Raw genomic sequence first — 107,515 nt, 5'->3', positions numbered from 1 at the left:
TCAGTTAGTCAGTTCCTAACTCAGCTGTGTTGTCAGGATGAGAGATTCAGAGGAAGATGCTGGTGTTGGTGCTGGTGGCGGTGATGCCAATGGTGCCAGTGGTGCTGGTGCTGGCACTGGTGGCAGAAGCAATATTGATAATGATGTTGGTGGCGGCAGTGATAGCTGATATTCGATGATCTTGCTAGATTCCCAGTGTGATTCCAAATGCCTCTCCTTTCTATTTGACTCACACACACACACACACACACACAAAACTTCCAAGGCAAAGATACCGTTTCCACCCTCACTTTGACGATGCGGAAGTAGAAGTCTTGGGAGGTTAGAGAGCTCGCCCAAGGTGAGTGAGTGGGGAGCTGAGATTTATCCTTAGCCAGCATGCCACTTTGTCCCTTGACAGCAGCTGCAATATGAACCAAAGGCTGGACCATGGAGGAACTGGGCCTGAGCCAAGGTCTCTGTAGGAAATCCAAGTGCTTCTCGGAGTTTGCATTTTAGGGAGACTCTACTCTCATGAAGATGGGTCCAGCCTCCTCATCGTGGAAGGAGGTGAGTTCGAAGCCTTTGCGTAGACAGTTGCTCCAGTTGTTTTTGATCCTACACTCTCGGGCTTCTTAACTCCTCCCTTTTTACCACAGGTTAGAAGCCAGTTTCCTTGAATACAGGTGAATAGATGGGAGCAAACTGATAGTAGCGCTCTCTAAAACTTAGCAGTTGGGTTTGTTTCTAATACTTCCTGCTCGTCTGGAGCCCTGTGGATGATTGTAGCCTTTGAAGAAATGGTAGGAGCCAGCCAGAACTTCATGTTTTAATAATGAACCAAGAGTCAGTGCAACTCGAGCTTCTGAAATAATCTCACTGTTTGCAGGCACTGGGATCAAGATGCCCACAAACCCTCCTCAGCTATGGAAACCAAGGAGAAATGAGCAGGAGGGAGCCTCCAGATGGTGTGTTCCACTGACATTAAGGGAGACTCTCAGGAAGAAAGGCTTCAGGCCTACTGCCTCCCCTCCCCCTACCACCCTGCAAACCTAATAATGTTCTCCTACTGCTCCAGTGAGAGCTGCTTCTATGTGCTGAGTATCTAACAGGAGTTGGGCACTAGGGGTTGGGGATTTAGCTCAGTGGTAGAACACTTGCCTAGCAAGTGCAAGGCCCTAGGTTTGGTCCTCAGCTCTGAAAAAAAAAAAAAAAAAAAAAAAGACAAAATAAGGAGTCAGGCACTAAATGCAGCTGTCTATTCTTCACAACCTCTGAGGTCAGATGCTTTGAGTCATATCATGTTGGGAAATGCAGGCTCGGAAGCTTGGTGAAGCTCAGAGCCATCTAGAAGTAGGAGCTGAGCACTAGGGTTAACTGTGCGGGGGTGGGGTGGGGGTGGGAGGTGGTACTCGGCCTTCACTGTTTCCTCTATAAGACATGGATTGCCCAGTGTTGGTTGCTTTTCCTCACACTGTGACAAAAATACATGGCAGACGCAACTTAGGAAAGATTTCTTTTGGCTCATGGTTCAGAGGATCACAGTCCATTAGGGCTGGGAAGGCAGAGTGGAACGGCTTCATCCACGGTAGTGGGAGCTGGAAGCTTCTGTTCTTACATTACAGCTGACCAGGAAGGAGCACAGACAAGTATAACCTTCAAGGTCCTCCCCCACTGACCTACTTCCTGTAGTTAGGCCCTGACTTCCCGAGGTTCCATAGTCTTCCCAACAGCATGACCAGCTGGAGACCAAGTGTTCAAATACAGGAGCCTGTGAGGGACATTTGACATGGAAATCATAACACACACACACTTGCCACCCGTGGTGTATAGGTAGAATAAAGAGAACCAGACAACAGGACAATGTGACCAGGTGAGTGCATGGTCCTTCGTCTTAGCCTGTCTCTGGGGGATGATTCTACACCCTCTTCATTCTCACCAAGAATCCGTTTCCATAAAGATGCATCAGACCACCTCTGCCTTCCAAGAGTTAACATGGTAGCTCAGGACTAGCTGAGACACACACAGGTATCTAAGAAGCTAATTAAATCAGAGCCCCTGAGAGTCTGACAAATTTGTTTTAACTAGGTAGTGTCTTACCTGGTAAGTTACCTGGTAATACCTTACCTGGAAAATTACCTACTAAATGAATACCTTCATTTATCCCAGTGGGCTGTGCATCTCAGCAAAAAAAGGGCTTCAGGCGTGCCGCCAGTGTGAGACACAGGGCAAATACCCGAGTTAACTGACAGAATGTTTTTTCGTAGCTCCTCCTGCCCACTCAGTGGTACTTAGCTCTGGACACCCCGACTGTGGTGATTCTATGAAGGCATTGATGTTCCTCAATCAAAGATGGACTCCTCAAACCTGTGGCCCCCCAGAGTAACAGCTGCCCTTGCTAACGATGAAGGCCTCCTAGGCTGCCTGGTGCTGGTCATCTTTCCCAGCCTGTGTTCTCTAAGTTACAGGTGCCCTGGAGGGAAGGGGATCTCTGGCTCTGTGTTTGAAAGTTGCTGAATGTGTTTTAACCCTGTCACAAGATCTCAGTCCGGTTTTCCCTCTTCTCCGTGATTTCACACACTCCAAGTCTTTAGCAGGGAGCGGTGGGGAGAAATATCTTTTACTTTCTTTCTGTTAATGTGACTTTTAAAACCTGCCTCTGGCCAGATAGTAGCAGCACACGCCTTTAATCTCAGCACTCAGGAGGCAGAGGCATTTGGATCTCTGAGTTCAAGGCCAGCCTGGTCTACAGAGTAAGTTCCAGGACAGCCAGGGCTACACAGAGACATCTTATCTTGAAAAACCAAACCAAAACAAACCAAGACACCCTCTGATGCACCCCCTCCCCTGTTCCTTTCTCCCCTTGCTGCAGAAACAACTCTTATTTTTCCAATGACTGGACTGCTCACTTGAGACTTCCAGAGGGCAGCTTACTTTCAGGGTTATACTTCAGGTTCTCCTTGGCATGGCTCAGAACTATCCTGTGATTTCCACCTACAGAAATGGGCTAGCATTTGCTCCATAACACCGAAGCACAAGAAGCTTGCCCTGCTTTCTCCCCAAGGCAAGTTAACTCATTGTTAAAGATGCTCTTGTTCCCTTAGAGTTTTCCCGGCAGCCAGTGGGGTCCTGCAGTCTTGAGAACTTGGGAGAACATCGCTGGTCTTCAGTTTGTCACTGAGATTTTTATTGTGTGTATTATGCATTTGAAATTCCTCTCTCCTGATCACAATTCTCTCCCCTACCTGAGTCACTGAGTGACACCTCAGAGGACCCAAATGCTCAGTTTAGAGCCTGCTCTGAGGACTGTGAAGCAGGATTCCTAGAGGCATCCATTCCCCAATGCTGAGACCCCCAAACTATCAATATCTCCAGAGGCCAAAGAATCCAGCCAGACCCAGAAAAAAAAAAGACATTTTCTTCTTCCCAGAGTCTCCGCACAAGAAGAGAAATGAGCAACATGAGACATCTTTGCACCTATACTTTTCTAAATACATTCTCCCCCCCCCCGCCCCCCAAGACAGGGCTTCTCTGTATAGCCCTGGCTGTCCTGGAACTCACTCCGTAGACCAGGCTGGTCTCAAACTCAGAAATCTGCCTGCCTCTGCCTCCCAAGTGCTGGGATTAAAGGCGTGTGCCACCACTGCCTGGTGGCACCTGTACTTTTCTAAGTCCAGCCTGATCCCAACCTTTGAAGGGATGAAGCAGAGGGTGGGGCAGGGTGGGATGGGGCTGCTGCTGATCCAGGTCCCAGGAGATGAAGTCAGTGTCCAGGGTGTAGGACTGAGTCCCTGGGGCACCTAGTTGGGGTCACACATCTCATTCACAGCCTCAGGCTCTTGGTGGGGAACTAGGAATATCACAACTTATTCCAGATTAAGGTCCCTCAGTCCAATTTCTGTGTGACCAATCACCAGCCAGCAAGGTCTACTGCCCTACTGTGGCAGCTCTGGGGACCAGGGAGGCTAGAGCAACCCATTTCTGGGTAGACGGATATGTTTAAGGATTTCACCTAAGTTACGGGTTTGAGGGAGGTTGTGGCTATGGCGCTCTTAGGAGGCGGGGCCTGGCTTGTGGAAGAAGGTGTTAGTCTCAGGACTTGGAAGGTTATACCCCTCTTGATTCTAGCTGGAGCTCTCTGACCCCTGTCCCACCATGATGGGGGAGCCTCCTCAACACGTTCTTGCTGTCTTCTATCTTTCACACAACTTTGGACACTCTTAATCTTTAATGGTGGCAGAGTGTCCCTCCATGACCGACTGTAGTCTCTGAAACCCTAAACTAAAAGAAGCCTTTTCTCCCTCACAGTGTTCTTGTTAGTATTTCTGTCAATGGGATGAGAACAGTAACTAACATAATCATCCACAATAATCCACATGGGGTTCCAGAGAGCAGAAGCAATTGTCCCACGCCACCCCTGTGCCCTGGAGCCCCATTATTGGGCTAAGAGACCCGCAAGTCTTCTTTTTATACTTTAGCAAATAGAATGGGTCAAGTCACTGCTGAGGCCCAGAGAAAGGATGTTTGGTATCTTCCCCCAACCACCTTGCTTCTTCAAGGCATTGTCTGTTTGGAGTTATGCAGCCCCGGCTTTCCCTTCCAAAGGCCAAGAGCTTGCAAACCCTGCAATGTGAACTCTGTATTAAACTTTTATATACTAATATATATTTTACTGAACTTTTTAATAAGCCTGGGAGAGATGGCTTTAAATAATTCAATATGGTGTTGGCCTCCAGCTGAACCATGCTACAAGTAAAGCGTATAAAATATGACACTAATATCGCATACCTTAATATCATAAATGTTTATCTTGATAACAAGCCATTTGAATTCAAGCAATGTGTGAGTTACGGTTGCCATGGCATGGCCTTGTTAAGGGTCTAAATGAGACGTCAACAGCGCTGCCACATAAAGGCTGGCGTTCATCTACGTGCTGTTTGTAAGGGAACCGACTGGACGCTGAATAGCTTATTCATCAATAAAAGTTTGAAATGCCGCTTATGGGGCCATCGAACGGCGAGAGGAAGTTGCAGGAATGTGTGTTTTTCCTCCGAGCTGGCAGTTGGGACTTGACAGGAAGTCTGGCGTGGGCTGGAGGTCACCCTCTCTACCCTACAAGGAGGTCTTTGTCAAAGGTGGCACTGACTCATAGTAGGTGTTCAGTACATTCCTGTCATGACTCCTTGAGTGGAAGGACAACTGAAGAGTATACACGCCCAAACCTGACTGTATATCAAAGTCATCGAGCTGCTGTGTTCAAAATACAGATATTCCCATACCTGCCCTATGGGGACTCCTCAGACTGGCAGCTCAGAATCCCACTCTCCAATAACAGGAAACTTAACCTTCCTTCATCTCTATTAAAGTTCCAGGCGGAGAGTCTGAAAGCTAAAAGAGCCTCTGAAGGTCACCTAAACCACACAGTGAGATGTGGTACACCTAGTGGAGCACCTAACACCCCAACCTAGCCTGGCAGTTCCCAGGGTAAAACCCAAACCCCGCCCCCTAAGTGTGTGCTCTAAGCTGAGGCCCAGGTTCCCGGAGGTTTTGCCGCTTTCTGTCTCCCAGCTCAGCTTTCTCTGGCTGGTTCAATATCAGGCAGCGTTTACCTCCCAGAAGGCCTTGGAGTTCCCTGCATCTGAGATGAAGAGGTCTTCCTGTTTCAGGAGCAACAGACGTCCCAGTTGATGCTCATGGTCTCTGCCTGGACCGTGAGCTCATTCCTCGAGATCATCGTGCTTGGAGGAAAGGAACCTAAAGTGTTGGTGAGGACAGAGTGGAGAAAGCTGGTTCCCCCAGGGGAAACTGAGGCCAGGAACCAGAAAAGGTATGGAGGTAGAGCAGGGAAAAAGAGTAAAGTAGCATTGCCCCCTCCCCTCCCCTCCCTTCCCCTCCCCTCCCCTCCCGCAGGATGCAGAAGCCAGGCAAACCCAGGCATCTCAGCAGAAAGTAATTTAACACATCAATGCTACATTGAAATGAGTCCAGAAGTACAGTGCAGAGGCCTCATGAATTTTTAAGTTGAAGTAGGTAATTTCAAAGAGGCCTTGAGCTTGTAGCAGGCATATGGGGCTCCCTGAGACACACACCCCCCAGCCTCAGTAGAAGCTTGGTGGGCATAGTCATGGTGGATATGGGAAGCCCAACTGTGGCCCTGAAGTTTTAATTATTCATTACTTGTTCTCTTCTTAAGTCTAATCCCAATTAACCACCCTCCCAACACACACACACACACACACACACACACACACACACACACACACAAACTCGCTCTTCCTTTGACTAGAAGGACTGACAGCCCTACTCTCTTTATATCCTCAGAGACCTGACCATGCTGTGTCTCACCTGAGGGTAGAGATAGAGCCATCAGTGTGGCCTAAGCCAGCGTTGGGGAATACACAGGTCTGAAATAGCCCGCGTCTCTGGCACTGCAGGGCAAGCCAAGTTTGTAGCTCCTGGCTCCTCTTTGTTGGTTGGAATGAATGTCATGCGTGTGAAGAACCCATCCACCCCCACTGAAAGCCTGATCCTGTTACGGATAAGGATGGTGGCCTCCTTGCTCTGAAGGACCCTCCATTCTGTGCAAATCACCAGGCAGGGCCACCATGACTGTGCAGATTGAGCACTGCCCAAAGGCCACAACTGAGGAGACCAGCCAACACTTACTTGTCTGAATTCCAGCAGATGCTGTCTGCCCAGAGAGAAAGCACGGAACCAGACCATGGGCTCAGGGCCATCCCTGTTCCCAAGCTCAGAGTCAGACATGGAAAGGAAGTAGGAAGTAGAACCATAGAGGTCTGAGACATCAACATGGGTCTCTGAACCCAGCAGGGGGAGGGATGAGGCATCAAAGAAGAGCAAAAGACAGAATACCTGAAAGCCCCAAGAGACAAGAAATTCCAGGGCTCAGCCAAGAGGAGGCTGCCCAGTGGGAGCAGGAGAACTTCCCATCCGCCCTCCAGTCAGTGCCCTGCCCTTCCCTGGCCACTCTGTGTTGCAGAAAACAGCTTCTCCCTGCTCTGAAGCTTCTGTTTTTCAGGAGAGTGGTGTCCAGACTCCCTCCCTTCTGTCCCTGCCTCTGCTCCATGCTGTTCCCTTTGTTGTGGACAGCCTGACCTCTTCAGAACTCAGGTTAGGCAACACCTTTCTAGAGAAGTATCTCTCCCCCACAGAGTGAGCCATCCCTCTCTGCCCTGGTCTTCTGGCCCTGTCCTGCAGGTACACACTGTGTGGTTCATCTGCCTATATATCTGTTTCCGTTCCTGCCCTTTGGGTTCTAAGTGCCGAGAAAGCTATGTTCACACATGCCTGAGGCTGACTAGAAAGTTGGGGAAGGGCACGAAGAACTGCTGCTGGAAGAGAGGCCTGGCTACCCCCCTCCCAACAGACCCAGTAGGACCACCCTGGATCCATCCCCTCTGTTCCTCTGGTCATTGCTCCAAACAACAGGCATTTAACACATCTCAGACTTAATGATTTTACCTGTCAGCTTCTTCCCGAGCCTGAATTCAAACAATCATATATATTATGACAATGTGAGTATCTTCAGAAATAAAGATTGTGACCTTTTCGCTTCTACTTCCAGACCTGCCATCCTTCCATGGTGTCTCCTGACGCCCTTAGCCAAAGTATTCTATATCTCTCCCTTCGTCCAAATGCTGGTAAGTTTTACTTTACATTTTCAAAAGAATGACTGAACCACAACATCCGTTTTTGCTTTTTGTTTATGCTGGGTATAAAAACTAAGAGTCAGGCTGGAGAGGTGGCTCAGAGGTAAAGAGCACTGGCTGCTGTTCTAGAGGTCCTGAGTTCAATTCCTAGGAACCACATGGTGGCTCATGACCCTCTATAATGAGATTCAGTGTCCTCTTCTGGTATTCAAGTGTACATGCAGGCAAAGCATTGTATACATACTTAATTAGTTAATATATAAACTAAATTTAAAAAAACTAATAGTCAAGAAGCAGTGTGCTGTGGTTCTGGGTGGGCAGTTATTAATGCCAGCTTAGCCAGCTACTTTATTGTGTTGTGGGCACCATAAAGCTGCCTCTCTTGCAAAGCTTCTTGTTCTTCTGAAGTTTCTACTTGCCACCTCCCATACCTTATTTACTTATGTCACACCATCTTTTTGTTTTCTAACTCTCTATAATATCAGATAGTTGAACCAAACAGGTGTCGCTGACTTTGCCTGCAAAGATGTGAGCAGATACATGTCTGACAGTGAACGGATGACAGTAGGCCAAAGGAAGTATTCTACCCCAAGTCTAGCTTGGTGACCAGTGAGCTTACCTGGGTTACTCACGAAAGTGTGGACGACGTAGGCGGCATTAGTGAAGAGCCTGCCTTAGCATGGGTGGCTGACTACTCACGAGTGCTGCATAACTGGAGTTGTCTGCACAACTTGTGGGCAGTTCCACCCAAGAGTCTCCTCCAGTGGTTGTTTACTGATCATCTAACTTCAGGGAGGGGCTCATAAGTCTTGCGAATTTTGTGAACTTCCTGAGTCTTGTGAGCATCTCACCTTCCTCCAGGAGGAAATATTTCTATCTGGAAAAAAAAAGAGCTACTTAACAGCAGACAATAAGACTAAAAACACTCACCAACCAAGCTAACTTGAGTCAGTATGTGAAGCCGATTTAGATGACAGTCATCTTCAGCAAATTACTGTCCTGCTCAAAGTCTTCTATCGCACCAGCTTGTCAAAATCTGTGTCAGAGCAAGGTCCAAGAAAAGGGTGACCCATGTTACCCACTATTTAACAACTATCTCAATTATTTTTCTATAGCTGTGCCCAAGACACCATGACCAAGACAAATTATAGGAGAAAGAGTTATTGGGGGCTTACCATTCAGAGGGTGACTCCATGACTATCATGTCAAGGAGCATGGTAACAGGCAGGCAGGCAGGTAGGTATGGGACTGGAGCAGTAGCTGAGAACTTACATCCTGATCCAGAAGTACAAGGCAGAGAAAGAGAGCTAACTGGGAAAGGTATGAGTTTTTGGAACCTCAAAGCCTGCCCCCAGTGACACACTTCCTCCAACGAGGCCACACCTCTTAATCCTTCCCAAACAGTTCCACCAACTGGGGACCAAGTATTCAAGCTATTGAATTCAACTATTCAAGCAGTTTCAGAGAAGTCTCTGAAACTGGCCAGAGTCACTAGGCCCCTCTCTGGCAGAGTAAGGAAAAAAGCTGAGAGTCCCCCTCAGACAAAAAGAAGCTGAGCTACAAAGAAGACTCACAGAAAAGAAAAGCTACAGAAGACTCAGACCAGGCCAGCTGCCTTGAGAAAGCAGACATTTTACACAGTTGCCTGGAAGAGGTTTAGACCAACTGAGTCTCTTAGAGAGAATACTCTCCACAAGTATTAATACCAAGTATTAAATAGCATAACCTTCGGGGTCATTCTCATTCAAATCACCACACTAACCAATTCTGAGGTACTTTAACTAATGCATTCTGACTAACATCCGGCCTGCTAACAAGTCATTCCTCAACCCTCCCCCAGCTCTTTCTCTATCAGCCCATCTGATGTTACTGCCGCTGGGCCTGATGCCCAGCAGTGTCCTGGCCTGCAAGACAGCTAGGTACCCCATATCCGAAGTCCCTTGCCTTCCTCTTTGTTTTATCCCCCTTGTTTTGCTAAATGGCACACTCGGTTGTGCCATGTGATATTCATTTTAGAGGATAATATTATTAAACATATGTCACCACCAGTTAAGTAACAACTTTTATCACTGGGTATCTGATAGCAAAGACCTTGATGTTTGAAAATCTTATTTTTGTAATATTAACATCAGTGACATTCTGCAGTCGAAGTCGGAAGTCAACAGACAAGAACAGGGGCCAAGTTAGTCCATCCACAGCCTAGAATTTCACCCTTTACTCAAGATCCCTTGGGGGCCAGGCTAATGCAGGATTTACAATAAGCTATCATTATTATCATTCTGGATATTAAATAGCAGGAGAGGATAATTATGTGCTTGTTATGTAATTAAAAATTAAGCTCAAGGAAAGTTCTAAAATTGTTCTTCAGCATCCTAATGACTTTTTTTTTAGAAACTCCTGAAGCACCCAGCACCCACTGTGGGGACTGATGCTTCATCCAGCAAGCATTTACTAAGTATGTGTTATGCACTGGTCTCCTTCTCAGGGAGACCAGTTGTTAACAGTTTCCTTAGAGATTTAAACATGCCAACCTGCAGGGATGCTCCTTAAAGCAAGAAGGTAAACAACTCAAAATAGCTTCAGGAAGTTCCAGAAACTGACCAAATTCACAAGGCCCCTCCCTGCCAGAATAAGGAATAAAATCTGAGAGTCCCCATCAGATGTTAAGGAAGCTGAGCTGCAAAGAAGACTCACAGAGGAGAAAAGCTGCAGAGAAGACTCGGACCAGACCACCTGCCTTGAGGAAGCAGGAACCAGCATAGCTGCCTGGAAGAGGTTTAGACCAACTAGGTCACTTGGAAAGGACACTCTCACCAACCTGTTGGGCTGCCTGCAGGCTGGATAGTGAGCTTCAGGATTTTAGGTTCTGTTAGTTGTCACCCATGCTGGGGTGGGCATTAGTGATAAAGTTGTCTTTGAGTCATTTCTGCTCCTGTAAGCAACCCTTCACCCATACTCCTTTAAGTTTCTCCATTGCTTCATCAAGCTGGACTTTGGTGGTATTGATACTTTGGGCTGCCATGGTTTCCCTGTCCTAGGTGAATATGCATGTGTGTTGCATTTCCCCAGGAAAGGTCTTGTCACATGACAGGAGCTCTCTGTTGAGAGGGGGATATAGAAAACAGGACTGACCACGATGACAAGAGTAGTGAGCAATGTGACATATCAATGTGCAATGACAGTGACAAAAGAAGCCCTAAGAAAGGACCTCCCTAAGGATGGAGAATCTAAGAAAGGATGTCCCTGCAGGAAGAAGAGCCTGAACAACTCGTGATGGATATGAAGGTAGGTAGGTGGAAGAATAGATAGATAGATAGATAGATAGATAGATAAACAATTATGGCCTGGGTGGATGGATGGATGGATGGATAAATGGATTCATGGGTGACTTAATGAGTGGGTGGGATGGCACTGGTAAGTAAAGGCAGCACCCTTTGCCTAACTGGCACACACCTAAAGGTAGTGACCATACAGTCACCCATGTTACAGTGCCTAGCACAGGACCGATCCACCATCACAGGCCAGTTAGTGAGTTAGTTTAGGTCATGAATTAGGCAGATTTTAGAGTTCAACCAATCCTTTCTCCCTTTATGGGTTGTAATGTTCCCCTGTGGGAAACAGACATGGAAACCCATGCCATGAGATGCTGTCAGTGCTGCAGAAGGGACACTGCTCAGGGAGTCACATCGCATTTCACTGTGACAGACCGCAGGGAGCTAGCATCCCATCTTCCACCACGAGCACTCCACTCTCTAAGCCTTGAACACGGTCGACCCTGGGACAGTTCCCCTTGACTAAGACCATTTGACAATAGAGGCTATGAGAGGCAGAGAGCCTAAATTAGTTTGAAGTCAGGCAGATTGGACTAAATTCCTAGCTCTGCCCATAAATGTGCCTGAGTTACTCCACAGTCTGAATCTCTTAAGAACCCAAAGGTGAAATCAGACAGTGCACGTAAAACACGTAAGTCACGTAAGTCACGTAAATCACGTAAATCACGTAAATCACGTAAATCACGTAAATCACTGGGATTGATAAATAAGGGTCCTCTTTGTTGCCCAAGTTAAGAAGATGCAGAAACTGAATTCTGTGTTTTCTACCAACCATGCTGATATTTTTAATTAAAGTCACAGGAGAGATATAAAGTTATGGTTGGGGTTCGGTGTTTCAGTATATGCAACGAAGAGTTCAGCAACTGTCCTGGAGTCTGTAGTGTTTAGAATCAGAGTGTCTACATTCTTTCTCAGCTCTAGCTGAGTGAGGCTTTCTTTGATGGCACTGAGCCCTTGGTGTCCCTCGCCTGCCCCCTGGTGGTGAAAGTGGAAATTGCAGTCTCGGTATTCCACTAGCATCCCTGCAAGGAAACCAAGCTCACCGTTACTTCACGATGCCATCTATTGACTCCTGCTAGCATTTTGCAGAGCAGAGAAGGGAGTTTGTGCTTGGGAAACTGTCATGGCTGGACCTTACTTCTCAGTCCTGCATTCACTAGTTCCGTGACCGTGGGCATATTATTTCTTCAAACGCTAGTTTTCTCATGGGCAAATGGGTATATATCCATCTCAAAGAAGTTTTATGATGAGTAAGATAACAGAGCTAAAATACCTTGAACAGTAGATGCTCTCCCTTTTCACAGGATAAAAGTTAAACAGACCACGATTAAGTTATCAAAACTGGATTTCTAAGTTTCAGAGAAAATAAAAGGTGTTGGTAAAATAGGTCACAGGGCATGGAGAATAATAGTCAACGGAATTGTTAAACTGTCCCCAGTGCTATGAAGAGTTAAGACAACATTCCAGAACAGATCTTGACCTTCAGGGGTGACCTCTGCTTCTGTGGTCAGGACTCAGCAGACTGGGGATGGACATGCAGATAAGTGGGTGGGTAAAGGGATGGGTGGACAGCTGAGGGGCGAGGTATGAATGAACAGAAGAGTGGATGAGTGGACGGATGACCAAGTGGGTGGGTGAGTGGCTAAATGAGCTGGTGAGTGGGTGAGTGAGTGGACTGATGGATAGATGGCAGAATGGTTGGGTAATGGATGGGTAAATGAGTGGGTTGGTGAATGGTAAGTTAGGTGGATGGTAGGATAGATCGATGAGCAGGTGGGTGAGTGGGTGCATGGACTGGTAGATGTATAGTGGCAAATGGTCTGGCAGTACCAGAAAAGACTGTGGTTGGATGTTCTAATTAGAATACCATAGAAGAAGGAGTAATTAAGTGGGCTTGGATCTGAAGAATGAAGAAGGACTTTGTTGGAGACCAGCTGGAGTAATGGTTCTCGACCTCCCTAATGCTGTGACCCTTTAATACAACTCCTCGTGTTGTGATGACCCCCCCAACCATACAATTATTTTTCTTGCTACTTCATAACTGTATTTTTGCTCCTGTTATGAATTTTAATGTAGGTATCTGATATGAAGGACATTTTATATGCAGCCCCTGCGAAAGGGTCGTTCAACCCCCCAAAGGGGTTACAGTGTGCAGGTTGAGAACTGCTGAACTTGAGCAAAGGTGGGATCAGGATCCTGGCCTACAAGGGGAGGGGCCCATGCAAGCACGTGAGCAGAGGCTGGTGTGGAATAGACACTGTGTGGAATAGACACGTGGCTTCTGTGTACAGTCAGATGGGCCAGAAACCAACTCAGGTTGGTCAGATGCACAAAGAGGTTTAGATCGTGGTCCAGGAAATCAGTACTGAGCAGGCAAGCACAGTGCCTCCTGGTATCCGTGCTTCTCAGCAGGCTCTACTGGGGAACGCTCTCTCATATTCAGCCCATCTGTGTGAGACAGTATGAAAAATTAAATATACTTGATCTCCTGGATTAGAGTAATTTCCTGGTCAGGGTTAGATGCATTTTTAAATTAGTTTCTTTTTAGTTTCTTTTCCAAGTCTGAAAAAGTGTAACTTGCAGTAAATAACTTGTAAATAAGTAACGTGCAACAAATACAAGTGCACTTGCATTAAATGTGAACATTTAGGTGGAGGCTACGGCTCACAGATAGACACTTTCCACCATACACAAGGCTCTGGATTCAGTCCCCAGCCCTGGATAAACAAGCTACCGGTCACATGACCATCTTTTGTAGCGCACAGCCTCGCCGATAAGGAGAACACCACACTCAGGATTCTTCTGACAGCATTTATTGAACAGCTCTCAGGATGGTAAGGTGGAGGGAAGGACGCTGAGCTCAGAAAGCCTGCTGCTTAAATAGAGCTTTGGGAGACATGCAGATCCCTCATTGGCTCAAATCTTTCATCCAATTGTCATACTCGGTTTTCGCGCCATGCGCAGGCGCATTCTCAAGTAAAGCTTCCGTGAAGAACCAGGAAGCAGAAGCCTGCGCCATCTTTTAATGGCGAATGCGGCTCCTCACAATCTTTATACCGTGGCTGTCCAGATTGTGGCACAGGCTGTTTGCAGCCTCAGGATGTTTCATGAGTGTCCCTTCCTGGTTCACATTCATTGTCAAGTCACATGCACTTTGACCTTTGCCCCTGTTATTTTTGCCTGTTCTTCATATGGGTGGGATGATGATGTGTGTGTGTGTGTATAGCATATGTGTACATATGTGTAAATTACTATGTTATATGTATGTATCATATGTACATATATAAACATATTGCATATGCTTACACACACATTTACACGTCTGGGTCTGACTTCTTTTGCTGATCATATAGCTGTAAGATCGGTCCATGCTGTTGCACATCTTGTTACTCCATCCTCTGTCCTTTTTAAAAATCCACTCTCTACTGGTGGACATTGGGTTGCTGTCAGTTTGGGACTACAGTGGACAAGATTTTGATGAGATCACAAACCAGTCTTTTACCAGATGTATATACTTGTTTCTCTCGATTATATAACTACAAGTGGAATCTCTGAATTACACAGTTTGTCCTCCATAAATACTGAGAGTTAAAACAATTATTCCAATTTTACTCAATTTATAAATAATACTTAATGACGTAAGAACCTTAGCCACACTACAGGAGTGACATCTCTTAGAAGTGAACTTTCTTGTATTGCTGAATGTGTATGGGAATGCCAGAACTCACACCCAGAAACTGCAGAAGGAAAGTGGTTTGGTCAACTTAGCGTCAATGTGGACCAAGTGGATGTGACTAAAGCTACCTTAAATGGACAGCACCCAGGGGTTGAAGGGATGGCTCAGGGGTTAAGAGCACTTGCTGCCCTTGCAGAGGACCAGAGGACCTGAATTCAGTTTCCAGCACCAATGTTGGGGATTTTACAGCAGCCTGTAACTTAACTCCAGGGGAATCATATGAATGGCTCCCTCTTCTGGTCTTCTTAAACAACTGCACTCATGCGGTACATGCTCATAAGACATATATCCATATGAAGACATATCTTGTTTTAAAAAGGACAATGCCCTTTTCAGAGTCACCAGTGTCTAAGCAGGGTCGGGCAGCTCTGCTTCCTCAGAATGATGCTTTCAGTAGTTGGCTCATGCTACCTACAATCACAGGAGACCCACTCACATCAGTAGGGTCCCAACTCACAACCAGAAAGCCTTCTTGGCCTTCTCAAATAGCTTCTACCTGAGTGACAATATGCAAGGAAGGTGAAGCCTTTGTTGTTCAGCCCCTCAGGAAGCCTAGCCTAGAACCACATAGTCCTAAAATGACTTCTCACCCGTAGTAGAAATACCTCTCTATTGGAAATACCTCACTCAGACCAGGAAAATTCTTCCTTGAACTATAGCATCTGTCTGAAGTCCAAGTATTCTCTACTGCCCACTTTTCTTCCTCTGTGTGTTTTTTGGTCTGGATCCATGTCTCCAAATTTGCTACCATCTTTTGTAGCTCCAGTCACATCAGGAGCCATCCTTTGTGAGGCTCATCCATCAGAACATGGAGTTCTGGGGACCTTGCTCTTGTTGTTGCCATCAAGAGTTTGACTTCTGATAAAAATTAGTTTCTTTTCATAATCTTAGTCCATGGAGCTGCTATGATGCACTTCTGTAGACTCTCTGACTTGCACACAGCAAGGGCTAAGTCTGTTTCTCACAGCTCTGGAATAGGGAAGTCCAGAACCAAGGTGCTTCAGGATATCTGATGTCTGGTGAAAGCCTGCTTCTTGGTCCAGCTTTCTTTTGTGTCTTTGCTTGATCTCTTTACATCTAGCCAGGGTTCTGATCCACTCATGCAAACTCTATCCTCATTGGGTGTTCATTCTCAACGGCAGATTTCCACATATGTATTGGGGAGGGAGGATACAGATGTTCAGTTCACACAAACTCCCTTTGGGACATTAAAGTCCATCAGGAATACAAAAGTGAAGCTGAAGCTCTGAGGAGATCTGGTTGAATCAGAATAGATGCACTTTGGGGGTGGAGAGTCATCCTTGGGTGACATCACGATTTGGGGGCAGAAGTAAAGGAACAAGATCTAGAAAGTGTGTGTGTATGTGTACGCGTGTGTGTTTGTGTGTGTGTGTGTATGCATGAGAATGTAGGTGCATGCATGTGAATGTTCATGTAGAATCCAGCAGACAACCTTGGGTGTTGGTCCTCAGGTACCATTCATATATTTTTCTTTTACTTTTTAAATTTTGAGCCATGGATTCTCACTGGCCTGGAGCTCACAAAGTAAGTTAGACTAGCTGGCCAATGAGTTCCAGGGATTTGCTTGCCTCTGCCTCCGAAGTGCTCAGATTTTAAGCACATACCATCATACCCACCTTTTTTTTGCATGGACTAGAGGGATCAAACTCGGCTCCTAATGTTAACTTTACTGGCTGATCCATCTCCCCAGACCTAGCCACATCGTTCTGAAAATAACACACTCATGGATCCCTGTAGCATGCATGTAGTCATTATTCGGCACATTTGAGATTTGACCTTTGGGTTATGGTCACTGTACCTCAAAGAGTTTCCTGTGGTATATGTGGTAGAAAGACTTTGTTCAGCTGTGGAGAGACTTTAGATCAGATATGGAGATTTCGGCTAATCCGCTCCAACTTGCTGTCCATCTCAGAGACGCAAAGGCCGACCATGTGAAAGGGGGAGCTTTGAGCTTTGAGGAAGTCTTGGAGATTCTGCTTGAGAATACAGAGCAAGGGGCTGGAGAGATGGCTCAGTGGTTAAGAGCACTGACTGCTCTTCCAGAGGTCCTGAGTTCTAATCCCAACAACCACATGGTGGCTCCCAACCATCTGTAATGGGATCTGATGCCTTCTTCTGGTGTGTCTGAAGAGAGCAATGGTGTACTCATATACATAAAATAAATAAATAAATCTTAAAAAAAAAAAAAGAATACAGAGCAAGCATCCTGCTGTGTGGAGTGTCTTAACCAGGGTTGTGAAAAGTGAGGAAGACGGTTTTTTTTTTTTTTTTTTTTCAACAAAAAGACTGTGATGGCTATTCTTGGTGGTCAATTTGACCACATCTGGAATTAACTAAAACCCAAGCAGCTGGGTACACCTGTGAAGGGTTTTTTTGTTTTTTTTTTTTTTTTTCCTTTTAATTAAATCATTTGAAGTAGGAAGACCAGATTTTTAATCTGGATCTTTTGAGGTGAGAAGATCCACCTTTAATCTTGGCCACACCTTCTACTGGCAGCCTATAAAGGATCTGGAAGAAAGCTGGCTCTCTTTGTTTGCTTGTACTTGCTTTTGCTGGCAAGTCCATTCTTTCACTGGCTTCAGAGCCTGCTTCTTTGGGATTGTGATGTATACCAAAGACCAGCTGAAGCATCAGCCTTGTGGACTGAACAAGTACTGGACTCTTGGACCTTCCATTGATAGACAGCCTTCGTTGGACTAGCTGGACCAAAGCCATTCTAAAAAGACACACACACACACATATATGTGTATGCATATATATGCATATATACATATGTTTTATATATATGTATACACGTATATGTTTATATGTGTGTATGTGTGTGTGTATTCATTCTATAAGTTCTGTTTATCTAGAGAACCCTGACTAATACAGGAATCAAACTTTGTGTGAAGAACAAAGACTAGACTACATGAAAACAGAGGCTGTATTTGGTCATGTTTGATGCCAGTAAACAAGGATTATTTGATGAATAACTAGCTGAATGAGTAGATGAGGAGATGGAGGGACAAAGGCGTAAATTTCCCTTTTTATGATGTTTTGTTTGATGACAATTTTATACACATACAATGAATTTTAGTCATCATCATGTCTAATCCCATTACCCACTCATCCCCTCTTCCTTTTTTTGACAGAATTTCTCTTTTCCCAAGTCTTGTCCCATTCTCTAACGTGTGTGTATGCGCGCGTGTGCGCATGTGTGTGAGAGAGAGTTTAGTTAGATCTGCTTGCATGAGCATGCTGGGAAGTTATTGACTGGGTCACGAGCAACTTATCAATGGCTACACTACCAATGAAAATGATAACTCTTCCTTCAGGGAGCCATTAGCTGCTAATAGCCCCTCAGTAACAGGGCCCCAGACCTTAGCACAACTGACTCCATGATGGAAGTACTGTTCAGGCTGTAAAACTCAGCCCACAGACAGAACCACCTGCCAAAACTAACAAAGGCCTAGTCCATCAATGTCCATAGTTCTGAGAAAGTCTCAAAATGTACTAACCTTGGGTTTTGGCTTCTGTAGTTCCACTTCTGGCTAACTGTTCTTGTTAACTGAAGTATGTTAACCAAGAATGTGTTCTTTGTGCTTAAAAGCTCACCCTGAGAAAGGCTTGGGGCTACACCAGGATCCCGATCACCCAGTATGGTTGTGGGCAGACTAATAAAAGATTTCCCATTGGTTTAAACCCGTGTCTGAGCAGTGCTCGCTGAAGATTACCCCACAACATCTCAGGGAGAGGTGAGAATGCTACAAAACTTTAAAGATGCCCATAAAAGAGTGTGGGGGGGGGAGGAGGAGGAAGAAGAGGAAAGGATTCATGTATATCTACTTTCCTTGGTTTCTCTTTATGCACCAGGACTGCCAGATTGGTGAATGGCATGTATCTTTATTATCCCACACTGGAAGTGGTATTCTTACTGAACAGACACTTTGCATTTATGAGGTCTTATTGCTAGCCAAGTTAGTAATGCAACTAAAGAAAAAAAGAGGCTTGTGCATTTGGCTAGAGCGTATTAATATGATTCAATTTTAAAAGGGCTGTTACTTCAGAGCCCTGATGTCTGGGATGCTGTTCATGAACCGTCTTTACACCCTTCTCCCTAAGAGTCACCATGACAACAGAGAGGTACCCCATGCCCCAAGTCAACCAAAGATTTGTCTACGTAGGGGTTCAAATTATTCTTCTTTGTCTTCCTTGGCAAAAGTCCCTGGCTTCATGTCCAGACTGAGCTGGAGTCTCAATCCATCAATATTTATGATGACGATGTCGCCATTCATTAACAGAAACTCGATTCGCAGACATGAGCTGATCCTACATGTATGAGGCACTCTGGGCACTTTGCACTACTGCCTGGGAAGCTGACCAGCCTCTACAAGTCATAGCCACTCTGAGCCAAAAGAGTCACATAGTCAGCCTGCACAGAAGACCCAGGGCCTGCGCGAAGGTCTCAGGTGAAGAATCATGACACATAATGCATAGACTTCATGGATCTGTGCTGACAAGCCATCCCAGACAGGATCGGGAAACCAGAGTTGGTCTCAATTTTACTTACATTGGACAACTTGCTGGGTCACCTTGGGCATGTCACTTAATGTCTTTAGCCTTTACTCTTATCCCTATGTGATGTGACATGAAGGTTTCCCCCTTGTTGTGTGGCAAGACTTTCCCTGGGTGGAAGCAAATACACAGGTCTACTCGCCCCAGATAGTGCACAACAGCCCAACATACAGGTAACAACAAATCCAACTTGGCGAAGCCATGAGTTTTATTGGGGTTACTTGCAGGAATATGAGTGAGGGGTTACTGATAGGAACAGAAATGATTCAAAGAGAGCTGTACCACCAAAGCCCACTCTAGCATGGGTGACAGCCCACAAAGTCTGGGAACCTGGAGCTCATTGCACACAGTTTACAGGCAGATCAAGAGGTCGGAGAGTGCTCTAGTCAGTCTGAACCTCTTCCAGGCAGCTCTGCTGGTCTCTGCTTTGTCTCCCAGGAAGCTGGGCTCCTCTCGGTCTCTGCCGCACATCCTCTCAGAGAGGAACATGCTTTCTTGTTTACTCTTGGTAGGGAGGAGCCCAGTGAACATGGTCAATTTCAGGGACTTCCTGAAGCTGTTTTGAGTCTTTTAACTTCCTTCCTTGTTGAGGGCGGCCACTGTATCCCGGCCCAAGCTGCTGGGTCGAGGTTCAGCAAGAGCGAGGGTGAGGGCAGACTCAAAGAATGGAGACCAGACAGGGTGTGATTCAATCCCGTTTATTCTTCAGTCTCTCTTCCTTTAAGTGTCTCCTGTCTGATTCTCCCTCTGTCTGCTGTCTCTGATTCTCTCTCTATAGTCTGTCGTCTGGTTCTGTCTTCTATAGTCTGATTCTAAGCCACGCCTCTAAGTTACACCTTTAATCATGCCCTTAGGTCTTGTCTCTAACTCTGATCTCTATACTTCTAAGTCACACACCTTTAATCTCACGCACCTTTAATCTCAAGGTATCTAAACCAAGATTATCGGAGTGTTCTCAGCTGTTGTAGGCTATTGTAATTCAAATCTCATGTCAGGGTATATGGCTCAAGATGGCTGCAAAGCTGATAGCCGCTTTCTGCTAAAAGTCGGCCCCCAACACTTCCTAAGGAGTTTCCCTGCAGGGTGGGATGCTTTAATCTGCAGGGAACTGCTGCAAAATACCACTGATGAACCTTAAAAGAATAGTAAACACCAAACACCAGAAAATGAAGCAGTGAGTTGGGGGAAGGATAGGGCTCCTTTCTCAATGCCAAGGAAGGTGGACATGGAGGTGGGGTCCCCTGGGCTGGGCAGAAGGAGGAAGCTAAGGGCCTTTCCAGCCTAGAGGAACACAGGGACCAGAATGCAGATTTAGGAGAGAAACCAGCTGAGCAGGGAGCAGTTTCCCACAGTGCTCCAGACCTGCTCCAGTGCCCCAGTATCTTGCACAAATTCGTGCATCCATCAGCCTGTCAACCATGTGGGTAACCTATTGCCCTGAACCTCATGGTTACACCTTAGAGCAAAGGATTGCTTGATGTAGGGTGAGGAATTGAGAGATACTGACAGGGACAGGCCTGTGGCTTCCTCTTCTTTGCTCCTTTCTGTCACTCTCCCCACCGTTCCTTTTTGCTTCAGATTCCTGTTCCACCTCCATTTCTACCCCAGCTTCCTACCCACTCAGATGTCTGAGCGTCTTCTCCTGCCATATTGAGAACATAGGCATCTCAATAGCATCTACTGTATGTTCATGGTATTGACCATTCACCACATTAGGGAGCAATGGTTTTAAACCTGCATCACTACTGGAACCATCCTTATACTCCTTGATCAGGGTCAACCACTCACCCAGATTGAAACCAAGGCACATGCACCCCCAAACAAGGGGTCACCCAGTCTCAGGCACTGTGTCTGAGAAAATAAGGTTACTTAAATTGTGCAACCCCTCCCCCACACCACCACCACCAACAACAACAATAAAAACCCCTCCCTTCCGGCCCTACCTGTGTCTCCTGAAAGCAAATCTCTGTGTAGATGTGAAATGTGTATTTCAGCCAACGCTCTGAGGTGGGAGCTAGCCTGGTTAATGCACGAACAGAGCTTAGAACTCACTGTCCTGCGCAGATGGGGTCTAAGCAGGAGAGAGAAGAGAGGAGAATCGGGGGCTAGGAAAGGCTGAGCTTTGAGGGTCCTCACACTATCATGCTTTTAACCCACCAATAAGAGAAACGTTCAATAGAGTCCTTTAGGCAGAAGAAAGGATTCAGAGTGGAAGTGTAGATCTGCATAAGGGCATAGAGAACTCTAAGAACAGCAAATATACGCTTCGGTTGGCTTCTTGCCAATTTATTCCACGGTTTCATAGTCAGGAAAGTCCAAGATCAAGGGGCTAGCAGATTCACCAAGGTGGCTGGACTAATTTACATTCCGGCTGTGTACAGCGGGTTCTCTTGACCCCAGGTCTTCGCTAGCGTCCATTTTTAACCTGATGGTAGTCCTCCTCACTATGGTGAGGTTGGGAATCTCAATATAGTTTTCGTTTGTTTTTAAATTTTTATTCAATGAAATCTTGTACTTACGCTCACATGTGTCCTCTCCCGTGACAGAAGGAACAAGGAAACCCTCTGAGGTTGTTTTTATATTTGTTTGGTTTTCTCTTTTATTTATAAGTGTATACTTTAGCATTATGTGTTTTGTCCATATTCAAATCCCTACTACCCCATCTTTCTGCTCCACCCCTTTTGATGCCCACCCCTGTCACTGCCCCGCCCCTTTCACTGCCCCACCCCTGCCTGCTGGACCCTTCTTCTTCCCAAGGGTAAAGGCAGAATGTTTACAGCCTAAAGACTTCCTCCCACAAAGAAATGGCACTAATGAAGATTAACTAAACCTGTGTCCTAATCCAGCTATATACCATAAACCCCACTTCCTTGTTTATTGCTCTATAATACTCCCTGGTCAGCTGCATGCAGTCATCTCACCTCTGTGTTCAACCAACCCCATACCATAAACACACTTCCAGAGTGCTGTGCTTTCCCCGTCCGAGAGTCCAGACCACCTGATCCCAGTATTTCAGTGTCTCTGTGTGTCTGTCTGTTTATCTTTTCTTAATTCCCTTGATGCCCCAGTAAGGTCCTTTCCTGGATCTCTGAAAGGATGTGACAAGGCATATATGTTGAAGGCTGGTCCCTAAGTATTGACATCTCCTAGGTGATTGGAGATTGAGTCAAATTGACAATGCAAATTAACAACCACCGCAGGCACATGCTTACTTTCTTAAGAAACCAACTCATTTCCAGACTGCTTAGCCCACTTTATGATTCCATTATCAATGGGTGGGAATTTCTTTTATTTATCTCTTCACTGGCACTGGTATGATTGGCATTTTTAATTTTAGCCATTCTGGTAGATAGATAGCAGTACCTCATTATTGCTTTAATTTGCATTTCATCAATGCTTAATAAGAGGAGTGTCTTTTCATTGCTTCTTTGCCATCTGTTTATCTTCCTTGATGAGGTATCTGTTCAAGTGTGCCTTCAATCTCTCTGGGTTATTTGCGATGCTAACTGACTGTGAGTGGCTCTTATTTCTTCACCAGCATCCGTGTCTGTCAGATATAAAATGTATTCTTCAAGCTTGAGGCTTCTATCTTAATTTATACTAATGTGTTTTAAAGAAAAAAAAAACTAAGTTTGATGATGTACTATTATTCTTTGTATTTATGGCCCTTGACTCACTGAAGAAATGTTTACTAAGCCAGGTGCCACTAAAATCTTGTGCTGACCTTTTTCCAGGAGTTATGTAATGTTGGCTACCCCCCAACTTATTACACATGGACCACCTAGGTCTGTGATCTGCTTCAAGTTAATTTATGATGAAGGTGTGAGTTAAGGGTGGACATTCACCTTCGTATTTTGTTTTCAGTTGTCGTGGGATCAATTATATGTAAACACTGTTGGCCATACATTAGTTTGCCTTTAAACCTTTTGTAGAAAAATTTAAATTTTATTATCACATTTATTTATTGGGGGAAGGAGGAAACACGTGCTATGATGCACATGTAAGAGGTCAGGGGACAGCTTGCTGCACTGTCTCCTTCTCCCATGGGGGTTCCAAGAGTTACCCTGTAAGGTTGGTTACAAGTGCCCTTTCCAGCTGCTCAGCATCTGGACGGCTCTCCTTTGTTTTGTGGGGTTTTTGTTGTTGTTGGTAGTGGTGGTTTTGTTTTTGTTTTTGTTTTGTTTTGTTTGGTTTGGTTTTTTCGAGATAGTGTTTCTCTGCGTATGCCTGGCTGTCCTGGAACTCACTCTGTAGACCAGGCTGGCCTTGAACTCAGAAATCCGCCTGCCTCTGACTCCCAAGTGCTGGGATTAAAGGCGTGTGCCACAACTGCCTGGGGTTTTTTGTTTGTTTGTTTGTTTGTTTGTTTGTTTTTAAAGTAATTACTTCCCCTCCCTCTTTTCAAAAGAAACAACCTCACATGTAGCCTGTGCTGGATTTAAACTGGTAATCCTCCTGCCTCAGCCTTCTGCTGGGATTATAGGTATGTACTACCATGATCAAGGCCAGCTATCTTGATTGGGCGGCACAAATATCCCGATTTCATCTTTATTTAAAGTGGCTTCAATTGTTCTAGGCTTTGGTTTTTTGTTTGTTTGTTTGTTTTGTTTTCATTTCCATATGAATTTTTAGAATTAGCTTTTGAATTCCTAAAATTTTCTTCCTCATAATGTGGTTTTAGGTTTCACAGACTTCGAAGGGATTTTTCGAGCCTACACGCTCTAACAATATTGGTCTCTGGCCTGCGGAGTCATTTCTGTTACTTGGGCTCTTCCCACACTTTATTTCATTGTGTAGTTTTTACATGGGTTTCTTTGATAAATTCACTACTAAGGGTGCTCTTATAAATGATTTCTTGTTGCTATTTTGAGTCAGGGTCCCGAGTAACTCAACCTGTCGTCAAACCCAGTAAGTATATAAGAATAATCACTTAAAACATTCTGTCTACCTGCTAAATAGCTGCATCAAAGCATCTTTTTTGTTGCTATGTTTGCTTGCTTGTTTGTTTAATAGACAGTTGTTTCTCTGTGTGTCCCTGGCTGTCATGGAACTCTGTAGAGCAGGCTGGCCTTGAACTCAGAGATCTGTGTGCTTCTGTCTCAGGAGTTCTGGGACTAAAGGCCTGTGCCACCACCGGGTTCATCTTCATTTCTTAAGCAGTTAGTATCTTGCTGTAAAGAAATGTGTAGTGGAGCAGGTCAGTACCACCTGAGTGCCGCTTGTTTCCACTGAGATGGTGAATTCTTCACTGGACCCCCTTCACAAGGGTCTGAGGGAACACAGAGATTATGAGCTGTCAGCTACTCTGTGCCAATATGGAAGCTGGAAGCTCCTCAGAGGGCCTGGAGATGGGGGAGGAGGAGAAATGGCCACATCATATATATCTTTTTCTGACCACCTCTTCCTTTATGTATAAAGATGGAGCAGGAGGCAAGGCTCTCAAAATCCACGACAAAGTGGTGGCTCTGAGGGAACCTTGCTTTCTTGACAGCCATTCTGACTGGGATGAGAAGAAATCTCGTTAGCTTGGACTTGCATTCCCCTAATGGCTACAGCTGCTGTAGCTTTCACTTATCCATTGGCTGTTTGTTTTCCTTCTTCTTGAGACTCATCTATACAACTCATTTGTCCATCCTCCGACTGTGTTTAGGTTTTGACTTGTGTGTGTGTTTGACTCCTCAGTCAGATGACTAGCTCGCGGATGTTCTATTCTGTAGGGTGTCCTTCCGGTTGTTCCTGGCTCCCTTTGCTGTGTGGGAGCATCTTAGCTTGGTGTAGCCCATTGGTCAGTCCTTACGGTTTCTTGAACCATCAGCATCCTGTTGGGGAAGTCATTGCTTGTAGCTATAGCCTGAAATGTTTGCCCTACATTTTCTTGTAGTAGTTTCAGTTTTAGATGGACTTTTCCTCAATTTTTTTCCCAGCTCTCTCAAGAACAGAAGGTTGTAGATGGATTTATTCCAGTTCCCCTCCTCTATGGTCTGTAATGCAAATATTTGTTGCAGATTTTGCACATACATGACAATTGCTTTATTTTTATTGTTTTTTTAATTACTATCTAGTTGAGGTTTTATGTTTCTCGGTTTAATTTTGGTAGGAATATCCCTTTAGTCCAGATTTTCAGATTTATTGGCATATAAGTGTTCCACATCTATTTATTTAGTGTGTGTATGCACACAGACAAGCAGGTATGTTGTCACACTTGGGACTAGAAGATGATAATATGTGTGAGTTGATTCTCTCCTTCCACCTTCACACAGGTTCACGGGATCAAATTCAGGTCATGTGGACTTATGATAAGTACTTTCACCCACTGGGCCCTCTCTCCTACTTTTTTTTTTTTAAACAAAAACCCTCATAGCTCTAAACTTTCCCCTTTCCTTTGCTGTATCCCCCAGATTTTTTGCTATGATAGTTTTTATTTGCCTTTTATTGTAGCATTAAGAAATCCCCATCCATTTCTTCAATAACCCATTCAATGTTTGAAACAATATTGGACCACCAAGTTAGATCAGTTGGTAAAATGCTTGATGAGCAATTCTCATCATTCAAGTTCAAATCCTTAAAGTCCACAAAAATGTAGGAAGAACTGACCCCACACAGATGTCCTCTGATTGCCATACACACATATACACACATACACACACATACACACACACACACACACACACAGAGAGAGAGAGAGAGAGAGAGAGAGAGAATAATAATAACAATAATAATTCCAATTTTAGAATGCATTGCTAGTCTCCTTGTATTCGTATATTTATATAGTTCATATGATTTTCTTTACTATCCATTTCTAGGTTTATTTCATTATTATCCAGTAATATTAGACAAATTGCCAAGTCCCTTAGAATCTCTTATTGGGCTCACAAAAGCATCCAGTTTTTAATCAATCCATCCCTGTTCACTCCCCTTTGGCCTCCAGGACTGCTCTCCAGAGTGATGGCTCAGGATCTGCTCTGAAGCTCTTCAGTAGCTTTTGGAGCAGCTGGAATCAGCATGAGTTCCCTCCCAAATGGCTTCTAGAGAGGCAGAGAAAAGAACCTTAGCTCTCACTCACTTCTTAGGTTAAACAGTACTTTGCCTGTCTCTCCTGGCTGTAGGCAGCTGCTGCAGGGAGCTGAGGTCTGGACTCACACCAGGGCAGCATTTGTCTTATCAAGAAGAAAATCCTTAGTGAGAATTAGCTGTTTAGACAACGCCCGCTATGGATTTAAACCTATCATATGAGCTGTGCAGTCCCTGGACGTGTGGAGGAAACAGGGCCAACAGTTTAGTGGTCCTTATACTTTCCTGCTGGGTGTTATGACTGCAAAGGTGGCCAACATTAGTCACTTCCCCCTCTTTAACTGTCAAGACCAGATGAGGACCTGACCCTCAGGACTCACTTGGGCTTGAGAGGAGCCTTGGCCCCTCCAGCCTTCCTTTAACCAGTTGTTCCGTTGATGTGAGGAAAAATTAAAGCCTTGCTTGGTTGTGGCACAGAGGAAAGATTTCCTCTGTGTTGACCCTCTTCTTTGAAGAGTTGGTTAGAGCTGGGGTCTTCATGGGCTTCTTGAACACTTACAGGACATTTTAGAGATGTTCCATAGTCTCCTGGGGACCTAGTTGACCTCAGAAGACAAGGTAAAATATTCTCCTCTTTCAATCCCTCCAGCCATATCGGTATAAGCCTCCAAATATGGCTGCTGAAAGTTGACTACACCAGCCTGGTACTTTTAATTATTGTGTGATATTTAGATAAAACTGGGGCAAAATCTAACCACTTTAAAATAAGCATTGCTTTGACATACAATTAAGCAGGGTTTTGACAGCAACGTGTTGAACTTTGACCCTAGATGTGTTAATATCATGCATAAAGTCTCATCTTTTATATACCTTCATGCCACTGCTCAGACCTTTATGGCTTGCTTCAAATTTTCCAGCTTTTTCCCAATCTGGAAAAAAAAAAAACTCTGAAAAATGCTGTTCCAGGCATTGCAATCTTTATCAGTAATCAACAAGGCCAGCTGTGATGATAGTTCATAAGCAGACACAGCTGGTCTTATAAAGACAGTAATTATCTGGCTTAGACAGTGGTTCTCAACCTGTGGGTTGCAACTCCTTTGGCAAACCTTTATCTTCAAAAATATTTACATTATGAATCATAATGGTAGCAAAATCACAGTTATGAAGTAGTAATGAAAATAGTTTTATGGTTGGGGATGTCACCACACCGTGAGGAACTGGATTTTTTTTTTTTTTTTTTTAATTAAAGGGTTGCCGCATTGGGAAGGTTGAGAACCACTGGCTTAGAGTCTCAGAGGGTGCAATACCACCTTAAAACATAGGACAGTCAAAAAAAATCTCTATTTGTGCTTTGCACGACCCAGGGAATGATGTGCTTTTGGCAAGTAGCAGGCTGAGAAAAACAGAAATAACACAATAAAACATCATCAAGTTGATGTTTGCAGTCTCCCGCTGACTCAGCTAAGGAGGCTCCGTTAAAACTGTGAGGCTGGAATTCTCGGGAAGGGATGGCATCAACTTGTTCTTCTGTAGCCTGTCAATGTCACTGTAAGAGGAAAGTCAAACAGAAGCATGATGTGGAGATGTGGACAATATAGAGCAAAACAAAGGAAAAGACCATCTCCGTCAGAGAAAAGTAAATGTGCAGATGCCAGGCAGGAAGAGTAGGCATTGATACCCGCCACAGTCCATCCTCCTCTCCGGCTTCTCATCCAGCTGAATCCGCTTCGCCTCCAGCTGTGGGAGCTACTCTCTGGCAGCGGCTTGTCCAGCATGTGGCAACCATCCTTTGGCGCCAGTTGAGACCTGTGCTTTTCCGTGGTTCTCCCTGGGCTGCTGTAAGTTTATAGGTCCTTTCCAAGTCTTTCCCTCCCAGTGTCAGCTCTGTTTTGTAGCTGGCTAGTGCTGGCGGCACATAGCTGGGGAAACCTTTAAGTACCCTCTGAAATCCAGCAAATGTATCATGCAAAATAGTGTGTCAAAACTGAACCGAAACAACCCACCGTGAAGGTCTAGTATTGCCTCCCTAGTCTGACATAAAAATGCATTGACCTTGGCAAGGAGAGTCCATGCTGGAGTCGTCTCTATGATTCCATTAGGCATCCAGGAACGTAAAAATCAAAAACAAAACAAAACAAAACAAAACAAAAAAACCAAAAAAACAAAACAAACAAACAAAAAAAAAAACCAACAATGGAGAAGAGGACAGGGACGTGGCACAGGAAATTCTAGGGATGGAGATATTGTCTAAGGTCTCAGCTGTTTTGTGGGTGGTGAAGTCATTTGGTCATCCTCATCTTGATGATGTAACTAACCAAGATGGAGGTCAGATGGCATGGTTTATCCCATCTTGATAACATCATTCAGGATGGCAGCCACATTGCATGGCTGTCTCCACCTCAATGAGGTCACTAGTCAAGATGGTGACAATGTAACATACTTTTTGATTGTGGTGAGGGTGGACCCCCAACCAGGGAACTAGTTCCTGTGGGATCCACCTGTCTCACAGATTAAATATGGACACTTACTCCTTTTCTTTAAAACAATCACCTGAGTTAGGTTAGCATAGCTACAGGGGGAGATAGTCCACCTGGTTTGGGTATTTTGGCCTGAAAAGAACAAAGCAAATACGCAGAGGAAAGAATTCCATGGTTTCAAGCCTTAAAAAGGGGAGTCCATATGTCTTACCACCAACTGTAAATAGTAAACGCCAAGTAATGTCATCTGGACCCTGTTTCGATTTCTCCTCTGCTCATAGATTCAGGCAGTTGCTCGAGAGAAGCAAAAGGAATGAAGGTGTGCCCAAAGCCCATAGGTGGCGCTGTTGCTCTGGGAACATATTGAGACAATGGGGAAGTGACCTTGAAGTCATTTTGTTCCACCCAAACAGATCAGACAATTCTGTGACCTTCTGTGCTGGCTGAAACGTAAAACCCTTAGAAAACCACTTGTTAAAAATAGTTAACTCTGACTTAAAATATTGATAGCCTTATGTCTTAGTTAGGGCACCCATTGCTATGAAGAGACACCATGACCAAGCCAACTCTTATAAAGGCCAACATTTAATTAGGGCCTGGCTTACAATTTCAGAGATTCAGTCCATTATCATCATGGCAGGAAGCATGGCAGCATGCAGGCAGACATGGTTCTGGAGAAGGAGATGAGAGCTCTACATCTTGAACTGAAGGTAGCCAGGAGACTCTCTTCTGTACTGGGTGGACCTTGAGCAATAGGAGCCCTCAAAGCCCGCCCACACAGTGACACACTTCCTCCAACAAGGCCACACCTCCTACTAGTGCCACTTCCCATGGACCAAACATATTCAAACCACATCTTGTGTAATGCTTTTGCGTAATTAGAAAGGCAACTGCCTGGGCACCATAATGTCCACCGAAGCGTAGGGCTTAACCATACCAAAAGTGTGTTTGTTTTCTCTTCCTCTAAACCTGATTCAAAGTGTCCCAGGTTCTCTAAGGGAACAGTCTGGAGAGGGCACGAAGAAAGAACCCATGTCCAGAGAGTGGTGTTGACATAGACAGGTTGTTGAGCTTGGGTCTTAGAGGTCTCTTCCATATTGTTCAATCTCTCCTTAATAGCAGGAGAGGTATAGTCAATAGAGTCGGGGAATCTCTGGGCTAGCCAGAGGAATTGGTTTCCCTCTGTCTGAAAAAAATCTGCTTTTCCTTTTTGATAAATTGTTTCCTGTCTGGGGTTCATGAGCATTAACCAATCAGAGAGCCTCAGTCCCCATTATGAAGGTTTCTCTCACTCTGACTTCCAATGCTTAGTCAATCTCTGATTGATTCCTTTGTAGGGGGTAGTGTTTGTGCTAGGTGCTTCTCATCAGTAGGCTTATCATCAGAAATCACCAAAGACACTGACCGAGCTATGTATGGATCAGGATTCTACTTCTGCTTTGTATAAATGTCATGTCTCGTTTCCTCTCATCCAGCCTCCAGGATGACTAGACAACCAAGGAGGACCTTGCTGTTCTTGGCCTTGTGCTCAAAAGTTACCTGGTCTCCTTGGTATTTTCTTGAGCCCTTTTTCTTATTGTAAAGAAACTTTCAATCTTAGGGTTGTTAGTGATGTAAACAAAAGAATATAGTTTACCTGAGAACCACCACAACATGGTGACTGTCTGCGGAAAAGATCTTCACCAAGGGAAGAAATCCAAACATTCTCTCAGAGGAATTTGAAATCTAGGACAAGCCCTCATACTGAAAGAATATTGAAATAATAATTTCAGCATGACACAAAAGAATGCACAGGTAAAAGTACCTTAAGCAAGGCAATTTCTTTTTGCAACAAAAACTAAGCTAGCAAGCACCATGGCCAAGATGGCCTCCATCTTTTAATCCTAGCAGAGGTGGTGACTGTTTCTCATGCCATTTGTAAGAGCACAGCTTACTGAGCAATGTGACTGGCCAGTAGCACTGTGGAATCTCTAGGGGTTGGACAAAGAGTCAAGTCACAAAATAGGAGAGGGGCTTAGAAAATATGGAACCTTGTTGGGTTAACTACCTTTGGTAGGGAGACATAAAGGTTTTCTACTTTTATAATGACATTGATGTTACCAGAATCATCTATTAAGCTCTTTTTGTGTGACATTCTTCCTGGGAAAATGTAATTTAAAAAAAAAACAAAAACAAAAACTTAAAGGGAAAAGTGACTTACACTCATGAGTTCAGAGGTTTCAGCTCATGGTTGGCTGGTCATTGTTTCTGGGCCATGAAGAAACAGAAGCCAAAGATCAGGGCAGAAGGGCATGTAGCAAGTCGCTTAACTCATCGTGACCAGGAAGCAAAGAGAGCAAGAACTGTATGAGGAAAAGATCTATCTTTCAAAGTCACACCTCAGTGACATATGTCATTCATCTAAGGCCCCATCTCCATATAGCCCATTCAATTATGAGCTCTTCAGTGGGTTAATCTTGATAAGATTAGACCCTCACGATCTAATCACCAAATAGCACTAGCAACTGGGGACCATACCTCCACACATGATCCTCTTGGGGTAATACTTCATATTCAAATCATGACACATGTTTCTAGCATACAGACCAAGGAAGGTAACAGGGATGCCGTTCCCTCAGACAGGGAGCACCAGTGCAGCTTTTGGCATGAGAGTCTGTAGTGCTCCGTGCATCAAATTGAATCACTGAATAAACAATCACACGATCTGGTCTATTGCTCAACAAAGAAGGCTGGAGTCAAAGGATGTCAGAGCCGACTCAGCCAGTGCCCAAGCACGTAATGACCTGGACACACCGTGACTTCCTATGCAGTTTTTTGAAGAGTTTCAAATCAAATTTGTTCAGCTCCTCTGTGGGGCTGTTGAGATGTTTTATCTTTTTTTTTTTTTTTTTTTTTTTTTTCATTCTACAAGCCCGGGTTCAGTGGAAGGGCCCTGAAGTGTCCAGAGGACTGGATCCCAGCCCTCACTGTCTTACCAGCTCAGTTTGTGGGTAAATTTGGGACAAGTTGATTATTCTTGACCTCAGCTCTCCTTTGACCATAGACTTCTACATGAATTGGCAACGGTTTCTCAATATTTAACCCTTTTAGCTTCCATCTTGCCACTCTGGGCCCTAGGGGAGGTCTGTGGTCTCTCGTTCTCATGGACCCTCAACTCCAGTTGCTGTAGCTCATGTCACTGGGAACTTCAGAAATCTCTGCTGGGCCCTTCATCTCTTCTTGACTCCTTTCTGCATTGCTTCTTATTGTAAAATGAGAAGGCTGGACTTGGCTCATCTGTCCATTCATCTGGCTTTGGTAAAGTGCTTACTCTATAAATTTGACTGTTTTTAGATACATAGCTTGCCACAGCTTTTGTCTTTTTATGAGTTCTAAATGTGATTCATGTGAGTTCATCTAATGCTTGCCTCAGCTGTCCTTAGAAAGATTTTTCAGCTGGACTGAGAGTTTAGAGGGGGAAAAAAAAAAGAATATTCAGATCTATGATTCATTGAATTACTCTAATATTTTTGTGATTTTTTTTTTCTTCTTCTTCTTTTGGCTCACGGTCAGGTTCAGAGCCCTCTCTTATTTTTATTTAATGTGGTTATTTTGTGTTCTGTTCTCCCAGATTTGACTTTATAATTAAATTTCCCAGATAGATGGGAAAATGAGTCCGCCCTCCCTCATTGCTCTCGGGAGTGGGAAGGGGCTTTTATAATAAGCCTGTTGGGGGTGGGGGGAGGGACCGCAGCTGGTAGCAAGGAGAAAGAATCATGCATGCATAAATGAGAACAGACCACCCTGGAGCTGGGGGGTGTCTGCCTTTCTAAAACATGAGCATGTGTTAGGAAGGGCGGCTCTGCAGCCACCTAAGAACGGACCTTTAACCTTTTGCAAGATACTTATCTCTCCGAGGTGTTAGGGTTGCAGATGTGGGGTAGACAGAACAATTTCCATTTAATATAAATATGTCAGTCAGTCTGGTGTTCGCTGCTATATGAATCGACAGAAATCTATCCTGAATATTTTTTATCTTAACCTTTGATATTTGAGCACTTAGTATTTCTCCACATTCCCTGTAGTGGATGAACATTCTAGTTATAGCCAAAGAAACCAAACCCACAGTGAAGAGAATTTTGAAATAACATTGCCCATCTGAACATTTTGGTGGGCAGCACAGAAATATTTTGTGGTGTTAATAGATTTGGCTGTGAGGCAGAATTGGGGGCACTCCAGGTCTTTGCAATGTAGAAACTGGCTCAAATAAAGCAACCTGTTCTCCCTAGGACGACCCGTTGGCATGGCTGTTTGTTAACTCAGACTAGGCACCCTGTGGCAGTGCCCCTGTAAGAAGGGAGGGGACAGAGAGCAGGTTTTGTAGTCCACAGACAAAGGAGGCTGTGCGAATATTTGCAGGCTTTTTTTTTTGCTCCAGAGGCAAGATTGCCTTGAAGGTGTTCATCCGCTGATGGCTGCTCCAATCCAACTAGGGATGCAGGGGCAAAGTGGCAAAGTGAGCTGCCCAGCAGAATATTCATGAGCCACCCAGTGTTTTTAGAGGACAGGCAGACTCAGCTTTCAGTGAATGGTGGGTGGCAGTGACTCTGAGTGTAGCGCGTGTAGCAAGGACAAAGGAGCAGACAGGACTCTGCTCAGGAGGAAAGGTGGAGTCCATGGTGCCTTGCTAGTTCTGTTTTACGGTCATCCAGGGGCACAGTTTGCTGCTCTATCAGATGAGTAATGAAGGTGACAGGCGCTGTTTTGCAGGAGCGTGTGACACTGCTGGGTGGGGGCTTGTCCTCGTCAGGACTCTCTTAGTTGCCAGGGCCAGAGAAACAGAATTTTTATTTCACTTGGAGGATAGTAGGGGATATTTGGAACATGTATTTGGATAACCAGTATTATGTTGGTGCCCTTCATGAGAGAAATCTGCCCCTCCTTCCTGCTTGAGGATATCTGGGACCTACACTCTTTGGTACTGCCTCCCCAGCTGTTAGCCAAGTGGCTCCAGCTGCCTTAGGCAGATACCCTTTTTCATCGCTCCAGAGGGAGGCTTGACATGCTTCCCTCTAGGAGCCTTTCCTTTTCCCTTCCCTGGAAACCCTTCCACCCTTAAAGGTCCTCAGGAAAGGAGGTGTGATGCTTTCTCCAGGGTGAGAAGGATGTCAGAGTCTTCAGGGAATAGGGGACAAAGGAAAGATGCCAGGACTGAAGCTCAGACGATCGTGGTATCAAATCTTAACCTAGATTGCAGGATGGTGCAAAGCTGGAAACTCTTAAGTTCCCTGTGGAGGAAGATTCAAGCAGAGGAGGCCTGTTCCCACTCCCAGTATGTACACTTCCAGAAGAATACCCCAGCCAAGTGGGATAGGGGCAAATTTTTATAGAGAAATGGTGCCCAAGTCACCTTTCATCCTCTTGTGATTGTATTGAATCTAGGACTGTCCACATATCCCATGTGAAGGGTGAGTAAGTAGCCAAGAAAGGGAACCGACCCCTATGGGCTACAGAGGTTGTGATACAGGACTGACAAGGGCTCAATCCAGAAGAACAAAACCAGGCCTGGCTAGTTTGCAGAACAAGGCTGGTTTTGTGTTGGAGGCAGAGTTGTGAGCCTGGGTCTTCTGGACACTCCTGAGGTCCTGAAAGGGTGCTAGGCTTCAGAGAGAGCAAAGCCGAGTGTCTGGGGTCAAGTACCAGGCCTAAAGCTGACATGGCCTACGCTTTTTTTCCCCCTGATTTATTTTTATTTTTTTGCTTTGGGCTAGTGTGGATGGAGCTGTCTGTCATCTGCAGCCTGTGTGACTTGTGAAGGAGTGGAACTTGGAATTAGAGCAGAACTGTCAAAGTCTGTGGAGGGAAGGAAGAGTCTGTATTGGGTAGGATGCTTGGGCTGTGGAGGTCCTTGAGGGTCAGCCCAAGTAGGAATTTAAGGGGGAGTGAGATTTCATGCTCATGTGTTGGGGAAGTTGTCAATAGTAGTCAAGGTGTAAACAGGCTGAAGGTGGCGTTGATTCTGGGTAATACGGTGAGACTGATAGAATTAGCTAGTAGCTAGTGTCCCTCAGGCAAGTGCCAGCTGGCCATCAAGACATTTGGACAGAGAAGGCATTCCAGATGGCTGGATCACGGAGGTAAATGGAATTCAGACCAGGGAAGCAGAATCTAGCTGATTTGAGGAGGTGAGGGGGAATGGAGGTAGATAGAAATATGGATAAAATACAAAGTTTTGATTTAGTCACTATCGAATGAGTTAGGGAAAACCAAGTGATGCGCTCCGTTGGAACTGCACCTTACAGGAAATAGTGGCTAATTGCACCTGTTTTGTTCAGGGTCAGCTCAGGGTGTCACTGTAGTCCCGGAGCTGACAACAAAGACAATCTCACAATTGCGGTTGGTGAGATCCTTCTCTACAGCATTTAGGGGAGAAAAAAAAAATCCACAAACGTCAGACCAAATAAAACAACATAGCTTTACAGAACAAGTGCTGCGCGGGTCTTCAGCGGCCAAACCAGGGGCTATGCAGAAACGCCCGCGGGACTCAGCCGGGACCTCTCAAGGGTGCCTGCAGGCCTTTAGGGACAAAACTACTGCGAGGTCTAGAGTAGACACAGGCCGGATGTGGCCCGCGCCGGAAGAGAAGCGCTGGACGGGCGCTTGGGTGGAGGTGGCACGGTGGCTAGGTTATGACAGTTTTGAGTCCATGAGGCACCTCGGGACCCACGTCCGCGACTAGATCCGCGGCGCGGGGTCAGGCACGCAGTCCCAAAGCACCCACGCCAAGGCTGGGACAGGTCTAGGGCCGTGTCCGGGGCCATGCCACCCTCCCGGGTCCTAAGTCCAGCGTAGGGAGGAGCACAGGCCCTGTGCGTTCCGAGTGCGCGTGCTTTCCACGACCCGGACGGCGCGACCGAAGCCTTGTCCGGATGGCTGTTTGGATACTCCGGGGCCGTGTCCGATTCCAGGGCCCGGGGTGCGGGTCGCCGCAGCCTGCAGGTCCCGCACGGTCGCCTGGGGGTGGAGCTCCAGGGCGCCCCGAGTGTTTCGAGCTGGGCAGGGACCGGGCGGTCCCGGCAGGGGGCGCTGCGGAACCCCGAGTCCGGCGGCCTGCGCGCGCCACCGCCGCCTGCACTCCCGCCAGGAGGAGCTGGCTGCCGGTGGAGAGCCCTACGCACAGCAACGGAGGCCGGGACCGTAGGCGGTGAGTGAGGCGCGCGCCGGGCCCCAGCGGTTGTGACGATCCTCGCTGGGCAGGCTTGTGTCTAGGGTCTCGGTGGGCGACCCCAGAGAGGTGTCCGCGATGCCGGGATCCGAAGGCAGGGGCGGGCTTCTAAGCAGCGGGTGTGAGCCCTGCTACCAAGCTCTGTCCCTTATCTACGCGTTCCCCAGTTTCCACCTCTCCCCACACCCCTCCCCGCGTCCGGGGTCCCCGTCCTCCGATCCGTCTCCCCTTTCTCAGCCCCGCACCCTAGAAGCCTGCCCGCACACCCCTTTTTCTCCCTGAAGCCCTCCCACGCCTACCTCCTCCCGCTTGCCTGCCGCTCGCCTCTCCCTCCCAGCTCTGCTCCTACGGTCCCCGCTGCCACCCCAGCGGGGTCCCATTCTGCCCCCGCTCTCCTGCTGAGCGACGCAGCGGGAATCTGAACTCCCGGGTCCCCCTTCTCCCGGCTGTCCCGAAGCAGCGGTGTCCAGGTAAAAGGCAGCTGCAACTTCACGGCCTGCCCCGGGGGTGGGGCTGGTGCTTCCCCAGCTACCTGCTGCCTGCGGTGCCAGAACCCTGGGCCCATCCGAGGGCCACTCCACGCGTGCAGGTTATGCTTGCTCAATGTTCTGCTTAGGACCGTGTGGTTACTTCGTTGTTTGCTTTTGCTTGGTGAACTTGGATAGGTTGCAATTTCTAAGAAGCCGGCTTTGCCACACACAAATATGGAGCAGGTTTTCTTTGCGGCTGCGACTGGCTTTCAGTAGTACCTGTGGATGGGGAAGGATTAGCGATGCTGGGGGAATGGAGCTATATCTCCACTCTCATTCACCACGGCCCTGGGAAGCACAGGAGAAGTTAACTATCCCCTCTTGGATGGGCCAGTGTCTTTGTGGAAAGGCAAGGATGCTTTCTAAACATTCAACAGGTAAAACCAGTCAAGAATTTGGATCCGATCTGGTGCGGATAAGGAAATGTGGGATGAGTGACCCACGAGGGGCTCTGGGAAAGTCCCACCGCTGAGGGACATTTGTTGCTCTTTGCGGCAGGCCCCAGGCTGGTCCCCTACTATGGACTAGACAGTGCTGAGCCCAGCCTACCCTCTGGAACTGTCGGTCGGGCTTGGCACCAGCCCCCTCCTCAGAGGTGTTGGTGCCCTGTGGTGACATCTGTGGGAAGAGGATTTAAAGCAGACGGCTTGGAAAGCCTCCTGGTCCCGGGAGAGAAGGGAGATGGCATGGTGACAGCCAGTGTGTGCATTTACCCCTTCCCTTCTGGGGTCTTTCATTAAATCTTAGATTAAATTAATTGCCTATTCTGAGAAAGAACATATAAAGGATATTTCTCTTTTAGCATCAGAGAAAGAACATGTAAAGGGTATTTCTCTTTTAGGGTTGGCTCCTGGCCAGCCAGCCCTCACAGATACCTTGGGAAGCTGCAGCTGGGTACCAGTGGCAGCGTGGACCACTTGGAGCACAGCACTCTGGGCTGTAGAACTGCCCTATCTGTATTTGTGGTTTTTCTTTGATGGCTTCAGTAGTGATTAGTTCAATAGTCCTTTACAATTAAATAGATAAGTAATTAGGCAAGGAGACAGTGGAGCTCGGTAGGGCCCTTCTGAGTGTTCACAGCTTTTGTATGAATCTTCTTGTCCTCACAGTGATAGGCTGCTGTCAGGAGTTCCCTCTGGCTAGGAATGAAAACCTGCAGGACTGGGGTGGACCTTAGGGCCTGGCCAGGTGCCCCTGCCTGGTACTCAGTGTTTGTTTGTTTATATATCTATATCTATATTTATATCTATCTCTATCTCTATCTATATCTATATCTATATCTATATCTATATCTATATCTTGGTGCATTAGTCTTGAGCCCACAACCCATGCCCTCCACTGGGCTTCAGAAATATCTCTCAACAGATTTGAATATACATGCGTATAAATGTTAAAGTCTCTCTTGCTGGAGACAGATTCACTATCTGGTAAGGCGGGGTGTGAAGGATCAGAGAAGGGATAGAAATTCCATTCCTAGGTCAGGCTCTGACAGCTGGACCTGTCCCTCAGCGGAGACTCCAGACTTTTAAAGAAAGAAATAGTTCTCTTCATCCTAGAAATTGGAATCAGAGGGTGATGGGCGTTCTGGGGAAAGCCCAAGGCTGCCTACTGAGAGGCGAAAAGTCCACCAAGACTTATCCTGTAGGCCCTGGACTGAGGCCCCTAGCTCCTTCATACTATTCTCTCTCTCTCTCTCTCTCTCTCTCTCTCTCTCTCTCTCTCTCTCTCTCTCTCTCTCTCTCTCTCTCTCATTCATTCATCCATTCTGGCTGGCCTGGAACTCTGTGTAGACTAGACTGACCTCAAACTCAGAAATCCACCTGCCTCTGGGTCCCAAGTGCTGGGGTTAAAGATTTGTATCACCACACCTGGTAGCCCTGGCTTCTTGGACATCCTGCACCCCTGCCTGCTAATGGAGGAAGCTGCAAGGGAGATGGGTCCCTTGCAGAGCCCCACCTGCCACTTCAGGCTGTGCTGATGTCACTCTGGTGGGTGCTGCCCACTCCACACCTGGTTACCGCGGCAGCCCAGGACTGCCCTTCATGTACATTTCTGGCAGTGTGTTTTATAGTTCTGCTGCGGGGGAGTTCCAGTGTTGGGGGAAATTTGCTTTGGTCTGTCAGGTGTAGCTTTGCCAAAGTCCAGCCCTTTGTCCTGTGAAAGGCCAATTGGAGGAAGAGCATACCCAGAGTCCCTGCTGTAGGGCTCTTGTCCACTTCGCTTGGGAATCTGGGGACAGCTGGAATTCAGAGTCCCACTTGTTTATGGGGACCTGTGCTGCCCTGGTTGTCATTAGCTTATCTTTCTCAACCAGACTGTCTCTCTGTTCAGGTTTGGCTGTTACCCAGGATTCCTGCAGCTGGCAAAAACCTGTTTTTTAGAAGGGGTTTAATTAGTGCCTGCAGTTTGAGAGTGAGAAAGGAAGAGGTGTGGGGGGAGAGAGAGAGATGCTACAGTATGAAGGGGTGGGAGAGAAGATAGAATAGTGGAGACCTAATGATCCAGAGAGAGTTCGGCTCCAGGTCCTGTCCCCGATAGGACTTTGGTTGGTAGGTAGAGAAGATGCCCACGTTCTGGCGTAGGGGTTACTGCTTAAAGGCAAAATCGCTGAGCTAGAAGAAAAGGAGCTCACAGTGATCTAAAGAAAAGTTTCCTGGACTCACTCTTCTGGTTCTTAAATGGCCTGGGAAGCCGTCTCTGAAATGGACATGCAGGTAGAAAGACACTTAGCTGTTGTAAACTTGTGTCAGGACTGTGTCCTAGGGATCTGGTCCACTGGGCCAGGTTGGTCAGGGGTCTAGCCTGGGGTGCCACCTCACTCTGGAGATGCTGTGGGAACTGTCTAGAATAGAGTACTGTGCCCTCAGGGAATGAACAAGAGAATAGCCTTCAGTGGGAGAGAGGCACCCACCCAGAACAGGGTCCAGTAGTAACAGTCAGCCTGGAACTACCTCAAGTCAGCCTCTAGGAGGCACCTGTGAACCCGAGATGCACTTCAGGGTCTACTCAGGGTCCAGAAGACAAGAGAGCCCCACCTTACCAAACCAGAATCCATCCTTGTGTCCCTTCATCCTTAGAGCCCGCCGGCTTCCTCAGCAAATCTGGGATGGGGAAGCCACTGTCTTTAGTGAAAGACCAGTCTCTTATGAAGGGAGGGACAAACCCAGGAGTATGGAAGGAAGAATTTAATGATTAAAAGTCAACAAAACAAAACAAAGCTTGATTGAGCCTAGTGCAGTTGTTCCTGCAGCAGAGAGGCTAGGACATCCCTCCACAAAAGCCTTCCACCCATGGCTGCATCCCTCAGTCCTTTACCCACTGTACACTGGTGGCACCTACACTGTGTTGGGAGCTCTGAGTTGGAGGAGAGGTTGGAGAACTCAGATATCTAATATTGGATGGTAATTTAGGGTACCCCTAAAGTAGAACACAGATAGTCTTCAGTTCCTGGGGCAAATTCCTCTCTTCTGGGTTTTTAGGGTTTGGAATGTTCTCCCATTCTTTCTTTGGCTCCAGAGAGTAGAGAACCACAGAAATGTACAAATACACTCAATACTTGCAGCCGCTCTCTCATCATGCACATTCACAGTTCTGTTTGCAAAGCATCTTTTTGTCATCTCCTTGCCACCCTCTGTGTCACTATGCATGACCAACATCCTTACAGAGAGCTGTAGCATGGAAATCAGACCCTTAAAAGACAGATTACGATCAGAATTATTATGCTTGGTGTCGACCCGCCTCTCCTCCCCCTCCTTTTCACTTCTGCTTCTGTGGAAGGACATCATTTATACCAACTTTATAAATAGTTTTATACTGTCTATACTACCCCCTTTGCTCTTTGGAGACCCCATCTTTCCAATTAACAAACTGCAGCTTGCTTGCTTAAGCTGGCATCATTCTCGGGTCCAGTCATTCTCTGACTTTCAGAGATAGAGTAATATTATTTTGAGCATTTTAACTGTAACATGAAATTAATATCTTGCCAACTTTATTATTTGCAAATACGGAAGAATATGAGGAAAAATATCATTAAGTCTCTGCTTTTAAAATCATAAAGTCGGGTTGCATTAACATTATTAAAGTTGTAAAAGAATCGTTTAAAAGCTTAGAAGTTAATTTGTACGCTTTAAAAGTTACTACTAAAATGTAGGGAGATTTACATTTGAACTTCCTTAAAATATAGACAATGGCTGGAGAGATGGCTCAGTGATTAAGAGTACTGGCTGCTTTTCCCGAGGACATGAGTTCAATTCCTAGCACCCACATGTCTGCTCACAACCATTTGTAAGTCCAGATCTAGAAAATTTGTAGCCCCCTTCTGGACTCTCTGGGCACTGCACACACATGGTGCACAGACGTGCATACATGCAGGCAAAACATCCATACATGTAAAATAAAAATCTTAAAAATATATAGACAAATAATTAGACATTTGGGCAATACAGAAGTTCTAGGCCCCTATTTGGAGCTTCCATGACCTCATTAGAACCCTCTGGGAAGTCTGTGATCTATATTGAAATGGCATAAGATAGTTTTGTCAAGTTGGTGGGATCTAGAAGCACCTAAGAGACAAGGCATGTCAGTGTGGGATTATCTAGATTATCTTATTTGAGATGGGAAGAGCCACTGTAGCTCTGGGCAGTAGGGTTGTGTGGACGGGTCCTAGGCAGAATGAAAAGCAGAAAGCAAGCTGAGCACTAATGTTCACGCTCTGCTTCTGCCTGTGGGTGCAGTGTGAACGGCTACCCGCTGCTGCTGTATCTTTCCTACCGTAATGGACTGCATGTCCTGAACCAGTAAACGCAAGTAAACCCTTCTTCCCTTAAACCGCTTCTTGTCCAGTATTTGGTCTTGGCAAGGAAAGTAATAAATATGGGAGGAATGGGACTTCAGGGTGGCTGAAAGGCTTCCCTTCGAACTGAGCTTTGTGGCAAACACCTGCAACACTGGTGCTTGGGAGGCTGAAGTTGTAGGGTTGCAGGTGGGGAGTCCAGCCTAAGCTACATAGACCATATATTTTTTTTTTTTTTTAAGTCTTCCCTTAGAATTCAGCTCTCTTCAGCAGAGAATTGATTTGGATAATCCTGCTACAGTTGCTGGATAATCAGGTGTGATTACACAGCCATTTGGAGATTGCAGGTGGCCTCTTAGGATGAGTGGGTACTGGCTTTCCTTAGGGCAAGCCTGCAAGTCAAACTAAACAGCCTGCGGTCTGTTAACTCCCTGGAGAGATTTCCCAGGTGTGTGGCTGTCAGATTCTCTGTTGATGGTTTCCTTCTCCTCGAGGACCTGATTTTGGTGGTGGAATTCAGCACAGTGCAGTGGGTAGGAGTGGAGACTGTGCGCCCAGAGTGGCTTTGTATCCTTGGGCAAGTTATGTTACTTCTCTGCTTCAGTTTCCTTATAAAATTGAGGCGATGCTGATGCTACTTTGTGGTATCATGGATCTTTAATAATGTAATATCCCAAGGGTTTAGAACCAGTACATGGTACATGCTTAATGAATATTAATTACTATTGCTCTTTATTCATTGTTTTAGATGCATACCGTCTGTGCCGAGATGCTGGATTTAGACATGGCTCTTAAAATATGTAGGTGGCTGCTGGGGATTGACCTTGTCTCATGCATGTCAGGCAAACATTCATCCACTGAGCTATCCCCCTTGCCCAAGAGGATAGGGCAATAGGTATAGGATAATAGACAAAATATATATGTCTGTCCTGATGGAACAAAGGGTTTTAAGCCTGTATTCACAACAAAGAACCAGTACCACAGTGGAGAGCTAGCTCAGGCTCTCCTGGCTCGTGGCCAGCTGCAATGGCTACGAGCGCCGAAGAGATTAGGATGAGTGCCCAAGAGCTTAGGATGGAAGAGGGGGGCGAGCACCAGCTGGCGTACGCTGGAGTCATGCGATTGCCTTGCCAGCTGTTTAAATAAACTAGAAACTCATTTTCCTTGCTCTGTGTCCGACCCGGGCTTGTGATTAACATTTTAACACATTCTTGGATCCATGTCATGGGTGAGCAGTGGGAGACGAGAGGGTAAGCTCAGTATTTGCTCACCTGCAGGATTTCCAGCAGTATTTTTGCTCCCAGTTGACAGAATGCTATTCCCATTCCTGTTTCAGACTGGGGCTTCAGCTGCCCCAGAAGCCTCCAAACCTTGCTGGAGACCCAGTGTCCATTTAGAACGAAGAGCTCCTGGGGCAGCTGGGGACAGGTAACGGACTAGCCAGGGGCAAGGAGTCAGACCTCCAGGTCTCTTACCTCTGCCACAGCCAAGCCTTCGTAACCCGGCAGACCGTGTTGACAGGTTTGGGTCTACTAGCTGGACCATCCTGCAGCTGGCCTGTCTACCCTGTTCCTTGGCAGAGCGGACAGGGGACCTGCCATCGTGGGCTGTGCACTGAGAAACCTCTTTGATGGACTCTTAGGAACCTCAGCACTTCCTGGATTGTTCGAAGTGTGAGCAGCACACCCTCTATGCTGAAAACCTGGTGGCCATGTCTCTTACTGAGTAGCCCATTTGTTCCTGTCCGGTTTTTAAACTGCTTAAATTTGAAATGAATGAGGTTTCGTCTAAAAAAAAAAAAAAGAAAGAAAGAAAGAAAAGAAAAGAGTCTTGCCTCATCATACTTGGACAGCAGAAATGGCAAATGATTTCATTCACGTCCAAAGAATCGAGTTAAAAGAGGGCAACTTCCCTGGCTGGGAGCTCCGACTTCTCTGGCTTTCTTTCCTCTTGCTCTTTTAGCCCAGTCCTCTTTTGCCGCCGATCTGTCTGTCTCTATCCCAGTTCTTAATGGAGACTCAGACCTGAAGAAAAAAAAAAAAAAAAAAAACAACAACCCAAGCTTGGACATAAATGATTGAAGGTCACGGCCTAAATGCTTTTTTTTTTTTTTTTTTTTTTTTTTTTTTTTTTTTTTTTTTTTTTGGCTCTGTCTCCAAGGTGAAAAATTACTGACTTCTAGAGAAAGTATATTTTAGAGGCTGACTAACAACCAGCAGGCAGAAGGAGCCCCGCTCGCTGTCTCCAGCCTTCCTGAGTTCACGGCGCCTGGGTTTTGATCTGCTCCTCTTGAGTCTTCTTGATCTAATGACTGATGATTATGCTGGTGCAGCTGGATTAATTGATGGTCTTTAACGACTCTGCTTACCGTGGGTAAACACAGTCAGCTCAGCTGAGGACGGTGCTCTCTCAGCTGGAGAAGTGTTAACTTTGGATGTGCAATGTCAGAAAAGAGTTGAGACCGTCTTACCTTGGTCCGGGTCCCACAGAATATTGTGTGTCCTCTCAGTATATGCCCCATGTTTGCACATCGACTGTTCAAGGGCCTGTCTCCCCAAGGTGTCTGGGGGGTGGAGGGCAGAGCCTGCCCCCAACACATCTCAGAAGCTTTTGATCTTACCACTAACGGGCATGAAATAGGGGTCAGTACAGACTGGGTGAATCGGTGATGACCATGCAAAGAGCCCGTTGATGGGTGAGCGCCCTTGCCTGCAGGTAATAGGGAATCGTGCTTAAGTGGCCTTAGCGAATGGCACTGTGTAGCCAGGTGTCTGAAGGTAGGAGGCTTGTTGTTTTCAGCAGCTGTTGTGACAATTCTCATGTCCCTCCCTTCTTGAGTTCATTATAGGTTACAGGTACAGGTGCTTCTTCATCCCCAATGACCTTCCTCTCTGTCCTTTCTCGAACATCAGCTGAGCACTGCTCAGATCCCGTCCCCTGAAGCTTGGGGGATGGCTGACAAGGAAACTGATGTGGGCCTGGAGTGCTGATGGGTACTGTGGAAAGCTAAGACCCTGGGTACTGAGATAGCTCAGGATTAGAGGAAATCGCCCTTCCTAGGGCAAGCTGTCTGCTTCACAAAAGGAGGAGGTACTAGCCACGTTTAGTAACTTTTATCAGGAAAGCAGACATTTTCCTGAAGACCCCCCAGCAGAATTCTCTGACTTGATGGCCAGAAGTGTATCACATGACTGCCCCCCAGTTAAAGAGGCCATGTGAATATTTATCAGGGTACACCAAAAAAAAAAAGGGGGGTTATGCAAACACAGATCAGATTAGCTTTCATGGCTACAGTGTGATAGGAATATACTTTTTGCACACATGAGTCTAACACTGGCTGTTCCTGATAGTGTGGGAGACTCTCTTCAAAGAGATGACTTAAGGACACATGTTCTATAGAAATGAGTATGCCATGCTCATTTGTAGAGGTAGGAACATGGGGAGGGGCACTGTTGCAGTATTTTATGGGCCAGGTCAGGGTGAGCTACGCCCCTGGCATTCCATTGGTCAGGGGTTGCCTCAGAGCTCGCACACTTTCTGCCGGGAAGGCTGGTAAATGTTGTCTGTGGCATACCTAAGAGGGAGAGGAGATGAAAGACTGTAGCCACAGTCTTTGCTATACTGTCTCCTCCAAAGTTGGGACTCCATTAGCAAGAAAGAAGAAATTGATATTATGGGGATTGTGGGGGAGGAAACTCCCATGGGGGAAAGGTGTTAGGAAGGCTCTGTTTTAATAACTTATTTATATTTTATGTACATTGGTGTTTTGCCTGCATGTGTGAGGGAGTCAGATCCCCTGGAACAGGAGTTACAGACAGCAGTGAGCTACCACTGAGTGCTGGGAATAGAACCTGGGTCCTCTGGAAGAACAGCCAGTGCTCTTAACCACTGAGCCATCTCTCCAGCCCTACGATATCTGTTTTGCATGGCTGCTTCTTTGCCTCCATTAGGAATCACCAGATGACTCAGGAGGAGAATGGAAGGTCTTCATTCCTTGGCCCTGGTAGAATAGCTCCTGGTTGGTTCATCTCAATAGTTGGAGGTTATCCCAGGGGAAGTGACCTTTAGTTCGCCAAGTCCAGAGGAGCCTGGGAGGGCTCCTTGCACTTGAACCCACCCAGCATCTACAATTTCCCTTCATCTAAAGCCCACTCTTAGCCCACACCTGGATACAGCAAAGAGTGACCTTGATTCCCACTATTTATTGAGAGATTTTTCTTATTTTGTGCTCATGTTTGTCAGTAAACAAAGCATTGGTGAGAAGTCACCTGTGTCCTGGGGTTTAATGCTTTCTTCAGCGTGTCTCCTGTCACCGTGACGGGCTTTTCCAGCCACAGTGCTTTCTGGTGCCCTCCCCTTCTCCCACTGTCCCGTTCTTCCTCCACATCTGCTGAGTACTGCAGCTTATTTAGCTCCAAGACCACCCCCTGTCCCCCAACACCGGGTGAGGCTAGAGAGGAAACTGACATGAGCCCTTAGTGTTGTTGGGCACCAGAGGACAGGTCGGCTCTGGGCACTGAGGCTGCCCAGTATTGAAGGATATCACCCAACCTTGGATTCGGGGCAGCCATCAGAGGAAAGTGACAACTATGTCAAGTTTAAGGATGATCAGGAATAAACCAAGTGAAGAGGAGGTCACATGAGGCCAGGACGGTGACATGGGCTGTGTGAGCCAAAGCTGGTGTGGGCCATTCACTGGTTGGGTACTGTTGTTGGGCTTCAGCACCTGAGGTGGCAGGAGCCAGTGCATGAGACAGATGAGGGCTCCTCTCCAGTGGCACTCAGGGCTTGGCTGTGAAGTGGTAGGGCTGCCGAGTTTGGGTCAGAGTTAGAGCTTGGCTACTTGCAGTTCTGAACTCCACTCAGAGGGTTTGTGTTGGAAGCTGAGAGGATGTGGGCTTCGTCGCTTGCGCCGTCACCTCTCATGCCCTAGCCCTCTGTCACCAATCCTCAGCTGGTCCTGTGCCCAGGCATTACTCAGCCTGTAAAAATAGAGTCTGGCACCAGAGTGCCAGCGAGAAGTTGGTAAGGAGAGCTGGAGCTGTCACCACCTTTCAAGACACTTAACCAGTGAGAGTTTTGATGCAGGGCTTTCTTAGCGCCTGGGGGACGAGGTTCTAAAGCTGGCTTACACTTTCTCTTTAGTTTTGGTTTCCTGTCAGTTCTCCATGCCACTGACTCAGTCAGGCTGGTACCTACCCTGACCTCAGGCTCATTCCCACACACTAACTCTAAACCCACCGAGTGGGCTTGGCTTGAGAAGTCAGGGCTCCTGTGAGGCCAATAGCTGCCATCCAACATTCTGTCGGGTGCCTCCATCCCCAGGTGAGAACCTGGTCAGTCAGATAGGTGTAGTCAGCTCTGCCTATGGAGGATCGGAGGATCGCCCTCATGGGCACAACATAATAGCATTGTGCTGCTTCTCCGTAGGGAACTGAGGGCTGAGCTGAAAGCTGTCAGCCGCCCTCATTGTGATGAATGGTCCCAAGGGCGCTTTCCCTCATCCTCCCTCCCAAACCTTGTTTATTGCAGTGGACTTGATGAGGGTGGGGGCAGAGAGAACGACCTTCACAAGGCTGAACGAACAGCTCTTTCCCTTTGCCTCCGGGGAGGTTAGTGTGAATCCATAGATGGAGTCTCCGGCCAGTGGTCCACGTGCTTCAGAGAAATCGAGGGTAATAACACGGAAGACGTAGTCACCATCCTGTCTCAGGGCTCTGCAGGGCGCATTGTCCTGACTCCACCACAATCCCAAGAGGCAGGTAGTGCTCATCCCAGAGAACGGGAGCACCACCAAGGCAAGGACTTGAGCTGATTTGGCTCACTAAGCTCCATTTCTGCAGGTTTAGTGGGCGTGGCACAACTGCTCAGTAAGTAGGTATTGTATGAATCCGGGGAATCCTCACTGCCAGGAGAGCCGACTGCAGCACACAGAGGCGCTGCTGGGAAGCGGTGGAGTACAAGCCCGGAGCTGTGGCTTGTGACCCAAGCCCTCTGTCCCTGCATCTTGGGAGATAGAGGGCCCAGAGGGCTGGAGAATGCTCTCTAGCTGCTACTGCCTTCCAGTGTGTCCCTCGGCACCTTCAGTGTGACCCCTGTGTTTTCACTTCCGTACCTCAGGGGTGTGCTTAGATGTTCAGTGGTTCCCTACCAATGTGGGAGTCTAGTCTGGGCCCGCTTGTCCTCTTCTCTGGTCCCCGATGAGCTGCTGTTTAAAGCTTGTCATCAACAGCAAAGGAGTGAATGAGCTTCAGACCCCTCTGTACCACTCTGCCTGTCAGTGCCCCATGGGAAATCCTCTTGTCCTGCCCCACAGTGCTTGCCTCTTTAGCAATCCCAGCTAACAGTGCTCCCTGTTCCCTGCTCCTTGGCCCCTTCTCCATGCCTCTGGGCCACTGCAGTGCACGCTCCACCTCTGTGGGTCAGTGTACCCCATGCCCACCCCAGACCTGTGTAGCTCACAGTGCTCTCCGTTCCCTGCCTCTGGGCCTCTGGAGTCTTCCTCTCTCTGTACAGTACTTTGAGTTTTGTATTTTACATCTTACCTCGTTCCTCCAACCTCGGCTTCTGCCATTGTGGGGGTGAGCGGCAGCGGTCCTGCTGTTGTCTGAATCACACTTGGGCTCTTCTGCCTGCAGTGTTGAAAGGAGATACTATTTCCAGACCAGTGGCCTTTTTATAATTTATAAGCTACCTGCCTTTGAGATCTTGCTTAACTACATTGTTTAAAAACAAAACAAAACAAAAGTATAACGTAAGTAAATTTTTTAGCACTTCCCCCTTGAGTTTTAAAACCAGTGCATTTTTATTTTTATTATTATATAATTTTATTGGAAGCTAGGCATATATACAGGCATCCATATGCCTGTGATCCTAGCACTTGGGAGGCTGAGGCAGATGGGTTACAAATGAGAAGATAAACTGGAACAAGTAAGAGAAGCATGTTTCTAAGATTGTTGCCGTCTTCTTCGAGAGGTATGAAGCTGGGCTTCCATTTGCAATGTGTTTCATTTTCCTGCAATCATAGACATAACCACTTAACCACTAGTAACATTTAAGACATCTCTTTTCCTTCTAGGGGTTTTTATTGTTCAGATTGTTACATTTAAAGTCGTGTTGGAAAAGAACCAAGGCAATGGTAACAAAAAAACTGTGTGGAGGAGCACAGATCCTGCTAGAGCAAGGCCGGGAGGGCCTCCCTCAGCTTTATCCCTAATACAGGTGACTGTGCCCCAACACACTGATGGGAGGTCAGCGTCACCATCTGACGTGACTGGCTAATAGGCTGGAAGTCCAGAAAATAAAGGCCATGGTCAGGCTAACCACCTTTAATAGGAAAGAAAACAGTTTTCACAATTTCCTTACATTGTGTGTGTGTGTGTCCCATTTTTTTTTCCTTCAAACTCAGCCAGCATATGTTGTGTCCATGAGGTCTCTAAGCATGGTTCTGGAAGTTTCTATCTTCCTAGAGGAGCTGCTTTTGACCAAGCAGTTGACCTGGCCCAACTGGAATGTTAGGTTTTCTCCCTGGCCAGAAAGTCTGCTCTTTTGAGCAGGTATCTCCCCTGAGCGGCTCCTTACTGCTGTCTTCCTTGGCTCCCCTCCATAGAGGTGACCCAGGAATAGCTTTGGAGGCAAATTAGGAAGATCTGGGCTCACAAAAACACTTCTGGCATCTCTGACCTGTGAAACTGCCAGGAGACCCTAGGGACAGTTTTAGCTTTAAGACATGAGAGAAAATAGTTACATTTCTTATGAGTCTTTACCCTAAACTGTTTAGCACCCCCCCACACACACACACACACAGTAACCCTGAGTGCCATTCGAGAATGAGATGATGATAGATCTGTCTTCTTCCTGCTGAAAGTGGTGTCAGGCACGGCAGTCAGAATACCCCCACCCCCATCCTGTGGCCTATCTAAAAGGCCCCAAAGTACATTGGGTGCTTTCATTTTTATAACAGCAAGTCCTTGACTGGAACCTGGAAATTGATGTGACAGAGAGATGAGGCCAAGGGTTATTAGCATTACAAGTTAGGCAGGAGGAACCAGGAGAAGCCACAACACCAGATTATTTATTTATTTATTTTTTAAGTTCAAATCAAAGTCTCTTGATGGGTTCACAGGAGCACCCATCTCTTGACTGGTTTCTCTTCATTCATCTCCCTTTGGCCTCCAGGGCTGCTCTCCAAAGTGATGGGCCAGGATCTGCTGCTCTGAGGCCCTTCAGTAGCTTTTGGAGCAGCTGGAATCAGCATGAGTTCCCTCCCAACTGGCTTCCAGAGAGGCAGAGAAAAGAACCTTAACTCTCCCTCACTTCTTAGGTTAAACAGTACTTTGCCTGTCTCTCCTGGCTGTAGGCGGCTGCTACAGGGAGCTGAGGTCTGGACTTACACCAGGGCAGCATTTGTCTTATCAAGAAGAAAATCCTTGGTGAGAATTAGCTGTTTAGACAACGCCCGCTATAGATTTAAGCCATCATATGAGCTGAGCAGTCCCTGGGCGTGTGGAGGAAACAGGGCCATCAGTTTAGTGGTCCTTACACTTTCCTGCTGGGTGTTATGACCACAAAGGTGGCCAACATTAGTCACTTCCCCCTCTTTAACTGTCAAGGCCCTCAGGACTCACTTGGGCCTGAGAGGAGCCTGGCCCCTCCAGCCTTCCTTTAACCAGTTGTTCCGTTGATATGAGGAAGAATTAAAGCCTTGCTTGACCACAGATTCACTGGAAGGCACAGAAATTCTTTATAGACTAGACATGCTTAGAGTTTGCTAGGTGGGCCTTCATGAACAAGAGAACAGGTGACTTCCCACAGTGTGCAGGACATTTTAGAGATGCACCTCAGTTCCCTGGGACAGGGGAAAATATGCTCCCCTTCCAATCCCTCAGTATAGTTCTCCAAGTATGATGTCTTAGTCAGTGTTCTGTTCATGGCAAAAGACATGACCACGGAAACTCTTTTAAAGAAAGCATTTAATTGGGGCTTGCTTACAGGTTTTAGAGATTTAGTCCATTATTGTCATGGGGAGCATGGTGGCCTGCAGGCAGCCATGGTGTTAGAGAAATAGCTGAGAGTTCTACATCCAGATCCATAGGCGGCAGGAAGAGAGAGAGACACGGGGCCTGGCTTGAGCTTTTAAAACTTCAAAACTCCCCCCACCCCAACCCCACCAGCGACACACTTCCTTCAATGAGGCCACACCCAATCCTTCTCAAGAATATTGCCACTCCCCGATGACTAAACATTTAAATACATGAGCTTATGGGGGTCTTCCTTATTCAAGTCACCGCATCTGACGGCTGAACACCCAGAAGGTTAGCAATACCAAATGGTACTTTTAACTTCTGTGTGACCCTTAGATAAAGCTGGGGTTAAAACAAACACTTAAATAAACATTGATTAAACACATATTTAAGCAGAATTTTGATGGCAACGTTCAGGCATCATAATCTTTAGCAATGATCAACAAAGCCCGCTGTGCTTCATAAACAGGTACAGCTGATCTTATGAAGACCTGGCTAGCCAAGAGGGCAACAAATACACATGGTGACTTTGTGTTTGTGGAGAGCTCAGATCCATGTTAAAATAAGCCCATCCCCTATTGTGGCACAGGTCTCTGTGGGGTTGCATGCATATACAGAGTAAGCGTGGATAGTCACCCCTTCTATTTAGACATACATATACATATATATATGGGTGTGTGTGTGTGTATATATATATATATATATATATACCTCACCATACACACACACACATATATCAGTAGCCTGGATATAAGGAGGAGATAGTACATGTATGCAGCCTATGTATATATGCTTTGCAAGAAGGCAAGGCAAGGAAACAGGAAGAAATTCCATGGTCTTAACTTGTATCAGTTTCTTTTAAGCATCATGACCAAAAGCAAGGTATACAAAGGAGGGTTTATTTGGGCTTATGGTTCCAGATCATAAGAGTCCATCATGGCAGGGGTGCTTGGCAGCAGGCAGCTGGGAGAGATCACATCCTTGGCCACAAGTGTGAGGCAGAGAGAGTTCACTCAAAGTAGGGAGAGGCTGCATCCTCTCAGAGCCCTCCCTCAGTGACACTCTTCCTCCAGCAAGCCTGCATCTCCTAAACCTCCCTAAACAGCACCCCAAACTGGGACCAGGTGTTCAATACTGGAGCGTAGGGGGACACTCAAGCCACCAGACAACCCAAGCAAAGGTTGTCCTTATCCTTACCACAGATTGTAGCCATGAATGCCAGGCAATGCTGCCTGGATTCCATTTGACTTCCTCTGAGTTCCTAGAGACAAGCTGTTGCTCAGAAGGGAACCCCATGAAAGAAGAGAACAGAATGGAAGGTGTGCCCAGTGCCCATAGGTGGCGCTGTTGCTCTGGAAAGCACATGGCGGAATTAGGAAGAGGAAAATGACATTGGTGCCGGTTGGGTTTTTTTTTTTCCCCCCACCCAAGCATGGGGTGGGTTGAGGTTAAATGGATCTGTGATTCTTTGTGTTGCTGGAATTTAAGATCCAAATGGTTAAAAATAGCTAATCCTGATTTAATCCATAAGTAGCCAAATAGTGGTCCCACTATCGGTTCAGTACCCTCCTTTGATAGGTTAGGAAAAAGTATATTGAACAGGGTTGGGGAGTCCAGCAGAGGAGTTGGTTCGCTCCTGTCTGGGGGAGTCTGTTCTCCTAGAGCTCTTTTTACCTCAGTGAGGCTCACAAAACGCTTTTGGCATCTCTGACCTGTGAGGCTGCCAGGAGGCCCTAGGGACAGTTTTAGTTTTAAGACATGAGAAAAAATAGTTATATTTCTTATGAGTCTTTACCCTAAACTGCTTAGCACCCTTCCCCCATACAGAGAGAGAGAGAGAGAGAGAGAGAGAGAGAGAGAGAGAGAGACAGAGAGAGAGAGAGAGAGACAGAGACAGACAGAGAGAGAGAGAGAGAGAGAGAGAGAGAGAGAGAGAGAAACCCTGAGTGCCATTAGGAAATGAGGTGATAACAGATCTCTCCTGGTTTCGTGAGAGTTACCCTCCTCTCAGAGCCTCACCTGAAAGGAAGTTTCTTACACCCCAGTTTCTAGTGTTTCCTTAGTCTCCGACTGCTTCCTTTGTAGGGTAGTGCCCTGTGATAGGTGTCTCTTAGCAATAGGCTTACCAGAAGTCACCAAGGACATCTATGCAGCTGTGGACCAGAGCTCTATATTCACTTCATGCCAGGAGAACGTCTCGTTTACTCTCTTATCCAAACTCCAGGGTGACCCAGCCACCAAGGAATATGTTGTTATTCTGTGTTTCTTACCTCTGACTTGTGCACAAGGGTTACCTGGCCACTGAGATAGTTTCCTGGGGCATCCCTGCATTGCTGAGAAACTCTCCATTCTGACATCAGTACCCATTCAAAACTTCACCTAAGACCCCGTGGAAGCTACTGAAAACGTGGTGTGGGGGACATTTCTCCCAAGGGAAGGCACCCCACACTCTGCCAGACAAATTTGAAATCCAAGACGACACCTCAAATTGTTGTGATAATTAATCACAATAAAAATTAAAAAGATTAAAAAATAATCTTGGTGTTGCATGAAGGAACACATAAAGCAAAAGTAACTCAGCAAGGCAATTTATAAAAAATGTATTCATATTTTATGCACATGGATGTTTTGCTTGTATTTATTGTCTGTGCCCTTCATGCATGCAGTACCTAAGGAAGCCAAAAGAGGGTGCTGGATGCTCTGGAACTGGAGTTGCAGACAGCTCTTGGTTGCCATGTGGATGCTAGGAATCGAACCTGGGTCCTCTGCAGGAACAAGTAGTTTCTTTTTGCAAAAATGTTTGGGTGCACCAGAACCCACACTGGGCTAGCATGCATGAATCGTGAAGATGACCCTTTTAGCCCTAATGCAGATGGCGACTGGGTCTCATCCCATTGGTGGGAGTTTGAGTTCACAACCGGATGATGGGCTGATGGGTGTGGGAGAATAGGGTGCTTCAGGGCACACAAACCCTGGTCAGGTTAACTACCATTTCTCAAAGTAACAATTGCTAAACTTCATCTATAAAAACACACACATATATTTATCTATTTTATTTGTATGGGTGTTTTGTCTGCATGTACAACTGGGTACTACATTGGTGCCTGTTGCCTGGGAAGGCCAGGAGACCATTGGATCCTCTGGAACTTGAGTTGTAGATGACGTACTGCCATGTAGACGCTGGGATTCAGACCTGGGTCCTCTGGAAGAACAGCCCACACTCTTAAACACTGATCCATCTCTCTAGCCCTTAAGTTTATTTTTAAGAGTAGCACTAGGTTCTGAGTTCTATACAGTATACAAATAAAGTTGCCCATCTGTGCCTTAAAACAAACCCCAAGTGTTCTGCCCAGCCTTTGTAATATAGTCTTTATTTTTATGATGTTATTGAGATCACACAACACGTCGTACTATAACCTGCCTTGTAGTCTTGCTTTAACATAGAGTCTGACTTAACAGCAACATTTCCCTCTTAATTGCTGGTTTTGTTAATTATTCACAGTTTTTATAGAAGGCATAACATGGATGAGTAAACTCTGAGAAGTCTTTCTTCCTCTATGGCAGAAATAACAGCTCACCTAGAGGCTGTCTCCTGCCAGGTTTTTTTTTTTTTTTCCTGTTAGTTTCACACAGCTTCTGGAAATTTGCATATTTATGTCAAGGTGTGCAAAAGCTAAGGTTTACCTAAGTGAAAACTGAAGGTACAGTGTTCTGCATGGCTTGGTCCTGGAAACCTGATTGAGGCAACAAGGGAATGAAAAGAGGACAGACACACAGATACACACACAGAAAAGCTGGGATAGGACAGGCTGAGCTCACTCTAATGGAGGACACTTGCTACTATGCAGCAATCTGAAACTTAGCACAGGAAGAGGCTTTAGCTAGTCCAGGTGAGAGTCTCAGAGGGGAGCAGCCTCCGGTTGCAGTCATCTGAAAGGAAGAACCAGCTTGCTAGTTTTGTGCATACTGTAAGCACCCACACAAAGGACCAGAGGTAGGCTTTCCCAAGTCCCTCAGCCTCACCTGGGAAAGGCTTTGCCAATGCCCACAGTGAAAAAGATTTTACAGAGAAAGAGTACCTTGGCGATCAGGACCAAGGAATACTGGAAAAAAAAAAAAATCACGCCACAAAACAGACACCATACAAGAGATTTGTTGGGGGTGGGGAGAGACACAAAAGGGTTTCTCTAAACAGGGATGGAAAACAAAGAAAGACAGACAGAGATACCATACCATGATAGCGTGAGCTTTATAAGGGGTATGGAGCGTGGGTACAGGAAAAATATGTGACAATGGTGCCACGTGGAGATGGTGCTGGTGAATGGAACCATGTTAAATTGCTTTTTAGTGATGATGGGGGGCCTTGGCACTGAGCCATTGAAGGGAGGAGGAACCTGACTCTGGAATGTGAGCAGTTCTTAGTTGACTAAACCACAGGTCTGATTAAAGTAGTGGGGTCTTTGACATGGCTGTGCTAATGACCACAGCGCAAATTCACTTGAGTCTTCTCACATGAGGTAGTGCTGTGTGTGTGTGTGTGTGTAATGGTTATCTCTCTCTTTAACACTCTTACTCTTTTAATTCCCTTCTTTTTAAAAGATTTATTCTTTGAGAATTTCATTATACACACAATGTATTTTGATTATATCCACTCCCACAAACCTCTAGTTCCCCCCAGTCTCTATCACCATGTCTCCCTCCTAACTTTATGTCCAAAAAAAACCATTGAGTCCAAATACTGCTGTTCATATGCACATAGGTACAGAGGCATTCACTGGAACACGGATAACCTACCAGGGGTTGTGCCCCTAAAGAAAACTGACTCCTCCCCACCAGCCACCAGCTGCCACCAGCTCCGCTCTCTTGTTTTTCACTTGGCAGTATTTCTTGGACACTCAATTTCCCCACTTAAGCCTAGCCCTTTCTTTTTTACAGCGGAGTCCGGTTCCAGTGTGTACTGGAACTGTTTGTCATCTTTTTACCCGTTCTCCCATAGACAAATGACACGATTGTTTCCAGATTCTCATAGTAACTTCTAAAGCCTTGTTTGCCTGGGAGACTGGTTTTCTGTAGAATTCTGACCTCTGCTGTGGTTCTCCAGCTTGGTGTCCTCCGAGCTCTGAAGCAAGTGAGCAGCTAGGCAGAGTCTGCATAGACTTTTGTGACTTAGCCTATAGAAACTTACGTATTATCTTCTGTCACGTTCTGCTAAAGAGAGCCCACGGCCTGCTCAGAGGACATACAACACTTCTAATGGGAGCTAGGGCAGTAAAACCCCCACACTTTGATACTCTCCCTTTTGCTCTCTCCTTCTCCATTTCAGCCTTGGCTTCAAACTTCCCTACCTGTTACGGTTTCAATAGCAAATGTCTCCATAGGCTCAAGGGTGAATACTTGCTTGGTCTCAGGTAGTAGCTCTATTTGGTACCAGGGTTCTGAAAACTTGAGAAGGTAGAGCTTAGCAAGAGAAACCAGGTCACTGGGGTGAGTCCTTGTAGACTCCATCTTGTCCTGGGCTCGTCTCTAGGACCTTCTCTGCTCCCTCTCACTCCCGTTCCCTCCTGTCCACTACCAGACAGTGCCAACTCTGAGCTCTTCTGCTTGCATACATGAGGCCAAGCTGCAGAGCAAGCTGTCTTCAACCATGAGCCAAAGCAAGTTTTTCTGTTACTCAGTCACAGTGAAGACAAAGTGACAGATACATTACCTGCCTCAACTTTCCAGAACCTTCCAGAATGTGTTTTGAGACTTTTCACCTCTCTCCTTGGGCATCTCCAGAAAGCCAGGGCTTCCCTAGCCTACATTCTTCTCTGGAGGTAGGGAGGATGTCCCTCCAGGGTTGGCATCCTAGCTACTTCCTTGTTACCCTAACTGGGTACATGGACAGAGTCTCCCAAGTCCCCAGGGAACAGGACATTTCTGTATATTAAAAAATGTGGAGAATGGGAGGCATTATGGGGCTGAGTCAGAGGATGGGACCTTGTAGTTCATGAACAGTGTTAGCCAATAGGCCTAGAGCATCATGGGAAATAGAAGTCCAAGGGAGATACTTCCTGGAAGAATAAGATCTTTCTTTCCTCCTTTCTTTCTTTCTCTTTCTTTCTTTCTCTTTCTTTCTTTCTTTCTTTTCTTTCTTCTTTTTCCCTTCTTTTTTCTTTTTTCTTTTTGATATTTCAAGATAGTTTCTCAGTGTAGCCCCAGCTGTCCTGGAACTTGCTTTGTAGACCAGGCTGGCCTCAAACTCTCAGAAATCCACCTGCCTCTGCCTCCTGAGTGCTAGGATTAAAGGCATGCACCACCACTGCTCAGCAGGAAGAATAAGATTTTGTGTTGGGTTTTAAATCAATGTGTTTAAATGATTTGTCTTACAAAAGAAAGCTTCAGTATATACTGAGGTCAGAGAGAAACAGCATAGATCTTTATTCTGATTGAATCACGTAAACCAAGGTCGGTGAGAGGTCCTTCTCTGGTTAGTTTTCACTGAGATAGGGAGCCAAGCCAGGGGAGATAGTGACGAGACATGTTCAGAACAGTGAGTTACTAAACGCATGCAATAGCAAACGCTCTTCCTAGTTCACTCCACACCCTGGTGCCCAGGCTGTGACTCAGCACAACTTGGAAAGCTTCTAAAACAAGCCTCCAGCTCTTGCAGGAGCCTTCTTTGCCCAAATGATATGCGTTTCTAGAAACTCAGCTTCCAGTCATGGTACAGACTACCTGCTTTCTTATTTTGGCTCAACTTTGTAGAAGATGAGTTTTAAAAAGGGTATCACCCAACTCCATTGCTTCACATTGTCCAGACAATTTATGCCACAGCCCCTCCCCCAAGATTTCACTCAGCACCATTGACCTTAAGCCTTGTGTTGTGTTCTACCACCAAGTAAGGCTGATTGTGGCCGTTTGAATAAGAATGTCTCCCATAGGCTCATGTATTTGAACACTCAGTCCCCAGTTGGTGGCGCTGTTTTAGAGGTTATGAACCTTGAGGAGATGGAGCCTTGCTAGAGTACGTGCATGATTTGGGGAGGGATTTGAGGATTTCTAGCCTTGTTGCACTTCTTAGTCTCCCGGTCTCCCTCTCTCTCTCTCCCCCTCTCTCTCTTCTCATTCCCCTGCCCCTTCCTGTGTGTGAAGCAGAATGTGATCAGCTAGCTTTCTGCTCCCTTCCCTGCCAGATTGGGCTCCATACCCCTGGAATCGTCAGCTAAAGTAAACACTTTCTTCTTAAGTTGTTTTTGGTGCTGGTATTTTATCACAGAGACAGAAAGGTAACTAAGACACAGATGGAAGTGTTGGGGTGTACAACAGTGCCAGTCCCTTCTTTCTTGACTATGGGCTGAGACCAAATAACAGTTTGTGTCCCTTCCCAAACTTGACATCCATGAGTCCGTGTCACAATGGTTTAGCACCATTTGAAATGCAAAGGACACACAGAGTGTTTTTGAGAACCTTTTTAGAGCTCTGAATCAAGAATCTGTGGGTCCTGATACATAGAGGACACCTAAGAGTGACCCTCCACTGTTGGCCAGATCCATGGACTAGAAGGCTCATTCTGTACTGCCACAGCCACAGTCACTGCCAGCACTGGCTGGGATGAGGGTGCAGCTTTCTGAAGCATAGTCTAAGGCCATTGTGTAACTACCCACAAGGACTAGTAGTGACCCACAGAGGACTTGCTGTCTTGTCCTTTCTTGATCAGGGTACAGATGGTTTGGCAGGGAGCCAAGAGTTTGCCAGAACTCTTAAGTGTGCTTGCCGCCTGAAAAAGGCCTCTTGAGACAAAACACTTTACTTTGGCCAACTTGCATGCTCTGGTCCAGACATCCAGGGAAGCAAAGCCCTGGGAATGCAAGTAGCAAGAAACACGGTGTGTATGGGGCCCGCTTTCCCTTGTGCCAGATTCACTTTGCACGGCTGTGAGCCTTAAGATTTGTGAAGGGTTTTGTTTTGTTTGTTTGTTTGTTTGTTTGTTTATTGCTTGAAAATGTGGCTTTTATCATTCTGACCTTTGTTGTACACCACCTGCAAGCCCAGCTTTACAGCCTCAATCTTTCATTGTTGTTTGTTTGTTTTGTCTTTCTTTCTTTTTTTTTAATTTATTTTTAAGACAGGGTTCCTCTGTGTAGCCCTGGCTGTCCTGGAACTCAGTCTGTAGATTAGGCTGGCCTCTGCCTCCCAAATACTAGGTTTAAAGGTTATGCACCAGTACCACCTGGCTCTCCTTGACATTTTAAGAGACTTTTAATTGACTCAGTTTGCTTGCAAAACACAATTAAAAAAAAAAAAGCAGCTCTGTTTTTGAAGAGGCTTTGGAGAGTTAGCTATGCCAAATGTACGCTCTCTTCTCCAGGTGTGGTTGACATTCTAGACTAAGAACGCCAGCTTCAGCGGGGCTGGTCCCAGAACTTTAGGAAGAGCAGAGTGATACACTTGGGTGAAGCAGACTTCTTCTCCCAGAATATCAGAAAGGGATAGCTGAAGTGTGTGTAGAAAGTGGACTCCTAGCTTGCTGAATTTCTTGTTTCAGTCTTGAGAAATGACCAGCCACGGGACGGTTTTAACTGAGCTAGTAGGTGGGTTTCCAAGAGAGAGACTTTGGGCCTTGTAGTTGACAAATTTAAGGAAAAAGATTCTTGGCCTCAGCAGTTCGGGGCAGGCACTGCTTGCTCTTCCAGAGACCTAATTATGGTTCCTGGTACTCACATCAGGTAGGTCACAACATGTGTGTGTGGCGCGCGCGCGCGCGCACACACACACACACACACACACACGCATAAAAATAAAATAAATCTTTTTTTTAAAAAATTAAAAATAGTTCATGCTTTTTAAAAAACACCAACTCTGTAAATCACGAGCTTTAGAACCTTCTTGGAAAGAAATCACAGATAAATAATTCATGCTGCATATTTTAGACACGCAAATTTGGGAATAAAAGGTCTTGTTGGTAGGACATGCAGGCCGTGGGAAATGCTGTGCTTGGTTATACCTGAGCAAGCCAGCGCTGAGGTTTTGAAAGCCTGTAATTATGACGGGATGTGCTTTGATGGCTAGATCTGAAAAGTGCAGGTGCTGTCATCCGCTGGCTGAGCTTAGGAGTCACTCCTCGGGATAATTGTGTGTGTTGTCAAACCTTCTCCAGGTGTGGGTTGGAACAGAACCTCCTGGCTCCCTCCTTCTGTTCCGGTCTATACCCTTGTCCTGCCCACTTGGGCTTTTGCCAAGAAGTGAATCCTGATTGGTTTCACCAGCTGTCCGTCAGAATCCATCCTGACGTCATTGGTTTGGGCTTTGACATGTGGCTCACTTCTGGCGAGGAGAGGAGGGAAAGTCTGTTGGAGGGGCTTCTGGGACATGTTTAAGTGCTCTGGTGAAGTAGAGATGCAGAAGATTGTCCTTGCCCACTACCAGGTGTGACAGTGATGCTTGGGAATGTGGCATCAGTTTCTGACACTCTTGGGAGAGCACAACCACAGGAGGTCGCTAAGAGCTAAGAGCGTAAAGTACAGGAAACCTGGCTCGGCAAATGGTGGGTGCTCCTGAGCTGTTCCTTCAGAGCTGTGACCGTTTGCTGACAGTGTTGCTGTGTTTTGTTGAGTTAGCTAGAGGGTTTTTTTTGTTTTGTTTTGTTTTGTTTTTGTTTTTTTGTTTTTTTGTTTTTGCTATTGTCTACAGCCATCCCATCTTCATGGCTTCACAAATAAATTGGGGTTAAAACCAAACAACAAGGTTATATATCATCATCATGTCTCCTTTAGTATCCACGAGTGACACCGAGCCAGGTCAGTGAGACTCGTTGAGTGTCACAATCATTATAGTCCCCAGAGGGGCGTGAGCCCCTTGCAAGGGCTCCGTGTTTTATAGTGCCAATGGTAGGATATTTGTGTGCCTACTTTAACAGAAGTAAAATAATGATGGCTTTAAGAGGTTGTGAAATTGATTGGTTTGGGGGTTAGGGGAGAAACTGAGAGTCTTTTAAAGCAACTTGAGCTGAGAAAGAAGTCAAGGGGATAGCTTTGCCCCTTGGGGTGACCTAGGTTGTCTTCATCCATTAGGATGGTGTTTCTTATGTGACATTGCTCATCACCACCCTGGGGTTTGGCACTTGGGAAGGGAAGGTGTTAGGGAAAATGTCCATGATGGACTGGGGCATGCAACCTCCTTTTGGAATTACCAGACTCTGCTCACGCACACGTCACTGGCCAGAACTGTATTTATTACCTGCTTACAACTAGTTACCAAAGAGTTTGGAAAATACTCTCTCTGGCAATAATAATGTGTCCCGTTAAAATAATGTGTCCCTAGAGAAGTCTGATGGTAAGGGGTACAGTTAGGGGCGCCTGGTTGCATAGTGTGTCTGCTGGAGTGTACAGGAAGGGCACGAGGACAGAGTGTTGGGTGCCACTCTGAATGGGAAGCAGAATAGGATCAAGTTCTCCAAACGCTGTAGGGCCGTGTGCCAGTTTTGCTCTGCCCTGACCTTGAACGAGACGACATTTAAAACCTCTTCAGATTCTGACTTTCTTTGCTATTCCCAATGGTCAGGGTTCTTGCTAGGGATGGGGAGAGAGTGAGCAGAGGCAAGGAAGAAGCTAAATTGGTGCCTTGGGTGAGCCGGTGGGCACCAAACCATCTGAGAGTCTTGGGGCTGGCACTTACAGGCAACAGTGCTGCCTGTTACACTCTTCACAGCCCAGAGGTCCATTTCCTCATGGGGAAAACCATAGCTCACCGAGGGTTAAAACCGAGTGCTAGACTTATACCCCTGACCCCTGGCTCCCTCCTGTGTGGAAGCGACTGAGTGAGGAGAGATTTAGGGGTATTGCCAGATCATTGTAGGTCCAAAAGTGTGGTGAAGAACACTAGGCCTAGTGAACCTTTTATCCAGGACTATGCTTGGGGACTGACCTACAGTACTGATCTGTATCCTTCCTCCTGCACCACATCTGGGTGTGGTACTGTCATGGGTAACATCACCTTTCCAGGTATCCTAGGTGAGAGAAGTGTTTGGGGAAGCCAGGTATAGGGCAGAGCACAGTCATTTCAGAGCAGTCACATCCCAGGGATCCTGGGTGTCACATGAGAAGTCTCTGCTGCATGGCGGGTAGAGGGCTCTCTGGGCTTGCTCCTGGCGGAGAACAGCTGCTAGCAAGAGATTGAATCTTAGCCTAAGAACCAAGGGCCGGCCGACCCACGAAGTGAGCCTGTCAGGCAAGCGGGCACTGCTTGGTGGCAGGTTTTTGAAACATGTACAATCCCAGATGTACCGTCTTGAGCCCACTCTTCAGGGCAATTTCAATCGCTTCTCCCAGGGAGCCCACCTGCTGTCTCCTAGTCTGTGCTGTCTCCTCTGTGCCCTCTCCTTCACCAGAGGCTGTGGTTTCCTGTGGCCCAATGTTTGGCTTACACCTGACTTCACTGATTGGACAGTAAGCCTACTTTTAAGATTATTATGAAATAAACTCGCTTTATTGTACTGAACTCACAAATACAAACATCACAGAGACAGATTAAAGTAGCTACTCTAACAAGCCCTTAGCCAGTCACACAGTCAGTACGTCTCACTGACCCTCTGTAACTTGTACAGTTAGAACAGCCCTTCTGAAGTCCTGGAACTTTGCTTAGTGTTTCAAACTTCAATGATCAGTTACATTTTTTATGCACTTACTCAGCACAAGGAAAAGCCACCGCAGAATGGAGACTAAAAACAATTAGCTCTGTACCCTCTCTCGTGACTCATGTCCTCCTGCCTGCAGCCCATCTACTTTTTGAAATAAAACTTCTTTAAAAACTGGTTTTGTTTGTTTTTCCACTTTGAACACTGGACATGGTGGGAACAGAGAATCACATGATGATTCTCGAGGCTCCGCCGCCCGCTTCAACAGCAGGGAGCATTTTGCCAGCCTCGTTACCCTCCCTCTAACCCCAGAGGCTTTTTTTTTTTTTTTTTTTTTTTTTTTTTTTTTTTTTTTTTTAAGATTTACTTGTTTTTATTTGGTGTGTATGAGTGTTTTTGACATGTGCACTACATGCAGGCAGTGCCTGCAGAGGCCAGAAGAGGACGTTAGATCCCCTGGAACTGGACTTGCTGATGTTTGTAGGCTGCCATGTGGGTACTTGGCACAGTACTGAACTCAGGTCCTTTGAGAGAGCAGCCAGTGCTCTTCACTGCTGAGCCATCTCTAGCCTTACCTCGTGTGTGTGTGTGTGTGTGTGTGTGTGTGTGTGTGTGTGTGTGTGTGTATTTTACAACAAATCTTTGTCCCATATCTTTTCTTCTGTAAATCTATAATGCATTTTAACTTTGAGTTTCAAGGTGCCTCCTTTTACCGCTACCCCTTCCCCCCAAAAAAGTCCTATGCCTGAGGTCTTTTTCATTTAGAATGGCACCTGTTGATAATCAGGAAATACTCTGTTCTGGAATGAATTGCACATTCATGTGTGAATGAGTGAGTGGATGGATGGATGGATGGATGGATGGATGGATGGATGGATGGATGGATGGATACATGGATGGATGTGTGGATGGATGGATGTGTGGATGGATAGATGGATGGATACATGGATGGATGGGTTGGCTTCTACTTTAGAAGCAATCTTACAAATTAGCTGAAGATCTCTGGACCCAGACTAACTGCTGTGAGCTCAGAACACCCCATTCCAGTCTGTCCTCTGTGTTTTGCAGGCAACTCTAGAATTCATCCATTTTCATCAGTCTCCAAGGTTAGTTTATTCTTAGCCAAGCAGCTTTGATTTTGCAATTAAACTCCATTCTGCTGTGACCTTGGAGTCCCCTTCAGATGCAGCCTTTGCCTCGCTTGGCTCATGCTTACTTTACAATTACATGACTTTTTTTTAAAATTATAATGCTCTTTCCTTAGGCCTAAATGAGCGTGATCAAAAGGAATCAGAGTATAACATCTACCCAAAGTATTTTCTTTATTTAATTCTATCTTTCTATTCCTGGGAGTAGTACTTCAGCTGCACATATGGAAGATAATTGAATGCATATTTTCTTTCAAGTAGCCATGGTCACATTTCAGATCCTAAATTTTGTATCCTTTGAAGAAGAAACCAGAGCCTATTGCCTGATGTGGCATTCTTGGTTCTTACAAGGGAAAAAATAGTTCAGGTTCTTCTGGTGGTGGAATCGTAGCTTAGAGAGAAGCCTTTGACGTGTTTCTTTCCCCCTTTTAATACAGAAATGGTATTTACCACAGTGTAAGGGGATCTGCTTATTATCTTTTGCTGCACTTGTCTTCTGCGGCTCAGATTTATGGTAAAGTCAAAGGGAGCTGGCTGGATTTCTCTGTTTGTTTAAGCAGAAATTCAATGTAATAATTCTAGATTTGAGGTATTTTTAGCCAGGGACTAGAGCTATGCCGAGCAGACACCTCATAACAGGTAATGCCCATCCTGTGGCATCATATGCTGGAGCATGGACCAGTTGTTTCCACAGGAGTATGTTGGGGAATTGGATTTGGTTATGATGCATGTCGGACCAAGAACATCTTTTGCATGGAAGGTAATGGGACCTGAGAGATGTTTGGGAGTAGGAGATAAGGGAGCCACAGTCCCTCAGAAGCACATCACCCAGCCAACACAGCAGTGAGTCCTGTGGACTTGATTTTCTGTGCTGTGAGTAGCAGGCCATGGGGCTTCCCCCTAGGCTTAGAGCCCAGGCTAGGACCATTGTGATCTGTGTGAGTGTGTCTGAGGAGCTGCATACAGTGGCCCCCAGCAGTGCACACAGAGCTCCTGTGGAGGCATGTGCATGAAGATTGCAGGAAGGAAGCCCAGTATGATTTATCCAGGGCCTCTCTTAGCCTCCTGGCTGCCATAGCAAACAGAGACAAGAGTGTTGGGTAACTGAGCCTGCATCCTGGACTCCAGCAGGGAATACTTGCTATGGTACTGTGTTCGGTTCAGCAGAGCCATGCCACCGCCATTTCCCACAGACAAGCATCACTGACCCTTTGGCATCTTAGCTACAGCTGTAAACTACTGTCTTCAAATCTCTGCAGTTTTTAGGTTCGTTATTTAGCCGTTTTTAGAACTAAGAACAGAGCATAGTCTCCATCCCCACATCTTCTACTGAAGTGGACTCCAGAGAGTGAAACGGACCCCAGAAGATGTCGTGTGTCTGTCTCAGTGTTTAGGCAACCTCGAGCTGGGCTGTGTGCTGAGCTCAAGGATGTGACCCAGCATAGGCGGAACCAACAAGACTCTGATCTTGCTGGAGAGTCAGATAGGGCACAGAAACCTGGGTAGGGGGGTGGAGGAGAAACACGGGGCATGTTCCCACTTGTTTACCACAGTCAGGGTAGGCAGGAATGACAGCAGTCCAGAGATTAGAAGCTGCAGGAGTTACAGGAGCCCAGCCATCTGGTCGACCCAACATACTCTCCTTGTTTCAGGTCTGAACCTAAATACAGTCTCTTTCTCCAGAAGTGCTCAGCATGTTGAAGAACTGTGGACAGGATAGAGGGTGGCATTGAGGGTGCAAATCCTGATGTGTTCTCTGGGAAAGATGTAGGGCATTTTTTCCCTCTTTTCTGTCAGTTAGCTTTTACTTTGTATCAAGTTCCCCAAACCTCCAGACTGGACTTGAACAGATTCTGCTGATCATAGATGTCTGCTGGCTTGGCTGAGCTGGGAGTCTAGGGTTCCCTTATTCATGTGCAGTGATTGGCAGGCTGGTTGGTTGGAAATAGCCTCAGCAGGCGCCATTGTGTTGGTTCCTCCAGCAGATGAGCCTGGAAATCCTCTCAGAGCCCAGTTCCAATCGGTTCAAGCCCCTGCATGCAACTCATCTGCTGTTTTCCCATTGTCTGAAACAAGTCTCTTGGCTAAACTGGGAGTCAGTTTGGGAGCTCGTGTCATCAGTCCTAGGATACAGAAAAAGCATGAAGTAGAAGCCATCGCTCTAAGAAATGTATCATGCTGCAAACCTGGATTTAGCTCAGCAAGTAGCAGCTGTTGCTACCTGACGCCCACCTGAAGACAGCTCTGAGCCACACTGTGTTGAATTCCTCAGAAAACGACAGTGTCAAGAAAAACTGTGGGATGCATACAGCAGTTCTAGCAGCCTGTTCTGCCAGTCACTAAGGTGAGAAATCTCCCAAGGAGCTGGGGCCAGAGAGCTAATGAAGGGCCAGATGGAGCCCAGAAGCCAAAGGAAGCCATTGTCTCCTGCATGCAAACATGGGGCTGTCAAACAGCAGGTCTAGCATAGGTGGCACTGGAGCAAGAGATGCCATCTGGACTCAAGAATCAGGAAGGACAGCTTTCACTCCAGCCCAGGGAGATTCCAGCCCAGAGTGAGAGTCCTGAGGGCCAGATCAGAGGCAGAACAGCAGAGGGAGAGATGTGGATAAGAACACAAGAATGCTGAATGTTCACCCATCCAACAGGAACCCAAAGAAACGGGTGAAGAAACTCCATCCTGAACTGTTTCCCTAGAGGAAAGAATCACAGAGTGTGTAGGTGAAATGGTTACTAACAGCCATTTTCTCTGGATTGTCTCCTGCATGCCAGGGATTGTACTTAGCCTGGGATTTGGTCCGCACAACACCCTGAGGCAATTAGTCCAAATTTCCAGGTGAGAAACTGCCTCAGGGAGGTTAAATAGCTGGCATCAGTCACCAAGCTTGTAATGTGTCTGACCCTAGAGCACCCAGCCCTTTCTCTGCTGCAGGCTGTGGCTGATGTTACACAAGACAAAGCATCATTAGGCAGCCAGGCCTGTAGGATCTAACAGTAGACCTTGGGAAGACCCTAGTGCTGCCTCCAGGGCAGAAGCTCTAAAAGACAGGCAAGTAAAGGAGGAGAATGTTCAAAGATGGTATCAGCCACAAAAGATGTCAGAGGAAACCACGAAGAAAAGCCCCACTTCACTTGATGGTACAAAAGATGCTCTAAGCCTTCCTTCACATCCCACAGTCTTTTCTTGCCCCCTCGCTCCCAAAATTAAAAGCACTAGGGCTTGAGTGGCAACATCCTATTAGCTAGGAGAATGAAGCAAGTGGATTGTAAGTTTGAGGCCAGCCTGGGCTACATGGTGATACCTGTAAAAAATAAACAAGCAAACAAATCCCCACATCAGAATCATTGTATTAGGTCATCGATAGAACCAACCCAATCAGGAAAGACTAAGGGGCTCTGAGACCCATGACCATACAAAGAAGGCACAGAAGTTCTAATGCTGAGAGTGAACTTGGCCTGTGCTATCAACAGGCTTTGACTAGAGTCAGTGTGTAGATGTGTAGGAGACACTGTAACCCATAAGAAAGAACTCTAGAGCTACAGAAACATTGCCTCTCACCCTGGCACCACCCATTTAGTTATTTCCTACTCACAAGCTTCAGTTTTCTATCTGTGCATTAGAAACGCACTCACCAACCTAGCGAAGTGTGAACAAGATGCATCCACTTAGTGAATAGAAACCTCTGGAAATGAGTGGTTGTGAGCAGTTAGAAGCCCCTGGTTCCTGGAAGAATGCAGTGAAGATTGGAAGGGGCCACCAAGGTGCTTCCTACAGATGAGGGGCACCAGTAGTCTTCTGTGAGGGGTTGGTGGACTTTAATTAGTCTTGTAGTAAAAGATCTCCCCTTAAGTAAAGTTCTGATAGGTCCCTTCCTGAAGGAGTAGTGCAGATCCATGGGATGAGGGTGGAAGCGAGGGGTGCAGGGCTCTGGCTCCTGCCTCAGTCCCAACAGATCTACTTTTTCATAAAGAAACTTATTGGACCAGCCCACTGCATGCGGCTCACCCCAGGGAGCAGGTCATTGACCCCTGGAACATTCAGTCATGCCATCCTCACACTAGCCGGCAAGCTTCTGTCTGATTCTGTCTGTCCCGGCTCTGTGGGAAATTGTATTTGAAGTGCGTAAAGACTCGTTTGTAATAGCTATTGTAATCCTATTGTTAGAATCTTAAGAATGTTTTCTAAGGAAAATATAGTTTCCAGGTTCTACTTAAAATCCCAGAGAGAACCAGAAAATAAGCCTGATGTGCCAGTGAGACAGCTCAGCGGGCAAGGGCACCCCTCGTGGCCTGAGTTCAATTTCCAGGACTCCTGTCAAGAGGGAAAGAAAGAACTGACATCACACGGTTGTCCTCTGACCTGCACAGAGATGCACTATGCCACATGCACTGCCCCACCCCCAACACAAATAATAAACAGAGCCTCACATGTAAGGCTGGTGGAATATTACAGTACCCCCCTTTTTTTTCATGGATGGAAAATTAAGGATCTTACTCAGTATTAAAAAAGAAAAATTCTGTTACATATTTCTGATATAGTTGGAAGAGATTAGAATGGAGGAGGGGAACCTGTGGGAGACCCCAGACTGCAGCCGAGACTCTCAATGGTCTGGAATGAATGATGCCTCTGAGTGGTAGCCGACAATGAGGCTAGTTAGTATAGGAGCACACCCAGCATCCCTGAAAACAGTATTATGGGACACATTGCAATGGATGATATCCAGATTATGATTCGTGATCAAGGTCATGTTGGCAAACAGTTCATCAAAAGGTTGAAGACTACAGTGTTTGAGATTGTAATGGGGTGAGCTGGTCCATATGTAGGATTTGCTGTCTGTGATGTTGTAGTTGCCCAGCGAACATCCTTTGCACTTCTCTCTGGAATGTCATGTCTGTAAGCATCTCTTCACCTATGGATGGCAGCGGATGAGGGGAGGACTAGCAAACCCTTCTCACTTGGAAGACTGTTCTCCTTGGGCATATCTCGGGACAAAGACTTAGAGAGCAAGTGCTTGTCCTCCCACCGGGATGCAAGCCTTCCTGCCAGGGAAAGGGCTAACTGGATTACTTCCGGGTGACACACTCGACTTTCTCCTTGAACACATGTTTCTTGCATTTGCTTTCTCCACAGGACGGGTTCCGGATTGGAGGTGAAACCATGAAGAGAACGTAGAACACATAATAATGCTTTACCGTAATCGCTTCTTGGTGCTGCTGGCCCTGGCTGGGCTGTTGGCCTTCCTGAGCCTCAGCCTGCAGTTCTGTAAGTATAGAGGGGGCTTGAGGGTCACAGGAGAGAAGGTGGCTTCACTGGTAAACTGAGGGCCTGGGTGTGGGCAGTGAGGAAACTCTGGAGCTTTTGCATTATTGGTGCCCACAGTGAACAGTTGCAAGCAGGAGTCCTAAACTGGCATCTTTTCTTTCTTTGAATCTAGGTCTCACTCTGTAGCCCAGACTAGTCTCAAGCTAATGACCCTCCTTCTTCAGCCTCCTGGGCATGTGCCACCACACTCACGCCAGCCTTGGGATACATTCTTTGAACTCTTACATATATTCCTAAGCTGCTTGCTTATTCCCACAATTTTCTTTGCCATCCATTCCAAGGTAGAGAGGGTCCTTCTTGATTCCCCATGCTAAGCAGAGGCATTTGGTTCCTTGAGGACCAGGTGGCCATTTTATATTCAGTCACTGATGGGGCTGGAGTAGCTCAGGATAGAGTGGGGAAATTGGGTCACTGGTCTGAATCCTGGCCCCTTGAGGCAGAAGCTGCACATGGGAGATCCCAGGTAGTACAGTAAGGACTCTTTGGGGAAGCTTGTCTGTGGGCCCCCCCATCCCCCACTTTTCACTGGGTCCTTATGCTTACACTGTACCCCACATCTGTGCTCCTCACAATTGCCATGAGAGGGGCTATCTTGGAGCTCAAATCCTGCTCCAGTGTCTCATTGATTGCAGTTCTCCAGTGGTGGCCCACTATCCCATGTCCCACCCTCTGCTTGGCCTTTCCAAAGAACCAGTCTTGTCCTGTGCTCACCCCGACCACCCTGCCCCAGCCAGCTGTTCCCTGTCTTCTTTCCATCCTTTCAGCACTTGCCTTACCTCCTCTAGCTACTGTCCACTGCTCCCAAGGGTGGATGCTTCTGAGGTGAGCATCAGGATTTACTGAGCCAGCTCCCTTTCGCTGGTCATGAAGCCTCCCTGTACTGTTGCCCTGTGTATTTCAGGACCCCACATGCCCCCTACAGAGTGGACATCTCTGAATGAATGAATGAATGTCCACTCTGAAAGCATCTTCCTTTCCTTTGGATTCCATGTACTGGAAACTGAGGAGGTGCTGATAAAATACTGAGAACTATGTGTTTGCTGTCACCCGGTTTCTCTGTTTTACCACCTCACCCTGGTGGGTGGGACACAAGTGTTTGTCACCCCCCAGGAGCTCTGTGGGGAGGGGACATTTCTGTTTCACTTGGAGGGGCAGAAAGAAGCAGGTGGCTCAGTCAGTGGGATGTGGTGCATGCCCAGGACTGTGGGGAGAGTTGGCCGCAGGAGGGCTGGTTTGAAGAAAGGAAGCTTTGAGCAAGCTTGCCTGGTTTACCTCCAGGGTGGTATATGGTTAGGCTCACCTCTGTGCACGTAACAAGCTATTCTAACCATGAAGGGGCTTAAAAATACTTATTTCATCTTTCCAATATTGGAGGTGGTCAAGAGAAGGTGACCATAGATGTGCAAAAATACTCCAGATGGCTAAAGACCTGTGAAAATAGAAATCCTTCCAAAAAGTGGCTTTTGGCTTTCAGTGGTTTCATTGTTTGTAGCTTTTCATTGGAAATTTTCCATCGTTCAGTGAAGGAGGTGGGACCTGTAGTCAGCCTGAGTTTTGTCCTGAGCCCCAGGCGGGTTAGGCAAATGTGGCTGACTTGTGTTCCCCAGGCACCTCGCATGAGCTGGCCTGAGTGGCACTGAATGGCCCTGTGTGTCTCGCTTGTGCAACGCTTCTGAATGTCCGTCTGTGTTAAGAGGGAGGCTTTTCAGCCACATTTTTTTAAGGAAAATTTTGCAGAATAAATTGGCCTGGCTGGACCCAATCTCTTTACTCTCTGGCGTACCTTGCAGTTCAGAAAGCTTAAGAAATGGACGTCCGGGCTGCCTTTCTCCTTCTAGGTAAACTGCGACTTTGGCACCTGCCTGTTTCTGTAGAAATGGCAGTTATTTGCTTTATTTATTTGGTTGCTTTATTGATTGCTTATTATTATAGTGTAAGAAACTGCATGGGTTCACAAAACAGAGATTGACTCATGCTTTTGTTCTTACCCTGAAATAAACAGGCTTTTTCTTTATTGCTCCTTTTGACAAATCTTTTGGATACCATGTTGGCAGTATTATCATTTGAAACAATATAGTTGAGGTTATCAACTTTTTGTGCGTGCTTTATATAAAAAGCATGGTTTCGTTCTTCAAAACTATTGTGTATCTTATTATATCTCGTTGGTAAATTTTCCTGCTGATGTTTTGGAGATGGAAATGTTTTCATGCAGGTTAAGGATTGAGAAATGGGATTATTAAAACAAGCTTGTCTTCCTGTGGGCAGAGAACGTGAGTGCCACAAGCACTATTAAGTATGTGCTGTGCTCGGTGCTGTGGAGGCAGAGGCAGTGGGGGAGGGGCCCATGCAGCATAACGTGCTGTCTGTAGGGTCTCAGCACACGTCTGTCTTCCAGAATGCTAATGACCTCCATCTGCCGAAGGACCTTACTGAAGTTACTTGAGTTTTATTTGTTTGTCTCTCTCTTTCTCTCTTTCTTTCTTTCCTTCCTTCCTTCTTTCTAAATATTTTCAGTTCCTTAATATGTACAGTGGGAAAATAACTTCTCAAATTCAAGGATCCTTTGTTAGGACACTGAAAGATGACTAGGGAACGAAGACCTCGGAATTGTTCGTTTCTGCTTTTTCTGTGCATTTATAATGGCCCGTTCCTTCTCGGCAGCATTCCTTGGCTGTGTGTTTTGTGCCGGTTTCTCCATGCTCTCGCTGGCATTCCCCAAATGGCTGTGTGACAGGCACACACAGGCTCTGAAGTTGTGGCCTTAATTTGAATGTTAGCTTCCTCATCGAGCAGCTGGGTCCTCTGCGTCTTCCTCTGTAAGACAGTTAATTATCGTAATTTTGCAAGGCTGGTATGAGAGTAGACACTTCCTGAAAAGCCTTGGTTCGTGGAAGCCTCTTAGTTACCTACTGTTTCTTTGCAAAATTGGTATGAGAACTTAGACTTTTGGGAAAGCCCCTGGCCCGTGGAAGCTGCTATTTCTTCTGTAAAACCAAGCTGATTTTTATTGTCTTTCAAGGTTGGTTGAGAGCTTTTGGGAAAACCCTTGGCCCACAGAAAGCATACTGACCATAAGTCAGTAAGCTAACCAGAGTCCTGCCAGTGTACGTGGTCATGGTATTTTGGCATCCCAGAAGGTGGTCAGGGCTAATGTTACTTTAGCTGTTTGGTGAAAGAAAACTTAACCCTAACTCTAACCTTAACCCTGATTAACTCTACCCCAACCCTTTTAATCAGAGTGTGTTGGCTGACAGTTAATCTCTGTGGTGCTTACTCATACCTGGGAGGCATCCTCTACCTACAGTAGTGAAAGCCAGTATTGTCCTCGGGGTCTGTGACGTCTGCAGTGTCTTCTCTGTGAGAGGCGTTGGCCTGTTCTGTATAACCCAAATGGACACAGAGACGGATTTGCACTAGTCATGACGTGGAGCTTCTGAGGACTCAGTGCCATGTCACGATGGCTTGGGTGGTGTATTCTCCCCACGGGAGTCGGCACATCCTGGAGGTCACTCTCTAAGGGGTATAGTGTCAGGACAGTCATTGGTTCCAATCACATTTCGTGTCTTTACACCCTAAACTCTAAAGTTTATTAATTTTTATCGTTCCTTATTGATGCAGTATGGAGTATGTGAGCTTGTTCTGTAGCTAACATTCTTGAGTTGTCACGGGGCTAGGAGTTCAGACCCCCTGGAACCACAGGCAGCTCACTGACCAATGGAGGTGCATCAGAAGCTGTATAGTGCTGGGCAGGCAAGGGGTGGGGCCTGGGCAAGGGGTGGGGTATGGTAAAGCGCACAGAGCAAGGACCCTGGAGCCTAACTGCAAACCAAATCCCTGTCCTGCTGCTAACCAGATTTCCGAGCTTAGGGAAGCAGTTTGCCTTCTCTGTGCCCCTGTTTCCTCTCAGAAAAGAGGAACCCTTGACTGATAGAGTTGGTAAAGGATTCTGTAACATGTGGTACAGTGCCTGGCACAGAGTAATCCCGACATGTTTGTTAAGTGAATGAAGATCATGTCTGTGCGGCAGGATAGAGGACTAAAATCCTATCTGGTCTAGGGAGCCAGGGAACATTTGAGGCCATATTTTAGGGAGAATAGGGCAGGGGATGTCTTGCTTGAGGGAGGGTGGGAGTTGTTGAAGAGGTCACTGGAGAAGAATGTCCCTGGAAGATGGAGGCTGTGCAGAGGCGAAGCAAGAGGGAGCCCCAGCTGCAGAGGCACCACCAGGCAGTTGGCATAGTGGAGAGTGCACAGCCCAGTTCTGTTTTCCAGAATGTGGACATCTGAATGCTTAGATCATCATTGCCTTGGGTCTTGTTTAAAATGCACATTCCTAAACAAGCAAACAAAAAATGCTCGTGGTCCTGCCTACAGAATCTGACTCTTGGTGGGAGCAGAGCCCAGGAATCTGTGTTGAGAGGCAGCACCTGGGTGTGGCTCATGTAGTGTGAACTGGTGGGAGGTGACACTGGGTGATACAACTCAGCAAAGATTGAGGGTGGCCCAGATGCAGGCCTCGGCCCAGGAAGGAAGAAGCAAAGCCTGAAGGGCCATGGTGTGCACGGGCTTTATGGCTACTTGGAAGGACAATGAAGTAGGGAGACTCTGCCCTGAAGCCCAGGAGTCTGGCTTGAGTAGTCACTAGGTGCTGTGTTCATTCATGTATTTATTCAGAGGTCTCCCACAGTGCTCCACTCGGGAGGAAGACACGAGCTGAGGGAAGTGAAATGACCAGATCATAGGTGAGGAGAGGAAGAAGGCTCAGGACAAGACACATAGTGGACAGAGCTCAGGAAGGAGAGGTGGGCTGGGGAGTCAGCAAGGTGCACAGGGTGGCTGGAGGCATCTGAGGGCTGGATGGATGCAGAGCCCTGCCCAAAGTGGCTCTTGGCAGAAGGCCTAGGAAAGACCAGGTCTGCTGCCACGGTTTGTGGCTTTGTACCCACCAGCGTGCAGTCTAGGCTGGGAAGGACTTGGATCGTGTAGACGCTGTGAACTTGTTTGGTTTGGCCCAGCTAATGTTTTCAGGTTTTAAAAATTATTTACCAGTTTCACACAAATAAACTTTCAGCTCTTGTTTGAAAAGTCACTGGCCCTGGCACTGGAGACTCTTGTCCCATCCTGCTCAGTCTCCACTGTAGTAGTGTTTTTCCCTAGGAAAAGAAAGGAGGCAAAGTTGAGAAACTGTGGAGACAGTGGAGAGAGGATGGAGACAGGACAGCTGGGTAGGGCTGCTTAGGCAGGAACTGTGCAGAAGCCAAGGAGAGAGGTGACCGTCCTGAAGGTGTCAGGAGGCAGACGTGGGCAACTTAATCAGCTCTGTGAGTGGGGTGGTGTGTGTGTATGGTATGGTTCTGCTGGTACCTTTTAGGAGTGGAATCAGCATTCTTCCTGTAGTCTCCAGATGCTATACTTTGTGTTTACCTTGTAGAGATCCCCTGTCTCCTGGGAAAGAGAATGACAGCATTTGGTAGAACCCTGTCAATTAATTAAGCTGTCCATGCCCAGCGGAGCTGAGAAAGAAGCAGTGACTTGGCCCTCGGCTGTTTAGACGTCCCGAGCCTCGTGCACTCTTTATAGTTAGCTACTGGTGTGTGCGGCATCAGTTCCATGGCAGCCCCTGAAGGCCTGTTGTGCATGACATACATGACCTTGCTGAGCTCATGTTTGGATAAAGGCAGCTGAGAGTAAGCCCCTTGGCTGCAGAACAGTCTGGAGCCTGGACCCAGGTAGGGGACTGCACTGCCCTTTGCTCTTGGTCTTGTGTACATTTTTTTTTTTTTAAAGAAGGCATGAACTACAGCCAGTGTGTGTGTGTGTGTGTGTGTGTGTGTGTGTGTGTGTGTGTGTGTGTGTGTGTGTTGGTGTGTTTGGAAAACTTTTGTGTGTATTCATGGGCAAGGTTTAGCGATGGAAGCCCTTAGAGAGAGAGCAGGGAGTCCAGGCTGGCAGAGTGGCTCCACAGATAAAGGTGCCACCAAGACAACCTGAGTTTGATTCTCAGAACCCACCCAGTGGAAGGAGATGACCAACTCTCACAGGTTGTCATTTCACTTCTACGTATACACCTTGTCATGAGTGCACACACACAAAACTTCAAAGCAAGCTAAGGGTCTAATGTACTATACAGAGTTCTTACCATTCTTAATTGAGATGCTTAGGAGCAGAGTGTTTCTCATTTGGGGCTGGGGAATATTGGCATAAACATAAGGGAATGAGTGGCTTGAGGATTGGACCCAAATCTAAATGTGAAGTTCATTTGTGTTTCATATACACTGAACCACTCACCAAAGAGCATATAGAGGCTGGTCTGAGGCCCCCACCAAGCATGTGTATCAGAGGGCTGCCATGTCTGGCCTCAGTGGGAGATGTGCCTAATCCTGTGGAGACCAGGATAAAACCTGATGTACCAAGGTAGGGGGATGGGGGGGTGGGGGGAGGCTGCTTTCTCAGAGGCAAAGAGGAGTGGGGAACTCTTGAGAGGGGGCAGCATTTGGGGTGTAAATAGACACCCAGCTTGTAATGGCTTCCAGCCTAATAGGACCTGCCGAGGCCCCAGCCCTTCCCACCATACTCAGCCATGATCCCCAGGCTCACACAGGCTGCCTGCTGGTGGAGATCCTTACTGACTTGCTACATCAGGTGGCTCACCGCGAGGTAACATTAAAATGGAGGAAACATGAAAGGCAGTATATTGTGGCTCAGTAAGTTTACAAAGAGACTTGAGGTTCAACTGTTTGATCAGGCTTCTCTGTATAAAGCCAAGCAACTGAGCCTTTAGGTGTGGTTTTGCCCTTCCCCACCTCTCCTATAAAACAAGACCCAGCCCAGTCATTAACACAAGTGACCAAAGGCAGAGAATAGAACTGCAGGCTTTTTCTTGTGGTTCTGGTTTTCATGGGCAATTACAGCAGACATTTTTTTTTTTTTTTTTTTTTTTTTTGATCCAGTATAGCATGGAGACAGGAGGGTGGGCATTTAAGATAATTTCATGGTCTGAGGAGAGCTGAGGGAATTGTGGGAACTGTCTGTTAGAGGAAATCACTATTATTTCTTGGCAGATGGATGAACGAGAGAGAACTCAGGAGTCCTTTAGGTGATGGACAGAACCTGGAGCAGTGTGGAGGCAGGATGGAGGTGGTACCCTATGCTCAGGAAAGACGCTGGCTCAGGTGAACTGAGTGTCTGCAAGAGTTAGGAAAGCAGCGGCTGCTGCTGCTGTTGCTGCTGAGGTGGCTGAGGGGCAGGGAAACCGGCTTGCTCTGCTTCTGGGGGTGTGGACAGCAGCACCCAGTGTTCCTTCCTGATCACACATTGAAGGGAGTGCCTTTTAAGAAGTTATAAGGCAGAGGGTGGGTGTGTCTGGAGAGATGGCTCCATGATAACGAGCACTCTCTGTTCTTGCAGAGGACCCAGGTTCACCCACATCGAGTGGGCTCACAACCACCTTGGAAGTCCTAGTTCCAGGGGATTCAACGCCTTCTGGCCTCCGTGGGCACCTGCGTGCCTATGGAGTACATTTACCCACACAGGCACATATGCTTATATATAAATAAAAATAAATTTTTAAAAGAACGTATAAGGAACAGGAATAAAAATTTGGAGGGCAGAGGTGGAAATGCCATGTCTTGATCCTTTAGCATCTTCTATGCACAGGCAACCTCAGGTCATCCACCAAGGCCACCCTAATGTAGGTCCCGTCCACTTTGCTTTACAGATGGAGGTTAGAACAGTAGAGATATCTGCCCAGAACAGGACTGGATCCCATGCCTTGTTTGCTGAACCTGTGCACTCCCCAACCTGTGCATTCAGCAGTCAGAACCAGATAGAACTGGAACACCAGTCAGAACTAGTCCCTGAGGAGCTGACCAGCCCAGGTTGAGGTCCCACTGAGAGCAAAGCAGGTCCTGGAGCTAGGATGGTAAAATGCAGATGGCAGGCCAAATCTTGGCCTCCATGGAAACTTTGCTGGTTCTCAGCCTGTGAGTCGGGACCTCTTGAGGGAAGTGTGTCAAACGACCCTTCCTCAGGAGGTCAATATCAGATATCCTGCATATCAGATATTTATATTATGTTAATGACAAATTTATTTTAATAATATAGCAAAATTACAGGTGTGGAGTAGCAATGAAAGTAATTCTATGGTTGGTCACCACAACATGAGAAACCGTATGGAAGATTTCTGTAGAAACTGTAGAGGAAGGTTGAGAGCCACTGCATTACAGTAACTTGTGGGGCTTCCCTACAGGAGGAAAGGGATTGTTGTCATGGATGCAATAGTATCTGCCTTTGCAGTGCTCCATCAAAGTCAGCCTGAGGTACCTGTAAGGAGTTCACACAGGAGGCTAAGGCTCCAACAGGTAAAGGAGGACCAGGGTGTGAGTTACTTCTGTGTCACTGTGCTCACTGTGCCAGACAGAATCAATCGATGGGGCAAGTTTCATTTTAGCGCTTGGTTTCAGAGAGATTTGGGTTCATCATAAAGGGGAAAGCACGGCAGTTGGGGGTTGTGGCTGAGATGGCAGTGGCATGGGGCCGTGTTCACATGGTGGCAGATTAGGAAGCAGAGAGCTAGATGGGAAACAAGGTTGACTGTAATCTCAAAGGACTGCCCCTGGGGCTGTTTCCTCCAGCAAGATCTTACCTTTTAAAGGTTTCGCAGCCTCCCACCAGCCAGGGGACAAGTACTCAAAACGTGAGCATGTGGGGACAGTTCATATACAAACCATAACAACCAGGGATCAGTAGATTTTGTCTTCTGCTCTGGGTCAGGGCCTTGAGATGGGGAGGTGAGCTGACACTATAGCCACAGGCTTGACACTCTGGAGGAAGGACACTGGCTGTGTCTGTGCAGTTCCCAGATACTGAGCTGGCCTCAGACACTTGGCTGCAACATCCCTGCTGACCCATTCATTCTGGGGTTGTAGGAATAACTGACGTGGCCTGAGGCCTGGGGCCAGCCACAAGGCGGTGCTGGGAAGTTATATTGGCTCTGACTCTGGGCCATTTCTTCCATCCTGTGGGACCTGGAATAGAATCAACAAAAGTCAGAACAGAATCACCAGATGAGGATTTCGCTTCATAGCTCTGGTGGCTGGGCCAGGCTCTCGTTAGCTAGCATTCACCTGAAGATGGTAGTGACCACTCACGCCACATTTCCTCCGTAGCGCTGTCTCCACCGTTGTGCCTTTCCTGTACCCTGAAACCAGTGACCAGAGGGTGCAGGAGGTGTCCTGACTAGGGACCTCCCTCTTTCCCTCAAGGTTTAAGTGCTGTCCACTCCCTTATTTATTAGTGGCTGCTGGACAGATGCATAGGCTTCAGCCTGAGGATGTAGGGCCCGGGCTGGTAGCTCTCAGGAAGCCACTCGTCTCCCTCTCCATGTACACTTTCTGGCTGATGGCCAGGATTAGGACCAGTTGTCAGCACTGCCTGCTGGTAAAGCCTGGAGGTCCAGGTGGAGAGAGGGAATTAGAGAAGGGAACATTTTGTCATCCTCCTGCTTCTAAGAAGTTTGCTGTTTGCTTCTGAGAGTAGGGCACTGACTTAGGGAACTACCTTAGTCAGTGTTCTGTTGCTGTGAGGAGACACCATGGCCAAGGCAACTCATAAAGGAAAGCATTTAATTGGGTCTGGCTTACAGTTTCAGAGGTTTGCTGCATTGTCATCATGGCGGGAAGCATGGCGGCACACAGGCAGACATGGTGCTGGAGAGGTAGCTGAGAGTTCTGCATCCGGATCAGCAGGCAACAGGAAGAGAGAGACACTGGGCCTGGCTTGAGCATTTGAAACCCCAAAGCCAGTGACACACTTCCCCCAACAAGGCCACACCTCCTAATCCCTGCCAAGTAGTGCCACACCCTAACCACCAAACCTTCAAATATATGAGCCCGTAGGGGCCATTCCTATTCAAACCACCACAGGGATGTAAAGGGAAGCCTTAAAGGGGATGCTGTCCGTCATTTCTTCAGGACTCGGTCAGCATCTTCATTCGAGCATTACAGGGGTATGGACAGGATGAAATATTATGGAGGCTGATGGAGATCTTCCTGTCTGCTTAGTGATCACACTACAGAGAAGGTGCATGCCCGTGGGTAGCCAGTTACCAGGGAGAACTTACTGTGTCACACACGTTACTCACAGTGGCACTGCGGCCCCAGGGCACACACCAGACTTGAGGATTTTTTTCCACCTACACAGTGGAACTCATGAGCCTTCTGTCTGCCCACTCTCACTCCACATGCCAACCCCTACGGTCCGTTTCTCCCTTTCATCGAAGCTGTCATCATCTGATTTAGAACAGCAGTGTTTCTAATTGGCGGGGGGGGGGGAGGGAGAGAAACAGTGCTGCAGCCAAATTACAGGAGACTTGGGCAAGGGCGGATGGGATAAGTGGGTTTCAAACGCAGGCTCCAGATATTTCCCAGCCGCTGAGCCTGTCCCTGTACTCACTGTGCCTACTCCAGAAGAGCCAGTCCCTAAGAGCTTGTGTGGCAAGTGGCATGATGCCAGGATAAAAGCCTCCTCCAGCTACAAGTACCTGCTCCTCCAGGCCCCCTCCTCCGCCAGGCCCCTCATTAGAGCTCCCTGTGTGTCATCCCTTATGGGTCAGTTAGACCAAGTCTCTTAGAGATCTGAGGTAGGTTGCTGACCACAGCAGGAAGCTGCACACCAGCTTCTCAGAACCTGGAAAGCCCGTCTCCAGCTATCCCCTCTCTAGGCTGCTTGGGTAACCGAGCTTCTACAGAGGATTCAGTGAAGCCCAAGTCAAAGCACAGGCTGCAGTGTATGTCTCACAGCAGACTTCAGCCCAGCAAGCATATTTGGAAGAGCTGTCTGTCCTCTGCCAGGCATTAGGGTACATTAGCATGAAAGAGACATGATCTTGGCCTTCTAGGCATTTGGGGTGGATGGAATGACAAATTGGGGCGCCCCTGCTTACATGTAGTCTGGTATGAGCCTAACAGCTGAAGCTAGACAGACTTATGGGAGACAGATGTAGAAACCACTTGTAAACTCAGAGTGGCCTTCCTAGAGGAGGAAGCTCCTGGCAGATTCAAGCAGCAGGAGCTGGGTGGGCAGAATTACAAGCAAACAGGATCACGAGGGAGACATGCAAGGAGTTGGGCTCTCAGTGGCACAGATGCCACCACCAGGGGATGCCACTGGGATGAAGAGGAGCTGAGACATCACACACCTGCCTGAGAGCCACTGTGAGTGCCTGGTATCTAAAGGACTCCTCAGAGATCCCCCTGAGGGTGGAAACCCTGTCTGGATGACTCAGGAAGTTGCAAACAGCACAGGGTCACCTCAGCAAACTGCCTAATGGACAAGATAAAGGAACTCCAGTGACAGAGGAAGCAGCAAAGATCTTTCCAGATGGATGTAAGCTCTCCTTCTGATTGTGACCTGTTTTTCATTTGTGGTCTTCAAGCTACTGCTTCTTTGAATCATACATGGGGCTCTTGGAACCAACCACTAAGATTCCCACTGACCTCCCAAGGCCTCACGCTTGTGCTTTTGGATAATCCAGGACTCTACACACTCTGTTCTCTTACCCTGCAAATGTCTGCTTAACTGCACCCTGCCTTAGTCTAGAGGAAGTGAACTATAAGCCGGCCAGGGAACCAGAATTTGATAGACTCCATAGAAACCACAGTAAAGACCTGAAGGCACTACCCAGCCAGAAGGGCTAGCCATCGAAATGCCACCATGGACATCTGCTTTGCTCCTCATTTCCCCACAGTAAATTAACTCCAGGCACCCGAGCTCTGCATTGGCCGTTGACATCTCCCAGCCATGAGGAAAAAAGAGGCTCCAGCTGCAGCCAGATTCAGAACTAGGGAATGGTCAACTCCAGAAGTATTTTATTGTTGTTTTATTTAGTAAGGCCTGTAAATATGTCCATATATTTTAAGACCTAGTAATAAATGTTTGATTTTTTTGCATATAGAACACACATAATATGCTACTACTATAAATATATTTATGTTAAACTCAAATATTTGTAGGAAAACAAATAAAATACTTGTTTACATGTGTTTCTTCTATTCCCCAGATGGAACACACTGTGGCATTGTGGGACATCTGATGTGTTACTGGGCTCTCGCCTAGGCAACAAATGTCTGAATTTGGTATGGTTAATCTTGTCAACTTGATAGGATTTAAAATTACCGTGGGATCAAATCTCAGGGCAAGTCTGTCTACTATCTAGACAAGGGGCTACTATCTAGATTTGGTTAACTGAGGTATAAAAACCCACCCTAAATGTAGGTAATACCTAGTTCCGAGGTCTGGAATCCTGGCAGAGGAAAAAGGCGAAAGGGTGATAGGAACAAGAATGTATTGTTCTCTGCGTCCTGACTGTGGATGCAGTGTGAGCTGCTGGCCTCCTGCTCTTGCCGCCATGCCTCTGCTGCCGTGATGGAATGTCTCTCCTTTGACTGTGAGCCAACATAGATTGTGCCTTCCACAATTGCTTCTGTCAGATATTATGTCCTAGCCTTGGGACATATAACCAATACAGAAAATTGGCACTGAGAAATGGGGCCATTGCTGGGATAAATCTGACCCAGTGGCCTTTGGAACTGCTTTGTATAAGAGTTTGGGTTAGAAAGTCCTTGACTGCTATAAGAGAGCTTACTGTGCCATTCTGGTGAGAGTGTGGAATACAGAATGCTGAGAGATGCTGAGGGTGGTGGCCTGACTAAGGAGGTTTCAGAGGGAAACAAAGATTCTGTGAGGAACTGGGTTAGGGCCATATTCATGTTATAAACTGGCATGTTATAGTCTGGCTGCATTCTGCCTGTGTCCTGAGTTAAATTTGAAAGTAATGGACTAACTTGTTGGACAGAGGAAGTCTCAAAATGGGGTAGCACTTGAGCTACTTTGTGATCACTGCTCATGGCGTTTATCCGGTTCTACAAAGAGGGAAGCAACAATTGGAAGGGGGAAAAGCTAGAAAACATTTGACATTTGGCAGGGAGGGAGGGAGGGAGTTTAAAGTTGTTGACAAGAAGCAGCTATGATTGTTAAGGGCCACAGCCAGTAAAGAGCTAGCTCTTGCTGTGCAGGAGCAGTAGGGAAGGCATCCTGAGGGTAAGTCCTTACACACCTTAGACTCCTTCTTGTGCAAATGCAAATTGAAAGGAGAGAGCCTACACTGAGAAGATGCAGGGTGGGAAAGCCTAGGGAAATGTTTTCCAGGGTGAACAGAAGCTGTGCAGCTGCGGTTCAAGGGAGTCAGGCTCCGGGAGCATGCAGTGGAACCTGGCAGTATCACCAATGTAGAACTGGTTTTTGTGAGCACAAAAAGCATACGATTGAGGGGAGCATGGTGTCTCCCACCACCATGGGAGCTGTTGGAAATCCCTTCAGGGAAACCTAGAAAAGCCATTGTATGAAGCATGAAGGTAAGGCCAAACTTGCAAGTGTTGGAGGTGCGAGGGCCATAGGATGTCATCTGAGGAATGCTGCAGTGTGTGGGGCTGGAGGGGTGGGGCCTCTGAAGAACTCCGGAGCCCAGATGATTCCATCTAGAACTCCAGAAGCTGGATAGAGCTGCAGGATTTATAGTTGTCTTGTTCAGAGTCCAATCTTGCTTTGGCCTGCTCATTTCTTGCTGTATCCCAGTTCTTCCCTTTTTGAATTTTATTCTGTGCCATTGTATATTGTAATACATAACTTATTTCTTGTTTTATAGGAGCTCAGTTAAGAAATTGCTCTGAGTCTCAGGTGATACTTGGACTTTGGATTTTCAAACAGCGTTGGAACTATTAAAGATTATGGGGACTTGAAATTGGACTAAATGTATTTTGCACTGTGAGATGGCAAAGAGTCTGTGGGGATAAGAAGAGAGAGGTTTGGGTCTATAGGTGATGTGTTTGGGTATCAAGTTGGCAACCAGTAGAGTTGTAAGGGTTAATCTTTGTTGTCAGTTTGATGGAATTTAGAGCCACCATGGAAACAAGTCTTGGGGAATGTTTGTGAGTGATTATCTAGATTAGATTAATTGAGGTGGGAAAGCCCACCCTAAGTGTGAGTAGTAGTGTTCTGTGGGCTGGGGTCCTGCATCAAATAAGAGGAGAAAGCTAGGTGAGCATATGTGTTACTCTTTGCTTTCTGTTACTGGATGGAATGTGACCAGCTCCCTCCTGCTGCAATGTCTTCCATGATGGGCTGATCCCTCAAACTGTGAGTCAAAAAAAAAAGTCTTAGTTAGGGTTTCTATTGCTGTGAAGAGACACTATGACCACAGCAACTCTTACAAAAGGAAAACATTTCATTGGAGCTGGCTTACGATTTCAGAGGTTTAGTCCATTATCGTCGTGGTGGACATGGCTGCATGCAGCCAGACATGGTGCTGAGAAGTAGCTGGGAGTTCTACATAGGAAAGGCAACAGGAAGAGACTGACACTGGGCCTGGCTTGAGCATCTGAAACCTCAACTCCCCCCCCCACGTCCCTCCCCCATCACACACCTACTTCAGCAAGGTCACACTTCCTAATAGTGCCACTTCGTTATGGGCCCGCAGTGTTACTGTTCAAGTGTGCCTTTTCAGCCTGGGGACGTATCTGTATCTCATTGGTAATTCTCCTTTGCCTTTCTGTAGTCACTAACGTGTTTTGTTGGCTGTTGCTCTTTGTCCTTAGCCTGTTTGTATCCTGTACTGAGTCTTCAGTTGGAGTGTTCTTCTGTACGTGGGGCTTCAGTCACTTGTCTGTTATGTATGTTGCAAATGTTTTTCTCCTAGTTGTCTTTTAAAAAAAAAATAGCATCTGTTTAGCAAGGGGATCTTTCAGACACTTATGTAGAAGAAATTAGGGAACTTAAGCTGATGTAGACTAATGATTAGTTTCTGTTTCAGCTATTGTTTGGGCATGTGCATATACATAAATATATGCAAGTATATTTTTATTATGTGGTTGGTAAGCCTTTAGAAGTCAACCAGGTTTGTGGGGTTTTCACTTGTTTGCAAGCATGTCCTACCCTAGTCGATGCTGCAAATGTGACTGCTACCACGCAGGGGTCTCTAGAAACTCTGTGAAGCTGCAAAACCTCCTCCCAATCATGGAAGGACTGGGGACTACTGAGATAGGCTGTCTGTGGAAAGACAGACAGACAGACAGCTGCATAGCCCCAACCGGAACAGGGAGAGGCCTTCCCAATCACAAGGAAAAAGCATTAAGGTTGCCCTGTTGCTGCCTTCAACTGATTCTGATCACGGGTCCACCCTGCCAAGGTGAATGCTGTCATTGATAGCTTAGCCATTCTTCCAGTCTCCCATGGGGCCTGGGGCTCACTGATAGAAAGACTGATGCCAAGTAGACAAGCCATTACTCATTGTGTGACACTCGACACCACAGGTGACTGGGGAGGAAACAGTTAGGGGTCCATTCACTGCTCATGTGGACCTTCTCAGGCTCTCTTCTGTGAAGCGATTAGAACAGAAACTAATCACTAGTCTACATCAGTCCTCATGAGGACTAGTGAGCAGATTCCTGATATAGGGCTCTAGGGACCACGAAGTGTGGTTGGATGGTATTAATTGAGGTGTGACACACTCCATTTAGCACTTAACAGGCGCCAGTGGACAATGCCCCCACCCCCATGGAGTTATGGGAGCTAAAAGCTTATTGAGAAGAGGGGCTGTGTCCTCATGCACAGTTACTTCCGGTAACTCAAGAATGAGGAGTAAGTGCTCCTTACTCACGCTGAGGGAGGTCTGTTACTCAGGAAGACCCAGGCTGACTTCTTGTTCCGCTAAAATCCACCCTAACTGAAGGAGAGAACACCCCTGTGGCATTCAGCCTCGGCCACGGCAGCTGATCTAGCATCGTCTTACCCTCTCTGCTTTCTTTGCAGTCCACCTGATCCCAGTGTCCACCACAAAGAATGGAGGAAGCAGCAAGAGTCGGAAGAGGGTCATGCCTGACCCAGTGACGGAGCCCCCCACCGTAGACCCTGTTTATGAAGCTCTCCTGTACTGCAACATTCCGAGTGTAGCCGAGCGCAGCATGGAAGGTAGACAGGTGTATGACCTGTCGCTGTCTGGGTAGCCTGGGCCTTAGGACCCAAGTAGACATCCGGGGACTAAGTTCTCTAAGCAGCATCAAACAGTGATAAGAAGCTGGCCAGCCTGGCCTCAGATCCTGCAGCAAGCCTTGCCCTGTGCCTTGGGATGGGCTCCTGGGTCTTAGCACACTGTACCGAGTAGTGGAGGTAGCTGGTCTCTGGTGAGATGTGGGTAAGGCAGACAGGGGCTTGAGGCTGACCCATCCCTGTTTGGCTTCTCAGGGCAAATCCACTATATGCTTAGCATGTCCATGGGGCCTACAGTCTTGCTATAAAGGAATGTGGAAATATTATCCCCCATCAGGTTTCACTTTCCTCAAAGTGCATCATAGGGGGTGTGGGGTGCATGCGTTAGTGTCCTGCTGTGCTTCCTGAAGGACGTAAAGCAGATGTCTGTTGCTAGGGTTTGTATGAGCCTCCCCCGTCTCTGCATGTGAGACATTAGGCACCACATGTACGTCTCACTGGCCTTCAGGCTGATGGCTTTGGGGGCTCTGGGACATGTCAGTCCCTCCCATGAACCTCTGTCCCACCTTGTGGGGCTCCACCCAGCACAGCAGCCTTCCATACAGTTCAAGGCCCTGAGTAGCAACTCTGCCATTTCTGGGTTGCCCTGGGTTCTACCTCTTCAGTCCCCCAGCCTGGGCTTGTGCCACCCTTGCTAAAACACTTGCTTATCTTGTGGTGACTGGAAGATGTGTCTCTCTCACAGGTCATGCCCCCCATCATTATAAACTGGTCTCGGTTCACGTGTTCATTCGCCACGGGGACAGGTACCCACTGTATGCCATTCCCAAAACAAAGCGGCCGGAAATCGACTGCACCCTAGTGGCAAGCAGGTAAATTGCACTTTTTTATGAGTCATCTTCATGCATTCTGCTGTGTGCTGTGCAGCAGAGCATTATGGGAGGGAGGTGCGAGCTGTGCTTTGGTGGGCATGGACTGTTCAGAGTGTTTCACCATCTTGCATTGCATGCTGTTGTGTGACTCCCTTGGGAGACACAGACATCTATTCAACCCAGATGGGACACTGATGACAGATCAGAAAAATGACTCCACCCAAACCCAGCTTTGTAAGCCAGAGACTTTATTGGGGTTACCTAGAGGAACATGGGTGACTCAGAGGCTATTGCCTCACTGGAAAGCCCACCCCAGCATGGGTGATCACTCAGAAGGCTTCACCCCTGTAGCTTCCTGTACAGTTTGCAGGCACTTTCTTCTCTCCCCTTAGTGGTTAGTTATTTCCTGCTGTTAAAATCTCGAACAGGGACTTGTGTGTCTTGTAACTTTCTGAGCTTCCGAGTCTTAAATTTTGTATGTCTTTTCAATTTCATTTGGCTTCCTGACTCCTGCGAGTCTCCTGTCTCTCTCCAGGAGAGAATCTCTGAATTGGGAGAAGAAAGCCAAAGATGGGCCCAGAACAGAGAGGGCATCAGTTTCAGGCAACTCAGAAAATACACTGAGGCCCAAGCCCGGTTCAATCTGAGACCTAGCCCCTCATTCTGATGTTCTGTGTAAGAAAGAAGAGATGGAGTGAGCACTGGGCAGAGGTGTTCCCTGGAGGCACCAGGCACATGGGTCCCTTGGTCTCACTGAGCTCAGCCCCCCACCTTGAAGTGCAAATCAAAGCTCACCAGGCAGGGTTGGGGGTGAGGGCGGATGAGGCACACGAGTGCTCGCAGCTGCCAAGGTCTGTGAGCGTAAGATAGTGTTCAGCCATTTAATTTTTCACACATTATAGGCAGCACTCTCTTAGTTGAAAGCCCTTAGGATGAAAAATAATTGAACAGAGAATGGAAATTGCATGCATAGAAATTAGAAGCAGTTAGCAATAAATGATGCCTTGGCCGTAGCCAGTGTGTCTGGGGGCACATAGCATCCATCCTGTGTGGAGCTTACTGAATGAGACTTAGGGAATGGGGGGGGGGGGGCAGGGGGGAGGTTGTTATTTTGATGGAGTGCTCCTGAGGTGCCAGCCTGCCTACACAGGACCAGCCTAGTCGTGGCACCATGGATTGCTTGCCTGCAGCCAGGGCTGCTCTCTGAGCACACAAAGCTGGAGGTTTCAGATAACTCTTGATTGATATCCCAGACCCCCTAGGGTTTGGGGAGTCAGTGAAGCATTTTAAGTAGAAAGACATGGCTGTCAGCCTGGGGATCCATGTTTTCCTTGCTGCATTGAATTAACAAGGTGTGTACCCTGGTGTCTCCTGTTAGGGGACTGTGAGCACCCTGGCTCTCCTCGTCGCGACTGAACTTTCTCCAGCCTGGCATTCAGACTTTGCCCTGTGATTCTGTCTGCTCTCCACCACCCCACTTCTCACAGCACCTTCTCCTTCATGGCTTTGTGCCAGCTGTGTCTCCCTCCTGCTGTCCTCCCTGCTCACCCCCACTTCCACAGTATCTTCAAGACCCCCTTAGAAGTTCCTTCTTCCGGGTAGCAGCCCCTCATCCCGTATGTGGAACACTGGGGTGGCTCTGTGGCTGTCTAGGGAACTGACAGTACCCACCTCTCACTGTAGAGGTGCCAGGATATACAGGAAGGGTGTCAGAACAGGCGAGGGAAGTCTAGTGTAAAAGCCACCCTAGCTGGTGTAGAGCCGGGGCAAGGATGGAGGCTGCTGGTTACACTACACTTTAACCCTGTGGGTGGGGAGCAGGGAAGGGGCAGCTCAGAGGAGCCATTGTTGTCCATGTCCACCGGGGACAACCGGGTGTTGTGTTTACAGCCAGTACTGCTCTGCTCTTACCTACTGGCCTTCCAGTGAGCAGCCTGAGGACATGTGGGCCACTGGGCTTCTGAGCTAGGCAGCATGGCCGCGGGGCTTTGTGGACTGTCACATGCTTCACTTAGCTGTAGTCCCCTTCCTCTTGCATGGAGTTGCAGTTCCACCAGGAGAGTCCAACTGGTGCAGCTCAGACCCCGAGCAGTCACTATGGGGTTACTGTGGCTGTTCACGGAGAACGGGCCTATTAGCCTGGGCCCCCGGGCGCCCTGCAGCTTAACTTGCCAAGGGGACTCGCCTCTGCCATCCCCAGGCCTGACTACTCCCAAATCACCAAGCCCAACCCAGAGCCCATCCAATGACAGCTTTTGGACTTGATAGCTGCAGAATGAATTTATAACCTCCGTGGGGATCACAGGATACACTTCCTGTCACCATGCTCCTGCTGACAGAGTTGAGCCTTGGCCATTGTATCCCTGAAGCCTTTACAACCTGTTTGACACAGGGCAGATCCCTTCCCCTCTCAGAGGCAACATACTCCATCCTGGAACAAGGGATGCCCTGCCTTCCTTATGTCAACTTTATGTGTCCAACTAAAGGAGGGAACAGGTAAGTATGTGCCCTGGTTCACACAGAAGCTTCATCCACGGTGATGTGACATTGCCCACAGCAGCCTAGAGGCCACCTTGCCTGTGGTGATTTGAATATGGTTAGCCCAGGGAGTAGCACCATTAGGAGGTGTGGCCTTGTTGGAGGAAGTGTGTCACTGTGGGGGTGAGCTTTGAAACCCTCCTCCTAGCTGCCTGGAAGCCAGTCTTCTGTTTGCCTTCAGAACAAGATCACAGCACCATGCCTACCTGAACATTGCCATGTTTCCTACCATGATAACCTACTGAACCTTAGAACCTGTGAGCCAGCCCCAATTAAATGTTGTCCTTCTAAGAGTTGCCTTGGCCATGGTGTCTGTTCACAGCAATGGAGACCCTAACTCAGACATTGCCTAGGCTCTTTCCCTGAGGCGGGTTATTGCTGGAGCCCGCTCAGGCCTTGGGAACTCTGCTGCTGCTCCTCCTCCTGTCCATTTTGCGTTCACAGGAGCTGCCCTGAGTCCTTTGTGGAAAGGACACAGTGCACATGCTTTCCTCCATTTTGGTTGCTCTGGTACAGCGGTCTAGCCACAACCAGTGGAAAACTCCATTCACATGGTTGCCGTGTGTTGTGGAACCTGCTGTATCTTATCATCAGTCGTTATAATCTCTCACCAAGCCTTAGAAATTAAACCTTATCGTGGGTGCTGCTTGCACAGAAAAGAGCAGGGCAGATGCAGAGGCTCAGGCTATCTCTGGCTTCCAGCACCCCCACCCCACACACTCAGATGAAAGGAGTCACTACTTAACATTGTTTAATTAAGTCCATCCTTAAACACAGTGAGGCTTGGCTTACCACTGCAAACATGTACTTAGGGAAGGGGTGAGCAGGCATGCAGTGTGTAGACCTGCTCAGGGCCCCTACCCCAGCAGTGCCTGCTGCCTTCTCAGATGCTGGTTTTTGGCTCATAAATTAGTAATTTTGTGGTTTCCTGCTAGGCAGTAAGGCCTGGAAGGCACCCATTACTTTGGTCTATAGTTGAGTATGTCTGATTCGCTGGTGAGAGCTAGGTGTGTCCATATATGTCTGTTGCCTTAGAGTGCCTACACACAGTGCTGGACCCATTGCCTTTGTAGAGGAAGATAGGTCTCCACAATTGCTATGTGCTGTGTTAGGAAAGGTTCTGTTTCACCCTCCTAGTATTACAGTTAGTCAGTATTGGAGGTATTAACCATGTGAGTGCCGTGCTTTTTAAAATTATTTATTTATGTATGTGAGTACACTGTCGCTCAATTCAGACACACCAGAAGAGGGCATCAGATCCATTACAGATGGTTGTGAGCCACCATGTGATTGCAGGGAATTGAACTCAGGACCTCTGGAAGAGCAGTCAGTGTTCTTAAACCGCCGAGCCATCTCCCCGAGGAAGAGAGTGCCGCTGTGTTTTTAAATGTTTTTAAATGCCCCTTTTACATTCATAAAGATGAGCATGCTTTTCTACATCCAGGAAGAAGAAAAATGGTCCTTTCAAACATTTACATAACAAATCTAGAGTTATGCCCCTTTCCTGGGCCAGACTACATGGTAGCACACCAGTTACATAAGTGTAGTGGAGGAGAAGTCCTATGAAGACCTGGGGAGAGAACATTCTAGATGGAAGGACCAGAAAATGCAGCAGGCCTGCAGCTTGCAGAGCTGGACATGCATTACACTGGGACCAGTCTGCCTGGAAAGGTACCAGGGTAAGCGGCATCTAAAACATCACCCCAGATGGGCCATTCTGCCCTCGGGAGCCACTTACGTCTGAAGAGCCAGGTCTCTCTCATGCTGATGCTGGGTCGTGAGTCACACAAGTGGAAGCCAGCACAGGTGTCTGCTTTAGCAGAGAAAGAAGAGAAGAAAAACTGGAGTGGAAGAGGCTTGGTAGTGCACTTGGGGCCTGAGCCAGTGACCCACAACTCAGCTTATGAGACTGTCTTAGTTAGGGTCTTATTGCCATGACCCACAGCAACTCTAAATAAGGAAAACATTTAATTAGGCCTGGCTTACCCGTCAGAGGTTTGGTCCATTGTCATCATGGCAGGAAGCATGGCAGCATGTAGGCAGACATGGTGCTGGAGAAGGAGCCAAGAGTTCTACATATGATACCCCCCAGGCAACAGGAAGAAAGAGCAAGTCACTAGGCCTGGCTTGAACTTATAAAATCTTAAAAGTCTACCTGCCAGTGACACACTTCCTCCAGCAAGCCACACCTACTCCAGCAAGGCCACACCTCCCAATTGCGCCACTCCCTATGGGGTATGTATGGGGAGCATTTTCATTCAAACCATCACAGGTAGAGAGGGGATAAGGAGTGAAGCCACTCTGAGAAAGAGACCAAAGGTTGTGCAGGAGTCAGGTAGCAGCCAGTGAGAAACTGCTCATTAGCAGTCAGACCCATCCAGGTCACTTGGCAACTTGGGGGCTTTTTATCTCACCTCAGTGGCAGGAGTGTAGCACTAAAATGGGTCCTTCGGACTGCAACCCTACTGGGGAGCCTGGGTTCCGGCATAATGGAGGAGGGGTGAGAAGGTAGAAACTTCTGGCAGCCACAGGGTGTATGAGAACAAGCTGGTGTGATAGTCATGCTGTTATATGTAGAATCATGTAGAAGTGCAGAGCCCATATCCTGAAAGCTGCCTCCCTCGGCCTCTGCCTTCAGCCTCATCAGCCACCCTCCTTACCCTTGTGTGTACTGCTTCCAGTGTACTTTCCACATGTGAGCACACCGCTGCCCCGGACTGTGTCCTCTCTCCAGGAGATACACAGGCAGCATTAGGGCTTCTTCCTGTCTCCTGGCTCAATCGTCATCACTGTAAGATCTACTTAGAACACTTCGCTTAAAATGACTGGGTGCCCCTCCCCCACTCTGCTCTCCTCTCCTGCCTTCTCTGGCCATAGCATTTGTTATTCATTCTCTGTCTGTCTCTCCCTGTCTTTCTCTGTGTGTCTATCTGTCTGCATCTCTGTCTCTCTGTTTCTCTCTCTGTGTCCCTGTCTGTCTCTTTGTCTGTCTTTCTCTGTCTTTGTCTCTGTCTCTGCCTGTCTTCCCCCCACACCCCTCTCATATACATGTACAATTACAGGGTTTCTTGTGTGGTGTGTTTCCCCAGGCGAGAATGTATGTTCCCTCCCTGAGTCAGAGGTTTTTCTTACTTGGGTCTGTTGCTGTTACCACCCAAGTACCCAGGACAAATGTTTGTTGTTAAATGAGAAATTGACTGAGGCTGAACCCTGAGAATGTCACCATTGTCATGGAGGGGGTAACCTTGGAGAAGGGCAGGTGGGATGGGTGGGCTGCATGACCGGTTGGGTGGAGTGAAAAAGCAGAGGCAGGGCCACATTACTAATGGTGATGTCCTTTTGGGAGTTAAGAGCACTGGAGAGGAGCTCTGGCTTCAGCTCCAGCGTGGCCTGTGAGCTATCTCCAGACACTCAAGGAAGAGTGTCTGCCAGGCAGAGGGCTGTGCAGTTAGGGCTTAGGGACATTGGCATGCTGGTTTGAGCATTGTTAGTATGTGGGCAGCAGATATGGCTAAAATGGTCTCAGGCAGAATGAGGAAAGGGGACAGTTGGCCATATCAAGTTTCACAAAAAGGCCCAGAAAAGTACCCTGGGGTTGTCTTTTTGTAAGCGTGTTTTGTTGAAATTGGAAACAATCTATTCTTTAGTTGGTTTAAGATTTTTAGATGTAGTATAAATTCCTTCTGGTTTCCAGCCAGGTGAGCTTTTAAGATTACACTTTCTGGTAATAGCGCCGCCGTCCCAGCTCCAGGTAGCCAGCTCTGCAGAAGCCAGATCACAGCTCAAATGGTCTGTTTTCTCTTAAATGTGATTGGCCATGGGATTCTGCCTTGAGCACTGAAGGATAAGTACATTGAAACAGGGCATATAAAAATATGTATAAGAACTCCCAAGCAAACAACTTGCAGTAATGTTTTGTATTGTCTCAGTTGTCAACACGACAGCAGATTCCCAAGGAGGCCCTAGTCATGAGTTTTGCTGAGGAGAAATACATCCTCAGGAGTCAGGGACAGTTAGGCTTTGTATGAGAGAGACTCAAAGGCACTGCCCTAAACAAGGAAGTTCACCTCTTCCTGTGTAAGGGTAGATTTCTACCACTCAGCCCATCTAGCTGTTCAGGGTGAGGGTTCTTCCAGGTTGTTGGCCTTCACCGCTCTCCAGCAATGTCTCCACAGCTGGCCGGGGGTGCGCCTTTGTCCACACAGCTGGCAGAAAAGGACAGGGCAGGGAGGTCCCAAAACCTTGGAGTGGTATGTGTACTTCAGCAGTGGGTGCTAACCACGTTGCCAAGTAGAAATAACAGAATCTGGCACACAACTATACCCTCACATCACCTACAGCCTTTGTTTTCCATATTCCCATTGAAATCAAGGTATTATAATAACTGCTATGGTGCCATAATAGTCACTATTCTGGGCTAAGGAAGATGCAGAGGTGATATTTTCACAGTACATCTAGGAATGAGACCTGTCACAGTTGAACTCATTCCCACATGGTTTTGGAGTATCTACCAGATATGCTCTGGGCTCCAGGGGATGGAGGTAGGGATGAGACCGGAGCAGTGGGAACCAGGTCAGGCCCCGAGGACTCAGCTACCTAGTCTAGTCTTCCTACTATGAAAAGGATACAGCCAGTAGTTATCTGTCCTGTAAATGTTTTTCTTCTGTGAATCTTCATATTTGTGTCCCCTGAAAAACAGTTGTAATGAAGGGAGGTGGTGTGACTTGGTGGAAGAGCATGTGAGACAGGCTCAACGTATTTAAGGCTTGGGTTTCCATCTTAGTGCTGCAAAACAGAAGAAGGGAAAGAGAGTTGTAATGAATATCATTAGATAGTGCAGCATCGTTAAACAGTCAGATGCCCGGAGAACCTGGACCATCTCAGCAAAACACATGCAGTAGTGAAATTCCATTTCTAAAATTGGCAGCCAAGCATTTTCAGAGCCTCAGAAGTCTCCAACTGAAATAATGCCCCCAGAACAGAAGATTTGAGTTGTTTGGATGGATAGCCAGTGTTGATGTGAATTCACGTTGACAGCCATGTTGTTGGTCTGGACATTTTATTTCCTGGTTTATAAACATTTATGTGCTCAGCCTCAGGCAGAATAAAATGTGCTCTGTTTTTTTTTCCGAGAGACACAGTTCCCGGCAGCCATCCTGGGGGCTTTATTAGACTCTCTTGCATGCCGAGATTAGCAAACTCTAATTTTAAAACATTTTTTAACATGAATTTTTTTCAGCTTTCTGCTTGTGAGAGATGTAAATCCGTTTTGGCATCAGTTTTTAAAGTATTTCCAAAGTTAATTAGTCTGTCAGACAGCAGGGGTTTGCCATTAGAACAATTTATCTGCTTCTCTCATGCCAATTTGCACGAGGTTTTCTTGCCAATGGCTCTCTCTGTCCACTTCTGTTCAGCTGGAAACTGCACACACACACACACACACACACACACACACACACACACACACACACACGGGCCTTTCTGCTGTTCAGAGAAAAGGCGCATGTATTCACAGGTCACTTAGTTACACAGAGAAAAGTGTATTACTCATAGATCATTGTCATCTAGGGAAATCGTCTATTAGTGATGGGTGCTCTGTGTGTCACATCTCATGGCTTTTCTAGGCACTTGTTACTGCCTACCAGAAAGTGGGATATTTTATTTGCAAAATGCACAGCAGCCTATACAGGACTAGGGAGGTTTGGGGCATTGGTTATCTCATTTAGTTAATGGTTTTCCAAAGGGAGTTTAAGGTCAGAAACGGTAGTGAGACAAGTCTTCCATGAGGATATATAAGACAGGACGGAGATGGGAAGGAACGGAGCGGGTTATACGCTGGGAGAGATGGGGAGGAACGGAGCGGGTTATACGCTGGGAGAAAGATGTCCAGCTCTGTGTGGCCAGAACACATGTCAGAAGGAAGCGGGCGGGTCTGGACATTTTATTTCCTGGTTTATAAACATTTATGTGCTCAGCCTCACGCAGAATAAAATGTGCTGTGTGCCCGCCCCTCTCCAGGTGGCGATGTGAATATGTGAGAGGGGGCGTGGCTAATGTGGCGCAGGTGAGCAGGGCAGGGTTAAGCTGAGGAAGGCCAGTAAGGGCCCCACAGCCATCCAGGCGAGCTGTCTAAAGTCAGACCCCCGGGCGTGGCTGTGAGGGTGAGGAGAGGAGATGAAGAAACGATAGGTGGGAGAATCGGCAAGCCTTGCAGGTGACAAGCAGCAGGGTAGGAAAGGAAGAAATCAGAGCAGCTTCCTGCCTACCACAGGACCCGGAGGCACAGGATGTGGGATATTCTGGTGGAGGGCAAAGCCAGATGCCCGTGAATTGTAGTTATCTGAGGTTGGGGACTTGGGATGACATCCACTGTGTGTATAGGTATCTGTGGTCACGTCAGAATGAAATTGTAACCGTTAAAATGTCTTTTCCTTTATTTTTATGCTTATGGGTTTTCTACCTGCATGTATGTCAATACACCACGAAGACCACAAGAGGGCACTGGATCTCCTGAGGCTAGAGTCACAGATGATTGTGAGCTACCATAGGGTGCTGGCAATCAAACTCAGATCCTCTGGTAGAGCTGCCAATACTCTGAACTACTGAGCCATCTGTCTGGCCCTGAAACTGGAACTTTAAAATTACTGAGCCCCGGAACCTGTTTTTGAGGCAGTGGAGGCCGTGACACACACAGGCTGTATGTGCTGATGTGTGACTGGTTTGGAGCGTTCTAACTACTGTTTCTGTTGTCCCTTTAGGAAGCCGTATCACCCTAAACTAGAAGCTTTCGTTAGTCACATGTTGAAAGGATCCGGAGCCTCTTTTGAAAGCCCCTTAAATTCCCTGCCTCTCTATCCTAACCATCCTCTGTGTGAGATGGGAGAACTCACTCAGACAGGTATGTACGATGGCTGGCTGGTCACTGTCCCTCCCACATACCCCTCTGCTTGTATCCATTAGGAGAGACAGATAGGTAAAGTCCTCCAGGATGCAGGGTGCCTGTGTTACCAGTTAGCTGTGTGGGCCTGGCTGTACCCAGACAGAGCTCTTTCAGGGCTGGTAGTCCTGGGCCTTGAGTACCCAGGGCCCAGGGACTGGTATGCCAAATACGGGTTTTTAATGACAAAGCTTTAAAAATTAAGAATTTACTGCTCTGGGTTTAATGCTAACAATCCCAGCATTTGGCAGGCACTGTACTCCTTGGCTTCTAGTGACAATGAGTGGCAGCAGCAGACAGAGCAAGCAGACAGTGCAAAGCAGCTGCGAACGATGCCTTCTAGTGTTAAAACTCACAACCCACTTAGGGTGCAAGGACTCCCAGCCCCATAGTGACTGTGTTACACTTCCCAGTAACCTGGGCCCACACTTTGTGTCCTGTGGCTCTGGAACTCTTTCTTTGGCTTTCTACCTTCTCTTATCTGCTCTCTGTTTCTTCAGCTGCTGTCTCCTTTGAAGTTGCCACTGCCTGAGTGGCTGTGCCGCCACCTTGGCCACTGCTCTGCAGTGATAAAGAGTCAGAGTAGACAAGGGAAGGCCGTTCAGAGCCCTTTCTTCGGACCTTGCAATACGAGGGGGCAGTGCAGTAGGGCTGACTAGAAAAGCAAGCTGAACAGCCAGGAAATGGGGTGTCTTACGTAGGGTTTTACTGGTGTGAACAGGCACCATGACCAAGGCAACTCTTATAAGAACATTTAACTGGGGCTGGCTTACAGGTTCAGAGGTTTGTTCATTCTAGAATCATCAAGGTGGGAGCATGGCAGCATCCAGGCATGCATGATGCAGGAGGAGCTGAGGGTTCTACATCTTCATTTGAAGGCAGCTAGGAGAAAATTGGCTTCCAGGCAGCTAGGTTGAGGGTATTTAAAGCCTATCCCCATAGTGACACACCTACTCCAACAAGGCCACACCTCTCTTAATAGTGCCACTCCCTGGGCCAAGCATATACAAACTGACACAGGGGTTATGGCAAGCTTGTTTTCACTAATTATAACTGTTTCCCCACAAGTAAAGGACTGATTGCAGCAGTTACAGGCCTCTGGGCCACCAGGAAAAGCTCTCTGGCCTGAGAGAAATGGCTGCAGGGTTGGCTAGGGCTCGCCAGGCTTGTCTTACTTACAGTGTCGCTTTCTGAGGCTGCAGCAGACTATCTGTCCTCAGCTGCGTTTGTAGTGGTCTCCTAAAGCTGCGGAAGTGTACTCAGGGCGACTGCAAAGTGTCCAAAGCAACCAGGCTGCCATGAAGGCCATCTGGCCAGTCAGTAGGAAAGGGGCTCTTGGCTGCCAGTTCCCTGCTCAGGCTGCCAGGCAGAGGAGAGGCTGTCAGACAGCCTGCTCCTGGTTTTTAGTCATTCTCAGAGAGCATTCAAAGACTGCCTAGAATTAACTTAGTAATAAAGACTTAAAAGCTCAATACAGAACCAGCAGTCTTTTTTTTTTTTTTTTTTTTTTTTTTTTTCGGTTTTTCGAAACAGGGTTTCTCTGTCTAGCCCTGGCTCACTCTGTAGACCAGGCTGGCCTTGAACTCAGAAATTCACCTGCCTCTGCCTCCCAAGTGCTGGGATTAAAGGCGTTCGCCACCACCGCCTGGCTCAGAACCAGCAGTCTTAATAGCATTTAATGGTATTTAACAACACAGTTGTGTTTAAACCCCTACATCAGTGCTCAAGGGAGAGGTTGGTCTTCTGATGTATCTCATATGGACTGAGACCTCAAGGAACTCAGAGACCCCAAGGTACCTATTTAAACATCTGCTTTCTTAAAATTAAAAATAACTTTATAGGCAAGATGGCTGTGATGAGTAAACTGGGTCTGCTGCCAAGCCTGGTGACTCAGGTTTAATCCCTGGGTCCTACATGGCAGAAGGAAAGAACCGGCTCCTGCAAGCTGTCTTCTGATCTCTGTGTGCACACAGAATACAGAAAAAGAAAATTAAATAGCCTTTCTTGTTACAGAGGCATTGTGTTCATGAGTATAACTTACAAAAGACAGTAAAAGAAGAAAGACCACAGTTCCACTAAGAGATGGATGGTGGGCTGTGGAGATGGCTGGGTGGGTAAGAGCACTGGCTGCTCATGCAGAGGATCCAGGTCCAGTTTGGTTCCCAACACCCACAAGTAGGCTCACAACTGTCCATAACTCCAGTTCCAGGGGATCTGACACCCTTTTCTGACTTCCCTGGACATCAGGCACACAACTGGTGTACACACACACATACAGGCAAATGTTTTTAAAGAAACAGACTCTTGATGCTAAGCTTTCGTCCCGTGCACATGCCGAGGTATCTTAGTGAACCCTCGCTTCTGTCTTCCATTTCATCACGTAAGAATATGACTGAGGTAGACAAGATAACTCAGCAGGTGAAGGTGCCCACCTCACTTGGGGGTAGAATTCTCCAAACATTGGAACACCTGAACATAATGACATAATTGGTCACACTGCCCGTGAGTAGTTCACATCTTCAGAGGATTCCCACCCATTCCTGAGGTGGTGGTCCCTCACACTCTGCAGGCTGGAGGCAAGCCTGCTTTCTTCTTTCGGGTTGCCCTCTCCTGCTTACGGAGAAAGCTCTCGTTTCTGTAAAGAGTTTGTTCCTTGTTGTCTGCTGGTGTGCAAAGCGCAGGCATCGTTAAAGGGAAGGTAAAAGTCCTGCTCCCACTTCCCACCCATCTGGCTTCTGCGCCCTCCATTCCGAAGCGGCTGTGAACATGCATTCTTGCTTTCCCTTCTTTTTCACTTAAAGGGGGCATGATAAACATACTGTCTCCTTTATGGCTCTTAAAACACTCTGTCTGGATATCTGGAATTGCAGAGAATGAACTAGTTGGCTGAGCTTGGAAAACTCCTACAGAGCCAGACTGCGTGCCCCAGAGGTTAGCAGGGCCCTTCAGTTAGGCATTATAATGCCGACAGCGGCGTGGAGGGAACATCCCAACTGTAAGTAGACTGGGCAGAAAGCAGGAAATGGCAGTCATGGCAGATTTCATGTAACCATCTCTGCCTGAGGATGCTGTGTCCCTGGACAGTACACTGGTCCTTGGGTACTTGGTAATTATAGTCTAGATGTGGGATTCCTAGTCTCTGCTGGCCCTAGGGAAATGGGGAGTCCGGTGGGGAGAGGCTTGTGACAAAGGCTGTCCTCCACACCCCATCCTTACACTATCTGACACAAGCCTGTTCTCACAACTTCTACTTCCACGTTGGAACGCGGGTCTCATCCCGTTAACTTCAACTGGTATGGAACATTCCAGAGACAGGCGCTGGTCATTTGTGGCCCTTTTGCTAAACTTGCAGTAAGAAAGTCTCTGTGTCCTCTGGTGTTCCAGGAGTCGTGCAGCATCTGCTGAATGGCCAGCTGCTGAGGGACATCTATCTGAGGAAACACAAACTTCTGCCAAACAACTGGTCCTCAGACCAGCTTTACCTAGAGACCACGGGGAAGAGCCGTACCCTGCAGAGCGGGCTGGCCCTGCTCTATGGCTTCCTCCCAGAGTTTGACTGGAAGAAGGTTTACTTCAGGCACCAGCCAAGTGCCCTGTTCTGCTCTGGAAGCTGCTACTGCCCGCTGAGAAACCAGTATCTGGAGAAGGAGCAGCGACGCCAGTACCTGCTCCGTGTGAAGAACAGCGACCTAGAGAGGACCTACGGGGAGATGGCCAAGATTGTGGACATCCCCACCAAGCAGCTCCGGGCGGCCAACCCCATCGACTCCATGCTCTGCCACTTCTGCCACAACGTCAGCTTCCCTTGCAGCAGAAGCGGCTGCCTTGGCATGGAGCACTTCAAGGTGATCAAGACGCACCAGATAGAGGACGAGCGGGAGAGGCACGAGAAGCTCCTGTACTTCGGGTATTCGCTCCTCGGGGCCCACCCCATCCTGAATCAGACCGTTAACCGGATGCAGCGTGCTGCCTCGGGCTGGAGGGACGAGCTGTTCACCCTGTACTCCGCTCATGACGTCACCCTGTCTCCCATCCTCAGTGCCTTGGGTCTTTTGGAAGCCAGGTTTCCGAGGTTTGCCGCCAGGCTGGTTTTTGAGCTCTGGCAAGACCACCAGAAGCCCAGCGAACATTCTGTCCGAATTCTTTATAACGGGGCTGACGTCACCTTCCACACCTCCTTCTGCCACGACTTCCACAAGCGCTCTCCCAAGCCCATGTGTCCTCTTGAGAACTTGGTCCGCTTTGTCAAAAGGGATATGTTTGTAGCCCTGGATGGCAGTAGTACTAACTATTACGATGCATGTCATGGGGAAGGGGCCTAAGAGGTGTTCAGCAGAGCAGTGTTTTATTGCTGGTTCTGTCTGTTGCTAAGATGTCAAGGTATTGAGTTCTAATGGATGCAGGTTAGGTGGGGTGATCATGCTCCCGGGTTGAGACAAACAGGAAGCACATAACAGTATGTTACTTGGTACAAATTAGCCAGTTCACAGAGGAAAGAAGGTACGTTTTCACGGCCGTGTGCAGCTTAGAATGCCAGCATAAGGCTCAGTACTCACAGTTGCCAAGCCAACCTTAAATATTTTTTGGCCTGCCATGGAACCAGCGAACCTCTGCCAAAATCTTCTTAATCTCGGACATTTACCTTGACCTTGTTGAGTGGAATTTTTCCCAGAGTGATGAGTTCAGAGTGTACTTGGCAGCCTTTTTCTGGAGGGACCAGAAGGTAGGTCAGTATCTTAGACTTTGTAGACTTAAAGGTCACAGAGAATGTCTGTCATATCTTCTCAGCTGTGCTCTGGTGATGTGACAATACATAAATGGGCATGCATAACTGTGTTCCACAGGCCAAACAGAATGGGGCAGCCAGCTCGGGCTCACGGGCTGTGTTCACTGACTAATCTTTAAAGCGGTCTGTACCACTCTACTTTGTCACTTTGAGAGCCGACCAACGACCGCTGTTCAGCAGGTCGTTTGGTAATGTCTGCTAGAAGCACACTATTGGGTCCGTATCTGATGTGATGATAAGCCCAGGGAAGTAAAACACTGGGTCAGAAAGCATGTAGGAAATTATTACAGTACTTGACGCTCATGAGGGTCGTGGCACAAAACAGCTTCAAGTGTGTTTTAAATATTTGTCTGCTGTAGTCTATTGGCTGCATATGCTGGGATTTTTGTATTCCATTTAGTATTTTTATAGTCTAGGAAAATATTTTCTGAGACCAGTTTTAGATGTGTTTGGATTCCTATAGAAATATTTGATTCACTGCACCTGCTTGGTGGTTGGAAGGAGGCCAGAAGCTCAATTCAATTCCCTTCCCACCTCCCCCTCCCCCAAAACTATCTTCCCACCTCCGCCCCCCCCCCCAAAAAAAACCCTAAATAACCAATGACTCATTCATTCCTATGACAAGCTGTGGAATTGGGTCCATTTTTAAAGCGTTTTCATCAATTTAAAATGCCAAATTCCAATTGATTTTTAAAGAGGTTTCTAGAAAAAACAAAACAAAAAACTTTGTTACTCCATAGTTAGATAATCTTTCTAAAGTGTTTTATATATCAGGCCTAATTACAACGAACTCTGTGGCTCCTGGGGTAATGGTGCTAGCTTGTTTGGAAGACGTGGCCCATGCAGGTGGGACCCTACAGCTTGAGCATTCCAGCCTTTCTCTTCCTTTGTGTCTGGTGTTGCATTTGAACACGGTTTGTTTTTAGAAATAAAAAATTTTTGAATTCTTAACAGTACAACTTGCGGTGTGTATCTGTCCGTCCCTCGGGTTCTTTACGAGAGAGAAGCAGTGTTTTAGAATTTCACTTTTAACTGCTTGATGTAGTGCAGAAGACTGTGTATCTCTCCCTCCCTACCCCCTCCCCTCCCCTCCCCTCCTCTCCTCTCCTCTCCTCTCCTCTTCTCTTCTCTCTCTCTCTCTCTCTCTCTCTCTCTCTCTCTCTCTCTCTCTCTCTCGTAAAGCCTATTCAGGTTTCTTTCTCCCACTCACAAGCTGTCAGATTTAGAACTGCTAAACACAACTTAAAGATTTAAAAATAAACGCAAAAAAGAGGGAATTTTAAAAAACACTGACTCGTGACGCTTGCTGTAAGAGTAAGCATTTTGGGTAAGAGCCAGCATCAAAGTTTATAGAAGATGGTTTTTCCTCCTGAGACACTGGCAGCGCCAAGGACAGAGTTCTGAAAGCCTTCCTTCCACAGCAGATTAATTTTAGTGCAAAATACGAAGCCGAGCATATGCATGGATTCTCCCAGACCTTGGAATCTCGGAATTGATCTAACGGCATCACTCATGACCGGCCTGGAAGTGTGCATGGATGTAGCTAGCTCCATGTTTTTATATTAAAATGAATACACTCTAGAAAATAATCCAAGCAACAACTTCCAAAATGAAGCTCAGCCTCACAGGGAAAAAACAATCCCAGTTTTGGCCTCAGCCTCGGTTTCTCCTACTGTGCTCTCTCCACACCCTTGCACAGCAGGTGTGTATGGGCTTTTCCACTATGCAGAGGGAGCAATGGCTGATTCTGCTGCTGGGTGCCTTCCAGTTCAGTCCCGAGATATGCATGTACCTACGACGTCAGATCCCTCAGGTTGAGCGCCCAAAACTGTCACACATGACTGCATTTCAGTTGGCAGGTTTTACCTGTGCCTCTGACCAACTGGCCATGAATTTAGGTCTACCCATCCCCACCCCCTGGGCTTAATTTGCTTGAGCCATCACAGAGCTTCAGGGAAATGCCAGTTTATTATAAGGGATGCTGCAGAGGAAAAGATGCCTGTGGTGTGGGGGAGGGGTGCAGAGCTTCCAGTACTGTCTTGCTGAGCCACGGCCCATTAATTTCCTGTATCTAACTGCCCAGCTCTCCAAACTCTGTCCCTTAGGTTTTTATGAAGATTTCATCGCATAGGCGTAATTGATTATGTCTTTGGCCACTGGTGATCAATATGACTATGACATCTTTCCCATCTCTGAAGGTTGAGGGATGGGGTTGTAAGTTCCACCCTCTGATCATGCCTTGGTCTTTTCACCAGACAGCCCTCATCCTGGAGCTATCTAGAGACCACCTGCATCAGGATGCTTATTGTAACATGCAAAAGAAGTGATTTTAGAAATCCTAAGAATTTTATAGGGAAATGGACCAACATCAGATATGTCACGACACATCTGGAAGCAGTTCTGTGAACTGTTGGACAAACATTGCTCTGAAATTTTCTATGGGGATGCCCAAATATGGATAATTTAAAAACAGGAACAAGATCATCCTAGATCTATTGTTCCAGAACTTGATTTTTTTAAGGGCTTATTTTTAGGGGACTAGGAGGTGGCTCAATGGTTAAAAGCACTTGATGGTCTTCCAGAGGACTTGGGTTCAATTCCAAGCACCTACATGGTCACGTGGTGGGCATTCACAACTCTGGTTTGGGGGACCTGACATCTTCTGACGTCTGTGGGCACCAGACACAGACAGGCTACACATACATTCATACTAGCGAAACACAAAAATAAAATTGATTAATAAATTTTGTTTTTTGAGACAGGGTTTCTCTGTGTTCCTGGAACTTAATCTGTAGACCAGGCTAGCCTCAAACTCACAGAAATTCGCCTGCCTCTTCCTCCTGGATGCTAGAAATGTTTTAAAAGAATGCATTTTATTAAATTGCTTCCTTTAGCACCAACTTAGAAGTTTTTCCCATTAACTTCAGCAGTATGGCTTGGAGATATTTCCATCTTGAGATGTACAGATAGAGACAGACAGCTCTTTCTAGAATACAGATTAGACGAGTGTATCTTATATAAAGACAACATAAAATTAAACTTTATGGAACATAGATAATTCTTTTTAAAACACATTTTGTTTATCTTTTTATGTGTGGTAAGTATATGTGTGCCCATGTATACATTTGTGTCAGTACAGGTTCAAGAGTGTCATGAAAAGACCATGTTTAGCTGTTTTTAAAACATTTTTATTCTTTGGGAAATTCATATAAAATATTTTTATCATATGCAACCCCATCCTCCAACTTATCCAGATCCATTTCTACCTCCCTCCCTACCCAACTTCAACTTCATGTCCCATCCCGTGCGCACGTGAGCACGAACAAACACACACACACACACACACACACACACACACACACACACCCCTACCCCATGGACCTGCTCTCTCTGCTCCTTCCCCCTCCTTTCTTCCTGTGCTGGAACTGTGCGTGGCCGTTACCACGCTGGGCTGAACATTCTTTGTCAAGCTTTAAAGAACTCAATTATATGCTATTAGAATTAGAGTTTGTTTCTTTGTTTTGGTGCCGGGAATTGAACCCAGGTCCTCATACATGCTAGGTCAGCACTCTACCACTAAGCTACATCTACAGCCCTCCTCATTTAAGAGAGGGTCTCAATAACTTGCTCAGGTGGCCCTTGCCTCCTATCCAACCTTAATCTTAAGGTCCTCCTGCCTCAGCCTCCTGAGTACCGGCCTGTGGTAATACTAATTAGCAATAATGAATGGCCCACCAAGACAACTACTAAACACCTAATTGAAGGTCTTCATAGGTTCAGCAGAATTAGACTTGGAGGAGACTTAGGTAAGTCCCTTTTCCAGAACCCAAGAACTGTTGCAGGAAAGGTAGGGATACACGCCTCTCTGAATCTTCAGAATCCCTGGAAACAGGTTCAGCATCCCAGCCTGGTGGGTCGCCCTGGTGTGTTAGACAGAATGTAACTGCAAATACACAGCTTAAAGTCTGGGCTTCAGTAATGGCTACTGGGATGCCAGCCCTGATCCCCATTGCTCAGGACTTCCGACTGGAGTCCTGTGTTCATATCTACCCAAGAGCTAGCTCAGTAACAAGAATCTGTTCACAGGAATCAGCTGAGTACACAGGCATGGCCAGGCCCTCCTGGCTGCTGGGGCCTGGCTAACAGCTGGGACAGGTGAGTGTTAGTGAGGAAAGGGTCACCAAGAGGAGCAGAACTCAGGACTGCAGTGCCCTCAGCAGAAGGGCACTCTTGGGGCTGACTTCTGATGTGTCAGACTGAGAATTCTGCCTCCCTACATGGGCTCCAGGAGTCTTCCCAAAGTGGGCAATGCTTTTCTAAATAGTCTGTCCTGAGTCCAACCTAGATTGACACAACGGCTCTAGCCATGGTGTACCCAGAAAGAGGCTAGGATGCCATGGTAAGGGGCTTTCCCTATAGCTTCTGAGGCCGTGCTAGCAGATGCCGTAAATTAATTAAACAATGGGGTCTCAGCAGTTAACAAATTTAAATCTAAATGATTAGGGACTATTTCAGCCATTCTGGCTTATTTTTGTTTAAAGAAGACAATGTAACTTCTTTGTAGTGCACAATAGTGTATTCAGCCATTAGGGGGCAGCATCAAATAACTTTTTGGTCTTTAGGGTTGGGTCTGCCTTATAGAAAAGTAGGTTAGCTTGTGTTTTAAGATGACCAACTGTCCTTGTTTGCCACTTATGGAGGCGCTTCCACAGGCAAGCCTTTCAACGCTAACAACTGAGAAAGCCTAAGGCAAAGTAAAACAAGCCAGTGACTCTGGAGTTACACATTAAAACAAATGTATTATATCGTTCACATTTTATAGAAAAGTTTGACTGGATGATTCACAGAGCTAGCTGGTTTGAAGTGGAATTGGGTTAAAGGAACATGTTTTCTTTGCTTGTTTTGTTTGTTTGTTTGTTTTTGTTTTTCAAGACAAGGTTTCTCTGTGTAGCCCTTGCTATCTTGCAACTCACTCTGTAGACCAAGCTAGCTTCAAACTCAGAGATCTACTACTGCCTCTGCTGGGATTAAAAGTGTGTGCCGCTGGCTGGCTAGGACCATGTTCTTAAGCAGGATACCTCATAACACCCCTCTGAACAATTTGGGTCACTGTCAGGTTACATGCAACCCAAACCTGATCACCCTGGCTCAAGCAAATGAAGCTGTCTATCATTTCAAATGGGTCCAGTATACTATCAGGATGCCAATGCCTGCTGATGTCACGTGGGCAGAACAGGGCCTCTTTGCTTCTAAGAAAGTAGGGACTTTATAAGGCGCATTGCCGAATTCCAAGTGCATTAATTACTTTTCTATTGCTGTGATCAAAGTAACTTGCACAAGGATGGATTTATTTTGGGCTTAGGGTTCTAGAGGTATACGAGTCCAGGATGGCAGAGCAGAGGTAGCAGGCAGCAAGTGGCTATAACAACAGCTGAGGACTCATACATTGAACTACAAACAGAAGGCAGAGAGGTCAATCAATAAAATCAACGCTGGCTTTTGAAACCTCAAAGCCTGCCCCCAGACACACCTCCTCCAATAAGGCCACACCTCTTAATCCTTCCCAAACAGTTCCATCAGCGGGGGGGGGGGGGGTGGGGGGGTGGGGGGGAATGCATATTTAAACATACGAGACTATGGGGGACAATCTCATTCAAACCAGCACACTAAGGAAGAGTGAGTGGGTGCTGGGTACAGAGCTAACAGTGAACACCCCTCTCCCAATACCTCCACCAGAGCTGAGGGTGTGTTAGCAATGTGCCACATAGAACCCCACTTTAGGACTTCTTTCTCCACTTGCTGGCAACACTAGACTATTAGCCTTTCAGGAACTTGCTCTGAAAGAAAACACCATTGACCAAAGACAAGCCTCTTTCCCAGGGCAACCACATATACTAACTGGTCAGAACAAGAATTTAATACCCAGGGAATACCTCAGAGATTCATGCCCAAATCAGAGTTCTTGTGGGGGCAGCAGAGGCCTTGTGACTTTCGCAGTCCAACGTCTGCTTTGTCATCTCCCTTTACAGTAGTCTACCCCCCCTACCCCTGTAAACTTCCTGTGTCCTCTCTGAGGCTGTTTCCTGGGACTGCAGAGGACAAGCACATTCTAGGTGCCAAGGCCTCTGCTTGGAGGAGTAGGAAACTGGAGTCACTTATAGAAAGGGAAAACGTATTTATCACAGATTCCTCTACCATGGAGACATTTATTGACTTACTGTAGAAGCCAAACACAGACATCCTTCCATGCCAGGAGGCCCCACTACACTCAAGTTCTGCCAACAGTGGATACAAAATATTTGGGAGTGAAGTATATGTCTCCTGATCATATATAGATTTTTTTTCCTTCTCATTATTCTCTAATGTAACACTGTAATTTTAACTGCTTCTGACTGACCCAAGTTAAACCAAGATGAGATCAATCATTTCAACAGACCATGACCCAGCAAGGAGATCAAAGCAATAGTAAGAGTTTTCCCAACAACAACAATAAAAACCTTCTCAGGTATTCACAGAAGACATCTATGAGATCTTAAAACAAGAACCATAAACCATGCTTCTCCAGCCTGTCCATAAAATAGAAATAGAAGTAAAACTTATAAACTTCTGCCAGGCAGTGGTGGCGCATGCCTTTAATCCCAGCACTTGGGAGGCAGAGGCAGGCAGATTTCTGAGTTCGAGGCCAGCCTGGTCTACAGAGTGAGTTCCAGAACAGCCAGGGTTATACAGAGAACCCCTGTCTCAAAACAAAAACAAATCCCAAACCCAAACCAACCAAACAAACAAAAAACCTTATAAACTTCCTTTTTCTCAATTAGGGTTTTACTGCTGTGAAGAGATGCCATGATCAAGGCAACTCGTATAAAAGCAAGCATTTAATTGGAGCTGGTTTATAGTTTCAGAGGTTCAGTTTATTATCATCATGGTGGAAAGCCTGGCTATGAGCAGCAGACTTGGTGCTGGGAGAGCCAAGGTGTCTACATCTTGATGTAAAGGCAGCCAGGATGTGGGACGGTGAAAGGTAGCCTGGTCCCTGGTTGAGCTAAGTCTCAAAGTCCCGGAAACCCTGAAGGTATGATGCTTTCCTAGGTACCTGGCCCCTGTCACTAGCCACAGCCAGCCCCCAATGATTTGTGGCCATCAACCACATAAAGGCAACGCCCCAAGCCCCTCTACCTGTAGAAGATGTGACCTATGGTCATGTAGGCTCAAGATAGATCTCCATTTTAATTAGGTACCTAGAGGCCTGGAGGGCTTGGCCAATAAGTTTGTTCCTAGACATTCCTCCTGGCAACAAGTGTTTAATCTCAGGCCCACCTTGAGAAGTGGGGTATGGTTTTACTCATCTACTTTTTGCCATGACAATAAATGCCTTAAAACCACAGACTGAATCTTTTCATCAGGAACCACTGTGGGGATCCATGGAGAAGGCCTTCACCTATAGAGCTGCACAGACTGAATCTTTTCATCAGGAACCACTGTGGGGATCCATGGAGAAGGCCTTCACCTATAGAGCCGCCATCTAATCTCCTATAGAAGGCTTCTCTGTGCTCCCAGCCACTAAGCCAAGCCCAAGACATCTGCCACTGTCAAGCCAAGGACTCTCCCTGAGGGACCAGCTGGAGTGTCCCCCCCTTTCCTCCACCGGCCCCAGGCTAGATCCAGCCCGCAGGAGGCCCTCACTCTGTTCTCAGCTCTTCTGCAGCTCACCCGGAGAGGAGCAGTGTCCCAGGATTTCCCTACAGCCGGACACCAGTGATGGCATGGGGTGAGCACCGCCAACTTTCCTCCTTCTGCCTCCCCGAGTGGCCGAGCCCTGTGGCAGAGTGGACAGGGGATCCCAAAAACCCTACACCAGGAAGAGACTGTGTCACACTGGCCAGACTTGAGCATCTATATGAGATCTCAAAGCCCTGCTTCCAAG

General features: G+C 47.0%; 1 protein-coding gene and 1 long non-coding RNA gene across 4 annotated transcripts; one reads left to right on the top strand and one right to left on the bottom strand.

Moving 5' to 3' along the window:
- Positions 1 to 26,047: 26,047 nt before the first annotated feature.
- Positions 26,048 to 29,512, bottom strand: LOC143435415 (uncharacterized). The gene is made up of 3 exons (XR_013105702.1): positions 29,389 to 29,512; positions 27,177 to 27,235; positions 26,048 to 26,320 (listed from the first exon to the last, which is right to left on the bottom strand). It is a non-coding gene; the product is annotated as an uncharacterized LOC143435415 (long non-coding RNA).
- Positions 29,513 to 35,292: 5,780 nt separating this feature from the next.
- Positions 35,293 to 100,550, top strand: Pxylp1 (2-phosphoxylose phosphatase 1). Of its 3 annotated transcripts, none has more exons than XM_034484434.2 (6): positions 35,293 to 35,966; positions 68,226 to 68,357; positions 84,282 to 84,440; positions 85,204 to 85,330; positions 94,627 to 94,766; positions 98,190 to 100,550. In XM_034484434.2, the coding sequence occupies exons 2-6, from the start codon at positions 68,279 to 68,281 to the stop codon at positions 99,125 to 99,127; spliced, it is 1,443 nt and encodes a 480-aa protein (XP_034340325.1). In that variant the 5' UTR covers positions 35,293 to 35,966; positions 68,226 to 68,278; the 3' UTR covers positions 99,128 to 100,550. The 3 variants fall into 3 exon arrangements, with proteins under 3 accessions (XP_034340325.1, XP_034340326.1, XP_034340327.1); XM_034484435.2 differs by lacking the exon at positions 35,293 to 35,966 and adding an exon at positions 65,129 to 65,438; XM_034484436.2 differs by lacking the exons at positions 35,293 to 35,966; positions 68,226 to 68,357 and adding an exon at positions 70,108 to 70,255.
- Positions 100,551 to 107,515: the final 6,965 nt, after the last annotated feature.

Source organism: Arvicanthis niloticus, chromosome 21 (genome assembly GCF_011762505.2).
Source record: "Arvicanthis niloticus isolate mArvNil1 chromosome 21, mArvNil1.pat.X, whole genome shotgun sequence".
In the NCBI taxonomy this organism is placed as follows: domain Eukaryota; kingdom Metazoa; phylum Chordata; class Mammalia; order Rodentia; family Muridae; genus Arvicanthis; species Arvicanthis niloticus.
This window is presented reverse-complemented; position numbering and strand designations above follow the sequence as displayed.

Excerpts from the sequence above, each read along its gene's own strand:
- Pxylp1 (XM_034484434.2), top strand. The coding sequence starts at position 68,279 with ATGCTTTACCGTAATCGCTTCTTGGTGCTGCTGGCCCTGGCTGGGCTG. Across the intron at positions 84,441-85,203 it reads AGCCGAGCGCAGCATGGAAG|GTCATGCCCCCCATCATTAT; the intron begins GTAGACAGGTGT and ends TCTCTCTCACAG. Across the intron at positions 85,331-94,626 it reads TGCACCCTAGTGGCAAGCAG|GAAGCCGTATCACCCTAAAC; the intron begins GTAAATTGCACT and ends TTGTCCCTTTAG.